This window comes from Ranitomeya variabilis, chromosome 2 (genome assembly GCF_051348905.1).
Source record: "Ranitomeya variabilis isolate aRanVar5 chromosome 2, aRanVar5.hap1, whole genome shotgun sequence".
Taxonomy (NCBI): Eukaryota; Metazoa; Chordata; class Amphibia; order Anura; family Dendrobatidae; genus Ranitomeya; species Ranitomeya variabilis.
Window position 1 is genome coordinate 517,357,457 of NC_135233.1, and position 144,179 is coordinate 517,501,635.

Genomic DNA, 144,179 nt, shown 5'->3' on the forward strand with positions numbered 1-144,179 from the left:
GATAAGTTCCTTAGGGGGTCTACTTTCCAAAATGGTGTCACTTGTAGGGGGTTTCAGTGTTTAGGCACATCAGGGGCTCTCCAAACGCAACATGGCGTCCCATCTCAATTCCAGTCAATTTTGCATTGAAAAGTCAAATGGCGCTCCTTTCCTTCCGAGCTCTGCCATACGCCCAAACAGTCGTTTACCCCCACATATGGGGTATCAGCGTACTCAGGACAAATTGTACAACAACTCTGGGGGTCCATTTTCTCCTGTTACCCTTGGTAAAATAAAACAAATTGGAGCTGAAATAAATTTTGTGTGAAAAAAAGTTAAATGTTCATTTTTATTTAAACATTCCAAAAATTCCTGTGAAACACCTGAAGGGTTAATAAACTTCTTGAATGTGGTTTTGAGCACCTTGAGGGGTGCAGTTTTTAGAATGGTGTCACACTTGAGTATTTTCTATCATATAGACCCCTCAAAATGACTTCAAATGAGATGTGGTCCCTAAAAAAAAATGGTGTTGTAAAAATGGGAAATTGCTGGTCAACTTTTAACCCTTATAACTCCGTCACAAAAAAAAATTTTGGTTCCAAAATTGTACTGATGTAAAGTAGACATGTGGGAAATGTTACTTATTAAGTATTTTGCATGACATATGTCTGTGATTTAAGGGCATAAAAATTCAAAGTTGGAAAATTGCAAAATTTTCAAAATTTTCGCCAAATTTCAATTTTTTTCACAAATAAACGCAAGTTATATCGAATAAGTTTTACCACTAACATGAAGTACAATATGTCACGAGAAAACAATGTCAGAATCGCCAAGATCCGTCAAAGCATTCCAGAGTTATAGCCTCATAAAGGGACAGTGGTCAGAATTGTAAAAATTGGCCCGGTCATTAACGTGCAAACCACCCTCGGGGCTTAAGGGGTTAAGTGGTGAAAAAAAGTCCAAACTTTGGTAAAAAAAAAAAAAAGGTGCCATTTTCCGAGACCTGTAGCGTATACATTTTTTGTGATTTTGGGCTGGGTGAGACTTATTTCTTGCACTCCAAGCTGACGGTTTTATTCATACCATATTGGTTTAGATACGATCTTTTGATCGCTCGTTATTGCATTTTATTGTAATGTAGCGGCGACTGTCATGATTCTCAATGGCGAGAGAACATAGCCCAGCATATATGAGAACTAGCTCTTGGAAGATGGAAACTATACTGACCATGAACTAAACCTGCCGCACAACTAGAAGTGGCCGGGTAGCATGCCTACGTTTTTTAACCCTAGATGCCCAGCGCCTGCCGGAGAACTACCTAATCCTAGCAGAGGAAAAAGACAGTCCTGGCTCACCTCTAGAGAAATTTTCCCAAAAGGCAGACAGAGGCCCCCACATATATTGGCGGTGATTTTAGATGAAATAACAAACGTAGTATGAAAATAGGTTTAGCAAAATCGAGGTCCGCTTTCTAGATAGCAGGAAGACAGAAAGGACACTTTCATGGTCAGCAGAAAACCCTATCAAAACACCATCCAGAAATTCCTTTAAGACTCTAGCATTAACTCATAACACCAGAGTGGCAATTTCCGATCACAAGAGCTTTCCAGACACAGTAACGAAACAGCAGCTGTGAACAGGAACAAAATGCAAAAACACACAAGGACAAAAGTCCAACTTAGCTGGGAGTTGTCTAGTAGCAGGAACAAGCACAGAAGGCTTCTGATTACATTGTTGACCGGCAAGAAACTGACAGAGGAGCAAGGCTATATAGCGACTCCCACATCCTGATAGGAGCAGGTGAACAGAGGGGATGATGCACACAAGTTCAATTCCACAAGTGGCCACCGGGGGAGCCCAGAATCCAATTTCACAACAGTACCCCCCCCTCAAGGAGGGGGCACCGAACCCTCACCAGAACCACCAGGGCGATCAGGATGAGCCCTATGAAAGGCACGGACAAGATCGGAGGCATGAACATCAGAGGCAGTGACCCAAGAATTATCCTCCTGACCGTATCCCTTCCATTTGACCAGATACTGGAGTCTCCGTCTGGAAACACGAGAGTCTAAGATCTTTTCCACAACGTACTCCAACTCACCCTCAACCAACACCGGAGCAGGAGGCTCAACGGAAGGCACAACCGGTACCTCATACCTGCGCAACAATGACCGATGAAAAACATTATGAATCGAAAAGGATGCAGGGAGGTCCAAACGGAAGGACACAGGGTTAAGAATCTCCAATATCTTGTACGGGCCGATGAACCGAGGCTTAAACTTAGGAGAAGAAACCCTCATAGGGACAAAACGAGAAGACAACCACACCAAGTCCCCAACACAAAGCCGAGGACCAACACGACGACGGCGGTTGGCAAAAAGCTGAGTCTTCTCCTGGGACAACTTCAAATTGTCCACCACCTGCCCCCAAATCTGATGCAACCTCTCCACCACAGCATCCACTCCAGGACAATCCGAAGATTCCACTTGACCGGAGGAAAATCGAGGATGAAACCCCAAATTACAGAAAAACGGGGACACCAAGGTGGCAGAGCTGGCCCGATTATTGAGGGCGAACTCCGCCAAAGGCAAAAAAGCAACCCAATCATCCTGATCCGCAGACACAAAACACCTCAAATATGTCTCCAAGGTCTGATTAGTCCGCTCAGTCTGGCCATTAGTCTGAGGATGGAAAGCAGACGAAAAAGACAAATCTATGCCCATCCTAGCACAGAATGCCCGCCAAAATCTAGACACGAATTGGGTCCCTCTGTCAGAAACGATATTCTCAGGAATACCATGCAAACGAACAACATTTTGAAAAAACAGAGGAACCAACTCGGAAGAAGAAGGCAACTTAGGCAAGGGAACCAGATGGACCATCTTAGAGAAACGGTCACACACCACCCAGATGACAGACATCTTCTGAGAAACAGGCAGATCCGAAATAAAATCCATCGAGATGTGCGTCCAAGGCCTCTTCGGGATAGGCAAGGGCAACAACAATCCACTAGCCCGAGAACAACAAGGCTTGGCCCGAGCACAAACGTCACAAGACTGCACAAAGCCTCGCACATCTCGTGACAGGGAAGGCCACCAGAAGGACCTTGCCACCAAATCCCTGGTACCAAAGATTCCAGGATGACCTGCCAACGCAGAAGAATGAACCTCAGAGATGACTCTACTGGTCCAATCATCAGGAACAAACAGTCTACCAGGTGGGCAACGATCAGGTCTATCCGCCTGAAACTCCTGCAAGGCCCGCCGCAGGTCTGGAGAAACGGCAGACAATATCACTCCATCTTTAAGGATACCTGTGGGCTCAGAATTACCAGGGGAGTCAGGCTCAAAACTCCTAGAAAGGGCATCCGCCTTAACATTCTTAGAACCCGGTAGGTACGACACCACAAAATTAAACCGAGAGAAAAACAACGACCAGCATGCCTGTCTAGGATTCAGGCGCCTGGCAGACTCAAGGTAAATTAAATTTTTGTGGTCAGTCAATACCACCACCTGATGTCTGGCCCCCTCAAGCCAGTGACGCCACTCCTCAAAAGCCCACTTCATGGCCAAAAGCTCCCGATTCCCAATATCATAATTCCGCTCGGCGGGCGAAAATTTACGGGAAAAAAAAGCACAAGGTCTCATCACGGAGCAGTCGGAACTTCTCTGCGACAACACCGCCCCAGCTCCGATTTCAGAAGCGTCGACCTCAACCTGAAAAGGAAGAGCAACATCAGGCTGACGCAACACTGGGGCGGAAGAAAAGCGGCGCTTGAGCTCCCGAAAGGCCTCCACAGCATCAGGGGACCAATCAGCAACATCAGCACCCTTCTTAGTCAAATCAGTCAATGGTTTTACAACATCAGAAAAACCAGCAATAAATCGACGATAAAAGTTAGCAAAGCCCAAAAATTTCTGAAGACTCTTTAGAGAAGAGGGTTGCGTCCAATCACCAATAGCCTGAACCTTGACAGGATCCATCTCGATGGAAGAGGGGGAAAAAATGTATCCCAAGAAAGAAATCTTTTGAACCCCAAAAACACACTTAGAACCCTTCACACACAAGGAATTAGACCGCAAAACCTGAAAAACCCTCCTGACCTGCTGGACATGAGAGTCCCAGTCATCCGAAAAAATCAGAATATCATCCAGATACACAATCATAAATTTATCCAAATAATCGCGGAAAATGTCATGCATAAAGGACTGGAAGACTGAAGGGGCATTTGAAAGACCAAAAGGCATCACCAAATACTCAAAATGGCCCTCGGGCGTATTAAATGCGGTTTTCCACTCATCCCCCTGCTTGATTCGCACCAAATTATACGCCCCACGGAGATCAATCTTAGAGAACCACTTGGCCCCCTTTATACGAGCAAACAAATCAGTAAGCAGTGGTAACGGATATTGATATTTAACCGTGATTTTATTCAAAAGTCGATAATCAATACACGGCCTCAAAGAGCCGTCTTTCTTAGACACAAAGAAAAAAACGGCTCCTAAGGGAGATGACGAAGGACGAATATGTCCCTTTTCCAAGGACTCCTTTATATATTCTCGCATAGCAGCGTGTTCAGGCACAGACAGATTAAATAAACGACCCTTAGGGTATTTACTACCCGGAATCAAGTCTATGGCACAATCGCACTCCCGGTGCGGAGGTAGTGAACCAACCTTGGGTTCTTCAAAAACGTCACGAAAGTCAGACAAGAATTCAGGAATCTCAGAGGGAATAGATGATGAAATGGAAACCAAAGGTACGTCCCCATGAGTTCCTTTACATCCCCAGCTTAACACAGACATAGCTCTCCAGTCGAGGACTGGGTTATGAGATTGCAGCCATGGCAATCCCAGCACCAAAACATCATGTAGATTATACAGCACCAGAAAGCGAATAACCTCCTGGTGATCCGGATTAACACGCATAGTCACTTGTGTCCAGTATTGTGGTTTATTACTAGCCAATGGGGTGGAGTCAATCCCTTTCAGAGGTATCGGAGCCTCCAGTGGCTCCAAATCATACCCACAGCGTTTGGCAAAGGACCAATCCATAAGACTCAAAGCAGCGCCAGAGTCGACATAGGCGTCCGCGGTAATAGATGACAAAGAACAAATCAGGGTCACAGATAGAATAAACTTAGACTGTAAAGTGCTAATTGAAACAGACTTGTCAGGCTTCTTAGTACGCTTAAAGCATGCTGATATAACATGAGTTGAATCACCACAATAGAAGCACAACCCATTTTTTCGTCTAAAATTCTGCCGCTCGCTTCTGGACAGAATTCTATCACATTGCATATTTTCTGGCGTTTTCTCAGTAGACACCGCCAAATGGTGCACAGGTTTGCGCTCCCGCAGACGCCTATCGATCTGAATAGCCATTGTCATGGACTCATTCAGACTCGCAGGCACAGGGAACCCCACCATAACATCCTTAATGGCATCAGAGAGACCTTCTCTGAAAATCGCCGCCAGGGCGCACTCATTCCACTGAGTAAGCACAGACCATTTGCGGAATTTTTGGCAGTATATTTCAGCTTCATCTTGCCCCTGAGACAAGGACATCAAGGCCTTTTCCGCCTGAAGCTCTAAATGAGGTTCCTCATAAAGCAACCCCAAGGCCAGAAAAAACGCATCCACATTGAGCAACGCAGGATCCCCTGGTGCCAATGCAAAAGCCCAGTCTTGAGGGTCGCCCCGGAGCAAGGAAATTACAATCCTGACCTGCTGTGCAGGGTCTCCGGCAGAGCGAGACTTCAGGGACAAAAACAATTTGCAATTATTTTTAAAATTTTGAAAGTGAGATCTATTCCCCGAGAAGAATTCAGGCAAAGGAATTCTAGGCTCAGACATAGGTGCATGAACAACAAAATCTTGCAAATTTTGTACCTTTGTGGCGAGATTATTCAAACCTGTAGCTACACTCTGAAGATCCATTTGAAACAGGTGAACACAGAGCCATTCAAGGATTAGAAGGAGAGAAAGAGAGGAAGGCTGCAGTATAGGCAGACTAGCAAGTGATTCAATTAAGAGCACACTCAGAACTAGAGGAAAAAAAAAAAATTGTAGCAGACTTCTTTTTTCTCTCCTTTCTCAGCCAGTAATTTAACCCTTTTTTGGGCCGGTCAAACTGTCATGATTCTCAATTGCGAGAGAACATAGCCCAGCATATATGAGAACTAGCTCTTGGAAGATGGAAACTATACTGACCATGAACTAAACCTGCCGCACAACTAGAAGTGGCCGGGTAGCATGCCTACGTTTTTTAACCCTAGATGCCCAGCGCCAGCCGGAGAACTACCTAATCCTAGCAGAGGAAAAAGACAGTCCTGGCTCACCTCTAGAGAAATTTTCCCAAAAGGCAGACAGAGGCCCCCACATATATTGGCGGTGATTTTAGATGAAATAACAAACGTAGTATGAAAATAGGTTTAGCAAAATCGAGGTCCGCTTTCTAGATAGCAGGAAGACAGAAAGGACACTTTCATGGTCAGCAGAAAACCCTATCAAAACACCATCCAGAAATTCCTTTAAGACTCTAGCATTAACTCATAACACCAGAGTGGCAATTTCCGATCACAAGAGCTTTCCAGACACAGTAACGAAACAGCAGCTGTGAACAGGAACAAAATGCAAAAACACACAAGGACAAAAGTCCAACTTAGCTGGGAGTTGTCTAGTAGCAGGAACAAGCACAGAAGGCTTCTGATTACATTGTTGACCGGCAAGAAACTGACAGAGGAGCAAGGTTATATAGCGACTCCCACATCCTGATAGGAGCAGGTGAACAGAGGGGATGATGCACACAAGTTCAATTCCACAAGTGGCCACCGGGGGAGCCCAGAATCCAATTTCACAACAGGCGACAAAAAAAAGGAATTCTGGCGTTTTTAATTTTTTTCTTGTTAAGTCGTTTACCTATTATGTTAATTCTTTTTTTATATTGATAGACTGGGCAATTCTGATTATTTTTATTGTTTTATTTTAAAAGGGGAGAAAAGGGGGTGACTTGATTTTTTTTTCTAATAAGTTTAACCCCTTTCTGACATATGACGTACTATCCCGTCGAGGTGGGGTGGGCCCGTATGACCACCGACGGGATAGTACGTCATACGCGATCGGCCGCGCTCACGGGGGGAGCGCGGCCGATCGCGGCCAGGTGTCAGCTGCATATCGCAGCTGACATCCGGCACTATGTGCCAGGAGCGGTCACGGACCGCCCCCGGCACATTAACCCCTGGCACACCGCAATCAAACATGATCGCGGTGTGCCGGCGGTATAGGGAAGCATCGCGCAGGGAGGGGGCTCCCTGCGTGCTTCCCTGAGACCCCCGGAGCAACGCGATGTGATCGCGTTGCTCCGAGGGTCTCCTACCTCCTTCCTCTCTGCAGCTCCCGGATCCAAGATGGCCGTGGCATCCGGGTCCTGCAGGGAGGGAGGTGGCTTACCGAGTGCCTGCTCAGAGCAGGCGCTGGTAAGCCTGCAGTGCTCTAAGTCAGATCGGTGATCTGACAGAGTGCTCTGCAAACTGTCAGATCACCGATCTGTGATGTCCCCCCTGGGACAAAGTAAAAAGGTAAAAAAACAAAATTTTCCACATGTGTAAAAAAAAAAAAAAAAAATCCTAAATAAAGAAAAAAATATATATATTATTCCCATAAATACATTTCTTTATCTACATAATAAAAAAAACAATAAAAGTACACGTTTAGTGTCACCGCGTCCGTAACGACCCAACCTATAAAACTGCCCCACTAGTTAACCCCTTCAGTAAACACCGTAAGAAAAAAAAAAACTAGGCAAAAAACAACGCTTTATTACCATACCGCGGAACAAAAAGTGGAATAACACGCGATCAAAAAGACAGATATAAATAAGCATGGTACCGCTGAAAACATCATCCTCTCCCGCAAAAAACAAGCCACCATACAGCATCATCAGCAAAAAAATAAAAAGTTATAGTCCTGAGAATAAAGCGATACCAAAATAATTATTTTTTCTATAAAATAGTTTTTATCGTATAAAAGCGCCAAAACATAAAAAAAAAGATATAAATGAGATATTGCTGTAATCATACTGACACGACGAATAAAACTGCTTTATCAATTTTACCAAACGCGGAACTGTATAAACGCCTCCCCCAAAAGAAATTCATGAATAGCTGGTTTTTGATCATTCTGCCTCACAAAAATCGGAATAAAAAGCGATTAAAAAATGTCACGTGCCTGAAAATGTTACCAATAAAAACGTCAACTCGTCCCGCAAAAAACAATGACTCTGTGGACTCAAATATGGAAAAATTATAGCTCTCAAAATGTGGTAATGCAAAAAATATTTTTTGCAATAAAAAGCGTCTTTCAGTGTGTGACGACTGCCAATCATAAAAATCCGCTAAATAACCCGCTATAAAAGTAAATCAAACCCCCCTTCATATCCCCCTTAGTTAGGGAAAAATAAAAAAATTAAAATAAATGTATTTATTTCCATTTTCCCATTAGGGTTAGGGCTAGGGTTAGGGCTAGGGTTAGGGCTAGGGTTAGGGCTAGGGTTAGGGTTAGGGCTTGGGTTGGGGCTAGGGTTAGGGCTAGGGTTAGGGCTAGGGTTATTACTAGGATTAGGGTTAGGGCTAGGGTTAGTGCTAGGGTTAGGGTTAGGGCTAGGGTTAGGGTTAGGGCTAGGGTTAGGGCTAGGGTTGGGGCTAGGGTTAAGGCTACAGTTAGGGTTGGGGCTAAAGTTAGGGTTAAGGTTTGGATTACATTTACAGTTGGGAAAAGGTTTGGGTGTGTCTGGGTTAGAGGTGTGGTTAGGGTTACTGTTGGGATTAGGGTAAGGGGTGTGTTTGGATTAGGGTATCAGTTATAATTGGGGGGTTTCCACTGTTTAGGCACATCAGGGGCTCTCCAAATGGGACATGGCGTCCGATCTCAATTCCAGCCAATTCTGCGTTGAAAAAGTAAAACAGTGCTCCTTCCCTTCAGAGCTCTCCCGTGTGACCAAACAGGGGTTTACCCCAACATATGGGGTATCGGCGTACTCAGGACAAATTGGACAACATCTTTTGGGGTCCAATTTCGTCTGTTACCCTTGGGAAAATACAAAATTGGGGGCTAAAAATAAGTTTTGTGGGAAAAAAATATTTTTTATTTTCACGGCTCTGCGTTGTAAACTGTAGCGAAACACTTTGGGGTTCAAAGTTCTCACAACACATCTAGATAAGTTCCTTAGGGGTCTAGTTTCCAATATGGGGTCACTTGTGGGGGGTTTGTACTGTTTGGGTACATCAGGGGCTCTGCAAATGCAACGTGACGCCTGCAGACCAATCCATTTAAGTCTGCATTCCAAATGGCACTCCTTCCTTTCTGAGGTCTGTCATGCACCAAAACAGTGGTTCCCCCCCACATATGGGGTATCAGCGTACTCAGGACAAATTGGACAACAACTTTTGGGGTCCAATTTATCCTGATACCCTTGTGAAAATACAAAACTGGGGGCTAAAAATAAGTTTTGTGGGAAAAAAAGATTTTTTATTTTCACGGCTCTGCGTTATAAACTGTAGTGAAACACTTGGGGGTTCAAAGCTCTCAAAACACATCTAGATAAGTTTCTTAGGGGGTCTACTTTCCAAAATGGTGTCACTTGTGGGTGTTTTTAATGTTTAGGCACATCAGGAGCTCTCCAAACGCAACATGGCATCCCATCTTAATTCCAGTCAATTTTGCAATGAAAAGTAAAATAGCGCTCCTTCCCTTCCGAGCTCTGCCCTGCGCCCAAACAATGGTTTACACCCACATATGGGGTATCAGCGTACTCAGGACAAATTGCACAACAATTTTTGTGGTTCAATTTCTTCTCTTACCCTTGGGAAAATAAAAAATTGGGGGCGAAAAGATCATTTTTGTGAAAAAATATGATTTTTTATTTTTACGGCTCTGCATTATAAACTTCTGTGAAGCACCTGTTGGGTCAAAGTGCTCACCACACATCTAGATAAGTTCCTTAGGGGGTCTCCTTTCCAAAATGGTGTCACTTGTGGGGGTTTCAATGTTTAGGCACATCAGGGGCTCTCCAAATGCAACATGGCGTCCCATCTCAATTCCAGTCAATTTTGCATTGAAAAGTCAAATGGCGCTCCTTTCCTTCCGAGCTCTGCCATGCGCCCAAACAGTGGTTTACCCCCACATATGGGGTATCAGCGTACTCAGGACAAATTGTACAACAACTTTTGGGGTCCATTTTCTCCTGTTACCATTGGTAAAATAAAACAAATTGGAGCGGAAATAAATTTTGTGTGAAAAAAAGGTAAATGTTCATTTGTATTTAAATATTCCAAAAATTCCTGTGAAACACCTGAAGGGTTAATAAACTAATTGAAAGTGGTTTTGAGTACCTTGATGGGTGCAGTTTTTAGAATAGTGTCTATCATATAGATCTATGCATCTGCATACAGCCGCACGACCTGCATACCTAATGTTAAAGATAGGTACAGAGGTTGCATGCGGGCCACATGCAGAAGTAGGCGGAGCTAGCAGCGGAGCTGCGGCCGGGGGCGGGGCTTCACGGAGGAAGTCCGCAGCCTGCCGCACATCAGGGAAACGCTAATGTGAAAGTAGCCTAAGAAGACAAAATGTTTCTCAAAAGCTAGAAGTCATGACGAGATCAAAAAAATTCTGGAACAAATGAGGAACACAGTGTTCTATATCTATGAATCTGGGAAAGGTTATAAAGTCATTTTGAAAGCATTGGATCTCTAGCGAACTATGCATAGTGAGAGCCATTATCCATAAATGGTGAAAATATAGAACAGTGTTGAACCTTCCCAGGAGTGGCATTGCAGACCAAAATTACCCCAAGAGTGCTGCAACAACTCATCCAAGAGGTCACAAAAGACCCCACAAAAACATCCCAAAGAACTGCAGGCCTCACATGCTTCAATTAAAGTCAGTGTTCAACAAAAGAATGAGATTGGGCAAAAATGGCCTGCATGTCAGAGTTCCAAGATGAAAACCACTGCCGAACAATAAGAACATAAAGGCTCATCTCAGTTTTGCCAAAAAACATCTTGATGATATCCAAGACTTTTGGGAGAATGCTCAGTGGACTGATGAGACGAAAGTTAAATATTTTGGAAGACTTACAGTATGTTCCATTACATCTGGCATAGATGTAACAAAGCATTTCAGAAAAGGAACATGATCCCAACAGTAAAATATGGTGGTGGTAGGGTGTTGATCTGGGGCTGTTTTGCCGATTCTGGATCTAGAAGACTTGCTGTGGTAAATGGAACCATGAATTCTGTTGTGTATCAAAAAATCCTGAAGGTGAATATCTGGCTATTTGTTTGTGACCTTAAGCTGAAGTACACTTGGGTTATGCAGCAGGACAATTATCCAAAACACCCCAGCAAGTGCACCTTTGAAAAGCTTGAGCAAAGCAAAATTAAGACTTTGGAGTAGCCTAGTCATAGTCCTGACTTTAATCCAATTGAGATGTTGTGGCATGACCTTAAAAAGAAGGTTCATGCACGGAAATCATCCAATGTGGCTCAACTGCAACAATTCTGCAGAGATGAGTGGGCCAAAATTCCTCCAGAGCATTTTAAAAGACTAATTGCCAGTTATCGCAAATGCTTTCATGCAGTTGTTGCTGCTAAGGGTTGCCCAACCAGTTATTAAGTTTAGGGGGCAATTACTTTTTCACACAAAGCCTTGTAGGTTTGGATTTCTATTTACTTTATGTAATGCAACTGCAAGGCAGTTCCATACAACCTCCACCAGGGGACGCAGGTAAGGAGAAAAAGGTAGCACTCCCTGTGAAGCACCACAGTGCAAAGCGTGGAGCACCACTAGGAGGTGGCAGAGTAGTCAGACCGGCCGGTCAGCAACAAACAAGGAAGATGAAGTACCAGAGGTCACAGCAATGCACGTGGTCAGAGACAAGCCAGAAATCAGAACCAGATGGTAACGCAGGATCCAAACTGAGAGACAGAAGACTTAGTCGGGGAATGAGCCAAAGAATCAAAGCCAGACAGGAAATGTAGTAACAGAGACAGAGAGCAGGAGGCAGGGTTCAGAATTCAAGCTGAGTCGTACACTGTAGGGAACCACCAAACACACACAAACACAGTCATGGATAGGGAATGGATCAGGCACAAATACATGTCAGACGCAGAAGGATCACTAAAGTATGTGGGTCAGCTGCTCCAGCCAGAAACTGGAACTATTACTGACATGCTACCAGAAATGGAACCAATAAATAGCCACCCACGAACCAAAGAGAGGCAGTAAAGGAAGACCCCAAGGGTTTCAAAGAGCTTTATAAAACACGTTGGGGATCTGTAGTGATGGGGAAAGGCGCAAACAGAAGGCCATAGACTTGACTACCTCCATAATCTCATAAGGGCCAAAGAACTTGGGCCCCAATTTAGCTGGAAGAACGTTAAGCTTAATATTCCTGGTGAACAACCATACCTTATCCCCAACTGGCCCAACAGATAGTCTTTTGCATGCAAAGAATTTATACCTCCCCTGTGCCTCCCCAATGTTCCTCTGAACCTCCTGCCACACCTCCCCCAACCGTTGAACAGCTAGTTCAGCCCCAGGATACACTTAATCCAGTCTGGAAAACTCCCCAAAATGAGAGTGAAACCCATAATTACGGGAGAAAGGGGATGTGCCCGAGGACTGATTTATGCGATTATTAAAAGCAAATTCAACCACAGGCAAAGAGGAACACCAATTGTCCTGCCAAGCTGTGGTCAGACATCGCAAGATTTGTTCCAGGGACTGATTGGTCCTCTCTGTCTGACCATTAGTCTCAGGATGATATGCTGAAGAAAAGGTCAAACAGATACCCAACCTTTTACAAAAGGTCCTCCAAAACTTGGACACAAACTGCACTCTCCTGTATGAAACCACACTCACAGGCACACCATGCAACCACACCACATGTTCAACAAGCAATTTAGCTAACGTCTCTGCATTAGGAAGACCTGTCAAATGAACAAAATGTGCCTACCTGCTAAATCTGTCCACCACCACCCAAATGACCATTTTACCACTAGAAGGACAAAGATTGGTGATAAACTCCATGGACAGATGAGACCATGGACTATCAGGAATTTGGCTATGGCACCAATTCCCTGGCCGGCCGACTATGGGAGTTCTTATCACGAGCACATACATCACAGGATGTCACAAACTTCACCACATCCGAGCCCAACGAGAACCACCAAAACAACATAGAGACAGCTTTATGGGTAGCCAAGATTCCAGGATGCCCACTCGGGGCTGAATCATGAAACTCCTGGAGTATCCTGAGATGAAAATGAATGGGCACAAAAAGCTTATTACCCGGCAATGATGGAGGGGCAAGAGATTGGGCCTCACGAATCTCTCGCTCCAATACCGAAGATACCCCAGCCACCATTACAACGTACTGAAGAATGGAGAAAGGAGGTTCAGGAGGTGATATCACGCCCAGACTACGAGACAGGGCATCAGTCTTGCCATTTGTAGAACCAGGTCGAAAGGTAATAAAGAATTGGAACTGTGAGAAGAAAAGTGACCATTTTGCCTGTCTAGTGTCAACCTTTTAGCAGACTCGATGTACGCCAGATTCTTATGATCTGTAATTACAGTGACTCGATAGACCTCCCCCTCCAAAAAATGCCTTCATTCTTCAAACACCAGTTTAATGGCTAGTAACTGTTACCTACATCATAATTCTTTTCTGCAGAAGAGAATTTCTTCGAGAAAAAGGCACGAGATTTCAAATTGGTCAAAGTGGTAGGTCCCTGGGATAATACTGCCCCTGCCCTCTCCTCTGAGGCATCCACCTCCACAATAAATGGTTCAGATGGATCTGGTTGAATCAATACAGGGGCAGACCTAAAACATTTCTTTAATGCCAAAAATGCTGCTGTGGCTGGAGCAGGCCAACTCTTGATATCAGACCCCTTTCGGTTCAAATCAGTGAGGGGTTTGACAATTTGATAAAACCCCTTATAAATTTCCTATAATAATTAGTGAACCCCAAGAACTGCTGAAGGCCTTTAAGATCTTTGGGTTGCACCCAGTTTACAATGGCTTGAACCTTTCTGGGGTCCATATGAAGCCCCTCAGCAGACAAGATGAACCCCAGAAAGGACAATTTCTGAACCAAAAACAAACAGTTCTCTGGTTTAGCAAAAGGACAATTCTTCTGGAGCTTCTGGCCGGTCAGCAACAAACAGAAAGACAATGTATCAGAGGTCACAGCAATGCGTGTGGTCAGAGACAAGCCAGAAATGGGAACCAGATGGGAGTGCGGGATCCAAAGCGAGAGACAGAAGACATAGTCGGGGTATGAGTCAAAGAGTCAAAGTCAGATGGGAAACTTAGTAACAGAGACAAAAAGCAGGAGGCAGGGTTCAGATCCAATCAGAGCAATTTGTAATATTTCACCTATGAAAAGTGGTGAAATATTACAATCCATGGAATATCATCGGCCATGGCTGGAAACCCTGTTGCCCCCCCACCACCATCGATCTCCTCCCCAGTCCTTCATCCTGTGCTCCGCTCCTCTCCGTCCGCCTGTCCACTCCCCCTTCCTCCTGTCCACTCCCCCCATGCTCCAATCCCACCCCCCGTGCTCCGATCCCCCCCTGTGCTCCAATCCCCCCCTCATACTTACCAAGCCTTCCGGTGTCCATCCGTCTATTCCATGGGCGCCACCACCCCCCCACCCCATCACACAACATCCTGTAATAAACATTTGATACCCCTTACTGTATTTGGAGGTTCGGGACTCTTTCCCTAGAAGTGCATCTAAGTCTGCTTTGTTATGTGCTTATAATTAAGGCTGTGTTATTTTAGTGGACCTCAGCAGCCTTACTATACACCTACATTAGTATTGTGTCTAACTACATACAATTCCAGATGAGCAGGCACCTTTCCACTATGAACCTTTAATACACTATTTACTACCCTATGATTCACCTTGTGCTTTTTTATTATATATAGCAATAATAAAGCTTTACTTGTTGGAGATAAGCCAGGAGTCAACCTGCTGGATCCAGGAACAAAGTTGATATTGAATGGGGCACCTTACAAAATATTACATACGTATCTAAGTTGCGTGTTTTGCTATTTCAAGTATATTTAAGTATAATATTTTAACTGTACAATCTCTTTAATACATCCCCACAAGCCAATTTAAAAAAAATATTGTGCACATAAATATATGCCTGGAAATATAAGTCACGGATATTATTTTTTTTATTCTTAGTCATGCACATGCAAAAATGTTTCTGCCATATAAATACCAAAAAAGGGTGAAAGCCACAAATCTCTATTTTAGAAGCTGTTCCTAGAGGTGTCACACAGCATTCCCCATACCCTGAATAACATTATTATATTTAATGATTTGACCCCTTCCTTTCCTTTTGATGAGACCTTGTCAGTCTTTACTGTAACTCTGGTATTGTGTTCGTTGTGGAATGTTATGCTGTAAGGGATCATTTGATTGTAATTCAATGTTACCTGCTTCTTCCAGTACATCCATCACAACCCTGAAGAACTTCCTGTGCATGTCTTGTAGTGTGAAGCTTAGGTACAGTTGGTGGAAAAACTGATCAGTCTGCTTGGGGAGAGTTATGCTGTTTGTCAACACACTGACCCAATTTTTTGCAAGGATTTTCTGCCAACAGATTCTGTGATTACAGGACACAGATATCACTGAAGACATCTGTGATCTATTTAAACAGGGCATGCTCGCTGCCACTGAACATCTCTGCACTAATAATGGTAAAACTGTTATATAATAGCAAGAAGCTGTCAAACATTAACCAGATGAACATGTTAGTTACCTTCCCATAAAAAAGAAGAGAATGCTATTCAAACAGAGCAATGGCCAATGACAACATGATACATTTTGGCTCCCCAATTATTCTAAAATTACAACATCCAGCATCTCTGCTAGAAATTTCACAAATGCTTAAGCACAATCTCCAAGTTTAAGGATTTGGTCACATAGTATCACTTGTAGAGTTTCTTTCTGCACTACCTGGGCATCAGGTCTGGTGCTGCTCTCAGTTACTGATAAGCAAGGGATTTACAGTAAAGGACACAGTGGTTAAAGATAAACTTGAGCACTGGTCTCTAAATGGGACCAAGAGATCCTTATTGACATGAGAAGTGGATAGGATAATTGAGTTGTTCTGGTACAAATTTTCCAGTTTTTGTTGTAAAAAAAAAAGTATGGTGTTTCCCCCACCATGTTTCACGGGACAGTGTTCTTGAGGTTTTACTCATTCTTTTTCTTCCTCCAATCATGGCGAGTGGAGTTAATACCAAAAAGTTCTATTTTGGTGTCATCTGATCACATTACCTTCTCCAATGCCTTCTCTGGATCAACTAGATGGTCATTGTCAAACTTCAAACGGGCCTGGACATGTGCTGGTGTGAGCAGGGGGACATGCCGCAAGCATGTTCTGTAACAGTACATGGGGTGCAAGTGACTGGTCTGCTGGACTCAGGGGAGTTTAGTAACCCTAGTGAGGGCTACCATTCTCCATAGGCTGATTCTTGGCCAAGTTGGAGGGTCCCTATGAGATGGTGGAGAAAGTTGGTGAGGTCAACTACCAAGTCCACCAACTGGGGATGCCGAAACCATAACAGATGTACCATGTGAACCTGATCTAACCGTGGCAGGACAGAGAACCCATGGAAGCTCCTTGTCTGATGGCCAAGTCCGATGTCGGTTTGGAGAATGTTAAGATGGCAGACACCTTCTCTCGCTCACAGAAGCAGCAGTGCTAAGAGCTGCTACAGTAATGTTTGAGACTGTTGTCTCACCTTTATTCAGGTCAATGACCAGGTCCCATGTACAGTACAGGCCAAAAGTTTGGAGACACCTTCTCATTTAAAGATTTTTCTGTATTTTCATGACTATGAAAATTGTACATTCACACTGAAGGCATCAAAACTATGAATTAACATGTGGAATTTTATACTTAACAAAAAAGTGTGAAACAACTGAAAATATGTCTTATATTCTAGTTTCTTCAAAGTAGCCACCTTTTGCTTTGACTACTTTGAACACTCTTGGCATTCTCTTGATGAGCTTCAAGAGGTAGTCACCGGAAATTGTCTTCCAGCAATCTTGAAGGAGTTCCCAGAGATGCTTAGCACTTGTTGGCCCTTTTGCCTTCACTCTGCGGTCCAGCTCACCCCAAAACCATCTCGATTGGGTTCAGGTCAGGTGCCTTTGGAGGCCAGGTCATCTGGCGTAGCACCCCATTACTCTCCTTCTTGGTCACATAGCCCTTACACAGCCTGGAGGTGTGCTTGGGGTCATTGTCCTGTTGAAAAATAAATGATGGTCCAACTAAACGCAAACCGGATGAAATAGCATGCCTCTGCAAGATGCTGTGGTAGATATGCTGGTTCAGTACGCCTTCAATTTTAAATAATTTTTTTGAAAAAACTGACCGTCACATCCATACATAGACTAAGTGTGAACAGGTGCTAAACCTAGAGTCGCCAACTCCTATACATTTAAGCAAATAAGGTAGCACATTGTAGCGCTGAAACATGCAAACATGAAACATGAAAATTTAACTGCATTACTGCTCTAGAAATATGAAAAATGAGAGCGTTTAGCACATAAAAAAGGCCAATTTTATGTGTACCTGGTAGCCACTTTACGGCATCTCTCTTATACCAGGTCCTACAATTTCCTTCCTCACTGAGAATAAACGTCTCCGTCTGAATGGGTGCCTATGAAAACCTCTTGTGAGACTACCATTCTCTCTCTCTGTGGAGGGGTAATGGACCTGCTGTAATTAAAACACTTGTGACTAGGAGGCGGAGTGCTCGGTCAGAAGGCAAAATACTACATTTGAAAAAACTGACCGTCACATCCATACATAGACTAAGTGTGAACAGGTGCTAAACCTAGAGTCGCCAACTCCTATACATTTAAGCAAATAAGGTAGCACACTGTAGCGCTGAAACATGCAAACATGAAACATGAAAATTTAACTGCATTACTGCACTAGAAATATGAAAAATGAGAGCGTTTAGCGCATAAAAAAGGCCAATTTTATGTGTACCTGGTGGCCACTTTACGGCATCTCTCTTATACCAGGTCCTACGATTTCCTTCCTCACTGAGAATAAACGTCTCCATCTGAATGGGTGCCTATGAAAACCTCTTGTGAGACTACCATTATCTCTCTCTGTGGAGGGGTAATGGACCTGCTGTAATTAAAACACCTGTGACTAGGAGGCAGAGTGCTCGGTCAGAAGGCAAAATAATACATTTGAAAAAACTGACCGTCACATCCATACATAGACTAAGTGTGAACAGGTGCTAAACCTAGAGTCGCCAACTCCTATACATTCAAGCAAATAAGGTAGCACACTGTAGCGCTGAAACATGCAAACATGAAACATGAAAATTTAACTGCATTACTGCACTAAAAATATGAAAAATGAGAGCGTTTAGCGCATAAAAAAGGCCAATTTTATGTGTACATGGTAGCCACTTTACGGCATCTCTCTTATACCAGGTCCTACGATTTCCTTCCTCACTGAGAATAAACGTCTCCATCTGAATGGGTGCCTATGAAAACCTCTTGTGAGACTACCATTCTCTCTCTCTGTGGAGGGGCAATGGACCTGCTGTAATTAAAACACCTGTGACTAGGAGGCGGAGGATATGCACTGCGCATGGCCACGGATCCCAGGCCCACGGTGGGATTACATGAGACGACACTGCGAGGCGGGATCTCGGCCAGCGCGGACACACAGACGCAGCCAGATTGACACCAAATGATGTCAGAAGATGGGCAGCGCTAAATGTGCCTGGCCAAGGGATAACATAACAGCGCAGGCTCCGGGACGGAATTAAACAACGCTGAGGAGCCGGGGCACGGCGCCAAGGGGGTAGGAATGACGCCTGTGCTGAGTCATATTACGAAGGAAAGTCCCACCTCCGGGACGGTCTCACGGTATCAGGGGACACATTTTATAAGTGTTTAGTTCTGTGTTTGCAAGAAGCATAATGAAAAGAGCCACCTTTTCCTTTTGCATCCTTTGTGCTGCACAAGCTGGCTCTTTCAGCTACAAACGCCTTGGGGGGGTTAAAGGTTCCCTTTCGACTTTCTCCAATCAGGCTTCGGCCTACACTGTGTTCCTCTGCTCCTCCTGCTGTCCCTGGGCTCCAACACCGCTAGTTGGTGCCTGGAAGTGCTGTCCGCACATTCAGCACTTGCTGCCGTGTTATTGGGGTTCAGTAACATCAGCTGTTCCCCAGCTGTGTGTGTGGCAATCCCTCCTCTCTCCTCCACCTCCTCCTCCTTCTGTCCCTGGGCTCCAACACCGCTAGTTGTTGTCTGGAAGTGCTGTCCGCACAGTCAACAGTCGCTCCTCTGTTATTGGGGTTCAGTAACGTCAGCTGTTCCCCAGCTGTGTGTGTGGCAATCCCTCCTCTCTCCTCCACCTCCTCCTCCTCCTTCTGTCCCTGGGCTCCAACACCGCTAGTTGTTGCCTGGAAGTGCTGTCCGCACAGTCAACAGTCGCTCCTCGGTTATTGGGGTTCAGAAACGTCAGCTGTTCCCCAGCTGTGTGTGTGGCAATCTCTCCTCTCTCCTCCACCTCCTCCTCCTTCTGTCCCTGGGCTCCAACACCACTAGTTGTTGCCTGGAAGTGCTGTCCGCACAGTCAACAGTCGCTCCTCTGTTATTGGGGTTCAGTAACGTCAGCTGTTCCCCAGCTGTGTGTGTGGCAATCCCTCCTCTCTCCTCCACCTCCTCCTCCTCCTTCTGTTCCTGGGCTCCAACACCGCTAGTTGTTGCCTGGAAGTGCTGTCCGCACAGTCAACAGTCGCTCCTCTGTTATTGGGGTTCAGAAACGTCAGCTGTTCCCCAGCTGTGTGTGTGGCAATCCCTCCTCTCTCCTCCACCTCCTCCTCCTTCTGTCCCTGGGCTCCAACACCGCTAGTTGGTGCCTGGAAGTGCTGTTCGCACAGTCAACAGTCGCTCCTCTGTTATTGGGGTTCAGTAACGTCAGCTGTTCCCCAGCTGTGTGTGTGGCAATCCCTCCTCTCTCCTCCACCTCCTCCTCCTCCTTCTTTCCCTGGGCTCCCACACCGCTAGTTGTTGTCTGGAAGTGCTGTCCGCACAGTCAACAGTCGCTCCTCTGTTATTGGGGTTCAGAAACGTCAGCTGTTCCCCAGCTGTGTGTGTGGCAATCCCTCCTCTCTCCTCCACCTCCTCCTCCTTCTGTCCCTGGGCTCCAACACCGCTAGTTGTTGCCTGGAAGTGCTGTCCGCACAGTCAACAGTCGCTCCTCTGTTATTGGGGTTCAGTAACGTCAGCTGTTCCCCAGCTGTGTGTGTGGAAATCCCTCCTATCTCCTCCACCTCCTCCTCCTTCTGTCCCTGGGCTCCAACACCGCTAGTTGTTGTCCGGAAGTGCTGTCCGCACAGAGCCAAACACCTCGCCAATGTGTTAGTGGGGTTCAGTAATGCCTGCTGCTCCCCAGCTGTGTATACAGCAACGTGTCATGCGACCGCCACGCAGGCACAACAACTTAAATTTAAGGGAACTTGTACCCCCCCCAGGCGTTTGTTACTGAAAGAGCCACCTTGTGCAGCAGTAATGATGCAAAAGGAAAAAGTGCCTCTTTTCGTGGTGCTCCTTGCACATGCTGAACCTAACACTTATGAAATGTGTCCCCTCCCACCGTTAAACCGTCCGGTAGGTGGAACTTTCATTTGTTATGTGATGCAGCACAACCGTCATTCTTACCCCCTTGGCGCCGTGCGCCGCCTCCTCAGCGTTGTTTGAATCTGTCCCGGAGCCTGTGCTGTTATGTTAGCCCTTGGCCAGGCACACTTAGCGCTGCCCGTCTTCTGACATTATTTGGTGTCAGGCTGGCTGCGCCTGTGCGGCAGCGCTGGACGAGATCCCGCCTCGTAGTGTCTTCTGATTTAATCCCACTGCGGGCCTGTGATCCATGGACATGCGCAGTGCATATCTTAACCTCCGCCTCTCACTCATCTCCCTACGCCTTATTCAGACCGTGCGCCGTCAGCTGATCCCTAATAGCATGCCACGGCCGTGACGCCACACAGTCTGAAGAAGCCGTAGGGAGGGGAGTGAGAGGTGAGGATATGCACTGCTCATGCCCATGGATCACAGGTCCGCAGAGTGATTACATTAGATGACACAGCGAGGCGGGATCTTGGCCAGCACGGCCACACAGGCGCAGCCAGCCTGACACCAAATGATGTCAGAAGACGGGCAGAGCAAAATGTGTGCATGGCCAAGGGCTAACATAACAGCGCAGGCTCCGTGACAGATTCAAACAACGCTGAGGAGGCGGTGCACGGTGCCAAGGGGGTAAGAATGACGGCTGTGCTGCGTCACATGACAAATGAAAGTTCCACCTACCGGACGGTTTAACAGTGTGAGGGGACACATTTCATAAGTGTCAAGTTCAGCGTTTGCAAGGACCATAATTAAAAGAGCTAAGTTTACCTTTTTCAGCATTAGTGCTGTACAAGATGGCTCCTTCAGCTACAAACGCCTTGGGGGGGTTAAAGTTCCCTTTCAATGTGCTCCAGTGCAGGCTTCGGCCTACACTCTGCTCTTCCTGCTGACCCTGGGCTCTAACACCGCCAGTTGGCGCCCAGAAGTGCTAGCTGCACAGAGCAAAACACCAGCCAATGTGTCAGTGGGGTTCAGCACCGCCAGCTGTTCCCCTGCTGTGTAGCTGGCAACATGTCCTGCAAAAGCCACGCAGACACAAAGCTGCCTCCAGTGCAGGCTTCGGCCTACACTCTGCTCCCTCTACTCCTCCTGCTGACCCTGGGCTCTAACACCGCCAGTTGGCGCCCGGAAGTGCTAGCTGCACAGAGTCAAACACCTCGCCAATGTGTCAGTGGGGTTCAGCAATGCCAGCTGTTCCCCTGCTGTGTAGCCGGCATCGTGTCCTGCAAAAGCCACACAGACACAAGAACTGAAATTGAAGGGAACCTGTCCCCCCCCCAGCCGTTTGTATGTTTAACAGCCACCTTGTACAGCAGTAATGCTGCATTTGTACAAGGTAGCTCACTAAGTTATTCTCCTTGCACACGTGGAGCGAAACACGTCTAAAATGTGTCCCCCGAGACCATTAAAACGTCCCTGAGGTGTAACTTTCCTTTGTAATGACACGCAGCAACCCCCTTGGTAGCGCAGCCCTTCTTCTGACATCATTGTTTGGCTGGCTGCGCCTCTGCGGCCGGCCTGCCCCACACAACGCCCCTCGGTGTCTTATTTATTTTGACTGCGAGGGTGTGATTGACGGGCATGAGCAGTGCATATCTTCGCCAGGCTGTCACTCAGCTCCTTCCGCCTTCTTCAGACTGTGCGGCTTCATGGCCGTGGCATGCGATAAGGGATCAGCTGACGCCGCACAGTCTGTAGCAGGTGTAAGGACACGAGCGAGAGGCGAACATATGTACTGCGCCAGGCCATGAATCCCAGCCCCGCAGTGTGAAACACTGTAAAGACACTGCGGGGCTGGGATTCATGGGCATCGCGAACCGCACCAGCCGACATGAAATGATGTCAGAAGACGGGCAGCGCATGGCCAAGGGATAACGCAACAAGGCAGACTGCTGTACAGCAAAATGCGATGCTCAGGAGGCCGCGCCAAGCACCAAGGTGGTATTTTTGCCAGCTGTGCTGCATCTCATTACGAAGGGAACTCCCGCCTCCAAGACAGATTGACTGTATAAGGGCCAAAATGTTGTACGTGTTTCATTCAGCTTGTGCAAGGAACAAAATTAAAAGAGCAACCTTTGACTTGTGCAGCACTACTGCTGCATAAGGCGTGGCTCTTCTAGTTTGTAACACCTGAGGGGGGGTTAAAGGTTACCCTTAAAATTGGTTCAATTAGGCTTCGGCCTACACTCTGCTCCCCCTGCAGAGCCTGGGCTCTAACAAAGCCAGTTGGTGCCCCAAAGTGCTGGCTGCACAGAGAAAAACACCCGCCAATGTGTCAGTGGGGTTCAGCACCGCCAGCTGTTCCCCTGCTGTGTAGCCGGCAACGTGTCCTGCAAACGCCATGCAGACACAACAGACCTACAAATGCCTCCAGTGCAAGCTTCGGCCTACACTCTGCTCCCCCTGCTGACCCTTTGCTCCAACACCGCTAGTTGGGGCTCTAGGAAGACAAGCTTGAATAGGTCCCCATCCTGGTTCCAGCACCGTCAGCTGGTTCCGGGCAGAGCCTTTGGCTTAGGTGCCTCCTTCTGGGTATCCGAGTTCCACCAACGTCAGGTGGTCCTTGGTTGTGCTTTCATGCACGGGTACCTCCTGCTTAGTAACCGGGTTCCAGTAACGTCAGCTGGTCCTCGGTAGTTCCATTGGCTTTTGGACCTTCGGCTACCCATCCGGGTTCCAGTACCGTCAGCTGGTTCTCGGCAGTGTCTTTTGCTCTTGTACCTTCTGCTCCCCATCCTGGTTCCAGTACCGTCAGCTGGTTCCGGGCAGAGCCTTTGGCTTAGGTGCCTCCCTCTGGGTATCTGAGTTCCACCAATGTCAGGTGGTCCTTGGTAGTGCTTTCAGGCACGGGTACCTCCTGCTTAGTAACCGGGTTCCAGTAACGTCAGCTGGTCATCGGTAGTTCCATTGGCTCTTGGACCTTCGGCTACCCATCCGGGTTCCAGTACCATCAGCTGGTTCTCGGCAGTGTCTTTTGATCTTGTACCTTCTGCTCCCCATCCTGGTTCCAGTACCGTCAGCTGGTTCCGGGCAGAGCCTTTGGCTTAGGTGCCTCCCTCTGGGTATCCGAGTTCCACCAACGTCAGGTGGTGCTTGGTAGTGCTTTCAGGCACGGGTACCTCCTGCTTAGTAACCGGGTTCCAGTAACGTCAGCTGGTCCTCGGTAGTTCCATTGGCTCTTGGACCTTCGGGTAGCCATCCGAGTTCCAGTTCCATCAGCTGTTTCTCGGCATTTTCTCAGCCTTCTTGTACCTTCTGCTACATTTCCAAGTTCAAGACCCTAAAGACGACGACCCGGAAGACCACCCCTAAGACGACGACGACACCAGAGACGACAACCACTGAGATAACGACGACCCTGGAGACGATGACCCTGAAGACCACCCCGATGACGACGACCCTGGAGACGACGACGACATGGGAGACCGAGAAGCAGAAGAACAAGAGGCTGCAGAACAAAGAGCAGAAGAACATTAGGCATAACACTAAATATCAGAGCAAAAGATATTATCTAAATTATAAGCAGAAGAAGACTAAGCAGTGTATGGGGGTGAGTCCGTTCCTCCTCGTGGTGCCCCTGGATAAAGCCTGATGCTGCAGGCCAAACTGAACGCGGACAAATGTAACTCTTTTGTGACAGGCAGAACGGAAGGTGTAATCTTCAAACTTTTATAGATAACAACTACGGGAATGCCTGTCACAAATAAGAATATGATGAAGAAGTTGAATATGAAGAAGAATAATAGTTAAATAAAAAGAATATGAACAATGTAAAAAAAAAAAATTATAGGTAGAAGATGAAGAAGATGAATAAGGTGAAGAAGAAGTTGATGTCAAAGATGCTGATGATGATGAAGAAGAAAGTGTGGGAGAAGTAAAAAAGAGGGTGAAGGGCGTGGAAGTAGTGAAACATCAATATCTGACAAAATAAAAAAAATCTTAACATAGTCAATATCTTTGTAACTCCGAACGTCTTTAAAAAAAATTTAAATTCCTGCTATTCTATTTGATTGGGCTAAACCTCTATGCCTTTAATGTCTCCGCCACCTCCCCCAATACATCCTACATTATTCTTAGTTGTTTTCCTTCATGTAGAATGAACCTGCAAGGAAAGAAAGGGTTTATTTTAATTCCGATATTTTCGTCCCATTGACTTGCATTGGGATCGGGTATCGGAATCGGCGAGATCCGATACTTTGACGGTATCGGCCGATACTTTCCGATACCGATACTTTCCGATATCGGAAGGTATCGCTCAACACTACTGACTACCCTAGAGGTTGACTTGAGGAACCTTGTCTCCAGAGCAAGCCTATCGCACATTCTGTGCTTTACGGACTCTTCCCTGGGGTTCATACCGTTGGAGCCATCCAGGAGACTTAGCACCTTATGAACTGCTTCAAAGGCGCTATTTGGGTCTCCAGAAACTGGCTAACCTTGAGGAGGGAGAGGATGTCCATCCAGGACTGCTGCAGGCTGATCCTCAGCCTGCTCAGAGACTATTCCAGTGTTGATGGTCCGGAGAACGAGGATGAGGACGAGGACTCAACCCCTTTTCCTCCCCCCTTTTCCTCCCCCCTTTTCCCTAATGTGTCTTGTCTTTCAATAAAGCTTTTGGCCTGTGTCTCCCCCTCCCTACCCCCTCTTTCCAACCCCCTTACCTTATCACAGGTCGTCGTACTGTTTAACATGCTCTTTCTTTCAGCTTGAGTGTTTTTGTGTAGCATAGGAGTTTGATGTATAGGTAGTGCGCCATATTCTTATGCTTTGTACAAATGATGTAGAATTATATGAGTACTGGGCTGCAGCACAGTACACGATTGTTAACTTATGTTTTTTTAGGAATGCAAGATAATAAAAGAGTTTATTAAATCAAAAAAAGTCATGTGACAAGGCTCACTAGAGGGTCAAAATTGACTTGTAGGATTGCTACCTTCCAATAGGTGGCACTAGAGTTCTAGCTCTCTTCCTCTCAGAAGAGACAATTTGCATAATTAGCATATTACCCAGAGGAGCATAGCGGCTTTAAGTCTCCTCATCTCGGCTTGCTTAGCATGTCGATCTCCGCAAGGAGAAACAATACTTCTTGGATAACAGTCAGACACCTCTCACACAGCCAAACCAGATCTCCGCTTTGCACTGACGAGGGGCAGTACCCCGAAACACAGTGTCTGCAAATTGAGATTCTGGTTTGGCTACTATCCTCCGAAGTCATGTGACAAGGCTCATTAGAGGGTCAACATTGACTTGTAGGATTGCTACCTTCCAATACGTGGCACTAGAGTTCTAGCTCTCTTCCCCTCTGAAGAGACAATTTGCATGATTAGCATATTACCCAGAGGAGCATTGCAGCTTGCTTAGCATGTCGATCTCCGCAAGGAGAAAGGATACTTCTTGTATAACGGTCTGACGCCTCTCACACAGCCAAACCAGATCTCCGCTTTACACTGACATCTCATGCTGCGATTTTACATGCACATTGAATACGCCTGAGAAAAAATATGCTGATGTGAGCTGGCCCATAGACTAACACTGGTCTGAGTGTTATGCTATGTTTTCTCGCATAGCACTCGTCCGTATTCTACGCTAGTGTGACCCCGACCTAAGTGTATTTCTGACCCTCTTAGGCCAGCGTCACATGAGAGAAATACGGACGAGGGAGAGGCGCAAAGACAACGCATTGCACATGGACCAATGTTACTCTATGGGGCAGCTTCCATCAGCCGTGTATTTCTCGGCCGTATTTTACTGGCTGAGAAAATTGCAGCATGCTGCGATTGTCAGCGTATTCCGCAAAAAATATGCCAATGAAAGTCTATAGGGGTGAGAAAAATACGGATTACACACGGATCATGCGTGTGACTTCTGTGAAATACGCAAGATTTTTCCAGGTGACAGGAAATGGGCCAAGCCATTATCAGGAAGCTTAGACATGATAATTAGCTAAAAAAACGCTCCAGACATCCCAGAAGAACACATCCACGGAGTCCTGCAGCATGTCTTCCTTAATCAATGTGGAGATGCTTCTTGTTCTGATCCAAGAAAGGCCAGAGCTATGGGACCAAAGGAATGCACATTACTCCAAGCAGGCCAGAAAAGAGGCGGCATGGAGGAGGATATATGGGCTACTTTTCTCTGATTTTGCAGACCGTCCATGTGAGGGACAGCAACAAATTAGTAAGTTCACTCATGTTTTTAAAATAATATTATGAACTGCACTAAGTAAAAGGCTTTCACACTATCCCCTTAAATCCTAGTATGATGTTTTTTATCCTATTATTATTAAGATTATGTTTAAAAAAATACAGCTTACTAGGCCACATGACTATGTAATATCTCAGTAATCTTGTTGATCCACTGTGCGCAATGTCCTTATACATTATTTTATTGTCTGTCATTGCAGTGCAAGATGTTATGAGATGCTAAGAATGAACAAAAAAGAAATGGAGGGCACCATCAACCAGTATCAATAGAAAAGGGGGTCTATCCAAAGCATGACAGTTCATAGGACAACAAAAAAACAAAAAGTGACATGCTATATCACTGGGACCCCCACTTTAAAGTATAGAAATATAAATTTTATTTTATTTGTATAAGTCAACCGATAAACACCACATATAAACAATTAAAAACAAGACCTTAGCACAGACCGCAATTTGGGATCTGCCCCCCTGGACATGGCTATAGTAGGATACAACAATAAGGTGGACACAATGCTAAGGCTACTTTCACACTGGTCCGTCAGTACGGTCCCGTCGCAATGCATAAGGCCGATGTACCGACGGATGCTGTGAAATAACTGCAAGACGTGGGCAGCGGATGCAGTTTTACAATGCAGCCACTGCCCATTCTGCAGTCCGGGGAGAAGGGGGAGGAGTTTTGGCCATGGTCGAAAATGGCGGACGCGACGCACAAAAAAACGTTACATGGAACTTTTTTGTGCCAACAGTCCGCCAAAACACGACGCATCCGTCGCACGACGGATGCGACGTGTGGCAATCCGTCGCAATGCATCGCTAATGCAAGTCTATGGAGAAAAAAAGCATCCTGCGGGCAACTTTGCAGGATGCGTTTTTTCTCCAAAACGATGCATTGCGACGTACGTCACACGACGCTAGTGTGAAAGTAGCCTAAACTGTAACACAATAGAAAGTCCACTATTTGTAATACATGTATGTCATGTACATAAAAAAGATAATAGCAAAAGTGATCACCTCCTAGACGTGTGACCCATTCTATCAAAGCCAGATAACAATATTTCAAGAAGTTCCAGATATTTTGAGATTAAATTGTCCATACAAGTTAATCACACTACTTGAGCCTGAACAAAGATTATAAATTGCAATGGCACAGCTCGCAGCATGATTAAAAATGGTAGCAATACTTTACATAAATGTTATAAAAATCATATATAGCTACAGGCACTGAAAGACTGAAGAACATTGGGCCCAACGGAAGATTTGATTCTGAGGGCCCACCTTTCTCCCCCACTGAAGTGACCCATAGCAGCTGCAAGGTTTGCATTATGAACTCTCCTGAAGGAGAAGCCAGGTCCCACCGGAGGATTCTCTGGTTCTTTGGTGGGCCAGTCCAACCCTGGCTACAGGCTGATATTATTTACTAGATGGTGGCCCGATTCTAACGCATCGGGTATTCTAGAATATGTATGTAGTTTACAGCCACATAGTATATAGCACAGCCACGTAGTATATAGCACAGACACGTAGTATATTGCCCAGCCACGTAGTATATTGCACAGCCATGTATATAGCACAGCCACGTAGTATATAGCACAGCCACATAGTATATAGCACAGACACGTAGTATATTGCCCAAGCATGTAGTATATTGCACAGCCACGTATATAGCACAGCCACGTAGTATATACCACAGAGACGTAGTTTATAACACAGGCCACGTAGTATAGAGCACAGCGACGTACTATATTGCCGAGCCACGTAATATATACCACAGCCACGTAGTATATAGCACAGCCCATGTAGTATATAGCACACAGATGTAGTATATAACACAGCCCATACAGTGTATAGCACAGCCTACGCAGTGTATAGCAATGTGGGCGCCATATCCCTGTTAAAAAAAAATAATTAAAATAAAAAATAGTTATATACTCACCTTCCGGAGCCCCCGGATCTGATGCTCTGGTCCCAAGAGTGCATTGCGGTCTCGCGAGATGACGACATAGCGGTCTCACGAGACCGCTACATCATCATCTCGTGAGACCGCAATGCATGGACCGGTCACCGGAACGTCGTGAGGAGCGGGAAAGGCCTTGGCTGGATCCGGGGGCCCTCGGAAGGTGAGTATATAATGATTTTTTATTTTTTTCAATTATTTTTAACATTAGATCTTTCTTCTATTGATGCCGTATAGGCAGCATCAATAGTAAAAAGTTGGTTACACAGGGTTAATAGCAGCGTTAACGGACTGCGTTACACCGCAGCATAACACAGTCCGTTAACGCTGCCATTAACCCTGTGTGAGAGCTGACTGGGGGGGAGTATGGACTGTGGGCACTGACTGCGGGGAGTAAGGAGCGGCCATTTTGCTGGCCGGACTGTGCCCGTCACTGATTGGTCGTGGCCATTTTGCCGCGACCAATCAGCGACTTGGGATTTCTGTGACAGAAAGAAAGGAAGGCAGACAGACAGAAGGACAGACAGAAAGACGGAAGTGGACCTTAGACAATTATATAGTAGATATTGAAGTACCACAATTGCCACAGAGCAGAATTGTGAAATGGTAGAGATTCACAGTGGCCCAACTCCTGACTCCAATTTGAGATAATAGTAATAGTAATGTCTTTTAATCCATACAAATTGTCTCCACCACAACTGTGTCCTAAAAAATGGTTTATTTTCTCTTGGGATCAAATCCTGGGAGATAGTGCTGATTGTGGCAGCTTCACAGGGTGTAATGACCCCTCCCGACAGGAGTAACTCAATCCTTGAGGCTAAGTTCACACGTTGCAGAATTGCCGCGGAAATTTCCGCGGCAATTCTGTGCCTCCTGCCACGGGTATATCGCATGCAGAATTAGCATGCATATACCCGCAGAAAACTAGCTTTTGCAAGCATAATTAGCTTGCAAAATGCTAGAGTTTTCCAAGTGATCTGTAGCATCGCTTGGAAAACTGACTGACAGGTTGGTCACACTTGTCAAACATAGTGTTTGACAAGTGTGACCAACTTTTTACTATAGATGCAGCCTATGCAGCATCTATAGTAAAAGATCGAATGTTTAAAAATAATTAAAAAAATAAAAAACATGGTTATACTCACCTGCAGACCTCAGCGGCGTCCGTTCCTATAGCTGGAGTGCAGTGAAGGGCCTGCGATGACGTCACTGTCTTGTGATTGGTCGCATGAGTCACATGAGCGGTCACGCGACCAATCACAAGATAGTGACGTCATCACAGGTCCTGAACCACATCATCTATAGGAACGGAAGAGAGATCATGCACCGGAGAGGCGGGAACACTTCGGGGGACATCAGAGGGTGAGTATAGGACTATTTTTTATTTTAATTCTTTTTTTTTTATCACTTATATGGTGCCCAGTCCGTGGAGGAGAGTCTCCTCTCCTCCACCCTGGGTACCAACCGCACATGATCTGCTTGCTTCCCGCATGGTGGGCACAGCCCCGTGCGGGAAGTAAGCAGATCAATGCACTCCTATGGGTGCAGAATCGCCGCGATTCCGCAATTTTAATGAACATGCTGCGTTTTTTTTTGGAATGCGATTCCACTCAGGAAAAAAATGCAACATGTGCACAAAAAATGCGGAATGCATTCTATTACATAGGATGCTTAATGTAAGCATTTTTTTTTGCGGTTTTATAGCGTTTTTATAGCGAAAAAACGCGAAAAAAACGCGAAAAATATGCTACGTGTGCACACAGCCTTACTCTGCTGTTCTTTGTGATCACTGAGTGCTGTGCATTCATTCATTCCCCTCCCTTGGCAATGCTAAATTGTATTTTGTTACTTATGATATCTATCATTGGTCCTTGGACAGGTGAAGTGTTACTTTCACTTTGTTTCTGTGCTCTCCTTAAGCTCTGGTTTGCTGCTTAAACTGTTAAGGCCCCGTCTCACTTAGCGATTTACCAACGATCACGACCAGCGATATGACCTGGCCGTGATCGTTGGTAAGTCGCTGTGTGGTCGCTGGGGAGCTGTCACACAGACCGCTCTCCCCAGCGACCAACGATCAGGGGAACGAGTTCGGCATCGTTGAAACTGTCTTCAACGATGCCGAAGTCCCCCTGCAGCACCCGGGTAACCAGGGTAAACATCGGGTTACTAAGCGCAGGGCCGCGCTTAGTAACCCGATGTTTACCCTGGTTACCAAAAAAAACAAACAGTACATACTCGCCTTTCGGTGTCCGTCAGGTCCCTTGCCGTCTGCTTCCTGCTCTGACTGAGCCGCTGTACACTGAGAGCAGAGCGCAGCGGTGACGTCACTGCTGTGCTCTCACTTCTCACTGTACGGCCGGCAGTCAGTGAGAGCAGGAAGCAGACGGCAAGGGACCTGACGGACATCAGAAGGCGAGTATGTACTGTTTGTTTTTTTTTACATTTACGCTGGTAACCAGGGTAAACATCGGGTTACTAAGCGCGGCCCTGCGCTTAGTAACCCGATGTTTACCCTGGTTACCAGTGAAGACATCGCTGGATCGGTGTCACACACACCGATTCAGCAATGTCAGCGGGGCCTCAACGACCAAAAAAAGGTCCAGGCCATTCCGACACGACCAGCGATCTCGCAGCAGGGGCCTGATCGCTGGTACGTGTCACACATAGCGAGATCGCTATGGAGGTCGCTGTTGCGTCACAAAACTTGTGACTCAGCAGCGATCTCGCTAGCGATCTCGCTATGTGAGACGGGGCCTTTACTCTTATATACGTGACGCAATTTTAAACTCACTAATTATAATTTTCGTAATTTTAGATCACCACAAATTACCACAAATTAATCTTCATATATATATTTATATTTTTTAATGTAAAATAATAAAACATGATTTTATGCCACATTCAATGTAAAGATTCCAATGGATTTTTGATAAGAAAAAGCAGCTTGTTGATTCCACACGGTAGTTCATCTGTAAGGCATTCGCTTCCGAACTGGAGAAATTCCTTTTCTTACAGGTTCTTGTCTATTTAAGTAGAGATCTTTTTTTTTTTTGTTCCTCCTCCTAAATGCTGCAAATTTTGAACTATTGTCTAGAAATATAAAAGATGTCAGTGTATTTTTTTCATTATATATACCTCTCTAATCGTTTGAATTGTTAATTGTGTGTTATCATTGAACTTTGACACTGAGTCATCTGACCTGGTGGCGCTCATTGTTTTGTAACCTAGCAAAACTATTTATACCTGTGATGCCTGTATATTCTGTGTGGTATTTCCTGATGAAGGGGGCATGAGACCCCTGAAACGCGTTGAATAAAACCACTGTGAATCAACTATACTCTCCTGAAATTCATCTTAGCGGCAGCGCAGAATTTTAACTACAAATCTCCCTTTGAAGACATTATTTTCTCTGGTCGGTGAAGACCTGTGGTTCTGCAGCAGCCGCTATCTACATGCTCTAATCTCATCCTAACCAGGTGAGCAAATTTGGTGTATATTCTCCTCTGTGTAACGTGGATAAGACCCTATTGCGCTCTTTGTCTCCCCATTGTTTTACAATAAGTGTGGAAGATGTCACAAATAAAATACCAAACAGAGCCTATCTAATAGCCTATAGACATTTCACTGAGGATGAAGTAGAACCCAAAGTGGAATGCTCCAAATAGAGCAGGAAGAATAAAATGTATATAGCCAATGAGGGGGCAGAAGCCCTTGCAGGTAGATACACAAAGGGGTTAATGAAAGGATGAGCTCAGTGTCCCAGCACCATAGGTGGCCATAAATAGCCCCTACAGGTGGGAACACAAAAAGTTAATAAAGGAATGAGCTCAGTGTCCCAGCGCTGTAAGTAGCCATCAATGCTAAAAGAGAGCAAGGCCTAGAGAACATGTCCATAATACCCATCAGTAAATCAGAGGTCCAGGGGGCATATGGAGCACAACGCGTGTCGCCACCGAGGTGGCTTCGTCAGGGGAAGATGCAGCAGTGTAGGCTGACTACTATATATATACATATACCACATACCCTTTAGAATTAACTTGCATCAGCTGTGGAAAACGGCATGACATAGTGGAGGATTCAAAGTTCCGGCGTCCTAGGCACGGAAATGAAGTCAGCAAGGGAGGGGTGGGTGCATATGGGTGTGCAAAGATGGCTGGAAAGCTGATTACTGTGCATGCCTGTGCACTGTCCGCAAATGGAGAGATATGCCCCAGTTTTACCAATATGGTCCTTGGTCAAATGAAGTGCGCAAATGCCGCTATCAAAGCATTTCAGTGGCGCGTGCATATGAAACAGGACAAATAAGTCCATTTAAAGTAGCCACAAATCCAATATACATATATGTACATCTAAGCGTTAATTTTTATAGATGGTCCCATTCGGATGCTTGCGCAGGCCCCAAGAAACGGGGCACTTATTTTACACCTAAGAGAGTTGCAAAAAAAACCTGATCGATTGCTGCTAACTCAGTTATTCATGGTGAAATAAACTAATATATATATACATTTTCACAAATATACCAATGCAAAAAACTTATGAGTGGTGAGTAAAGTCGGAAGGCACATGTCAAAAATAATGTGGCCAGGAAGAAGTTTTATACGTCTCAGGCATCTGTTTTTTTTTACAAGGAACCAGGGCCGGACTGGGACTAAAATTCAGCCCTGGCATTTGAAGTTACACAGGCCCACTTGTCACATGGTGACTGTATAATATCTTTGTACACTTGTAGGCAGGGCCGGTTTTAGGCAAAGTGGGGCCCTAGGCAAAGTTTAAAATGGGTCCCCAAATGCTAACATATTGCACATCACACAGAAGCCTTTCTGTTGTATTTACATGCGCTGAGTTCAGGCCGCTAAACGAGTTTGATCGACAATACTGAAGTTGTTCAACGCTTGTTTCCCGGCCTCTTTCCACCAGCTGAGGAATAATGATGAGACAGAACGATCACTAATAGATCACCATACAGTATCATGTTTTCAGCAGCACATCTACAGTTTACACCGGTGATGTGCTGCTGACAACAAGGCTTTTTGTTCCAGCAAAAACAATCCGAATATGCAGCATTTTACTTGTTTAGTAAAATACACCCCATAGTCCTCCATATATTATAATGTGCTCCATAGTCCTCCATATAGTATAATACACTCCCTATAGTCCTCCATATATTAAAATACACTGCTCAGTCCTCCACATAGTATAATACACTCCTCATAGTCCTCCATATAGCATAATACAATCCTCATAGTCCTCCATATAGCATAATATAATCCTCATAGTGCTCCATATAGTATAATGCACCGCCACAGTCATCCATGTAGTACAATTCACTTCCCATAGTATAATGCACCCCATAGTTCTTCATATAGTATAACGTATTCCCCATAGTCCTCGATACAGTATAATGCAGCCCACATATAGTATAATGCAGCCACCCCAGAGTATAATGCAGCCACCCCAGAGTATAATGCAGCCACCCCAGAGTATAATGCAGCCACCCCACAGAGTATAATGCAGCCACCCCAGAGTATGTAACCCCCATAGAATATAATACAGCCCACCTCCCCATAATATATAATGTAGCCCCCCATAGAATATAATGCAGCCCCCCATAGTATATAACGCAGCCTCCCCCATAGAATATAATATACCCCCACAATAGTATATAACACAGCCACATAGTACATAACATGGCCTCCCCCATAGAATATAATATACTCCCCATAGTATATAGCAAAGCCCGCATATTATATAGCACAAACCGCATAGTATACAGCACAGCCTGCATACTATAGCACAGCTCGCGTAGTAGATAACACAGCCCACACAGCAGTATTCAGCACAGACCACACAGTAGTATACAGCACAGACCACACAGTAGTATACAGCACAGCCCACGTAGAAGTATACAGCACAGTCCACACAGTAGTATACAGCACAGCCCACAGAGTAATATATACAGCACAGCCCACAAAGTAATATATACAGCACAGCCCACAAAGTAATATATACAGCACAGCCCACAGAGAACTATATACAGCACAGCCCACAGAGAACTATATACAGCACAGCCCACAGAGAACTATATAAAACACAGCCCACAGAGAACTATATAAAGCACAGCCCAGAGTACTATATACAGCACAGCCCAGAGTACTATATAAAGCACAGCCCAGAGAGTACTATATACAGCACAGCCCAGAGAGTACTATATACAGCACAGCCCACAGAGTACTATATACAGCACAGCCCACAGAGTACTATATACAGCACAGCCCACAGAGTACTATATACAGCACAGCCCACAGAGTACTATACACAGCACAGCCCACAGAGTACTATATACAGCACAGCCCACAGAGTACTATATACAGCACAGCCCACAGAGTACTATATACAGCACAGCCCACAGAGTACTATATACAGCACAGCCCACAGAGTACTATATACAGCACAGCCCACAGAGAACTATATACAGCACACAGTAGTATACAGCACAGAGCACAGCCCACAGAGAACTATATACAGCCCACAGAGAACTATATACAGCACAGAGCACAGCCCACAGAGAACTATATACAGCCCACAGTAGCATACAGCACAGAGCACAGCCCACAGATAACTATATACAGCCCACAGTAGTATACAGCACAGAGCACAGCCCACAGAGAGCTATATACAGCCCACAGTAGTATACAGCACAGAGCACAGCCCACAGAGAACTATATACAGCCCACAGCAGTATACAGCACAGAGCACAGCCCAAAGAGAACTATATACAGCCCACAGCAGTATACAGCACAGAGCACAGCCCACAGAGAACTATATATAGCACATAGCACACAGTAGTATACAGCACAGAGCACAGCCCACAGAGAGCTATATACAGCCCACAGCAGTATACAGCACAGAGCACAGCCCACAGAGAGCTATATACAGCCCACAGTAGTATACAGCACAGAGCACAGCCCACAGAGAACTATATACAGCCCACAGCAGTATACAGCACAGAGCACAGCCCACAGAGAACTATATACAGCCCACATCAGTATACAGCACAGCCCACAGAGAACTATATATAGCACAGAGCACACAGTAGTATACAGCACAGAGCACAGCCCACAGAGAGCTATATACAGCCCACAGCAGTATACAGCACAGAGCACAGCCCACAGAGAACTATATACAGCCCACAGCAGTATACAGCACAGAGCACAGCCCACAGAGAACTATATGCAGCCCACAGCAGTATACAGCACAGAGCACAGCCCACAGCAGTATACAGCACAGAGCACAGCCCACAGAGAACTATATACAGCCCACAGTAGTATACAGCACAGAGCACAGCCCACAGAGAACTATATACAGCCCACAGCAGTATACAGCACAGAGCACAGCCCACAGAGAACTATATACAGCCCACAGCAGTATACAGCACAGAGCACAGCCCACAGAGAACTATATACAGCCCACATCTCTTCTCTTCCTCCCCTCACCTCCTCCGAGAATGGCCCCACAGTCCAGAAAAAAAAAAAACTCTCCTCACCTCTCCTTGTGCCCAGCGTTGCTTCCTGGTTCCTGCTCCTGTCTCAGCAGCTGCAGTCTGCCCGGGACACAGCAGGTGCGCGATGATATGACATCATCGCGCACCCGCAGTGTCAGAGGCAGAGCGGGGAATGATGGGAGAGGAGCGTCTGTAGACGCTCTCTCCTCCATCATTGCATTCAACTGTACCGGCGTCTATACGCCGGTATAGTTGAATGCGACGGCGGGGGCGGCGGATTGAGCGGCCCACCACTGGCACCGGCCCTTCTGGCATTTGCCAGAAGTGCCCTATGGCCAGTCCGGCCCTGCAAGGAACTATATGAGAGCAGAGGATAGATAGTACATACCCTACATGCAGTGCCAGACTGCACCAACTGTGCCTGCATGAAATTTAATAACCAAAAATGAATGCTAGCAAAAGAATGCTAAGTGCCCCAAAATATCGGGCCCCCAGCAATCATCCCAACAGAAATCAACGTCAGGGTGTTCTTGTGTATAGGGAAAGAGTATATGAGCAAACTTGGTTAGGACAAAACATATTTATAAATAGATATCAGACCCCGAAAGCTCTACAATATGTCAACTGAGCGTATAAGGCACAAAAGATGTTTGCAAAGGCAATAGCCTACATGCATGCGAACTTGTACCAAGTCCACATCATCAAATTATACACGTTTATAAGAGACAGCTGTTACAATCAGACGTTTTGACCTGTAGGGGAAATTGAATATTGGATATAATGTCCATACCTCCAAGCTTAGGTACACATATCAAGGAGTGAAACCAATTTCCACTTTCCAAATGCAGGAAATAAACATCCTCGGTAATAAAGTGACGCTATAAATGTACAGTAAACCCACAACAGGGGTATACAAACCAGAGGTCCACAGGTTGTTTATAATTATAGAATTGGGACCCTGAGTTCAGCGGCTTGTGCACACGGATGTGTTTGCCATCAAGGGCTCCAATACAATTTGGAAATTGGCATTGCTCCTCAAACCCACAGGCAATCCTCAACCAGTCTTCCATCTTGGGCATAGGCATGACCAGTTGATGAAGTCTGGACCAGATTTCAGAACAGGTAGACCGGACTATGCCTGAGATTGTTGACCTCCCAATCAAAAATTCAAGATGAAGTGCAAAAGTCCAGTTGTCAGGAAGCTGAAAGCAGAAAAACAAAAACATTAAAATGTTTGAATGATTTACAACATTCATATAGACCACAAGTACTGTGTGGAACTAACAAGCCAGGCTAGCAGTAGCTTAAAAAATTAACACTGGCTATGTGAATTTATCAATAATAACATATTCTTAGTACTAATTAGTAGAGTTGTTACATATATTAATAATAAATTAACATCAGCTGCGATAACCTTAAATAAATAACAAATTTATTATAGACACATCATCAACATAGAGTATGAGGAGGAGGAATACATACCGTAAGTAAGGAGAAGACGCTCCTCTGCAGATATACTTTTTCGCCTCCTGGTATCCTGAAAGGCTATCCCAAGGTGCACTGTCTCCTCGACAAAATATCAAAGGTGGCAAGACTCATGCGACAATATTGGACAAACTTGTCGGGATGTGTCCGCAGAGATGCATAGACCCGGTGGAAATGGCCTTTAGTGACGCATTGCCTCAAAAGCGGATGGACCCACATTCATCTCCTCCTCCTCGGATCCACTATCACTGGGTATGACTGCCCAAAGCGGCGTGACAAAACCCAGTTGTATAAGACATGCTCAGTTGGGGTGAAATTAAGTAGGCCAGACATGTTGCCAACAAACCACCAATACACCAACACAAGCATATCAACAAAATGACCAGATTGGAGGCTGCCACCTGTTGTAGAGGCAATAAATAGGGTTGCTGATGATGATTTAAATTAATTTCAGTCCCCAAAACCGTTAAATGTCCATTTTGCAAGGTTGCGAGAAAAAAATGCTATACGGATGCCATACAGATGACATACGGAGGATTAGATGTGCAAAATACGCAGCCACACCTTGCCTACAGATGACATACGGATCACTGTTCAGGGAACATTTCTGCTTATCTCAGCTGTAAATACGGACCATATTTTTATACATTAGGTCTGACCCTGGCCTTAATGGGATGTCCAGAAGACACTCCATGCACCTGTTCCTAAGTATGCACTCAACGGCGGGGAGAGATGATGGACTGAAGTCTCTCATTCTATCCTTATGCTATCAGTAAGGATCCCAGTGACCATCCCCCATCTAATCTTCAGTAATTACTGTTTAAAGCCAATCAATAATATAAATCAGCCTTCTGGTAGATATGACAGTAAAATGTAAGTAAAAAATTAGTCAGGTCCTGCAAATCAAGATTATTTGTAAGCCAATATAAAAAGAATTACCATTTGGATATTGTAGTTCTATTGTTGATTATTCATGTCTCAGTATTAAATGAATCATTTAGTCATATGAAATTATAGAAATCTCTGTGCCGGCTGCTAATTCTTTTTTTATGGCAGAACTGTTGTGGTTTATGATGCAATTACGCTGTTTTTATATGATGTTGTGCTTTCGGTGTACATTTTATAATTAGAATAATTTCTTACACTAACCCCTTAATCATGTGCCCTGTTGAAACAGATTGAAAATGAATATTCATATTGATACACAATAATGACATTCAGGATTTTTATTTAAATTCAGGGAAACAAATGTTGCTACAGCCAAGCTATGCTGCTCACTAACTACAGACAGAGAATAGGGGAACGAGAATCCTCCATTCAATGATGAAACTAATTGTAAGGTGTTATGCAAGGTTATTATGAGTATGCTCATTTCAGGGCTCATTTAAGTGGGCCCAGCCCATAGTTGCAGCATTGCTTTGTATATTACTTCTAGAGCCAAGGGTGTTATTAGTAGAATACAACAATGCCCCCAGCCAGTGGCTCGAAAGCCACATGTGGCTGCATCTGTACCAGGTCTAAATTCTAGGTGGCAGTATGGTTATCAAAGTTTTTTCGGGTTAATATACCAGAAGCATAATATGCAGCTGCTTTGAGGCCTATTTGGTGATAGGGGGCCAGTCCTAGTTAGTTCCATCATAGAATCTGTATCATTAGCTAATAAAGGAAGGAAAACTCATGAAAGAGTTTGTATGTTCTCCACGTGTTTGCGTAGCTTTCTTCCAGGTTCTTTGATTTCCTCCCACACTTCAAAGTGTTTGTGGGATTGCTGGAGATGGCTGAGCACTGAACTTGTCCAACTCCAGAGGGCCCATAGACAAGGAATACAGCCATGGCCATTGCTTCATTCAAAATTGCTCTTTAGGCCCCCTTTCTCAGTATTGGTTGGGGTTCCAATGGTAAGACCCCAAGTAGTGATCTAGTTATCACTTATCATGTAGATGATTGATAACTTGAAAAGTCAGACTGAACCTTTATATCAAATGGTAAGGGATATAATTGACCTTTTACCTGTTTTTTTTCTAGCTATTGCATGCAAAATGTGGCGCTCAATGGATATTCTATCTCAACTAGAGTATAAGGTTGGTTCATACATGAAGGCAAATTAGAACAACTTGATATTTGATTCCTTCAAAATGCAAAAAAAATGTGCATGGTCATTCTATGCAGCAGATTAATTTAGTCAACGAAGGATGACATGACCTCAGAGGTAACTATGTGGGCTTTTCCCTGATGCTTTTTAGATATCATATCACGTGGTATTGTACAGCCAATCCATCATAGCTTGAATAAAAGCCTAAGCAGGGAATGCAGAAGCCATTTTACTGTAATTTTAGGTTGGTGGGAGGACGTTACAGTTTGTCATTAGAGACAGGAATACAATCCCTAAAGTATTGGACACATATTCCAGTCTGCAAGGCCATGAGTATTTGGTGAGTTTTTACCTCATTATTAAGAATCCAAAACCTGGAGTAGAACAGTCAGAGGAAAAGTAATATCAAAACACGTCACCACTTCTGCTTTTTTTAACCCACTCCTGGGCTTACAAATACTGATGTAAAATAAAGACCAAGTACTGAACGTCTGAATATGGCCTAATATGTAGAATAAGTGCAAGAAGATGAGAGGATTTTTCTAGTAGTTTGAGAGAAAGCATTGCAATCAATGGGGTGAGAGAGATAGGTTAGGTGTCAGACGCAGTGCCAGTGTAATTCTTTAATGATACGGTGCATCCGGTATATTCATGATAAATAATTAAAACATATTGGATCTTGGAGGACCACAGAATATTATACACAAATTTTCAAGGCAGTTGAACAATTTGCGATTCATCACACATTTGTTTGCCACAGATCACATAAAAAAAAAAAAAAATTGCAGAATCTGCCACATTTACAATTTAAAAAATTGATGATTTCTATATGTTTATTGAAAGAGGAATCTGAAAAACATCAGCACATTTCCCATGGGTTTCTACCTTTTTTCAATTTCCTAACACAAAGTGTGGAAAAATGTCATATTTAAATAACGACTTCCCTATAGATAAATGGAGAAAGAATGGTTTAACAAATTGTTCTGCCTTATTTACCAGACCTAAAAAAGATTCAATCATAAATTTTCTATCCTTGAATCTATCGTACAACCTTCTTAAAGAGGAAATATGTAACTTTTTAGAACTAAGGAAATATATTAGGGGAAAATTATATCTCCCCATATCTCTTCCAAGTGCTATCATATCTCTTCTGGAAAATCCCTTAATAAATACTATTTGGGACACTAAAAACTTGTCTACACTCTTCAATAGTAGCGTAACTACTGAAAAATCAAAACACATGGTTAATAGGAAAGAAGATATGAATATATGTTTTTTGCCTGAGTCATGGAAATAAGCAATTGAAATAACGTACAAATCAAATGTAAATGCTGACATTCAAGAGAATTATTTTTAAATCTTATCTCGTTGGACCTATACACCTGTCAGATTAAAGCAGATTTTTGAGGACTAGTGTTGAGCGATACCTTCAGATATGCATTGGTATCGGTATCGGATAGTATCGGCCGATACCGGCAAAATATCGGATCTCACCGATACCGATACCAGATACCAATGCATTTCAATGGGACGCAAAGTATCGGAATGGTTCCCAGGGTCTGAAGGAGAATAAACTCTCCTTCAGGCCCTGGGATCCATATTCATGTGTAAAATAAAGAATTAAAATAAAAAATATGGATATACTCACCCGTCCGGCGGCCCCTGGACCTTACCGCTGTAACCGGCAGCCTCCGTTCCTAAGAATGAGTGCGTGAAGGGCCTTCGATGACGTCGTGGCTTCTGAATGGTCGCGTGCCGCTCATGTGACCGCTCACGCGACCAATCAGAAGCCGCGACGTCATCGAAGGCCCTTGACGCGCTCATTCTTAGGAACGGAGGCTGCCGGTTACAGCGGTAAGGTCCAGGGGCCGCCGGAGAGGTGAGTATATCCATATTTTTTATTTTAATTCTTTATTTTACACATGAATATGGTTCCGATACCGATTCCCGATATCACAAAAGTATTGGAACTCGGTATCAGAATTCCGATACCGCAAGTATCGGCCGATACCCGATACTTGCGGTATCGGAATGCTCAACACTACTGAGGACCCATCGGACTTATGCTGGAGGAACTGTTCTCAAAAAGCTAACATATTGCATATTTTCTGGTCATATCCTTTAAATAATTGACATGTGGAAAGAAGTAGCTAATTTAATGAGCAATATTAACAACTTTGTAGTTGACTTGTCTCCTCATCTGGTTTTGTTCTCGCTTGATTCAAATCGACTTCCCTCCAAAATTAAATATCTCGCAATTCATCTATTTGCTGTAACAAAAATACTTATAGCATCTAATTGGAAATCAATACATGTTCCCTCCATTTCAGAAATAATGAATGGAATGTCTACCCATAATTCTTTTGACCATTCTTACGCTATAAGAAACAGCTCTTTAAAAAAATATTATTCACATGGTCATCTTGGAACATATTTCTTTCCTCATTTCGGATTGTCCCCTTTTAGGTTAAAAGCTTTATTATTTGCCAAGAAGTACAAGTACAATTACATATTTAAAGAAGCAAATTGAAAATTGTTTTATTAGAAATATTGTTTCAATATGGATGTTCTTTTCCCCTGTCCCTACTCTTAATGTTTATCTTATCCAACCTTCTTCTATGCCCTTTTATTTCCTTACCCTTCCCCTCTACCTTTCCTAACTTTTCCTTCCACATTCATTTCCTCTTGCACTAACCTTTTCATTCTCTGTTGATTTTTCTTTGAATATATCTTCTTACATACTTGTTTAATAGAACAAGTTTTACATCACTCTATAATCTTTTATTACTCACCTTGTTTTCTATAACTGTAATCCCCTTCCCAGAAATTGTTTAAAAAAAACAAATAAAAAGAATATTGTTGGAAAATGTCATATTTAAAGGGAACCTGACAGCAGGATTGTGCACTGTAACCTACAGACAGTGTCAGGTCTGCGCTGTTATACTGATTGCAATGATACCTTGGTTGATTAAATCTGTCTTGTGGATGTTGGCTACTGTACACAATCCTGCTGACAGGTTCACTTTAAAAGTATCTGTTATTTACTTTTTTAGTACAACGATGAAGCTGTAGGAAAAATCAGCGCAAATAGTTTCTCATCCGAAATATATTGCAAGTATGACATCAGATTATACTAGCCTGATTTGATCCTTTGAATAAAACGAGAATTGTAATGAGGGAGATATCAGCTGCAGCAGATCCAAGGGTCAGCAAGTGACCACATCAGAACCAGACTATAGTGGTATGTGGATTATTATACGCATTGCTGAATAAAGCATTAATCCAGATATTATTAAATAAAAGATGGTGGTTTATTCTACGCGTTTCGAAGTATGTTAATTCCTTATCAGGAAATTACCACATGTATACTTTTTTAGAAAACACTTGCATTTCTTAAGTAATTGTAAAGTTCACATAGGCCAAGGTGTTCTGGTGTGAACTTTGACACTAGTGAATTGGATTGTCCTGGGTGTATGTTTGATGTCAGTCTCCAGATTTTTCAAACTATGGCCATAAAACTGAAATGATAGAGGAACTCAGGGTTGCAATATGGACAAGGAAAATTTAAGTCAGGATTATGAAAGTGAACTGAGTTTTATTGGTGAACTTGGTACATCATCCACTTACAGTGGATACGGAAAGTATTCAGACTAGAGTTGAGCGACTTTTACTTTTTTGGGATCGAGTCGGGTTTCGCGAAACTTGACTTTGTCAAAAGTCGGATCGGGTGAAATCGGCCGATTATTGCGAAAAGTCGGAGTCGACTGAAACACGAAACCCAATGCAAGTCAATGAGGAATCAAAGTCGGCAGTGAGTGGAGGACAGGAAAACACCTACAGTGCCCATTTTAATGCCAAAAACATCAATTCTTATTACTGAAGCTTGTCAATCTTAATTTACTTTATAATAATAGTTAGGCCTTGAAAACTGGGGGTCATTTGGCTAAAGTTGTGGGGGGGTAGGGCTGGCTCAAGTTTTTTGTGGGCTCAGGAAACGCGGAATACGTGACGGCGGTGGAGCAGGGAGAGGTAAGTATTTCAACTTTGCAATTGCTGTGATCCTGAGCAAGCAGGGGGGGCCACTCGTTGGCATTGGCACTGGCACAGGGCCCCACATAGTACGGAGGTGTGTTTGACGGCAGGTGGCGCCTCCCACCAGCAGAGACACTTTTGCGTATTATGAGGGGCCCTGTGCCAGTGACGTCGCCAATGAGAATGCCCCCCACCTGATGAAGGAACCTGCACTTTCATCTGCACCTTCTTCTTTGTCCCTGTGTAAGGTGGTATAGTATGCGGGAAGGGGAACCTAACTTTCAGCAGGGTCAGATTCTGGCTGTGTAGAGTGCAAGGGAAATGTAGTGGCCGGGGTCAATGTACCAGCAGACTCATCTAGCAGTGGCTGGATAATGGGCAGGATGAGGAAGAAACACAGATATAGGCTCAAAAAATAAAGTGGGCTAAATGCAGTTCAAAATTGGTAACAGGACTAAACAGCCGGCATTGCATTGTTCAGCAGAGGACAACTGTAAGGAGTGACAGACATATTTAGTAGGCCCAAATAATAAAGTGGGCTAAATGCAGTTCAAAATTGGTAACAGGACTAAACAGGCAGCATTGCTTTGTTCAGTGGAGGACAACTGTAAGGAGTGGCATACACAGTTAGTAGGCCCAAATAATAAAGTATGCTAAATGTCTGCCAAAAAATTGTTCATAAATAAACAGGTGGCATAGCCAGGTACAGCGGTGGGCTCCTCTGCTGAGTAGCAGACAGTGGTAGTAGGCACAAAGTATTAACTGGTCTAAATGCCATTGAAGGATTTAACAGCACAGACTACACAGTGGGGGAGCAGGGAGAAGTAAGTATTGCAAGTGGTAGAGCACTGTTCGAGCTGGGGGAGAACACTCTCTCGTGGGCGGCGGTACTGGCACAGGGCCCCTCATATTACGATGTTGTGTCTGACGTTGGTTGTGCACCACCACCATCAGAGATACTTCATTGTACTATGAGGGACCCCGTGCCAGTGCCGTCACCCAAGAGTGGGCACACCAACCTGTCCAGGCATACGGCACTCGCATGGGTGCTTGTGCCAGGAGGTGACCACGGTCCTGTGGGGGGAGACAGCCCATTTAGGGAGGTATAAAATGGCCTATGGTGGACATTCAGCAGCTGCAAATGGAGGAATTGGAGAAGTCAGTAAGAGGAGGCCAAAAGCAAGACATTTTTCAGGCAAGCTACGTGTCAGCAGAAGAAGGTGGAAGGCAAACTAATTTGAAATCCTTGATTGGTTCATTTTAATGAAGGTTAGATCATCAACATTTCGGGTAGCCAGACGTGTCCTTTTTTCGGTCAGTATTGAACCAGCAGCACTGAAGACTCTTTCTGATAGCACACTAGCAGCAGGGCAAGCGAGCTCCTGTAATGCATATTCTGCCAATTCAGGCCAGGTGTCTATTTTAGATGCCCAGTAATCAAAGGGGAATGACCTGTGAGGGAGAACATCGATAAGGGAGGAAAAGTAGTTCGTAACCATACTGGACAAATGCTGTCTCCTGTCACTTTGAATCGATGCAGCAGTACCTATCGTGTCAGCAGTCATTCGAAATCACTCCACAACCTGTTCATAAAACCCCTCTGTCCAATGCCACTTTGGATTTGTGCACCTCTAACACCTCTGCCATGTTGCCCCCTACGGCTCGTGTGAGAACCATCACCGCCGCTGTGTGCTGTTTATGCCTGAACCAAATGGTCTACAAGAGTTGCTTTCTTGGTAGCCAATATTTGCTCAAGGTTCTCATGTGGCATGATATTTTGTAATTTTCCTTTATATTGTGTATCCAGGAGGCAGGCCAACCAGTAATCATCATGGGTCATCATTTTGATAATGCGGGGGTCCCTTTTTAGGATACGCAAGGCATACTCAGCCATGTGGGCCAATGTTCCAGGTGTCAATTCACTGCTTGTGCTGTGTTGAGGAGCACTTTCTTGCAAATCAATATCACTTGTGTCCCGCAAAAACCCTGTACCTGACCTTGCAACGCCACCAGTTTATATTGCCCCCTGAGAAGCATCATCCTCCCATAAATATTCATCCCCATCATCCTCCTCCTCTTCGTCCGCCACCTCGTCCAGGAGAGTTCCATGAGCAGACAATAACTGACTGTCATCAAGGCTTCCCTCCTCCTTGGCTGCAGATGCCTGCTCCTTAATGTGCATCAAACTTTGCATCAGCAGACGCATCAGTGGGATACTCATGCTTATGATGCCTTCGTCTGCACTTACCAGCCATGTGCATTCCTCAAAACACTGAAGGACTTGACAGAGGTCTTGTAGCTTCGACCACTGCACATCAGACAACTCCATGTCTGCCATCCAAGTGCCTGCCCGTGTATGTGTATCCTCCCACAAAATAATTACAGCATGCCTCTGTTTGCACAGCCTCTGAACCATGTGCAGTGCGGAGTTCCACCTTGTTGCAACGTCGATTATTAGGCGGTGCTGAGGAAGATTAAGCGATCGCTGATGGTTCAGCATACGGTTGGAGTGTACGGGTGACCGGTGGATGTGCGAGCAAAGTCTGTGCACCTTCAGGAGCAGGGCTGGTTACTATGGATAATTTTTGAGGAAGCACTGCACCACCAGGTTCAAGGTGTGAGCCGGGCAAGGTATGTGTTTCAGTTCTGAAAGGGCTATGGCAGCCATAAAATTCCTTCCATTATCGCTGACTACCTTGCCTGCCTCAAGATGTACACTGCCCAGCCATGACTGCGTTTGCTGTTGCAAGTACTCGGCCAGTACTTCCTCGGTGTGTCTGTTGTCACCCAAACACTACATTTGTAACACAGCCTGCTGACGCTTACCACTAGCTGTTCGATAATGGGACACCTCGTGTGCAACACTGTTAGCTGCGGATGGAGTGGTCGTGCTACTGCGCTCTGTGGACAAGCTTTCGCTTCTGTAGGAGGAGGAGGACGAGGAGGGGTGGCGAACGCCTACAGCCAACTGTTTCCTAGACCCTGGGCTAGGCAGAACTGTCCCACTATGGCTGTCCCCTGTGGACCCTGCATCCACCACATTAACCCAGTGCCCCGTGATGGACACGTAATGTCCCTGGCCATGCCTACTGGTCCATGCATCTGTTGTGAGGTGCACCTTTCCACTGACTGATTGCCTCAGTGCATGGACAATGCGGTCTTTGACATGCTGGTGGAGGGCTGGGATGGCTTTTCTCGCAAAGAAGTGCCGACTGGGTAGGTCACAGCGTGGTACTGCGTAGGCCATCAGGTCTTTGAAAGCTTCGCTTTCAACCAACTGATAGGGCATCATCTCTGACGAGATTAGTCTAGCAATGTGGGGATTCAAACCCTGTGTACGCGGATGAGAGGATGAGTACTTTCTTTTCCTAATGAGAGTCTCTTGTAGAGTGAGCTGGACTGGAGAGCTGCATATGGTAAAACTAGCGGTGGGGGTGGTGGACATGTCAGATTGAGAGAGGGTTGGTGATGGTATTCTTGTTGTTGGCCTACATACAGTGTTTTCTACCAAGAACCTTGTGATTCCCTGACTGCTTTGGCCTTGCGACGATACCTCCACATTTGCTGCTGGTGGTGTCCTAACCGGTGGGCTTACAGTGAGGGAAGCAATGTAGCATTGCTGACTACCTTCATTCTGAGCAGGTGCACCAGCGGTACGGGACGTTTGGTAGTTAGTCCAGGCTTGCAAGTGCATGCTGGTTAAATGTCTAAGCATGCACGTTGTATTTAAATTTTGAAGATTCTTCCCTCTGCTAAAGGTCTTTGAGCATTTATTACAGATAACTTTGCACTAATCATTCGGATCTTGGTTAAAAAAATGCCACACTACACTCTTCCTACTATGGAATACCTTTTCAAGCATTGCACGCTATGCTACTTTCACCAGATGGCCACGCTGTCCTAAAACTGTTTTTGTTTTTGACAAACAATTTTGGCCTGATACGGGCCTGCCAGATGACAGTTGTTATGATGTAGATGGCTGCTGTGGATCATCCTCCTCCGCTTCTGAGCTACTGGCAGCGGCACCCTCTTCCCCAATGGCTGTCAATCTGGGTCAACAACAGGGTCATCTATCACCTCCTCTTCAATGTCATGTGCACCTTCCTCTGTGTCATGGTGTAAGGTGCTATAGCGTTCGGGACGGGGCACCATAGTCTCATCAGGGTCAGATTCTGGCTCAGTACACTGCGAAGGCAATGTAGTGATCTGAGTCAATGGAACAGCATAATAATCTAGCTGTGGCTGTGCATCAGTGCACTCCATGTCCGATTCATCTTGTAATGGGCAGTTAAAAATTTCCCTTTCTAACCCAGGAACGGTATGTGGAAAGAGCTCCATGGAGTAACCTGTAGTGTCGCCTGACGCATCCGTCACTTTTGGTTTGGGTGAAGGACACAAGGAAACGTCTTGTTCCTGACCGGGAGCATCCACTGACAACTCGTTGCTTTTATATTTGGAACTTTCTGAAGAGGAGGAGAAAGAGCTGGAGGCTGAGTCAGCAAGGAAAGCCAAAACTTTTTCCTGCTGCTCCGGCTTTAAAAGCTGTTTTCCTACTCCCAGAAAAGGGAGCCTTCGAGGGCCTTGTGTAGTCAGACGATGAAGCTGGCTCAACACCTCCAGCCTTAGGTGCTATTGTGCTTTTCCCACTACCACCAGATGCACCACCACCACCATCAGTACCAGCTTGCAAGCTACGCCCACGGCCTCTTCCTCCAGACTTACTCATTTTTTGGAAAATCTAACCAAAATAACAACCGTTATATGGTACTGTAAAACAAGGTAGAAGGTGTATATAAACTTGTTGAGAATTTAAATCTCCCTTTTTTTGGGGGGAGACTGAACACAAACTCAGGCCCAGTGTATAAAACAACACAATGTGAGTGGCAGCAAGTGGCTGGCTGATATACAACAAACTAACAGGACTGAAATATATCCACTTTGTGAGAATTTGAATCTCCCTTTTTTTTGGAGACTGAACCCAATCTCAGGCCCAGTGTATAAAACAACGCAATGTGAGTGGTAGCAAGTGGCTAACTGATATACGACAAACTAACAGGACTGAAATATATCCACTTTGTGAGAATTTGAATCTCCTTTTTTTGGGGGGGGAGAAAGAACCCAAACTCAGGCCCAGTGTATAAAAAAATGCAATGTGAGTGGCAGCAAGTGGCTGGCTGATATACGACAAACTATCAGGACATAAATATATCCACTTTGGATTCAGTCTCCCCCCCAAAAAAGGGAGATTCAAGCTCTCACAAACTTAGGCCCAGTGTATAAAACAACGCAATGTGAGTGGCAGCAAGTGGCTGGCTGATATACGACAAACTAACAGGACAGAAATATATCCACTTTTTGAGAATTTGAATCTCCCTTTTTTGGGGGAGACTGAACCCAAACTCAGGCCCAGTGTATAAAACAACGCAATGTGAGTGGCAGCAAGTGGCTGGCTAATATACGACAAACCAAAAGGACTGAAATATATCCACTTTGTGAGAATTTGAATCTCCCTTTTTTGGGGGGGAGACTGAACCCAAACTCAGGCCCAGTGTATAAAACAACGCAATGTGAGTGGCAGCTAGGGGCTGGCTGATATACGACAAACTAACAGGACTGAAATATATCCACTTTGTGAGAGTTTGAATCTTCCTTTTCTTGGGTGGAGACTGAACCCAAACTCAGGCCCAGTGTATAAAACAACGCAATGTGAGTGGCAGCAAGGGGCTGGCTGATATACAACAAACTAACAGGACTGAAATATATCCACTTTGGGAGAATTTGAATCTCCCTTTTTGGGGGGGGAGACTGAACCCAAACTCAGGCCCAGTGTATAAAACAACGCAATGTGAGTGGCAGCAAGTGGCTGGCTGATATACGACAAACTAACAGGACTGAAATATATCCAGTTTGTGAGAATTTGAATCTCCCTTTTTTGGGGGGGAGACTGAACCCAAACTCAGGCCCAGTGTATAAAACAACACAATGTGAGTGGCAGCAAGGGGCTGGCTGATATACGACAAACTAACAAGACTGAAATATATCCACTTTGTGAGAATTTGAATCTCCCTTTTTTGGGGGGGAGACTGAACCCAAACTCAGACCCAATGTTTAAAACAACGCAATGTGAGTGGCAGCAAGGGGCTGGCTGATATACGACAAACTAACAGGACTGTAATATATCCACTTTGTGAGAATTTGAGTCTCCCTTTCTTGGGGGGGAGACTGAACCCAAACTCAGGCCCAGTGTATAAAACAACGCAATGTGAGTGGCAGCAAGGGGCTGGCTGATATACGACAAACTAACAAGACTGAAATATATCCACTTTGTGAGAATTTGAATCTCCTTTTTTGGGGGGGAGACCGAACCCAAACTCAGACCCAATGTTTAAAACAACGCAATGTGAGTGGCAGCAAGGGGCTGGCTGATATACGACAAACTAACAGGACTGAAATATATCCACTTTGTGAGAATTTGAATCTCCCTTTTTTGGGAGGAGTCTGAACCCAAACTCATGCCCAGTGTATAAAACAACACAATGTGAAGTGGCAGCAAGGGGCTGGCTGATATACGACAAACTAACAGGACTGAAATATATCCACTTTGTGAGAATTTGAATCTCCCTTTTTTTTGGGGGGAGACTGAACCCAAACTCAGGCCCAGTGTTTAAAACAACGCAATGTGAGTGGCAGCAAGGGGCTGGCTGATATACGACAAACTAACAGGACTGAAATATATCCACTTTGTGAGAATTTGAATCTCCCTTTTTTGGGAGGGAGACTGAACCAAAACTCAGGCCAGTGTATAAAACAACACAATGTAAGGTGCAGCAAGTGGCTGGAAGAGATATATATATATATATATATATATATATATATATATATATATATATATATATATATATATATAAAGGGACTGTAGTACAATTTCAATCTCCCTACAATGATCTCAGGACAAGTATGGCAGCAATAAAAAGGACTGCTGCACACAAAAGTGTGGACAAATAAACAAGATAACTGTGCAGAAAGGAGCAACAGGATTTTTGCTTTTAAAAAAGCGGTTGGTTTTCACAGCAGCGTGCAAACAGCAGTGCAGCTATCAGGGATCTTTATAAGGCAGCCTAAAAAGCTAAAGAGCTGATGCACAAAAATATAGCCTCCACTGTCCCTGCAAAACAAAGGTGATGTTGGACAGTGGAAATCGCTACAGCACAAGCGGTTTGGGGGTTAATCTTCCCTCCCTAACTATATCCCTTCTTCTGATGAAGCTGCAGCAATCTCTCCCTATGCTACGATTGGCAGAAGTAAGATGGCGGTCGACATGCATGCCCCTTTATACCCCCTGTGATGCCGCAGAAAGCAAGCCAATCACTGTCATGCCCTTCTCTAAGATGGTGGGGACCGAGACCTATGTCATTACGCTGCCCACACTCTGCGTCCTCCATTGGCTGAAAAATGGCGCTGAACGCGTCATACGAAACGTGACTTTGGCGAGGAGATCGACGACCTCATGGCCGATCCCACACTAGGATCGGGTCGGGTTTCATGAAACCCGACTTTGCCGAAAATAGGCGATTTTTGAATTTGTCCGATCCATTTCGCTCAACCCTAATTCAGAACCCTTTACATTTTCACTCTTTGTTTAATTGCAGGCATTTGGTAAATTTAAAAAAGTTCATTTTTTCACATTAATGTACACTCTGCACCCCATCTTCACTGAAAAAAACAGAAATGTAGTAATTTTTCCAAATTTAATAAAAAAGAAAAACTGAAATATCACATGGTCATAAATATTCAGACCCTTTGCTCAGACACTCATATTTAAGTCACATATTGTCCATTTCCTTGTGATCCTCCTTGAGACGGTTCTGCTCCTTCATAGGAGTCCAGCTGAGTTTAACTAAACTGATAGGACTTGATTTGGAAAGACACACACCTGTCTATAGAAGACCTTCACAGTGCATGTCAGACCAAATGAGAATCATGAGGTCAAAGGAATTGGTCAAGGAGCTCAGAGACAGAATTGTGGCAAGGTACAAATCTGGCCAAGGTTACCACAGAATTTCTGAAGTACTCCAGGCTCCTAAGAGCACAATGGCCTCCATAATCCTTAACCCCTTCACGACCTTGCCTTTTTCAGTTTTTGCGTTCTCGTTTTTCTCTCCCCCCATTCCCAGAGCCATAACTTTTTTATTTTTCCGTCAATATGGCTATATGAGGGCTTGTTTTTTGTGGGACAAGTGCACTTTTGAACAGCATCATTGGTTTTAGCATGTCGTGTACTAGAAAACGGGAAAAAAATTCCAAGTGCGGTGAAATTGCAAAAAAAGTGCAATCCCACACTTGTTTTTTATTTGGCTTTTTTGCTAGGTTCACTAAGTGCTAAAACTGACCTGCCATTATGATTCTCCAGGTCATTTCTAGTTCATAGACACCAAACATGTCTAGGTTACATTTTATCTAAGTGGTAAAAAAAATTCCAAACTTTGCTAAAACCCCCCCCCAAAAAAAACAATGTGCAATTTTCCAATACCCGTAGTGTCTCCATTTTTCGTGATCTGGGGTCAAGTGAGGGCTTATTTCTTGTGTGCCGAGCTGATGTTTTTATTGATACCATTTTGGTGCAAATACTTCTTTTGATCGCCTGTTATTGCATTTTAATGCAATGTCGCGGTGACCAAAAAGACGTAATTCTGGCGTTTCAAATGTTTTTCTCGGTACGCTGTTTAGCGATCTGGTTAATCTTTTTTTATTGATATATCGGACGATTTGAATGCGGCGATACCAAATATGTGTAGGTTTGATTATTTTTTTTTATTGTTTTATTTTGAATGAGGCGAAAGGGGGGTGATTTCAACTTTTTAATTTTTTTATTTTTTTCATATTTTTTTAAACTTTTTTTTTACTTTTGCCATGCTTCAATAGCCTTCATGGGAGGCTAGAAACTGGCACAACTCGATTGGCTCAGCTACATGGGAGCGATCATCAGATCGCTCCTATGTAGCTAAATACCTGTATTGCTATGAGCGCCGACCACAGGGTGGCGCTCATAGCAGTCCGGCATCAGCAACCATAGAGGTCTCAAGGACCTCTATGGTTACTATGCAGACGCATCGCTGACCCTCGATCATGTGACGGGGTCGGTGTTGCGGTCATTTCCGGCCCAATGGCCGGAAGCGCCGGTTAAATGCCGCTGTCAGCATTTCACAGCGGCATTTAACTAGTTAATAGCGGAGGGTGAATCGCGATTTCACCCGCTGCTATTGTGGGTACATGTCAGCTGTTCAAAACAGCTGACATGTCCTGGCTTTGAGGTGGGCTCAGCGCCGGAGCCCACATCAAAGCAGGGGGTCTGACCTCCGAAGTTTTAGTATGGCAGAGGTTGTGAAGGGGTTAAAATGGAAGAAGTTTGGGACCACCAGAAGACTTCCTAGAGCTGGCCATCCAGTCAAACTGAGCAATTATGGGAGTAGAGCCTTGGTGAGAGAGGTAAAGAAGAACCCCAAGATCACTGTGGCTGACCTCCAGAGATGCAGCAGGGAGATGGAAGAAAACTGTACAAAGTCAACTATCATTGCAGCCCTCCACCAGTCGGGTCTTTATGGCAGAGTGGCCTGACGGAAGCCTCTCCTTAGTGCAAGACATATAAAAGCCCGCATGGAGTTTGCTATAAAACACATGAAGGTCTCCCAGAGTATGAGAAATAAGATTCTCTGGTCTGATGAGATGAAGATAGACCTTTTTGGGGTCACTATCACACACAATCATGCCTGGTTGTAAGTTCAGAAGCGAAAGCAACACATCTGTCTGGTCTTATATTACTTTCAGTATATTCTGCTGTGTGTGGTTTCTTTCATAGACAAATTAGCTCCAGCAGAACCTGCCGCTGAGGCAGTGCTGCAGATCTTCCAGCTTACGGTTGGTGTGGACAACATGCTCCAAGATACCAACTCAGAAATGGAGGATCAGGGTGAGCAAGAGGAGGTGCAGAAACTGGTGTAGGAGCTGTTGGAAACCTTGAGAGAAGTAGGGCCAGCAATCATTGGCGTCGGTAGCACATGTGCTGTGACAGACTCAGCCCCAACCTCTACAATGTTCACCCAGAGGGAAACATAGCATCCCTGATCACAACAGATTTTCCTGGACATGTGCTTGTGCAAGGCGGGCACACCACATCAGAAGAAATAGTAGTGACTGGGGACCGAGTACTGAGGGATGGCTGCCACCATGAGTTGGCAGAAATCCTCTGGGTCTATAAGTCGAAACAGCATTATTTACATGAAAACCAGCCTGGAAATATATGTGTTTAGCATTTGGGGCTGTGGATGGCTAGGAACTTTTGTTTTTGTCCGAAGGCCTGAAGACGGGACTGCTGATCGTTGGCTAGGGCAGGGCAGGAGGCATCTGCTCTGGTGACATGGACACAGGATTGGAAAGCATGTAGCCCAGGCAAAGAGGCAGTGTTGTCACCCGCTGGCATCATTCGTGCACCCAGGTGTTTGGCCCACCAAGTCGAGTGCTTAGATGACATGTGACTGATCATGCTGGTGGTGGTTAGGCTCTTAGTGTTCAGGTCACTACTGATCTTGGCATGGCACAGGTGGCAAATTACCATTTTTTTGTTTCAGAACACTCTTTAAAAAAGTCCCAAACTGGGGAACACCTAACTCTTTGACGGAGAAATTCATGAGTGTCAGTGCTCTGTGGAATAGTTGCCTGCATTACTTCAAATCCGAGCACCAGTCAATGCTCGCTGAATGCTGAGGACATCCAAGCACCCAGATACTCGCTTAATATCCGAGTATCACCGAGTACATTCACTGATCCCTAATCTGGATCTAAACCAACCCTTCCAACTAAAGTTGCAAAATGCCACTAGCATGCTCACAGATTTATCACCAGTGTGGGAAATGGTTCCAGGCAAATATTTTTTGTTGACAAACTGAAGCAATCTAGCGCTCACAAAAAATTCACTAAAAGCATTCCTTTATAGTATATCAATAAGAAAGAAAAATATTGGTTACAAGTAGTGTTGAGCATTCCGATACCGCAAGTATCGGGTATCGGCCGATACTTGCAGTATCGGAATTCCGATACCGAGATCCGATATTTTTGTGATATCGGAATTGGAAGTTCCCAGTGTATGGATCCCAGGGTCTGGAGGAGAGGAGACTCTCCTTCAGGCCCTGGGATCCATATTCATGTAAAAAATAAATAATAAAAAATAGGGATATACTCACCCTCTGGCGCGCCCTGGTTGTAACCACTGCAACCGGCAGCCTCCGTTCCTAAGAATGAGCGCGTTAAGGACCTTTGATGACGTCGCGGCTTGTGATTGGATGCGTGAGCGGTCACGTGACCGCTCACGCAACCAATCACAAGCCGCGATGTCATTGCAGGTCTTTCACTCCCTGCATTCTTATGAACGGAGGCAGACGCTTGGACCGGTGAGAGCCGGGGTTGCCGGAGGGGTGAGTATATCAATATTTTTTATTTTTATTCTTTATTTTACACATGAATATGGATCCCAGGGCCTGAAGGAGAGTTTCCTCTTTTTCAGACCCTGGGAACCATCCAGGATACCTTCCGATACTTGTGTCCCATTGACTTGTATTGGTATCGGGTATCGGTATCGGCGATATCCGATATTTTTCGGATATCGGCAGATACAATCCGATACCAATACTTTCAAGTATTGGAAGGTATCGCTCAACACTAGTTACAAGGCATTGTTGTGTGTAGATTCTAAGGAGAAAGGTGAAAAAATTAATGTAACCGAACACGTTTCAAACACGATGTGTGTTCTTAAACTCGGAGAGCTGGATTGCTTCACTTTTTTCTCCTCATATATTTTTTGTTGCTTTGCTGATGCTCACGAATGGAATTGAGTTCGATGTCACATGGAATCGCAAATTTTAGGAAATTTGAGTCAAACTCAATCTTCTGTGGATTGATTCACTCATCTCTGCTTGTGACAGATTACCTTTAAATTCAGGTAGTCGGCTCAGCTGTGAAAACCATAGCTGTTACTTTTTTTTCTGTTTTTTGTTTCTCTTTTGTTTCTTAATTTTACTGAACAGTATTTCTAAATGAACATGTAATAAAATAAACATCTATTATGCATCTGTTTCTGAGCAATAACATTTTTCTCCTTTGTCTTTTACAAAACGGATATTATTCTGCTCTTTATTAAAGTGCAGGGTAATTATATGTTAACAGAATAAAAGATTAGAAGTGTCAAATCAATGGATTCTATTATGAGAGCGGATTTGGAGATAGGATGATGAATTTCCTTCATGAAGACAGCAAAACCCTGGGGCCCAAATAGCTCCATTTTTCATTATCTCAACTATTAAGAAAAGCATAATAAAACATACATTATTTATACTGAGGAAATAATGATATAATAAAATTCTATAGACATTGATAAGGAGCCACATTTTTTTCTATTTAAAGGAGATCAAAGCACCAAAGTGTCTTCAGTTGTTAAGGTAATTGATTACGGAGTCCCAGAAGAGAGGGTTTTTTAGCTTAACACATGATTAATAAACATTGTATGTATTACCTTACGGGAAGACCCCTGACCCAACTTATCATGTAACTGGCTAAAAATCACCACAATGGACATGAACAATGCCGTAATTTAATATGATTATTAAACTTTCTACCATTGCAAGATTTTGCTGGCTTTACACTAGTTTTTGTACTACTTATTACATTATATTTCAATGGATTCCACCGTACCCCAGGTTAGGATAGGATGTGTAATATGATGGTCCCCAAGATATGCTGTAAAATTTCTTCGAAAAAAACAACACTAAATTGCATTGAAAGGATCTTCTAGATGTATCAAGGAAATAGGAATTTTGTCTAGATTAGGGGCATTGTTTTATAGAAAAGAAAAATATTAAACTCACCTAAAGGTTGAAATATGAGCTTAACCAATTTCTGCCAGCTGACGGAATAGTATGTCAGCTGGCAGAACCCCCGCTTTGAGGTGAAACAAAGGATTAACCTGATTGCAAAATGGCATAGCGAGAAAAAAATCAAAATGCTAAAATTACGTTTTTTTGGTCGCCGCAACATTGCATTAAAATGCAATAACGGGCGATCAAAAGAACGTATCTGCACCAACGTGGTATCATTAAAAACGACAGCTCGGCACGCAAAAAATAAGCCCTCACTCGACCCAAGATCACGAAAATACCGAGACCCAAGATCATGAAAATTGGAGACGCTACAGGTATCAGAAAATGGCGCAATTTTTCATATCTTCTGTGCAGCAGCATTTGCTGCCCCCCTGCTGTTCAGAAAATACTCACCCGCATCCCACGTTGGCTGTCGCTGCTTCCTGGTCTGGCCGCGGCTTCTCCTGTATGCGGTCACGTGGGGCCGCTCATTTATAATCATGAATAGTTGGCTCCGCCCCTATGGGAGGTGGAGCCGCCTATTCATGACTGTAAATGAGCGGCCCAACGTGACCGCATACAGTGGAAGCCGCGGCCAGACCAGGAAGGAGCGATAGCCGACGAGGGATGCGGGTGAGTATTTTCTGAACAGCGGGGGGGCGCACATGGGGTGGGGGGGCGGCGGACACATAGATCTTTAATTTAAACACTATTATTCATATCTTCTATGCAGCAAACGCTGCTGCACAGAAGATATGAATTGCGGCTTTAGCACGATGCAGGGGACAGCGCTAAACTTTAGCGCTGTATCCTGCACGCTCCGTATGGTACCCACTCGCCATACGGGCGGCACACGTGTGCCACACGTATGGCCTACGTGAGCTCACGGGCACACGGACACGGATAACTCCGGTACCGATTTTTTCCGGTACCGGAATTATCTGGACGTGTGGGACAGCCCTAATCCGATGTATCATTCCTGAGAAATCCATGTTTTTCTTATATGTAAAAAATGAGTATCTGCCTCCTGGGAATATTTAAAAAAAAAGAAAAACTGAAATATCACATGGTCATAAGTATTCAGACCCTTTGCTCAGTATTGAGTGGAAGCAGCCTTTTGAGCTGGTACAGCCATGAGTCACAAAACTCCCCTCTGCCACTCTCTGACCACAACCTTCTTTCAATCTCTATCAAGAACTGCCATCCCACTCAGGTCGCCCCTACTTTCCACACTTAGGCCGGCGTCACACTAGCGAGTTTTACGGACGTATGATCGCAGAAAATACGTCCAGAAAATACACATTGCACACGGCCCAATGATTCTCTATGGGGCGGCTCCTATCTGACGTATATTACGCATCAATATTATACGGTATGTTACGGGCGTAGAAAATCGCAGCATGCTGCGTTTGTCAGCGTATTGTGCACAAGATCCGCCAATGAAAGTCTATGGGGGCAAGAAAATTACGGATTACACATGGACCATGCGTGTGACTTGCGAGAAATACGCAGCGGTGTTCTATAGAAAAGCCAGCAATTCACCGATGTGTACAGTAAAATCACACTGACAGAATAGAATAGAACAGGTAGAATAAATATGTACACATAGAATAGGTATATATATATATACACTCACCGGCCACTTTATTAGGTACACCATGCTAGTAACGGGTTGGACCCCCTTTTGCCTTCAGAACTGCCTCAATTCTTCGTGGCATAGATTCAACAAGGTGCTGGAAGCATTCCTCAGAGATTTTGGTCCATATTGACATGATGGCATCACACAGTTGCCGCAGATTTGTCAGCTGCACATCCCAAAGATGCTCCATACAAGGCAGGATGGATCCATGCTTTCATGTTGTTTACGCCAAATTCTGACCCTACCATCCGAATGTCGCAGCAGAAATCGAGACTCATCAGACCAAGCAACGTTTTTCCAATCTTCTACTGTCCAATTTCGATGAGCTTGTACAAATTGTAGCCTCAGTTTCCTGTTCTTAGCTGAAAGGAGTGGTACCCGGTGTGGTCTTCTGCTGCTGTAGCTCATCTGGCTCAAAGTTCGACGCACTGTGCGTTCAGAGATGCTCTTAGGCCTACCTTGGTTGTAACGGGTGGCGATTTGAGTCACTGTTGCCTTTCTATCAGCTCGAACCAGTCTGCCCATTCTCCTCTGACCTCTGGCATCAACAAGGCATTTCCGCCCACAGAACTGCCGCTCACTGGATTTTTTTTCTTTTTCGGACCATTCTCTGTAAACCCTAGAGATGGTTGTGCGTGAAAATCCCAGTAGATCAGCAGTTTCTGAAATACTCAGACCAGCCCTTCTGGCACCAACAACCATGCCACGTTCAAAGGCACTCAAATCACCTTTCTTCCCCATACTGATGCTCGGTTTGAACTGCAGGAGATTGTCTTGACCATGTCTACATGCCTAAATGCACTGAGTTGCCGCCATGTGATTGGCTGATTAGAAATTAAGTGTTAACAAGAAGTTGGACAGGTGTACCTAATAAAGTGGCCGGTGAGTGTATATATATATATATATATATATATATATCAGTGAGACACATATATATATATATATATATATATATTTATATTTATGTCTCATACCCTGTCGGGTTTGTGAGGGAGATATTAAAAGCCGGCAATTGAATTACCGGCTTTTCTGCTATCTAGCGCTGAAATATAAATATATATATATATATATATATATATATATATATATATATTGTAGCATGGCTAAAGGGTGTCTAATCGACGGGAGGTATGTATCACAGAGAAGGCTTGTCGCTGTGATGTGACCCGGAGTGTTTTCTGTAATGCTCATAAAGTAATAAGGAATTGTGTAGTATATTTGGGTCCGGGTTACGGGTAGCTATGAGAGATGGGAGGGTCTGGCTACCCATATACCTCACCCCTGGGTAAGGGGCATAACATTGCCTATCTATGTATGTGTGTCAGGACCTGTGGTGATGTCACAACCACATGTCTAATCATGTGATGGGTTCCTGGGTGTGGTTTCAGACTACTTAATGGAAGTGTGTTTGGCACATGGGTGAGTGTATGGGAACCTGTCATGGTGGACAGATTTCCATGTGTCTAAGCTGGACACTACAGACAGGAGTCTGTGTAAAGAGACGTAGAAGCCTTTCTGTGTCTGTGGCTTCAGACAGAGCCCGCGTGCTGGACATAGCACAGCCTGTGTGCCTACAGGTCTGAGAGAGAGCGGAGCTCCACTATGGACTTTGGAGGATTCATCTGTCTGGTATAAGACTGAATATCGTTTGTTTATGTTTCCTAAATGGTTTATGGAGTGAATAAACCTACATGGACATTAAAGAGAATGTGCCTCCTGTTTCCTCCTATGCACCTGAGCGAGTGAATCCCTAATATATATATATATATATATATATATATATATATATATATATATATATATATATATAATATATATATATATATATATATATATGTATAACTGTATATATGTTTTTAAGAATATTTGAGCCGATGGATCCATGATATGTCCATTTTGCAAGCCTGCGAGAAAAAATCACCGTACGGAAGCCATACGGATGCCATACGCAGGGCCGTTTCTTCAACAGGGCGGGCAGGGCGGCCACACGGGGCGCCGTGGGGCCGGGGGGCGCAGGAGAGGCCTCGGGCCCCGGTGGTCCCCTGCCCGCTGCTGCTGCTGTTTAAGGGCTGTCAGGGGCGCGGATGCCGCGCTCAGTGCTGAGCGCGGGCGCGCCCTGCCCGAACTCAGCTGCAAATCTGACAGCTGAGCGGTCAGATCATCGCCTCGCGTCGCCGCGCCCCCCCCCCCGCACCGCACATAATGGTTGCGGCCACCTCGGCGCCGCCACTCACCCATACCTCCCAACCGTCCCGATTTCAGCGGGACAGTCCCGCTTTGGCACCGGGGTCCCGCTGTCCCGCTTCGGGCATTTAAAATCCCGAATTTGCGGCCGCCGGTGAAGCCCCGCCCACTTCCGGGACGTAGAGAGAGCCTGTTTTTTTTTTTTTTTATATAAAAGCTGCCTCCTGACCGCCCGCGCAACACCCCCCCCCCCTCCCGCCCCCTGTGCGGCGCTGCCACGCTGAAGGAGAGAGCCTGCAGCAATCAAGAAGAAAGGTCAGCGATTCACTACCTCTGGCTGTGTGTGCACGGAGCTCCGGCTTCTGCTCTTAGCTGCTATCCCGGCAGAGAAGGAGAGACGGGGGAGGTGCCGGGATAGTGCAGAGCTGTGAGCAGGAGACTGAAGACTTCAGCAGAGAGCTGCACATGGACATCAGCCGCCCCTGCATCACAGAGGAGATTGTGTGTGTGTGATGTGTGTGATGGCTGCGTGTGTGTGTGTGTGATGGCTGGGTGTGTGTGTGTGATGGCTGTGTGTGTGTGATGGCTGCGTGTGTGTGTGTGTGATGGCTGCGTGTGTGTGATGGCTGCGTGTGTGTGTGTGATGGCTGTGTGTGTGTGATGGCTGCGTGTGTGTGTGTGTGATGGCTGCGTGTGTGTGTGTGTGATGGCTGCGTGTGTGTGTGTGATGGCTGCGTGTGTGTGTGATGGCTGCGTGTGTGTGTGTGATGGCTGCGTGTGTGTGTGTGATGGCTGCGTGTGTGTGTGATGGCTGCATGTGTGATGGCTGCGCGTGTGTGTGTGTGTGTGATGGCTGCGTGTGTGTGTGTGATGGCTGTGTGTGTGATGGCTGCGTGTGTGTGTGATGGCTGCGTGTGTGTGTGTGATGGCTGCGTGTGTGTGATGGCTGCGTGTGTGTGATGGCTGCGTGTGTGTGATGGCTGCGTGTGTGTGATGGCTGCGTGTGTGTGTGATGGCTGTGTGTGTGTGATGGCTGCGTGTGTGTGATGGCTGTGTGTGTGTGATGGCTGTGTGTGTGTGATGGCTGTGTGTGTGTGATGGCTGTGTGTGTGTGATGGCTGTGTGTGTGTGATGGCTGCGTGTGTGTGATGGCTGCGTGTGTGTGATGGCTGCGTGTGTGTGTGTGTGTGATGGCTGCGTGTGTGATGTCTGCGTGTGTGTGTGATGGCTGCATGTGTGTGTGATGGCTGCGTGTGTGTGTGTGTGTGATGGCTGCGTGTGTGTGTGTGATGGCTGCGTGTGTGTGTGTGTGATGGCTGCGTGTGTGTGTGTGTGATGGCTGCGTGTGTGTGTGATGGCTGCGTGTGTGATGCATTTGTGTCAAAGCTGCATGTGTTTGTGAGCTGCGTGCGTGTGAGCTGCGTGCCTGTGTGTGAGCTGCGTGCCTGTATGTCATTATACAGTATGGAGCATCATGTGTGGTCATTATACAATATGGAGCATCATGTGCGGTCATTATACAGTATGGAGCATCATGTGCGGTCATTATACAGTATGGAGCATCATGTGCGGTCATTGTACAGTATGGAGCATCATGTGCGGTCATTATACAGTATGGAGCATCATGTGCGGTCATTATACAGTATGGAGCATCATGTGTGGCCATTATACAGTATGGAGCATCATGTGCGGCCATTATACAGTATGGAGCATCATGTGTGGCCATTATACAGTATGGAGCATCATGTGCGGTCATACAGTATGGAGCATCATGTGTGTTCATTATACAGTATGGAGCATCATGTGTGGCCATTATACAGTATGGAGCGTCATGTGTGTTCATTATACAGTATGGAGCATCATGTGTGGCCATTATACAGTATGGGGCACTGTGTGGCCATATTTTTTTGTTTATAATTATTGTATATGAAACAGTGTGATCGGCAGTGCTAAATGGGTGTGGTTGGGATGTGGATATGGGTGTGACTAATTATGAATGGGTGTGGTCAGAGGCGTGGCCTAAAATTTGCCGCGGCGCGCAAAGCGCGCCGCAAACTTTGTCCCTCTTTCCCATCTTCAAAAGTTGGGAGGTATGACTCACCTCCGCTCCGCGCTGGATGAACAGCGAGAATGAACAGCCAGGATGAGGCAGCTCGGCCACTCCCACACTGATAGCAGGGGCGCCGCGCTCTCGGCTGAGCACGGGCGCTCCCTGAGACAGTGATCAAAGAGCTAAGCACACACACTATCACTGTCAGACTAGGCTGCCTGGCTGTTGCCAATTTCAATGCTGGACAGGACAGGCTGCAGTCTAGTCTGACAGTGGTAGCAGTATAGCAAAAATGCCCACCCCCTGCCTATGGATTAGTCCTTCCCTTCCCAGCAGCCCCATTTAGCAGTCTGAGCGCGCTCAGACTCAGAGGGCAGAGGGCACTGACACACTGAACAGGTGAGGGGGTCTGAGGGATGGGATGGGTTGGGCTAGCCTTTTTTTTTGGATGGGGACCCCCACACCTGCCCCCCCCCCAACCACCCTTGGGGCATGCTGATTTGGCATGCCCCACAGCATGAAACCCGGGAGGGGGCCCAGCTGACTTACCTCATCTTTGGCAGTCTGGTGGCATCCTCACCCAGGCGAGAAGTGTTGGAAAGAGTTATGGCAGTAACTGTATACCTGGCAACCAATAATTTAGCTTTTCGAGGATCGTCAAATACATTGTTTACACCAAATAATGGACATTTCCTTGGGCTTATAGAGCTTCTTGGAAAATTTGAACCAGTAATGAGAGATCATTTAAAACGAATTACTTCCCAGGAAATCCATACACATTACTGTGGAAATTTAATTCAAAATGAAATTATCTGCTTGATGGCCTCTCAGGTGAAGAAATGTATTCTAGAAAAAGCCAAAAGATCTAAGTATTTTTCAATAATGTTGGACTGCACACAAGATGCAGGTCACACTGAACAGTTGTCATACACCTTAAGATTTGTTGATATAGATGATGATCACGTAGCAATAAAGGAACATTTTATTGGCTATCGTCCTGCTACTGATACATCTGGGGAAAGTCTCGCCAATCTCCTTTTAGAAGAGATTAGTAAATGTGACCTGGAATTAGAAAATGAACTGGCAGAAAAGCTGAATTATTCGGAAGCTATTAATGCTTTTGCAGCGGCTAAATCTAGAAGAGTCAGTTTCTCATAAATCTGCAACCTACAATTTTTAGGATCTGTTTCCAAAATAATTAATAGATATTATTTACCTACAACTTTGTTCTCACCGTTAATAATTAGCATACTTGTCCCTTTTCCCCAAGTTCTATATAAGTTAAAGGCAAATTATAATTTATTAAAAAAAGGGAAGATACAAGCCTGCTCTCTATTTATTACTCAAGCCCACAAAAATAATGTTTATTATTTTCGGTGCCGGGGGGGGGGGGGGGGGGGGAGAAATTTCCTACTCTCGCCCTGTGTCATTTTTGGGCTAGAAACTGCCCTGGCCATACGAATCACACACGGGTGAATTTGTGCGCAAAAATCGCATCCTCACATTGAATACGGAACAATGTTTTGGGACAATCACTGCGTATTACGGCCATAAAAAACGGACCATATTTTCATACGCCTAGTGTTATAGAAACATACAGGCCATTAACATCAGGAAACATAGGAAGGACTTGCAGTCATCATTGGCTCCTATCTCCTCCCTCTCATGTCCTGATTCTGCATTGAAGCAATACAATAAAACACTGCAAAGTGCCCTGGTTGAAACTGCACCTCCTTTACAAAGAACAATATGGCACTGATGGCGACAACCGTGGCACACGCTGCAAACACGTTTCCTGCAGTGGTGTTCCAGGTGTGCCGAACGCCTGTGAAGAAAATCCAATCTACCCGAAGATTTCATCCATTATAAGTTTATGCTTAAAATATACAACTCTGCCCTTCATCTCTCCAAACAAAACTATTTCCACAACCTCATCACATCACTATCCAATAACCCGAAACATCTCTTTGACACTTTTCATTCCTTACTCAACACAAGAGTGCAGGCCCCAACCACGGATCTCCGCGCCGATGATCTGGCCAATTATTTCAAAGAAAAAATGTACCATATCCGGCAGGAAATTATCTCCCAATCCCCTCATACCATGCACTGTCCTCCCTCCCCTATTACATCTCGCTCACTCTCTGACTTTGAACCAGTCATAGAAGAAGAATTAATCAGTCTCCTTGCATCTTCTCGCCTGACTACTTGCACCAGTGACCCCATTCCATCACATCTCATCCAGTCCCTTTCCCCTGCTGTCACTGCTCACCTAACAAAAATATTCAACCTCTCTCTACTAGTATCTTTTCCTCCTCATTTAAGCATGCCATCATACATCCATTACTTAAAAAAAAAAACATGCCTCTACCAAAACTGTGCCGCTAACTATAGACCTGTTTCTAACCTTCCCTTCATCTCTAAACTCCTGGAACGCCTGGTCCACTCCCATCTTATCTGCTATCTTCTCAGATAACTCTCTTCTTGACCCTCTACAATCCGGTTTCCGCTCTTTGAACTCTACTGAAACTGCCCTTACTAAAGTCTCTAATGATCTACTAACAGCTAAATCTAATGGTCTCTACTTCATGCTTATTCTCTTGGATCTCTCTGCAGCATTTGACACTTTGGATCATCAGTAACTCCTCACTATGCTCTGCTCCATTGGCTTCAAAGACACTATTCTATCTTGGTTCTCCTCCTATCTCTCTGACCGCTCCTTCACTATATCTTTTGCTTGCTCCTCCTCCTCTCATCTTCCCTTACTGTTGGGGTTCCGCAAGGATGAGTTCTAGGCCCTATTCTCTTCTCTTTCTATACTGCCCCTATTGGTCAAACAATCAGTAGATTTGGTACCATCTCTATGCAGAGGACACCCAATTATACACTTCTCCTGATATCACACCTGCCTTTTTAGAAAACATCAGTGATTGTCTTACTGCTGTCTCTAACATCATGTCCTCCCGCTATCTGAAACTGAACCTGCCAAAAACTGAAATCCTTGTGCTTCTTCCCTCTACTAATGTACCTATGCCCAACATTGCCATTTCCATGTGTGATTCCACCATTACTCCTCAGCAACATGCCCGCTGCCTTGGGGTCATACTTAATTCTGAGCTTTCATTAACCCCTCACATCCAATCTCTAGCTCGCTCTTGCTGTCTGCACCTCAAAAACATTTCTAGAATTCAACCTTTTCTTACTTTCAACTCTGCAAAACCTCATACTGTTTCTCTTATTCATTCTCGTCGGGACTATTGTAACTCTCTACTAATCGGTCTCCCTCTTACCAAACTCTCTCCTCTCCAATCTGTCTTGAATGCTGCAGCCAGGATCACATTCCTCACCAATCGTTACACAGATGCCTCTACCTTGTGCCAGTCATTACACTTGTTACCCATCCACTCCAGAATCCAGTACAAACTTATTACCTTCACCCACAAAGAATTTCATAGCTCAACACCACCCTACATCTCTTCCCTTATCTCAGCCTTCTACCCTACCCATGCCCTCCATTCTGCTAATGACCTGAGGTTAGCATCCTCAATAATCAGAACCTCCCACTCCCGTCTCCAAGACTTATCACATGCAGCACCAATTCTTTGGAATGCACTACCCAGCTTAATATGATTAATCCCCAATCCCCACAGTTTTAAGCGTGCCCTGAAAAAAACACATTTGTTCAGACTGGCTTACAATCTCAATGCATTAACTTAACTATCCCTGTGTTGGCCATTCCAATTTTTTTTACCATAACCAGGTTCCTTGCATCATGTTCTCACATGTTTCATGCATTTAATTGCCCTCTGTGTCTGTACTGTTACATACTTAGGCTGATAACCAGTTCAAGCAGCATTTCATGAAAACCAGATTTTACACTTTGGCTGGTCTGAACAACGAAAGCAATTGTTACCATCCACCTCTCGTGTCTCCCCTTTTCATCATAGATTGTATGCTTGCGAGCAGGGCTCTCATTCCTCTTGGTATCTGTTTTGATCTGTGTTCATTGTTATGCTGTAATGTCTATTGCATGTACAAGTCCCCTCTAAAATGTAAAGTGCTGTGGAATATGTATAGAAATAAAATTATTACTATTATTATTATGAGTCTTCATGGGAATGATGCAACAAGTTTTCATACCTGGATTTGGGGATTATCTGCCATTCTTCCTTGCAGATCCTCTCCAGTTCTGTCAGGTTGGATAGTGAACATTGGTGGACAGCCAATTTCAGGTCTCTCCAGAGATGCTCAATTGAGTTTAGGTCAGGGCTCTACCTCAACCAGTCAAAAATGGTCACAGTTGTTCTGAAGCCACTCCTTTGTTATTTTAGCTGTGTGCTTAGGGTCATTGTCTTGTTGGAAGGTGAACCTTCGGCCAAGTCTGAAGTCCAGAGCACTCTGGAAGAGATTTTCATCCAGGAAACTCTGTACTTGGCCGCATTCATGTTTCCTTCAATGACAACCAGATATCCTGTCCCTGCAGCTGAAAAGCACCCCATAGCATGATGCTGCCACCACCATGTTTCACTGCTGGGATTGTATTGGGCAGGAGATGAGTGCCTGGTTTTCTCCACACATACCACTTAGAATTATCACCAAAAATTCTGTCTTCATCTCATCAAACCAGATAATCTTATTTCTCATATTCTGGGAGTCCTTCATGTGTTTTTTTTTAGCAAACTCTGTGCAGGCTTTCATATGTCTTGCACTGAGGAGAGGCTTCCGTCAGGCCACTCTGCCATAAGGGCTCGACTGGTGGAGGGCTGCAGTGATAGTTCACTTTGTGGAACTTTCTCCAATCTCCCTACTGCATCTCTGGAGCTCAGCCACAGTGATCCTGGGGTTCTTCTTTACCTCTCTCACCAAGGCTCTACTCCCACGATTGCTCAGTTTGGCTGGATGGCCAGGTCGGGGAAGACTTCTGGTGGTCCCTAACTTCTTCCATTTAAGGATTATGGAGGCCACTGTGCTCAGTGGAACATTGAGTACTGAAGAAATTCTTTTGTTCCCTTGGCCAGATCTGTGCCTTGTCACTATTCTGTCTCTGAGCTCCTTGGCCAGATCCTTTGACCTCATGGTTCTCATTTGGTCTGACATGCACTGTGAGCTGTGAGGTCTTATATAGACAGGTGTGTGCCTTTCCAAAATAAGTCCTATCAGTTTAATTAAACACAGCTGAACTCCAATGAAGGAGGAGAACCATCTCAAGGAGGATCACAAGGAAATGGACAGCATGTGACTTAAATATGAGTGTCTGAGCAAAGCGTCTGAATACTTATGACCATGTGATATTTGAGTTTTTCTTTATTAATAAATTTGCTAAAATTTCAACATCTCTGTTTTTTCAGTCAAGATGGGGTGCAGAGTATAAATTAATGAGAAAAAAAAAGAACTATTTTGAATTTACCAAATGGCTGCAATGAACCAAAGAGTGAACAATTTAAAGGGGTCTTAATACTTTCCGTGCGCACTGTATGTCATGTAAGATCTCAAAACAAAAATTCTCTGAGAGAGAAAAAAAAGACATACTTGCAGTACCATGTCCAGACACATTTGCGCAATCAGTATGTAGCAGGTCCCCCATGATAAAGGCATAGGGCACCAGAAGTGCAAAATACTGACAACTAACCACTTACTATCCAATCAAACATCTGTGGGGTGGCTGCCTAGTATTCTAATTGCACATAGGTCTGCATTAGGTGTCATTCACACCATTATGTGAGATGCGCCTCTATCCGTAAAGCAGTCTGTTACCGACACCGCTACTATTGCATCATCCGGACTGCCAATACCATATGTGCAGTCACAGGCTAGATACTCCACTATAACCAGCCATCAATGGAAAGACCCGGCCTACACTTGGCCTGTGAGATGGAAACTGAAGCTGACAGGAACCTGCAGATGTGTCAGGTATAATTCCGCACAGCTCTGCTGTGAGATCAGGAGAGCAGAGAGCGGCCATTACATGTCTCACAGTGGTAACACCCACTTTAAAAAAAAAATATATATGGAGGAAGATTCTGGGGGAGATATATGTCTGGCCCATATTCCTGAAACTCATTTACATATTAGGAAAAACGTGGATTTCCCTGGAATAAGACATCACAGATACCAAGGTGTCATTTTATTTAACTTCATATGATCTACATTCCCATGTAGACAGGTTAAGAGTAGGGTTGAGAGAAAAGGATTGGTCATTTTCAAAAGTCGCCGACTTTTGGCAAAGTCGGGTTTCATGAAACCCGATCCCAGCGTAGGATCGGCCATGCGGTACACGATCTTCGCGCCAAAGTTGCATTTCCTATGACGCTTAAAGCACCATTTCTCAGCCAATGAAGGTTTATGCAGTGTGGACAGCGTGATGACATAGGTCCTGGTCCCCACCATCTTAGAGAAGGGCATGGCAGTGATTGGCTTGCTTTCTGCGGCGTCACAGGGGCTATAAAGGGGCGTTCCCGCCGACCGCCATCTTACTGCTGCTGATCTGAGCATAGGGAGAGGATGCTGCCGCTTCGTCAGAAGCAGGGATAGCGTTAGGCAGGGTAAATTAACCCCCAAACCGCTTGTGCTGTAGCGATTTCCACTGTCCAACACCACATTTTCTTTGCAGGGACAGTGGAGGCTCGATTTCTGTGCAACAGCTCTGAAGGTTATAAGGCTCCCTGATAGCTGCGTTGCTGTGTGTACGCCGCTGTACAAACCAACTGCTTTTTTCAAAGCACAAATCCTGTTGCTCCTTCATTTCTGCACAGCTATCTTGTTTGTTTGTCCACACTTTTGACTTTTGTGTGCAGCAGTCCTTTTTATTGCTGCCTGCCATACTGTTCTGAGATTACTGTAGGGAGATAGTAATTGTAGTACAGTCCCTTTTTTTTTTTTTTTTTGTTATATCTCTTCAAGCCACTTTCTGACACAGAAAATATACTGTAATACAGTGGCCCAGATTTATTCACTAGTCTCCCTGAAAAAAAAAGGGGCAGATTAAAATTGGCAAATCTGCATCAGTGCCAGTCCTGTGTGTGGCATCTGTCTTTCATTTTCTGCCACAGAAAACCTACTGTATAACAGTGGGCCTGATTTCTTCACAATTCTCCAAGAAAAAATAAAACAAGTGGGAGATTAAGATTGGCAAATCTGCATCAGTGCCAGTCCTGTGTGTGGCATCTGTCTTTGTTTTTCTGCCACAGAAAACTTACAGTATAACAGTGGGCCTGATTTCTTCACAATTCTCCCAGAAAAAAATAAAACAAGGGGGAGATTAAGATTGGCAAATCTGCATCAGTGCCAGTCCTGTTATGATCCGGTGACCCTGGAGCCGCATGAGACTATCTCTGGAGTAGGTGTTACCTGTACTGACCGCAATCCTAATACTGACACCGCAACTAGAAGTAGCCGTGGGATGTACCTAACCAGGCCTAGACACCTCGACACAGCCGGAGGACTAAATACCCCTAAAGATGGAAATGGGAAATCCTATCTTGCCTCAGAGCAGAGCCCCAAAGGATAGGCAGCCCCCCACAAATATTGACTGAGTTTAAGAGGAAATACGTACACAGGCAGAAAAAACAGAGTTTAGTAAAAGAGGCCCTTCTAGCTAGATAGAAAGGATAGGACAGAGTTCTAAGTGGTCAGTATTAAAACACTAGAAAATTCCACAGCAGAAAATACTATATACTACATCTAACTAAAGACATAGGATGTATATCTGCATCTCCAGAGAAACCAGCATGACAGAAAAATCCAAACAAGTCAAGCTGGACAAAAACACAATAGATTGCACTGCACATAAAAGCACACTGCATGCGTGCTACAGAGAACCAAAACAAGGCACTTATCTTAGCTGAAATGACAGCAGGGCAGTGGAGCCAGACAGAGATGCAATCCCTCCAAGACACAATGGACAACTGGCAGGGATTGATGGATCCTACAAACCTAAATACCTAATAGAGCAGCAATAAGCAGAAACACCTGCCCTGGCCTATAATCCAGAGACCACTGCACTACCACTAACAACCACCGGAGGGAGCCCAAGAGCAGAATTCACAACACAGTCCTATGTGTGGCATCTGTCTTTGTTTTTCTTCCACAGAAAACCTACTGTATAACAGTAGGCCTGATTTCTTCACAATTCTCCCCGAAAAAAAAATGGGAGATTAAGATTGGCAAATCTGCATCAGTGCCAGTCCTGTGTGTGGCATCTGTCTTTGTTTTTCTGCCACAGAAAACCTACTGTATAACAGTGGGCCTGATTTCTTCACAATTCTCCCAGAAAAAAAAAGTGGGAGATTAAGATTGGCAAATCTGCATCAGTGCCAGTCCTGTGTGTGGCATCTGTCTTTATTTTTCTGCCACAAAAAACCTACTGTATAACAGTGGGCCTGATTTCTTCACAATTCTCCCAGAAAAAAAAGTGGGAGATTAAGATTGGCAAATCTGCATCAGTGCCAGTCCTGTGTGTGGCATCTGTCTTTCTTTTTCTGCCACAGAAAACCTACAGTATAACAGTGGGCCTGATTAAATCACTTGTCTCCCATATCCAAAAAAAAAATTTAAAATAAAGGGAGAATAATCTTGCCAAATCTGTGCATATGTGCCAGTGCTGTCTGTGGTATCTGTCATTCATTTTGTGCCACAGGAACTATACTGTGATATAGTGAGCCTGATTAAATCCCTTGTCTCCCATATCAAAAAAAGAGGGACATTTCTATTGCCAGTGTGTGCATCTGCGTCAGTCCTGTTAGTGTCATATCTGCCAGCTTCTTTCTGCCAATCAAACAGTGTAGTGTAATACAGTGGGCCCGATTTTTTCCTGCATTCTCCCACACATAAAAAAGGGAGATTTAAATTCACAACAAGTTCACGTACACCTTCTACGTTATTTTACAGGACCACATAACGGTTGTTAGTTTGGTTACATTTTTCCAAGAATGAGGAAGTCTGGTGGAAGAGGTCGTGGCCGTGGGCGTTCATTGCCAGCTGGTAATGATGGTAGTGGTGGTGGTCGTGGAGCATCAGGTGGTCGTGGGAAAAGCAATATAGCCCCTAAGTCTCGAGTTGTTGAGCCAGCGTCATCGTCTGGCTACACAAGGCCTCGAAGGCTCCCTTTTCTGGGAGAAGGAAAACCGCTTTTGAAGCCGGAGCAGCAGGAACAAGTTTTGGCTTTCATTGCTGACTCTGCCTCTAGCTCTTTCGCCTCCTCCTCGGAAAGTGCCAAATGTCAGAGCAGTGCGTCGTCAGTGGATGCTCCCGGTCAGGAACAAGTCACTTCCTTGTGTCCTTCACCCAGAACAACAGTGAAGGATGCATCAGGCGACACAACAGGTTACTCCATGGAGCTCTTTACACATACCGTGCCTGGGTTAGAAAGGGAAATTGTTAACAGGCCATGCCCATTACAAGATGAATCGGACATGGAGTGCACAGATGCACAGCCACAGCCAGATTATTATGCTGTTCCTTTGACTCAGATCAGAACATTGCCCTTGCAGTGTACTGATCCAGAATCTGACCCTGATGAGACTATGGAGCCCCGTCACGAACGCTATAGCACCGGCTTACACGGTGACCCAGAGGAAGGTGCACAGGACATAGAAGAGGAGGTCATAGATGACCCAGTTGTTGACCCCGATTGGCAGCCATTGGGGAACAGGGTGCAGGCGGCAGTAGCTCTGAAGCGGAGGAGGAGGAGCCGCAGCAGGCATCAACATCACAACAGGTTCCATCTGGCAGGCCCTTATCTGGCCAAAAACGTGTGGCAAAACCAAAACCAGTTGTAGGACAGCGTGGCCATCCGGTTACAGTAGCTCAGTGTGCAATGACTGAAAAGGTATCCGATAGTAGGAAGAGTGCAGTCTGGATTTTTTTTAACCTAAATCCCAATGATCAGTGCAAAGTCATCTGTAAGAAATGCTCAGGGACCTTCAGCAGAGGTCAGAATGTTAAAAATCTAAATACAAGTTGCATGCGTAGACATTTAACCACCATGCACTTGCAAGCCTGGACAAACTACCAAAAGTCCCTTAACGTTGTAGCACCCTCTCACAATAAAGCTAGTCAGCAACGCGACATCCCTTCCCTCACTGTAAGCCCACTGTTTACCACACCACCTGCACATAATGTGGCGGTTTTGTCGCAAGGCCAAAGCAGTCAGGGGATCACCAGGTTCGTGGTAGGAAAAACTGTATGTAGGGCAACAGCAAGAATACCATCACCAACCCTCTCTCAGTCACCCATGTCCACTGGCACCCCCCGCTAGTTCCACCCTATGCAGCTCTCCAGTCCAGCTCACCCTACATGAGACTCTCGTTAGGAAAAGGAAGTACTCATCCTCGCATCCGCGTACACAGGGTTTGAACGCCCACATTGCTAGACTAATCTCGTTAGAGATGATGCCCTACCGATTATTTGAAAGCAAAGCTTTCAAAGCCCTGATGGACTACGCTGTACCATGCTACGAGCTACCCAGTCAACACTTTTTTTCGAGAAAAGCCATCCCAGCCCTCCACCAGCATGTAAAAGACCGCATTGTCCATGCGCTCAGGCAATCTGTGAGTAGAAAGGTGCACCTGACCACAGATGCATGGACCAGTAGGCATGGCCATGGGCGTTACGTCTCCATCACGGCACACTGGGTTAATGTGGTGGATGCAGGGTCCAAAGGGGACAGTAATATTGGGACAGTTCTGCCTAGCCCACAGTCTAGGAAACAGTTGGCTGTAGGCATTCGTCCCCCCTCCTCCTCCTCATCCTCCAGCAGAAGCGAGAGCTCGTCCACAGACTGCAGTCGCACAACCACTCCATCCGCAGCTGCCACTGTTGCACACGAGGTGTCCAAATATGGAACAGCTAGTGGCAAGCGTCAGCAGGCTGTATTGGCAATGAAGTGTTTGGGCGACAACAGACACACCGCAGAAGTTCTGTTCGAGTTCTTGCAGCAAGAAACTCAGTCATGGCTGGGCACTGTACATCTTGAGGCAGGCAAAGTAGTGAGTGATAACGGAAGGAATTTTATGGCTGCCATAGTCCTTTCACAACCGAAACACATTCCTTACCTGGCTCACACCTTAAACCTGGTGGTGCAGTGCTTCCTGAAAAGTTATCCGGGGTAACCCGACCGGCTGCTGAAAATGCGCAGACTTTGCTCTCACATCCGCCGTTCGCCCGTACACTCCAGCCGTATGCAGAACCATCAGCGGTCTTTGAACCTTCCCCAGCATTGCCTAATCATCGACGTTGCAACAAGGTGGAACTCCACACTGCACATGCTTCATAGACTGTGCGAACAGAGGCATGCTGTTATGTATTTGTGGGAGGATACACATACAAGGGCAGGCAGTTGGATGGCAGACATGGAGTTGTCAGCTGTGCAGTGGTCGAAGCTCCAAGACCTGTGTCAAGTCCTTCAGTGTTTTGAGGAATGCACACGGCTGGTTAGTGCAGACAACGCCGTAATAAGCTTGAGCATCCCCCTAATGCGTCTGCTGATGCAAAGTTTGACGCACATAAAGGAGCAGGCGTCTGCAGCCGAGGACGAGGGAAGCCTTGATGAGTCAGCCATTGTCTGCTCAGGGAAGTCTACAGGACGAGATGGCGGGCGAAGAGGAGGAGGATGAGGAGGATGATGGGATGAGTATTTTTTGGATGAGGAAGCTTCTCAGGGGGCAATAGAAACTGCTGGCGGTGCAAGGCCGGGTTCAGGGTTTTTGAGGGAGACAAGTGATGTTGATTTGCCCGAAAGTGCTCCTCAACCCAGCATATGCACTGATTTGACAACTGGAACATTGGCCCACATGGCGGATTATGCCTTGCGTATCCTCAAAAGGGACCCACGCATTATAAAAATGATGACCGATGACGATTACTGGTTGGCCTGCCTCCTTGATCCTCGCTATAAAGGCAAATTGCAAAATATCATGCCACATGAGAACCTCGAACAAATATTGCCAACCAAACAAGCTACTCTTGTAGACCATTTGATTCAGGCATTCCCAGCACACAGCGCCGGTGATGGTTCTCATACGAGCTGCAGGGGGCAACAGGGCAGAGGTGTTAGAGGTGCACAAATCAGAAGTGGCGTAGGACAGAGGGGTTTTCTGACCAGGTTGTGGAGTGATTTTGCAATGACTGCAGACACGACAGGTACGACAGGTACAGCAGCATCAATTCAAAGTGACAGGAGACAACATTTGTCCAGTATGGTTACTAACTATTTTTCCTCCATTACTGATGTTCTCCCTCAACCGTCATTCCCCTTTGATAACTGGGCATCCAAAATAGACACCTGGCCTGAATTGGCCGAATATGCATTGCAGGAGCTTGCTTGCCCAGCAGCTAGTGTGCTATCAGAAAGAGTATTCAGTGCTGCTGGTTCAATACTGACCGAAAAAAGGACTCGTCTGGCTACCCAAAATGTTGATGATCTAACCTTCATTAAAATGAACCACTCATGGATTTCTAATTATTTTGCCCCACCTTTCCCGGCTGGCACCTAGCTTTCCTGTAAAAAGGTCTTGCTTTGGGACTGGTGTTACTGACTGTTCAAATATCTTAATTTGCAGCTGCTGTTTGTCCAGCATACGACATGTTTACACCTCCCTACATGGCTAACTCCCCCCACGGGGCCGTGGTATCGCCACTTGGTGCAAGCACCTGTCAGAGTGCCGTTTGTCTGAAGAGGTGGGTGTGCCCACTTTTGGTCGATGGCACTGGGTCCCTCATAGTACAATGAAGTGTCTCTGGCGGTGGTGGCGCGCACCCAACATCAGACACACCGTTGTAACATGAGGGGCCATGGGCTTGTACCGCCGGCCAGGAGACAGTGTCCCCCCCCAGGTCAAACAGTGCTCTACCACTTGCAAAATTATCTCTCGCTACTCCACCACTGTTTAGTCTATGCGCTGAAATCCTTCAATGGCTGGCACAGACAATAACAATTTGTTGACATGTATGATGCTAGTTAAAATAGTCAGGGGCCCTGTCCTACATTTACATTAGTAAATACTTTGCGCCAAATTACAATGTCTGAAAGTCAGCATAGGAGCACACCCCTGTACCTAAGTATGCCACCCTTTTTTTTTGTTTTGTTTTGGGGTTTTTTGGGAGACATTAACATCAATTTAGTTTTTGGGAGTACTTACTGTGTCAGACACTCCTTCTAATTGTCCTCCGCTGACTACACCAATGCTGCCTGTGTACCCCTGCCACATAATGGAAGCTGCATAGAGCCTATTTTATTATTTTAGGCCTAGGAAGTCTGTCTGTGGTCCCTCCTTCCAATTGTCCTCCGCTGACCAAACTAATGCTGCCTGTGTACCCCTGTCACATAATGGAAGCTGCATAGAGCCTATTTTAATATTTTAGGCCTAGGAAGTCTGTCTGTGGTCCCTCCTTCCAATTGTCCTCCGCTGACCACACCAATGCTGCCTGTGTACCCCTGTAGCCAAATTTAAGCTGCTTAGAGCCTATTTTGTTATTTTGGGCCTAGGAAGTCTGTCTGCGGTCCCTCCTACCAATTGTCCTCCTGCTGACCACACCAATGCTGCCTGTGTACCCCTGCCACATAATGGAAGCTGCATAGAGCCTATTTTATTATTTTAGGCCTAGGAAGTCTGTCTGCGGTCCCTCCTTCCAATTGTCCTCCGCTGACCACACCAATGCTGCCTGTGTACCCCTGCCACATAATGGAAGCTGCATAGAGCCTATTTTATTATTTTAGGCCTAGGAAGTCTGTCTGCGGTCCCTCCTTCCAATTGTCCTCCGCTGACCACACCAATGCTGCCTGTGTACCCCTGCCACATAATGGAAGCTGCATATAGCCTATTTTATTATTTTGGGCCTAGGAAGTCTGTCTGCGGTCCCTCCTTCCAATTGTCCTCCGCTGACCACACCAATGCTGCCTGTGTACCCCTGCCACATAATGGAAGCTGCATAGAGCCTATTTTAATATTTTAGGCTTAGGAAGTCTGTCTGCGGTCCCTCCTTCCAATTGTCCTCCGCTGACCACACCAATGCTGCCTGGGTACCCCTGTAGCCAAATTTAAGCTGCATAGAGCCTATTTTATTATTTTTGGACTAGGAAGTCTGTCTGCGGTCCCTCCTTCCAATTGTCCTCCGCTGACCACACCAATGCTGCCTGTGTGCCCCTGCCACATAATGGAAGCTGCATATAGCCTATTTTATTATTTTAGGCCTAGGAAGTCAGTCTGTGGTCCCTCCTTCCAATTGTCCTCCGCTGACCACACCAATGCTGCCTGTGTACCTCTGCCACATAATGGAAGCTGCATATAGCCTATTTTATTATTTTAGGCCTAGGAAGTCTGTCTACGGTCCCTCCTTCCAATTGTCCTCCTCTGACAACACCAATGCTGCCTGTGTACCCCTGCCACCTAATGGAAGCTGCATATAGCCTATTTTATTATTTTAGGCCTAGGAAGTCTGTCTGTGGTCCCTCCTTCCAATTGTCCTCCACTGACCACACCAATGTTGCCTGTGTGTTATGATCCGGTGGTAGGATCTCAAAACTGACCTGACACATATGACCAGAATATAGGACAAGCTCTGGGGAGGTGGAAGCTATACTGACCGCAATCCTGATCCTATCCACAAACACTAAAGGCAGCCGTGGAGCGTTCCTAAAATCCTAGACGCCTCGTTCACAGCCTGAGAAACTGACTACCCCTAGAGAGAAAGCAAAGACCTCACTTGCCTCAGAGAAATAACCCCAAAGTTTTAGTCAGCCCCCCACAAATAATAACGGTGAGTTAAGGGGAAAAGAAAAACGTAGAAATGAAATAGGTTTAGCAAATGAGGCCCGCTAACACTAGATAGACAGAAAATAGATAGGAGTCTGTGCGGTCAGTACAAAAACTATCAAAAATAAACCACGCAGAGAATACAAGAACCCCCACACCGACTCACGATGTGAGGGGCGCACTCTGCACCCCTGAACTAACCAGCAAGCGAAAAATCACATATAAGCAAGCTGGGCTGAACTCATATACAGAGAAACGTTTTCAAGGAAATAATTAGCAAAATGAACAAACAAACTTAACTTCTCCAGCAGGAGACTGGTCACAAGGAATATTCAGGAGCTCTCAGAAACAGGACTGAATACACCGACAGCAGGCAACAAATGAAGGGCCAGGTGAATTAAATAGGCCCAGCATAGCAGGAAATGAAGCAGCTGAGCCCAGCCATATCGCTAAAGGCCACCAGAGGGAGCCCCAGAACAAACTCACACAGTACCGCTCATGACCACAGGAGGGAGCCCGAGAACGGAATTCACAACACCTGTGTACCCCTGTAACCAATTTAAAACTGCATAGAGCCAACTTTTTTAGTTAACACATACTTCCTTTGTCTGTCTGTGCCACTCAATCACGCTGTCCTCCACTGAAAAAGCTGAGCTTCAACCTTCAGGCTCTCATTAAGTAGTTGTTAATGTAACACTGCAGTTGCCCTACTACTTTGGTTGGGGCCTACTAACGGTGTCTTCCGCTCCTTGGTGTTCTCCTCCAGGTTTCCTTGTCTGAGCTTCAACTTTCAGGCTCTCATTAATTTGTTGTTTATATAAGACAGCAGTTGCCCTACTACTTTGGTTGGGGCCTAGTAACGGTGTCTGTTGTGAAATTGGATTTTGGGCTCCCCCGGTGGCCACTGGTGGAATTGAACTTGTGTGCATCATCCTCTCTGTTCACCTGTTCCCATCAGGATGTGGGAGTCGCTATTTAACCTTGCTCCTCTGTCACTTCCATGCCGGTCAACATTGTAATCAGAAGCCTTTCTGTGCATGTTCCTGCTACCAGACAACTTCCAGCTAAGTCGGACTTTTGTCCTTGTTTGTTTTTTGCATTTTGTTCCAGTTCACAGCTGCAGTTTCGTTTCTGTGTCTGGAAAGCTCTTGTGATCTGAAATTGCCACTCTGATGTTATGAGTTAATACTAGAGTCTTAAAGTAATTTCAGGATGGTGTATTGATAGGGTTTTCAGCTGACCATGAAAGTACCCTTTCTGTCTTCCTGCTATCTAGTAAGCGGACCTCGATTTTGCTAAACCTATTTTCATACTACGTTTGTCATTTTCATCTTAAATCACCGCCAATATATGTGGGGGCCTCTGTCTGCCTTTCGGGGAAATTTCTCTAGAGGTGAGCCAGGACTATATTTTCCTCTGCCAGGATTAGTTAGTCCTCCGGCCGGCGCTGGGCGTCTAGGGATAAAACGCAGGCTACGCTACCCGGCTACTGTTAGTTGTGCGGCAGGTTTAGTTCATGGTCAGTTTAAGTTTCCATCCTTCCAAGAGCTAGTTCCTATGTATGCTGGGCTATGTTCTCTTGCCATTGAGAACCATAACAGTTTGACCGGCCCACAAAGGGTTAAATTAATTGGCAGAGAAAGGAGAGAAAAAAGAAGTCTGCTGAAAAATTTTTTTTTTTTTTTTTTTTCCTTCAGTTCTGAGTGTGCTTTCAATTGAATCACTTGCAAGTCTGCCTATATTGCAGCCTTCCTCTCTCTCTCTCCTTCTAATCCTGGAATGGCTCTGTGTTCACCTGTTTAAAATGGATATTCAGAGTTTAGCTGCAGGTTTGAATAATCTCACCACGAAAGTTCAAAATTTACAAGATTTTGTTGTTCATGTTCCTATATCTGAACCTAGAATTCCTTTGCCTGAATTTTTCTCGGGGAATAGATCTTGCTTTCAAAATTTCAAAAATAATTGCAAGTTGTTTTTGTCCCTGAAATCTCGCTCTGCTGGAGATCCTGCTCAGCAGGTCAGGATTGTGATTTCCTTGCTCCGGGGCGACCCTCAAGATTGGGCTTTTGCATTGGCTCCAGGGGATCCTGCGTTGCTCAATGTGGATGCGTTTTTTCTGGCCTTGGGGTTGCTTTATGAGGAACCTCATTTAGAGCTTCAGGCGGAAAAAGCCTTGATGTCCCTATCTCAGGGGCAAGATGAAGTTGAAATATACTGCCAAAAATTCCGTAAATGGTCTGTGCTTACTCAGTGGAATGAGTGCGCCCTGGCGGCGAATTTCAGAGAGGGTCTCTCTGATGCCGTTAAGGATGTTATGGTGGGGTTCCCTGTGCCTGCGGGTCTGAATGAGTCCATGACAATGGCTATCCAGATCGATAGACGTCTGCGGGAGCGCAAACCTGTGCACCATTTGGCGGTGTCTACTGAGAAGACGCCAGAGAATATGCAATGTGATAGAATTCTGTCCAGAAGCGAACGGCAGAATTTTAGACGAAAAAATGGGTTGTGCTTTTATTGTGGTGATTCAACTCATGTTATATCAGCATGCTCTAAGCGTACTAAGAAGCTTGATAAGTCAGTTTCAATTGGCACTTTTCAGTCTAAGTTTATTCTATCTGTGACCCTGATTTGTTCTTTATCATCTATTACCGCGGATGCCTATGTCGACTCTGGCGCCGCTTTGAGTCTTATGGATTGGTCCTTTGCCAAACGCTGTGGGTATGATTTAGAGCCTCTTGAAACTCCTATACCTCTGAAGGGGATTGACTCCACCCCATTGGCTAGTAATAAACCACAATACTGGACACAAGTAACTATGCGAATTAATCCGGATCATCAGGAGATTATTCGCTTTCTTGTGCTGTATAATCTACATGATGTGTTGGTGCTTGGATTGCCATGGCTGCAATCTCATAACCCAGTCCTCGACTGGAACGCTATGTCTGTGTTAAGCTGGGGATGTAAGGGGATGCATGGGGACGTACCTTTGGTTTCCATTTCGTCATCTATTCCCTCTGAGATTCCTGAATTCTTGTCTGACTATCGTGACGTTTTTGAAGAACCTAAGCTTGGTTCATTACCTCCGCACCGGGAGTGCGATTGTGCCATAGATTTGATTCCGGGTAGTAAATACCCTAAGGGTCGTTTATTTAATCTGTCTGTGCCTGAACATGCTGCTATGCGAGAATATATAAAGGAGTCCTTGGAAAAGGGACATATTCGTCCTTCGTCATCTCCCTTAGGAGCCGGTTTTTTCTTTGTGTCTAAGAAAGATGGCTCTTTGAGGCCGTGTATTGATTATCGGCTTTTGAATAAAATCACGGTTAAATATCAATATCCGTTGCCACTGCTGACTGATTTGTTTGCTCGCATAAAGGGGGCCAAGTGGTTCTCTAAGATAGATCTCCGTGGGGCGTATAATTTGGTGCGAATTAAGCAGGGGGATGAGTGGAAAACCGCATTTAATACGCCCGAGGGCCACTTTGAGTATTTGGTGATGCCTTTTGGCCTTTCAAATGCCCCTTCAGTCTTTCAGTCCTTTATGCATGACATTTTCCGTGATTATTTGGATAAATTTATGATCGTGTATCTGGATGATATTCTGATTTTTTCGGATGACTGGGACTCTCATGTCCAGCAGGTCAGGAGGGTTTTTCAGGTTTTGCGGTCTAATTCCTTGTGTGTGAAGGGTTCTAAGTGCGTTTTTGGGGTTCAAAAGATTTCCTTCTTGGGATACATTTTTTCCCCCTCTTCCATCGAGATGGATCCTGTCAAGGTTCGGGCTATTTGTGATTGGACGCAACCCTCTTCTCTTAAGAGTCTTCAGAAATTTTTGGGCTTTGCTAACTTTTATCGTCGATTTATTGCTGGTTTTTCTGATGTTGTTAAACCATTGACTGATTTGACTAAGAAGGGTGCTAATGTTGCTGATTGGTCCCCTGCTGCTGTGGAGGCCTTTCGGGAGCTTAAGCGCCGCTTTTCTTCCGCCCCTGTGTTGCGTCAGCCTGATGTTGCTCTTCCTTTTCAGGTTGAGGTCGACGCTTCTGAAATCGGAGCTGGGGCGGTTTTGTCGCAAAGAAGTTCCGACTGCTCCGTGATGAAACCTTGTGCTTTTTTTTCTCGTAAATTTTCGCCCGCCGAGCGGAATTATGATATTGGGAATCGAGAGCTTTTGGCCATGAAGTGGGCTTTTGAGGAGTGGCGTCATTGGCTTGAGGGGGCTAGACATCAGGTGGTGGTATTGACCGACCACAAAAATTTAATTTATCTTGAGTCCGCCAGACGCCTGAATCCTAGACAGGCGCGCTGGTCGTTGTTTTTCTCTCGGTTTAATTTTGTGGTGTCATACCTACCGGGTTCTAAGAATGTTAAGGCGGATGCCCTTTCTAGGAGTTTTGAGCCTGACTCCCCTGGTAATTCTGAACCTACAGGTATCCTTAAGGATGGAGTGATATTGTCTGCCGTTTCTCCAGACCTGCGGCGGGCCTTGCAGGATTTTCAGGCGGATAGACTTGATCGTTGCCCACCTGGTAGACTGTTTGTTCCTGATGATTGGACCAGTAAAGTCATTTCTGAGGTTCATTCTTCTGCGTTGGCAGGTCATCCTGGAATCTTTGGTACCAGGGATTTGGTGGCAAGGTCCTTCTGGTGGCCTTCCCTGTCTCGAGATGTGCGAGGCTTCGTGCAGTCTTGTGACGTTTGTGCTCGGGCCAAGCCTTGTTGTTCTCGGGCTAGTGGATTGTTGTTGCCCTTGCCTATCCCGAAGAGGCCCTGGACGCACATCTCGATGGATTTTATTTCGGATCTTCCTGTTTCTCAGAAGATGTCTGTCATCTGGGTGGTGTGTGACCGTTTCTCTAAGATGGTCCATTTGGTTCCCCTGCCTAAGTTGCCTTCTTCTTCCGAGTTGGTTCCTCTGTTTTTTCAAAATGTGGTTCGTTTGCATGGTATTCCGGAGAATATCGTTTCTGACAGAGGAACCCAATTCGTGTCTAGATTTTGGCGGGCATTCTGTGCTAGGATGGGCATAGATTTGTCTTTCTCGTCTGCTTTCCATCCTCAGACTAATGGCCAGACCGAGCGGACGAATCAGACTTTGGAGACATATTTGAGGTGTTTTGTGTCTGCAGATCAGGATGATTGGGTTGCTTTTTTGCCTTTAGCGGAGTTTGCCCTCAATAATCGGGCCAGCTCTGCCACCTTGGTGTCTCCTTTTTTCTGTAATTCGGGGTTTCATCCTCGATTTTCCTCCGGTCAGATGGAATCTTCGGATTGTCCTGGAGTGGATGCTGTGGTGGAGAGGTTGCATCAGATTTGGGGGCAGGTGGTGGACAATTTGAAGTTGTCCCAGGAGAAGACTCAGCTTTTTGCCAACCGCCGGCGTCGGGTTGGTCCTCGGCTTTGTGTCGGGGACTTGGTGTGGTTGTCTTCTCGTTTTGTCCCTATGAGGGTTTCTTCTCCTAAGTTTAAGCCTCGGTTCATCGGCCCGTACAAGATATTGGAGATTCTTAACCCTGTGTCCTTCCGTTTGGACCTCCCTGCATCTTTTTCTATTCATAATGTTTTTCATCGGTCATTGTTGCGCAGGTATGAGGTACCGGTTGTGCCTTCCGTTGAGCCTCCTGCTCCGGTGTTGGTTGAGGGCGAGTTGGAGTACGTTGTGGAAAAAATCTTGGACTCCCGTGTTTCCAGACGGAAACTCCAGTATCTGGTCAAATGGAAGGGATACGGTCAGGAGGATAATTCTTGGGTGACTGCCTCTGATGTTCATGCCTCCGATCTGGTCCGTGCCTTTCATAGGGCTCATCCTGATCGCCCTGGTGGTTCTGGTGAGGGTTCGGTGCCCCCTCCTTGAGGGGGGGGTACTGTTGTGAAATTGGATTTTGGGCTCCCCCGGTGGCCACTGGTGGAATTGAACTTGTGTGCATCATCCTCTCTGTTCACCTGTTCCCATCAGGATGTGGGAGTCGCTATTTAACCTTGCTCCTCTGTCACTTCCATGCCGGTCAACATTGTAATCAGAAGCCTTTCTGTGCATGTTCCTGCTACCAGACAACTTCCAGCTAAGTCGGACTTTTGTCCTTGTTTGTTTTTTGCATTTTGTTCCAGTTCACAGCTGCAGTTTCGTTTCTGTGTCTGGAAAGCTCTTGTGATCTGAAATTGCCACTCTGATGTTATGAGTTAATACTAGAGTCTTAAAGTAATTTCAGGATGGTGTATTGATAGGGTTTTCAGCTGACCATGAAAGTACCCTTTCTGTCTTCCTGCTATCTAGTAAGCGGACCTCGATTTTGCTAAACCTATTTTCATACTACGTTTGTCATTTTCATCTTAAATCACCGCCAATATATGTGGGGGCCTCTGTCTGCCTTTCGGGGAAATTTCTCTAGAGGTGAGCCAGGACTATATTTTCCTCTGCCAGGATTAGTTAGTCCTCCGGCCGGCGCTGGGCGTCTAGGGATAAAACGCAGGCTACGCTACCCGGCTACTGTTAGTTGTGCGGCAGGTTTAGTTCATGGTCAGTTTAAGTTTCCATCCTTCCAAGAGCTAGTTCCTATGTATGCTGGGCTATGTTCTCTTGCCATTGAGAACCATAACAGGTGTCTGCCGCTCCTTGGTGTTCTCCTCCTCCTTGGTGTTCTCCTCCAGGTTTCCTTGTCTGAGCTTCAACCTTCAGGCTCTCATTAAAGGGAACCTGTCACCCCGTTTTTTCCGTATGAGATAAAAATACTGTTAAATAGGGCCTGAGCTGTGCATTACAATAGTGTATTTTGTGGACCCCGATTCCCCACCTATGCTGCCGAAATACGTTACCAAAGTAGCCGTTTCCGCCTGTCAATCAGGCTGGTCTGGTCAGATGGGCGTGGTGTCTTCCCCCAGATCTTGCTTATTTTTCCGTTGGTGGCGTAGTGGTTTGCGCATGCCCAAGTCCAGAATCCACTGCACAGGGGAGGGAAAAGAGCATGATCTGCGCTATTTTCCTGGTGATCGGTGGGGGCGGCCATCTTCCTGTGGCCGTGCGTGCGCAGATGGAGCGCTCTGCTGCCCGGGGCTTCAGGAAAATGGCCGCGGGATGCCGCGCGTGCGCAGATGGAGATCACGGCGGCCATTTTCCTGAAGCAGAGATGCGAACTCTGCTTCAGGAAAATGGCCGCCACGATCTCCATCTGCGCATGCGCGGCATCCCGCGGCCATTTTCCTGAAGCTTCGGGCAGCAGAGCGCTCCATCTGCGCACGTGCGGCCACAGGAAGATGGCCGCCCCCACCGATCACCAGGGGAATAGCGCAGATCATGCTCTTTTCCCTCCCCTGTGCAGTGGATTCTGGACTTGGGCATGCGCAAACCACTACGCCACCAACGGAAAAATAAGCAAGATCTGGGGGAAGACACCACGCCCATCTGACCAGACCAGCCTGATTGACAGGCGAAAACGGCAACTTTGGTAATGTATTTCGGCAGCATAGGTGGGGAATCGGGGTCCACAAAATACACTATTGTAATGCACAGCTCAGGCCCTATTTAACAGTATTTTTATCTCATACGGAAAAAACGGGGTGACAGGTTCCCTTTAAGTAGTTGTTAATGTAACACTGCAGTTGCCCTTCTACTTTGGTTGGGGCCTAGTAATGGTGTCTGCCGCTCCTTGGTGTTCTCCTCCAGGTTTCCTTGCCTGAGCTTCAACCTTCAGGCTCTCATTAAGTAGTTGTTAATGTAACACTGCAGTTGCCCTACTACTTTGGTTGGGGCCTAGTAACGGTGTCTGCCGCTCCTTGGTGTTCTCCCCCTCCTTGGTGTTCTCCTCCAGGTTTCATTGTCTGAGCTTCAACCTTCAGGCTCTCATTAAGTAGTTTTTAATGTAACACTGCAGTTGCCCTACTACTTTGGTTGGGGTCTAGTAACGGTGTCTGCCGCTCCTTGGTGTTCTCCTACTCCTTGGTGTTCTCCTCCAGGTTTCCTTGTCTGAGCTTCAACCTTCAGGCCCTCATTAAGTTGTTGTTTATATAAGACAGCAGTTGCCCTACTACTTTGGTTGGGGCCTATGTTATGGACCTGGTGGTTAGGAGCACCCGAAATGACCTGATGGTTAAAATGGAAAACCTGGGACAAGCTCTGAGGAAGTGGTAACTCTACTGACCGCAATCCCTAATCCTAACACACACACTAGAAATAGCCGTGGAGCGTACCTAACTCTCCCTAGATGCCTCTTCACAGCCTAAGAGCTAACTACCCCTAAAGATAGAAATAGCAGCCTACCTTGCCTCAGAGAAATTCCCCAAAGTAAAGGTAGTCCCCCACAAATATTGACTGTGAGTTAAGAGGGAAGTGACAAACACAGGAATGAAACAGATTTTAGCAAAGGAGGCCGAATCTTCTCTAGAAAGACAGAGGATAGGAAAGGGAACTATGCGGTCAGTATTAAAAACTACAAAAACCACGCAGAGTGTGCAAAAAGACCTCCACACCGACTCACGGTGTGGAGGTGCAGCTCTGCACCCCCAGAGCTTCCAGCTAGCAAGGAAATATCATAATAGCAAGCTTGACAAAAACATAGCATGTACTGAGAAATATATTCAAAAAACCAATGAACAGCAAATGGACTAGCAAGGACTTAGCTTCTACTGGAGTAGACAGGTCATCAGAGAAATCCAAGAGAGATCTGAACCAGTACTGAGACATTGACAGCTGGCATGAACTAACGACCTGGGCAAAGTTAAATAGGGAATCCAGTAGCAGCAATAAACAAGGGCAGCTGAGAAAGCTAACCTCAAAGATCAGCAGTTCCACTCAAAGCCACCAGAGGGTGTCCAAGGACAGAACTCACCAAAGTACCATTCATGACCACAGGAGGGAGCCCGTGAACGGAATTCACAACAGGCCTAGTAACGGTGTCTGCCGTTCCTTGGTGTTCTCCTCCTCCTTGGTGTTCTCCTCCAGGTTTCCTTGTCTGAGCTTCAACCTTCAGGCTCTCATTAAGTAGTTTTTAATGTAACACTGCAGTTGCCCTACTACTTTGGTTGGGGCCTAGTAACGGTGTCTGCCGCTCCATGGTGTTCTTTTCCAGGTTTCCTTGTCTGAGCTTCAACCTTCAGGCTCTCATTAAGTAGTTGCTTATATAAGACAGCAGTTGCCCTACTACTTTGGTTGGGGCCTAGTAACGGTGTCTGCCGCTCCTTGGTGTTCTCCTCCTCCTTGGTGTTCTCCTCCAGGTTTCCTTGTCTGAGCTTCAACCTTCAGGCTCTCATTAAGTAGTTTTTAATGTAACACTGCAGTTGCCCTACTACTTTGGTTGGGGCCTAGTAACGGTGTCTGCCGCTCCTTGGTGTTCTCCTCCAGGTTTCCTTGTCTGAGCTTCAACCTTCTGGCTCTCATTAAGTAGTTGTTTAGATAACACTGCATCAGGCCTACTAGTTTGGTTGGGGCCTTCTAACGGTGTCTGCTGCTCCTGGGTTTCCTCCTGTTTGGTTTTCTTGAGCTTCAACCTTCAGGCTCTCATTAGGTAGTTGTTAATGTACCACTGCAGTTGGCCTACTAGTTTGGTTGGGGCCTAGTAACGGTGTCTGCCACTGCTTGGTGTTCTCCTCCACTGAACAAAGCAGTGCCGCCTGTTTCCTACTGTTATCAATTTAGAACTGCATTTAGCCTAGTTACTTATTTGGCCCTACTCACTGTGCCAGCCTCTCATTACAATTGTCCTCCACTGAACAAAGCAATGCCGCCTGGTTAGTCCTGTTACCAATTTTGAACTGCATTTAGCCCACTTTATTATTTGGGCCTAGATCTGTGTTTCCTCCTCATCCTGCCCATTGCCCAGCCACTGCTAGATGAGTCCGCTGGTACATTGACCCAGACCACTACATTCCCCTTGCACTCTACACAGCCAGAATCTGACCCTGCTGAAAGTCAGGTTCCTCTTCCCGCATACTATACCACCTTACACAGGGACAAAGAAGAAGGTGCAGATGAAAGTGCAGGTTCCTTCATCAGGTGGGGGGGCATACTCATTGGCGACGTCACTGGCACAGGGCCCCTCATGGTACGCAAAAGTGTCGCTGCCGGTGGGAGGCGCCCCCGCCATGCAAACACACCACCGTACTGTGAAGGACCCTGTGCCAGTGCCAATGCGAATGAGTGGGCCCCCCCTGCTTGCTCAGGATCACAGCACTTGCAACGTTGAAATACTTACCTCTCCCTGCTCCACCGCCGTGACGTAGTCCACGTTTCCTGGGCCCACTAAAAACTTGAACCAGCCCTACCCCCCACAACTTTAGCCAAATGACCCCCAATTTCCAATGCCTAACTATTATTATAAAGTAAATTAATATTGACAAGCTTCAGTAACAAGAATGGATGTTTTTGCCATTAAAATGGGCACTGTAGGTGTTTTCCTGGCCTCCACTCACTGCCGACTATGCTTCCCCATTGACTTGCATTGGGTTTCATGTTTCGGTCGATCCCCGACTTTTCGCGATAATCGGCCGATTTCACTCGACTCGACTTTTGACAAAGTTGGGTTTCGCAAAACCTGACTCTACCCCAAAAAAGTAAAAGTCGCTCAACCCTAATTAAGAGGGTTGATCATAGTGACAGATTCCTTTTAAAGAGAACCTGTCATCAGGATTTCATACACCAAACTAGTGACATGTATATAAAGGTGCTGTAATGCACTTGCAGCTCATTAGCATACAATTTCAACTACAGATATCTCTAAAACAGTAAAATGGTTTTCTATAAGAAAAGAAAAAAAGCTTATCTGGGGTATAAAATCCCGATGATGGATTCTCTTAACGTGAATGCAGCATTGATCTCCACAAGTGGATCAATAAAACCTGAAACATCAATGTTTAATATATTTTTAGGAGCATTATTAGCAGTTGAAATGTAAAGAAGTTTTCCTGTCTAAAACTACAAGTCTGCAGTCACTCTGTGTGACTGCAGATTTGTGAATCCTCAAATCACATGCACTGCGAGCTGTGAGGATTCTCTGGACTCAGCATTGGAAATGGCGGTTATGTGACCTTAAGTATGCGATATGAATACTATCTGCCACAATCCGACTAGATGGGGTCAGTCTAGCTCACTGCAGGTGTCTTGAGTGAGGCCAGAAACTGTCTAGTCGGAATGTGGCTGGGAGTATGCATTTCACAAACTTGTGGTCACATGACCGCCTTCCTCGGCTCCAGCACCAGAGAATTCACAAGTCTGCAGTCTGCAGAAGAGAGGATTCACAAGTCTGCAGTCGCATAGTGACTGCAGACTTGTAGTTTAAGTCTGGACAACCACTTTAACAATGCAGAGTTATTATAGGAATTGTTCATATTTATTCACTGTAATATATTTAATTGCACATTGCTGCAGCACTCATTTCTATTCTCATCATAACTCCATGACTTTTCAATTAAATAGAGTTTTAATTAAATTCAGCTTCAGTCTGGCCAGAGAATGACAAGCAAATAGATGATAGTGGAAACACAAAGTGCTCCGAAGAGCGTGATAGCTCCTTTATCTTCGTACAACTGCTACATTGTATATCACAAATTAAAATTTTATAGATAACTGTTATTACACATTAAACAACTCCAAAGAGGAACTTCACTTTAGAGGTTTCGGCTATGTTCACAGTACTACCTTGGCTTCCTTTTCCATTTAAGTAATGATGTTGTTACAGAGTTATCATATCATGGATGTACTGTGGAGCAGACAGTGTGAAAATTGCAGGATGGTAGGTTGCTGATAAGTCCCTGAAGAATATGGATACTAAGCAACATTTACAGTGATAAGAGTTGTATTTAGGTGGATTTCAGGTCCAAGATTTAGGAGTGACTGTAGAGACAGCGTGGAATAATTAGTTCAATACTATACTCCAGGTTTTGGACCTGCTGGGCTGAGACTCTTGATGGGACTGTAAAGGTGATTAAAAGATTATGTGGTCTATGAGCAGCCAGTGATAGGAAAGCTGAGTTCTGATGGAAAAAACAAACCACTGATAGGAACTGACTTGATACTTTGGACCTCTAAGGGGTGAGCTTTCCTATGGTATCCTGAGAGCATGAGAGTATGAACTATGTGAATTGCTTTTAAGAAAAAGGATTGTATTGGTGGTTATTGATGAAGAAAGGTATTACTGCTGTATGGATTTTATTTGCGCTAGATCAAGCAAGTTTAGGTTTCACTTCACTATACTTTTCTGCTGATTCTGATCTCACAAATCTACCATTTGTTGGTAACCATTCATTGCCAACTGACTTACAGTTGTGCTCAAAAGTTTACATACCCCGGCAGAATTTTTGCTTTCTTGACCTTTTTTTCAGAGAATATAAATGATTACACCAAAATTTTTTCTCCACTCATGGTTAGTGGTTGGGTGAAGCCATTTATTGTCAAACTACTGTGGTTTCTCTTTTTAAATCATAATGACAACCCAAAATATCCACATGACCCTGATCAAAAGTTCACATACCCTGGTGATTTTGGCCTCATAACATGCACAGAAGTTGACACAAATGGGTTTGAAGGTAACATCCTCACCTGTGACCTGTTTGCTTGTAATCAGTTTGTGCGCATAAAAGCTGAGTGAGTTTCTGTGATCCAGACAGACTCTTTCATCTTTCATCCAGCCACTGATGTTTCTGGATTGTGAGTCTTGGGGAAAGCAAAAGAATTGTCAACGGATATACAGGAAAAGATTGTCGAACTGTATAAAACAGGAAAGGGATACAAAAAGATATCCAAGCAAATGATAATGTCAGTCAGCAGCGTTCAAACTGCGATTAACAAATGGAAAATCAGGGGCTCTATAAAAAGAAAACTACAGTCCTTTAGATCAACAAAAATGAGTTGCAGGATACTCCAGTCATATGGGAACGCACAGGACACAGATGAAAGGATTAAAAGTTTCTTTGTTTATTGAAATCCACAACGCGTTTCGACGGAACAGCTCCGTCTTCATCAGGTGGCAGTATACAGAGAGTGGACTGGAGTAAGTATATAAAGGAACACCAACCAATGAGATTTAAGGAGCAATTATTCAGAACACATGATTAGATGGGATCACATGATTAATTAGGATACAAGTTGCAAGCGCAGTTAAAAAGGATACATATCAAAAAAGGTAAAAAAGACAGGATATAGCAAAATAATTATATAAGCATATAAATATATTATATAAATATATAAAGCAATAAAATGCTTAAAAATAATAAAAGGACAAGGCAAAATTACAGCCGTTACATGACTTTTTCAATAATGAGATTTAACCCCTCAGGTGCCAGTGTGCCGAGTTTAAAAATCCAATAACTCTCTCTTCTTACTAAATTAGTAAAATGATCAGGCATACCATTTGGTATCTGATCTATGATAGTAAGCTTTAGTGAACTTAGGTCCCTATTATGCACTATGAGAAAGTGTTTTGGCAGACTATGCATAAATAACCATTCCAGATGTTGTGATGGTGTTTATTCATCCTTGCATGCATAGCCTGTATCGTCCACCCGACATATTGCAGCCCACAACCACATTCGATCAGATAAACTACATAGCTAGAGTGGCAATTTACATGGCAGTTAATATTAAAACTGATGCCCATAGTGTATGACCGAAATTCTTTCGCTCCATTACTGATGGAACCACAACATAAACACTCAGCTGCCCTGCATGCAGAACAGCCCGGATTATGGTGTGCCCGGCAACTGGATGTGGATGAGGACTCACGAGTTACGTTGCTGGGGGGTCTGCCATACCAAGATAGGTTATTACACTTGGGGCTATTTAGTTTGGAAAAACGAAGACTAAGGGGTGATCTTATGTTAATGTATAAATATATGAGGGGACAGTACAAATACCTTTCTTCTGATCTTTTTAATCATAGACCTGAGACAGGGACAAGGGGGCATCCTCTACGTCTGGAGGAAAGAAGGTTTAAGCATAATAACAGACTCGGATTCTTTACTGTAAGAGCAGTGAGACTATGGAACTCTCTGCCGTATGATGTTGTAATGAGTGACTCATTGCTTCAATTTAAGAGGGGACTGGATACCTTTCTGGAAAAGTATAATATTACAGGATATATATATTAGATTCCTTGATAAGGCGTTGATCCAGGGAACTAGTCTGATTGCCGTATGTGGGGTCGGAAAGGAATTTTTTTCCCCATGATGGAGCTTACTCTTACCACATGGGTTTTTTTTTGCCTTCCCCTGGATCAACATGTTAGGGCATGCTAGGCTATGGGTTGAACTAGATGGACTTAAAGTCTTCCTTCAACCTTAACCCCTTAACGACCGCCGATACGCCTTTTAACAGCGGCCGCTAAAGGTACTTAAACCACAGCGCCGTTAATTAACGGCGCTGTGGAAAAAGTGAATAGCGCCCCCCAGAGTCGGATTTTCTCTGGGGTCTCGGTTGCCGAGGGTAGCCGAGACCCCAGAGAACATGATTCTGGGGGTTTTTACCGACCCCCGAGTTGCGATCGCCGGTAATTAACCGTTTACCGGCGGTCGCAACAACAGCAAAAAAAACGCGATTTGCCATTTAATTTCTCTGTCCTCCGATGTGATCGCACATCGGAGGACAGAGAAATAGGGTCCCCGATGGCCCCCGATAGCCCCCCAATACTCACCTACCTCCCCCGGTGCTCCTCGTGGCTCCCGATGGGCGCCGCCATCTTTTTTCCGGGGAAAAGATGGCGGGCGCATGCGCAGTACGCCCGCCGCCTGGCACCCGGAAGATCTTTGGGGTCTCGGCTGCCGGGGGTAGCCGAGACCCCAAAGAACATGATCGGGATCGGTTTGCACCGACCCCTGTTTTGCGAACGCCGGTAATTAACAGTTTACCGGCGACCGCAAAAAAAAAAAAAGCGATCTGTAATTCTCTGTCCTCTGATGTGATCACACATCAGAGGACAGAGAAATAGGGGGATTCGGGGACCCTAACATACTCACCCGGTGTCCCTGGGTCCTCTTCTGTCTTCTCCTGCCGACCGGCTTTTTCATCATGGCGGGCGCATGCGCAGTGCGCCCGCCATCTGCTGCCATCTGCCGGCCGACAGGAGAGACGAGTTGGGGCTAAAATTAGGGTTAGGGTTAGGGTTAGGGTTAGGGTTGGGGCTAAATTTAGTGTTAGGGTTAGGGTTGGGGCTAAATTTAGGGTTAGGGTTAGGGTTGGGGCTAAATTTAGGGTTAGGGTTAGGGTTGGGGCTAAATTTAGGGTTAGGGTTAGGGTTGGGGCTAAATTTAGGGTTAGGGATAGGGTTAGGGTTGGGGCTAAATTTAGGGTTAGGGTTAGGGCTAGGGTTAGGGTTAGGGTTAGGCTACTTTCACACTAGCGTTTTTTGGCTTCCGCCGCAATGCGTCGTTGGAGAAAAAACGCATCCTGCAAAAGTGGTTGCAGGATGCGTTTTTTCTCCATTGGCTTGCATTAGCGATGCATTGCGACGGATTGCCACACGTCGCATCCGTCATGCGGCGGATGTGTCGTGCTTTGGCGGACCGTCGGCACAAAAAAGCTAACTTTTTTGTGCGACGTGTCCGCCATTTCCGACCGCGCATGCGCGGCCGGAACTCCGCCCCCGCCTCCCCGCACCTCACAATGGGGCAGCGGATGCGTTGAAAAAACAGCATCCGCTGCACCCATTGTGCGGCGCTTACAACGCTAGCGTCGGTACATCGGCCCGACACACTGCGATGGGCCGAGTACGACGCTAGTGTGAAAGTAGCCTTAGGCTTCTTTCACACTTGCGTCGGTACGAGGCGGTCGCAATGCGTCGGCCCGACGTACGTTGTGAAAATTGTGCACAACGTGGGCAGCGGATGCAGTTTTTCAACGCATCCGCTGCCCAGTCTATGTCCTGGTGAGGAGGGCGCGGAAATGGCGGACGCGACGTACAAAAAAAAGGTTACATTGAACTTTTTTTGTGACGACGGGGCTAAAGTTATGGTTAGGGTTGGGGCTAAAGTTAGGGTTAGGGTTGGGGCTAAAGTTAGGGTTAGAGTTGGGATTAGGGTTAGGGTTTGGAGTAGGGTTGGGATTAGGCTTATGTTTGGGATTAGGGTTGGTATTAGGGTTATGTTTGGGATTAGGGTTAGGGGTGTGTTGGATTTAGGGTTTTGATTAGGGTTATGGTTAGGGTTGAGATTAGGGCTGTTTTGGGGTTAGGGTTGTGATTATCGTTAGGGTTGTGATTAGGATTATGGATCGGGTTGAGATTAGGGTTAGGGGAGTGTTGGAGTTAGGGTTGGAGTTATAATTTGGGGGTTTCCACTGTTTAGGTACATCAGGGGGTCTCCAAACACGACAGCCAATTTTGCACTAAAAAAGTCAAATGGTGCTCCCTCCCTTCTGAGCTCTGCCGTGCGCCCAAACAGTGGTTTACCCCCACATATGGGGCATCAGCGTACTCGGGATAAATTGGACAACAACTTTTGGGGTCCAATTTCTCCTGTTACCCTTGTGAAAATAAAAACTTGGGGGCTAAAAATCTTTTTTGTGGAAAAAAAAATATTTTTTTATTTTCACTACTCTGCATTATAAACTTCTGTGAAGCACTTGAGCATTCAAAGTTCTCACCACATATCTAGATAAGTTCCTTAGGGGGTCTAGTTTCCAAAATGTGGTCACTTGTGGGGGGTTTCTACTGTTTAGGTACATCAGGGGCTCTGCAAACGCAACATAACACCCACAGACAATTCTATCAAAGTCTGAATTCCAAAATGGCGCTCCTTCTCTTCCGAGCTCTGCCGTGTGCCAAAACAGTGGTTTACCTCCACATATGGGGTACCAGCATACTCAGGACAAATTGGAGAACAAATATTGGCTAACAAAAGAAAAAAGGAATATAGTCAGCTTACCGGTCTTGGACGAAATCCCCAGACCTGCCAACGCCCAGCACGGTTCAGGGTGAGCGCCCACAGCAAATGAAGACAAAAAGAGAAATGATCCAGCTGGAGGTGGAGGCAGTTCAAACTTTGTGAGACTTTATTAGACAACTAAACCGATAAATAGTTCTTCAAAATGAAAAATCTTTACATAGCAAACACCTGGCACACCAGTGAGGAGGATCAACGCATTTCAACTATGAAGTCTTACTCATGATCTACCAGATTAAGATTAATTAGGCATTTTCTGAGTATTGCATCAAACTGAAAAATTGTCACAGGTAAACCATCAGAATGAAAAAAAAAGGGCCTTCCATTAGATAGATCATGAGTAGTAGTAGTAGTAGATCATGAGTAAGACTTCATAGTTGAAACGCGTTGATCCTCCTCACTGGTGTGCCAGGTGTTTGCTATGTAAAGATTTTTCATTTTGAAGAACTATTTATCGGTTTAGTTGTCTAATAAAGTCTCACAAAGTTTAAACTGCCTCCACCTCCAGCTGGATCATTTCTCTTTTTGTGAACAAATATTGGCATCCAATTTCTCTTGTTACCCTTGTGAAAATAAAAACTTGGGGGCTAAAAAATCTTTTTTGTGGAAAAAAAAAATATTTTCTATTTTCACTACTCTGCATTATAAACTTCTGTGAAGCACTTGGGCATTCAAAGTTCTCATCACATATCTAGATAAGTTCCTTGGGGGGTCGATTTTCCAAAATGGGGTCACTTGTTGGGGTTTCTACTGTTTAGGTACATTAGGGGTCTGCAAATGCAACATAACGCCCGCAGACAATTCTATCAAAGTCTGCATTCCAAAATGGCGCTCCTTCCCTTCCGAGCTCTGCCGTGCGCCCAAACAGTGGTTTACCCCCACATATGGGGTACCAGCATACTCAGGACAAATTGGTCAACAACTTTTGGGGTCCAATTTCTCTTGTTACCCTTGTGAAAATAAAAACTTGGGGGCTAAAAAATCTTTATTGTTAAAAATTTTTTTTTTTTTATTTTCACGACTCTGCATTATAAACTTCTGTGATGCACTTGGGCATTCAAAGTTCTCACTACACATCTAGATAAGTTCCATAGGGGGTCTAGTTTCCAAAATGGGGTCACTTTTGGGGGGTTTCTACTGTTTAGGCACATCAGGGGCTCTCCAAATGCGACATGGCGTCCGATCTCAATTCCAGTCAATTTTGCATTGAAAAGTCAAATGGCGTTCGTTTGCTTCCGAGCTCAGCCATGCGCCCAAACAGTGGTTTACCCCCACATATGGGGTGTCGGCGTACTCAAGACAAATTGTACAACAACTTCTGCGGTCCATTTTCTCCTGTTACCCTTGGTAAAATAAAAATTTGGAGGCAAAAAGATCATTTTTGTAGAAAAAATGTGATTTTTTTATTTTCACAGCTCTACATTATAAACTTCTGTGAAGCACCTGGGGGTTTAAAGTGCTCACCACACATCTAGATAAGTTCCTTAAGGGGTCTAGTTTCCAAAATGGTGTCATTTGTGGGGGGTCTCCACTGTTTAGGCACATCAGCGGCTCTCCAAACGTGACATGGCGTCTGATCTCAATTCCAGCCAATTCTACATTGAAAAAGTAAAACGACACTCCTTCTCTTCCAAGCTCTGCGGTGCGCCCAAACAGTGGTTTACCCCCACATATGGGGTATCGACGTACTCAGGAGAAATTGCACAACAACTTTTGTGGTCTAATTTCTCCTGTTACCCTTGTGAAAATAAAAATTTTGGGGCAAAAATATCATTTTTGTAGAAAAAATGTGATTTTTTATTTTCACGGCTCTACGTTATAAACTTCTGTGAAGCACTTGGGGGTTCAAAGTGCTCACCACACATCTAGATAAGTTCCTTAAGGGGTCTAGTTTCCAAAATGGTGTCACTTGTGGGGGGTTTCCACTGTTTAGGCACATTAGGGGTTCTACAAACGCGACATGGCGTCCAATCTCAATTCCAGCCAATTCTGCATTGAAACAGTCAAACGGTGCTCCTTCACTTCCAAGCTCTGCGGTGCGCCCAAACAGTGGTTTACCTCCACATACTGGGTATCGGCGTACTCAGGAAAAATTGCACAACAAAACTTGTGGTTAAATTTCTGTTTTTACACTTGTGAAAATTTAAAAAAATGGTTCTGAAGTAAAATGTTTGCAAAAAAAAGTTAAACGTTCATTTTTTTCTTCCACAGTGTTTCAGTTCCTGTGAAGTACGTAAAGGGTTAATAAACTTCTTGAATGTGTTTTTGAGCAGCTTGAGGGGTGCAGTTTTTAGAATGGTGTCACACTTGGTTATTTTCTATCATATAGACCCCTCAAAATGACTTCAAAGGTGATGTGGTCCCTAAAAAAAACATGGTGTTGTAAAAATGAGAAATTGCTGGTCAAATTTTAACCCTTATAACTCCCTTACAAAAAAAAATTGTTTCCAAAATTGTGCTGATGTAAAGTAGACATGTGGGAAATGTTATTTATTAACTATTTTTTGTGACATATCTCTCTGATTTAAGGGCATAAAAATACAAAATTTGAACATTGCAAAATTTTAAAAATTTTCGCCATATTTCCATTTTTTTCACAAATAATCGCAAGTAATATCGAAGAAATGTTACCACTATCTTGAAGTACAATATGTCACGAAAAAACAATCTCAGAATCAGCGGGATCCGATAAAGCGTTCCAGAGTTATAACCTCTTAAAGTGACAGTGGTCAGAATTGTAAAAATTGGCTCGGTCATTAAGTACCAAATTGGCTCTGTCACTAAGGGGTTAATAACTATGTAACAATGTAACTATGTAACTATGTAATGTTACAAAGGGTGCAATTTTTTCTGAAGATGGTTCTAGGTTGTGCAGGAATCTGCGCTGATAAAACTGGATCCACTTTCAAAATGAACCAATATTTTTTCAAGAGGTTTTGTGCGACCCCATGTGATTGGTTAAAGGTAGTTATAAAACTCCATTTAGTGAAATCAGAGGGTTTAACAGACCTATTTTTCTTATTTTTTGTCTGCTCAATGCATTCCTTTTGTGTGAAGGCTTTGGCTCTCGTCAATGCATCAGAAACCAATTTTTTAGGGTACCCTTTACTCTTAAAACGATGTTTCAGGATATCGGCTTCTTTGAAGAAATTACTGTCGTAACCATGAGTGGAGAAAAAAGTTTGGTGTTATCATTCATATTCTCTAAAAAAAGCCAAGAAAGAAAAAGGCTGCTGTGGTATTTAAACTTTTGTGCACAACTGTAGATGTTTGCTATTTTTGTAGTCAAAAGTCTTCAGAATTATTTTTCATTAACACATTTTCAGCACAAATACAGAAGACTCATTCTTCATGCAATAAAGTGCATCAATGTTCTTTCATGATCTTCTTAAAAGCGTGGAAAATGTGCTTGTTAAAGTGATTGTCTGCAGTGGGATCAATGTCTCTGCAGCATCTTCACCTCTACACAGCGCCCACTCAAGACCTCCAGAATCAGTAAAAAAAACTTTGCAACAACTTTCTATTTTGGCCAAGAGGTAAGTATACTGAACAGAGAACTCTTCCTCCATTACATCAAAATTACTTGGCATGTTATTTAAAAATCTGCTTTTTAACCTGGACAAACCCTTTAAATAGTAATAATAAAATGTATTATTACATTTGGATGATAGCTTTGCCAGAGGCAGAAGCCAGTTTCTACAGATGGTACGAAGAGATTCAATGAGTCATTGTCAATAGCTGCATACTTCAAACCAACACATGCAAAAATATATTTCCCTAACAAAGACACTTTAAAGTAACATTGAGGTTCATCAGAACAGTGCCAAGAGTGGGTGTTCATAGCCTACTTAATGCTGCATGAGTCAGTAATCAGTTAATAGCCTCAGATCTAATTTCATTTGGAGCCATTTACAGAAATATCTTATCCTTTTACAGTATCAAGGCTATTTATACTATAAGGGTAGAGCATGCAAATGCACTTCAGTGGGTTGCAAAGTAATCCATAAAATGAACAAAAGGGATGGGAGTGAACATAAATATCAGGCCTTTCTATCCAAAAGTAGTAAAACCTAGAGCTACAGTATATTAGATGCACATTTTGATCTCTGCTTTGAGTTCCCTTTTCTTCTACATACACTCCTATGCAATAATACACCATGCATCTAACATGGGGGCTGGGTACACAACTTTTGTGAAGTATGGAATCTGTATTTGGGGCTATTTCAATTACCGGTATGTGGATACCTAATACGTGTACATTTCTTGATTTTTTTGTTAGGTGTTTTGTATTTTTTATGGTGCTGAATTTTTACTATCCTTCACATAGTATGATGGCCCAGCCACACAAGTATGATGTCCCCAAGGTCCTTTACACACTATCATGGCCCTTGCCCACTGTATGATGATGCGGGATCCGAGATCTCAATATACACTTGCGCCGCCTCTGGCAGCCATTTTGATGAAGACCACTGCACTGAAAACAATAGGAAGTGGACTTCGCCAACATTTTCTTAAAGCCCGCCACAGCTTTGCACCGCTGAACAACCCTCCTCCCAGCCAGGGGCCCGCAGCATCACCTCACTCCTGCCGCCACCAGCTTCCTGCAGCAGTGACCAGGTCTCTGAGAACTCCATTCCACCTCAACTGCCACCCCTGGTAAGCTACATTCGAATTATAAGATGCACCCCCATTTTCCCCAAAATTTGGGGAAAAAAAGTGCGTCTTATAATCACAAAAACAAGGTAATTTTGTGATTCCTACATACCGATAATGCCCTGCTGCTATGCCATCTTACGGATTATCATACCTTATACAGTGGTGGTTAGTGCCTGGACCATCACAATGTAGCAGTTCCCAATGGAGCACAGTGGAGTCCTCTTTCCCTCCTGTAGAGTGTAAGCACCTATAACAGCTGGGTTCTCTGTCTCCTCTTCATCATGTGTATTTTCCAAGCATTACAAGCTTTCTAGTGTTGAGATTTGCACACATTTTTTTACTGCAAATGAAATTTTGATGAGAAATTTTACGAAGTTAGCAAATTCGAATTTCGAACGATCGGCTCATTTCTGATTGGTATTTTGACATTCCTATTGCTATTCCTCATTCATTAACTTTACATTTTATTAAATGATAAAAAATAATCTATAAAAATATTTTTTAGTTCATTCTTGTTTTGCAGCATTTTTTTCCACACTTGCCTAAAACTTTTGCACAGTACTATAGGCTAAACAATATAAATGTATCTGTTTCTTTTTTATTGGCTCATTACATTCTGTTATAAAGCGTAATTACTTGCTAATATAAATTACTGTGACGGAGAAAAAGGCAAACAGTTTTACATAAAGGGAAATTGATGAAGATCCTACAAAGCAAATACATATCATGAGCTTATTAAAATGCCTTCATCTGCTGGGCTGTGTACCAGGGACAACTGGCAGTGTATGAAATTCAGTACAAGAATATAGTATTCTTTATGCTGATTACTATATTTCAAGAAACAAATGCCTCAATTTGTTAAGACTGGAGTTTTGTACTCTATTCTTATTGAGGGGTATGCAGGAATACAATGTGCTGAATTTATTAAGAGTCACACACCACTTAAAAGGAATCTGTCAGTAGGTTTTTGCTATGTAATCTGAAGACAGAAGGAGATAGAGGCTGAAACACAAATTTCAACGATATGTCATTTATTAATCTGTGTGCTGTTGTTTACTTACTATGAAGGTTTTATCACCAGGACATTAACATTACTGGGACTAGCTGCATCGTGCCAAGTTGTCCAACTCCACCCCTCCTATGATAATCAGCTCACTGTCAATAGACAGTGTATATACAGAGCCTGGTGTGGGTGGTACTAACTTTCTGGGCCCTGCTACATGCCACAACTAAGAACTCTGATCATATCACAACTCGGGTATGCAGCAAACTAAGTGACACATTTCTGGAATCTGGATCTTTGTCCCTACATAGGGCTGCTCTTAGATGAGGTAGCAGAAACCCAATGACAGATTCCCTTTAATGAATTATGTGCCTCTGATAAGTGGTGCTTACCTCTTTTACTTCAGGGACTGGAAAAACATTTGTGGAGTAATATGCAAATTGTCTCTTCAGAGAGGAAGAGGACAAGAACTCTAGTGCCACCTATAGGAAGCAGCAATCCTAAAAGTCGACTTTCAAATGAGCCTTGTCACATGGCTTAGGATAAAAAGCAAAATTTCAATTTGCAGACACTTTATTTTTCAGGGTGCTGCCCCTCATCAGTGCAAAGTATGAGATCTGGTTTACCTGGGTGAGAGGGATCTGACCGGGATCCAAGGGGTAACGTTTCTCATTGCGAAGGTTGACATGTCAAGCCCAACATGTCAAGATGAGGAACCTTTTAAACCACAATGCTCCTCTGGGAAATATGAAAATCGTCTCTTCAGCGATCCTAAGTGCTAGAACAGTAGTGCCACTTATTAGAAGTAGAAAATCTAAAAGTCAATACCAACTCTCTAACTAGCCTTGTCACATGACTTAAGTTAAAAGCCAAAATAAAAATCTCAATTTTCAGATACTGTGTTATGGAGTAGTGTCCCTTATCAGTGGAACACATGTGATCTGGTTTGCCTGGGTGAGAGCCATCTGACCCGGATCCAATGGATAATTTTTCTCATTGCGGAGACTGACATGTCATGCCCAACATGCCAAGGTGAAACATCACCCCTTGGACCCCAGTTAAATGTCTCTCACCCAGCCAAACTAGATCTCACACTTTACACTAACGAGGGGCAGTACCCAAAACACAGTGTTAAATTGAGATTTTGTTTTTGGTTTTTATCCTGAGTTATGTGACAAGGCTCATTGAGAGTCAATACTGACTTTTAGGCTTGCTACTTCCTATAGGTGCCACTAGAGTTCTAGTCCTCTTCCTCTCTGAAGAGATAATTTACATATTTCCCAGAGGAGCATTGTGGCTTAAAGGTCTCCTCACCTTGACATATTGGGATTGACATGTCAATCTCTGCAACGATAAGCATTAAAGGGCCACTGTCACCCCCTCCAGCCGTTATAAACTAAAAGAGCCACCTTGTGCAGCAGTAATGCTGCATTCTAACAAGGTGGCTCTTTTAGTTTTTGGTTCAAGTATTCCCAAAATAAAGCGTTTTGAAACTTATCCAAAATACCTGTCTTTAGCCAGGGAGGCGGGTCCTCACTCCCCAGCTTGAACCGCTACTCTGCCGTCACTCAAATCTTCAGGGGCTTTCGGAGCCACCCCCTCCGTGATTTTTTTCGCTTCAAAACCGGCGCCTGCGCTGTGTTTAAGCTCTGGCCGTCTGATCGTGCCTCCTCATACAGTATACAGTACAGTATACAGTACAGTACAGTATACAGATGCTGTAAGGCGGGAGACCTGGGTGACAGGCTGACACACGCAGTGCGCATGCCCAGGAATCCTAGCCCCGCACTGTGCATAATGCATAACACACTGCGGGGCGGGGATTCCCAAGGTGGGTGGCCGCAATGCCCGCACAGGCGCAGTCTGCAAGCCTGGCTGGGACGTCACACGGCCAGAGCTTAAACACAGCGCAGGTGCCGGTTTTGAAGAGAAAAAAGCGAGGAGGGGTGGCGCCGAAAGCCCCTGAAGATTTTAGTGACGGCAGGGTAGCGGTTCAAGCTGGGGAGTGAGGACCCGCCTCCCTGGCTAAAGACAGGTATTTTGGATAAGTTTCAAAATGCTTTATTTTGGGAATACTTGAACCAAAAACTAAAAGAGCCACCTTGTTAGAATGCAGCATTACTGCTGCACAAGGTGGCTCTTTTAGTTTATAACGGCTGGAGGGGGTGACAGTGGCCCTTTAACCCTTGGATTTTTTTTTTGTAAGAAACACCTCCACTTTCCAAGAAATTGACATGTTAGCATAGCCATGTCCAATCATGGCTTCTTCCCAACTCTGCCCATTTTGATGAAACTGGTAGAAAATTGCCAAAAGTCGTAAAAAATTTTATGCACTTCTGCCAAGAGTAAAAATATTGTCGCTATTCAAAGCATTTAATGGCAATTTTCTAACATGAACACTTCAATGATCAATCCCCAAAGTCTGTATAGCACTGGTCTTTATGAGTCTATGGCGTAGAACAGTTGATATAGAATGTCATTGTTTTAAATTTCTTAAAGGGAACCTATCAGCTGATTCATCTTGCGTAAACTATGGGCCATAAGAATCAGAACATGGTTGTATGATATAAACAAGATATATTTTTCTCTGAAACTCTCCAGTATTTCAGAGAAGATATAGTTTGAAGATCCAGCTGGGGAAAATCGACAGACATGAGACTGTTGAGGAGAGCCATAAGATCAAATACTTAATTAACCTCAAGATATAAGAGATTGAGAGAAGCAACCCATAACGTGTATTGTTTAACCTTACATAAGTTTTCTCAGATCAAAGTGAGACACTAAAAATGGCTGCCATTTCCTGTATCAGCATACCATGTGCTGATATCCAAGATGACGCCCACCCTGATGACCTCATGGATCCACCCACAGTGATGCCCACCCTGATGACCTCATGGACCAACCCACCCTGATGACCTCATGGATCCGCCCATGGACTTGCTCATTGCCCAACCCACTAACCAATGGAATACATCCGATCACTCCCATTTTAGAGCTAACCGAGCCCCCTTACAGGAGATATATAAACTTGTGTTCTGACTGAATAAAGCCCCTTGGAGCTGAGCCATAGATTGATCAAGGAGAGTTTACATCTGACTGTGTGTGTCATATGTTTATTTCTTTAGTGCACACCTGATCAATATCCATTAGGCCAGGAGTAGGCAACTCGAATTGAACATTTTATTAATTTGTTCAACCTAACAAATTTGGCCGCCCAACCTGGGGCCAGCAGAGGAAGAGCCCTGAACCCTGTGGACCGGCGAGTGGAACAGCAGGACGCGCTGAATACCCCGAACCTGGAGACCGATCACCTCCTTATCAGAACACGGTAAGTCTGCTGATTTTTATAATCTGTAGTCTTTACCTGTGTCCTTCGGGGTATCCTGTGCAGATTGCCTGACCGTGTCTGGTTTTCGTGGTATCTGTAAGATGGCAGAAGGGTCTCTCCACTGCTGGTCATTTAATTGCAAGAACCATCACATGTTTTAGTTGCCTACTGCCTGTCACGTGTTGTGAAGAGGGGAGATGACTGGTAGTAAAGAGAGCAAGCGGATTTTTCAGCGTTTAAAAAAAAAAAAAAGAAAGGAAAGGAAATTTTTCAGTGTGAAAAAAAAAAAAAATTGGCTGTGGTACAGTACACGGTTGTTGCCTGTGATATGATTTTCAGTTCTGTATAGGAGAGACTAGGACCTGGAGTGAATTGACTCGGCCTAGGAGGGGCCCGTTAAACTTCGAGTGAGATGACTCAGTTCGAGCCAATTAAATTTAGTTTTGCCTTGTGACTTCGAGTGAATTGACTCAGCACGGGGCCTGGTAATTTAGGGAGCAATTTGATTAAGTAGGGAATAATTGGTTTGTAAAGTACGGAACACGGAAGTCAGACAGGGACCACGTGACAAGAAAGAATAGGAACTGTGTGCTGCAGACTCAGTTCCCTTTAGAATCTCAGGTTTGAGTCATCTCCTCCGTCTTATTGTTTGTTTGGTGTTTGTTATCTTGATAGGTATATATACTGTATATCTATAGAAGGATGGAGAAATTAATGCAGTTCTGCCGTATTGCCACTAAGCCAAATTCAGATGGCAAGTTAGACTCGTGCACATTAGTAGCGACTCGTGAAGGAAAGAGTCATGTTAAACAATGTAAAAAGCTTATGAAGTTGTGTGGAATGCCAGAAGGGGGGAGGTTACAGCCCCTGGAGTGGAAGATTGTCTTGGGGAAAAAAAAAAATAGTATCCTAGAAGATAATGGATTGTTGTCTATTGCTAGGGCAGGAGAAAGAGTCTCTGAAAGTTTGTGTAGAGAAAATTGGGTAGAAGAGGAAAATAATAAAAAGGGTAGAGTTTTGAGTTATGTGTATTACAAAAATATATCCTGTGAGCGGCCACCACCGTATAATGGTGGCCCAGAGCCATGTGCTAACTCTGGCGGCAGCCATTTTGTGGATGGCAAATGTGTTAATGCTGGTGGTAGCCATTTTGTGGATGGCAAATGTGTTAATGCTGGCGGCAGCCATTTTGTGGATGGCAAATGTAATTTTGATGGCGGCCATTTTGTGGATGGCAAATGCTAATTCTAATAGCAGCCACTTTGTGGATGGCAAATGTAATTTTGACGGCAGGCATTTTGTGGATGGCAAAAGTGCTAATTCTAATAGCAGCCATTTTGTGGATGGCAAATGTAATTCTGGCGGCAGCCATTTTGTGGATGGCAAATGTGTTAATGCTGGCGGTAACCATTTTGTGGATGGCAAATGTGTTAATGCCGGCAGTAGCCATTTTGTGGTTGGCAAATGTAATTTTGACGGTGGCCATTTTGTGGATGGCAAAAGTGCTAATTCTAATAGCAGCTATTTTATGGATGGCAAATGTAATTTTGACGGCAGCCATTTTGTGGATGGCAAAAGTGCTAATTCTAATAGCAGCCATTTTGTGGATGGCAAATGTAATTCTGGTGGAAGTCATTTTGTGGATGGCAATAGCGCTAGCTCTGGCGGCAGCCATTTTGTGGATGGCAAATGTGTTAATGTTGACGGCAGCCATTTTGTGGATGGAAAAAGTGTCAATTCTAATGGCAGCCATTTTGTGGATGGCAAATGTAATTTTGGCGGTGGCCATTTTGTGATTGACAAATGTGCTACTCCTGGTGGTTAACATCTTAGTCTAAGGCTACACACCACATCACCAAATCCTTGTTACCCAGTAATGACCACTAACGGCCAATACTCTATTCCTTCGGGAAGTGGACAGGCTTTACCCATGTTTCCCATCTCAGTGGTTTCCAATGGGGCACGGACCCTTTCCCCTATCACTCCTGTCGTGAATACTCCCACCTGGATCGTCTCCGGCACCAACCCTTTCTACTGTCACTTCCACTGCCAATTTAGCCGCACACCCACACGAGATGCTCCAAGCAACGGCCTCTCCTTCCAATGCTTCCACTACAACAGCACTCTCATGCAGTCTACCTAACCCTATACCCGATACCTCACAGGCTGTCTTGCAGCCAAGTGCACACCTGTATGGGACGGTGGCAACTGTAACAAGGGGAGGCTCAATCTTGGAGGGGGATACCAATAGCACAGGAAGCACAAAGGGGAGGGAATGTTGGCAACCTACTTTTGAAAAAGAACTTCCTGAGGGACCCTTGTTAGTGGTGGGAAAGGGTGACATGACAACAATGGAGACAGGCGCTAATGTTAATGCTGCCAATTCTCGGTCAGAGCACAATGGAGGTGTAGCTAGAGCTATAGTGGAAGCAGGAGGGGCGACTATTCAAGCTGATGGTCGAATCATTGTTGAGTCACGTGGTCAGATAGCTGTTGGGGACATAGCGGTGACTAAATCTGGCAATCTTCTGTGTAGAATGATCATACACACTGTGACCCCTACTTTTGACCCTATTCAACCAGACGTTAGTGCTCAACAACTTCGTGCAGCAATAACTCGCATTTTAGAGTATGCAAATATTAGTGAGCAGATTGAGACCTTGACAATTCCCGCCATTGGTGTTGACATTTTTGGTTTCCCTGTTCATGCATGTACAAGGGAAATCGTTGGAATTATAATAAACAAGTGTAGCCCCCCAAGCATTTGCTGCCTCTCTGAAATCAGGTTAATTAGTAATGAGGACAGGACTGTTAAAGCTTTTAAGACTGCCTGCGTCACCTGGACCCCACACCATGATACTGGAGCTGCCCAAATAGAGCCCCTCATTCCAGGACTGTTACCTCCTCCTGCTCCTCATACACAAGGGAATACATCTGTACTCCCGGTGCCATCTCTACTCCCGCCTCAGGTGTCACCACTAGTGTTGAGCGATACCGTCCGATACTTGAAAGTATCGGTATCGGAAAGTATCGGCCGATACCGGCAAAATATCGGATCCAATCCGATACCGATACCCGATACCAATACAAGTCAATGGGACTCATGTATCGGACGGTATTCCTGATGGTTCCCAGGGTCTGAAGGAGAGGAAACTCTCCTTCAGGCCCTGGGAACCATATAAATGTGTAAAAGAAAGAATTAAAATAAAAAATATCGCTATTCTCACCCTCCGACGCAGCCTGGACCTCAGCGAGGGAACCGGCAGCGTTGTTTGTTTAAAATTTGCGCTATTACTTGGTTACGTGAATTCCCGGCTTGTGATTGGTCAGGTCGGCCATGTTGCCGGGACGCGGACCAATCACAGCAAGCCGTGACGAAATTACGTCACGGCTTGCTGTGATTGGTCCGCGTCCCGGCAATATGGCCGCCCTGACCAATCACAAGCCGTGACGTCACGGGAGGCTGGACACGCGCTCATTTTAAAATGGGCGCGTGTCCAGCCTCCCGTGACGTCACGGCTTGTGATTGGTTGCGCCGCGGTCAACCAATCACAAGCCGGGAGGCTGGACGCGCTCATTTTAAAATGAGCGCGTGTCCAGCCTCCCGTGACGTCACGGCTTGTGATTGGTCAGGGCGGCCATATTGCCGGGACGCGGACCAATCACAGCAAGCCGTGACGTAATTTCGTCACGGCTTGCTGTGATTGGTCCGCGTCCCGGCAACGTGGCCGACCTGACCAATCACAAGCCGGGAATTCACGTAACCAAGTAATAGCGCGAATTTTAAACAAACAACGCTGCCGGTTCCCTCACTGAAGTCCCGGCTGCGTCGGAGAGGTGAGTATAGCGATATTTTTTATTTTAATTCTCTCTTTTACACATTTTAACATTAATGTTGTTGCGATACCCGATACCCGATACCACAAGAGTATCGGAATCCCGGTATCGGAATTCCGATACAGCAAGTATCGGCCGATACCCGATACTTGCAGCATCGGAATGCTCAACACTAGTCACCACCAACAGTGCCAATGCTCATGTCTGAGGAGCCCACCCTCTACGTCAAGTTTACACCCCAGCAAGCTGCTACTCTGTTGAACGAAGTTCTAGATCCAGAAAAACAGCCGATGCCTGTCTACAGAAGCATGCTTCAAATCCAAAGGACTTACCCAGCCACGTGGCAAGATCTCATTTCCCTGGCAAATCTTAAAGCAGACGATGCATATTGGCCTGTTATGGAGATCACGTTCAATGATGCCTCGCTTGCCAGTGACACTACATGGGACTCTGGTGTTCAGTTCTGCGAACAACTTAAGACATGGGCCTCTGATGAGTTGGCTGACCTATCACATATTGTTGCCAATGGATTCCAGATGCCTCCAAGCTGATGCAGCCATTGTACGATGACCTAAAGATGTCAGCGTTTCCACTATGTACCAAATCCGTGGAAGCTTTCTACGCTCTTAAACAGGCCATACAGTCTGCACCAGCTCTTGGAATCCCAAATTCTGATATCATCTTAAGACATCCGGTTCTTTTAATGGCTCCACACTACATAAAAGCTATTCTAGGCCAGACTCAACCTAAACACCTGTCGCTACAGTGTCATGTGAGACTCCAATGTTCCCTCTTGGTCCGGATAATGTCACTCGTGTCCACTGCACCATCCTTAACCCGTCCACGCTGCTTCCTCTTTCCAGGGGGGATGTGGATGATGATGCTGATGCTCTCAGTGAAGATGCTTCTACACACTCAGAGGAGGATCATGACTGTCTCGAACAAATGCAGGAAGAAGCAGCCTCCAAGAAAAAACGTGTCTGAAGACTCATTCCCACATGCTGACCTGATGTTCTTCACTGATGGTTCCAGATTTGCAGATGAAACAGGAAGGTTCCATATGAGATATGCCATGGTTACACATGACCAGGTCATCTCAGCCGGATCCCTACCACCGCACATGTCTGCAGAAGAAGTGGAACTTAAGGCTTTGACGTTGGCTTGTCAGGAAGCGACGGAGAAGGTGGTCAACATCTACACGGATTCAAGATCTGCTTTCAGAGTGGCTCATGACTTCGGCAGTATCTGGGCAGCCAGAGGTTACCTAACGTCCAGTGGAACTCCTGTAAAACATGCTGCTACCATACAAGAACTTGTGGTCACTCTAGATCTACCTTCAGAAGTTGCAGTGATCGAGATCAAAGCTCATGGGAGATTGGATTCTCCAGAAGCAAGGGGGAACTTCTTTGCTGACAAAACAGCAAAAACTTATGCTGCGGATCCATTTGGGAAAGAGAAAGCAGCGATGTACGTGTCACAAGAAACTGAAGAAGGGCCTAAATGCTCTCTCTTGAGGATTATCCATCTACATCAAGACATCAGATGATGAAAAGAAGTCATGGCAAGAAGGCGGAGCTAAAAAAAAGGATGAAGATGGAGTCTGGAGGGTGAACAAAAGCTCTGTCTACCCTGTAATCTGTACCCCTCAGTGAAAGAATGGGCACACGGTATCACCCACAGAGGCAAGAATCGGATGAATGACCTGATTTGGAAGACTTACATGGCACCTGGGATCTCTACTGTCACCCAAAAATATTTCAAGTCCTGCCTTGTGTGTGCAGTATGCAATCCAGCACCGCCTCAGAAAGTTACTCAGAAACATTTGGCTAAACCACTCTATCCCTTTCAGAGGATTCAGATTGATCACATTCAAATGCCAAAAGTAGGGAAGTAAAAAAATGTACTGGTAGTGACTGATATGTTCTCAGGATGGCCCAAAGTCTATACAGTAACCAACATGAAGGCCAGAGTGACTGTTAAGAGACTGATGACTGAAGTAGTATGCAGATATGGGGTCCCAGAGGTAATTGAGAGTGACCAAGTACCCGCATTCATTGCAGCACTGACTAAGGAACTATGGACATTGGTGGGAGCTGATTTGGGTTTACATACTCCATATCACCCACAGAGCAGTGGGAAAGTAGAAACACTGAATGGCTCCTTCAAAAATAAAATACTGAAAGCCAGTTAGGAGGTCAGACTTGGACAGACATTTTGCCCATTGCCTTATACTTAGTCAGAAACACTCCAAGTGGTTCCACTAAACTCACACCATTCGAGATTCTTTTTGGGGGGCCTCCAAGGTTGGGTCAATATTTTCCACAACAGCTAGCCTTAGGAAGTGATACTCTTGTAAATTATGTAATTGTCCTTACTAAAGAACTGTCAGTAACACATGTACAAGTTTTATCATCCATACCAGGTCCAGATTCCAGTGAATGTACCCATACTTTCCAACCTGGTGACTACATGCTGGTAAAGAAGTTCATCAGAAAGACATCCCTGGAGTCAAGATTTGAGGGTCCCTACCAAGTACTCCTGACTATGCCTACTTTGGTCAGGGTTGTTGAGCGCCTCCTGGATCCATCTCTCACATTATAAACTTGTTAGACAGTTAGGGACAGAGTAGGATCTGACCTGCTTGTCAAAGTCCAGCTACAAAGGGTGGTTTTCCACAAGGGAAAACTTGTCTCAAACTGGTGAAAACTCCAAATCCCCCCTCCCGGGCGAGACGGTCAGATCTAGGATGTGTACATCAGGGTTAGTCACATGTGTATTTTACTGTATGTAACCATGTAGATGGGAGATTGGAGAGTAATAGATCCAGCAGGTAGGGAAGTCCGGAGGACACAGGTAGCGCGCTCTGATATATCTTCTGATATACCCATAATTGGTCACACATTCTCTGGTGTCTATGGCATCCGAATTGTCATGAAGCCTCTGATGTCATAGTGACACTTAACACCGGTGGGTTAGGGAACAACGGTGGGATGAAGAAAAAAAAAAGGTTAATAAAGTATTTAGGGGGGACTGTTGAGGAGAGCCATAAGATCAAATACTTAATTAAAGGGGTTGTCCACTACTTTCAATTAACCCCCCAATGTATCCCCCCGGGGCCCCTGATGAATTGTGCAAATACCTTTTGTTGCCGTTTTTGCCTGTGAGCGGCGCTGTAGCGGCGGCTGAGTCCGGGTCACGTGACCCCCAGGCTGCAGCCGCCGCTTATTTCCGCCGACGTCACGTCAATTTCCAGGCTCTGGAAATTGACGTGACGTCAGCAGCAGGTGTGTCCCAGCCGCACAGTCAGAGCAGTCACTCATGAAGAGTGACTGGGCTGTGGGCGGGGCTGGTGGCTGACTGCGGGGCTGTGCTGGGGGCGGGCGGGGCTAGGCAGGGATGATGAAGGTGCGGGCGCTGGGGTCTGTATGTACGTGCCGGCGCCGGTGCTCTGCGTGCCAGCGCCGGTATGTAGGTACGGCACCGGGGCTCTGCGCCGGCATGTGGGGGTGGGGGCCGGCGCCGGTGCTCTGCGTGCCAGTGCCGGAATGTGGGTACGGCGCCGGGGCTCTGCGCCGGCATGTGGGGGTGGGGGTGGGGGTGGGGGCCGGTGCCGGGGCTCTGCTGCCGGTATGTGCTGGGTCTGTTGCGGGGGGTGGGGTGGTCTTTGTGTGTGTGTGTGTGTGTGTGTGTGTCTCTGTGTGCAGGCATTGTCCGATGGGACTACAAGTCCCATTGTGCTCTGCCTGCTACAGTGACAGTCAGTGACACATTAGCCAATGATGGGACAGTAGTAGTCCCATCATCCGGCTAATGTGTTGAATGTAAAAAAAAAAAAAAACAACACATATACAGTACATACATACATACAGAACATGCGCCATGCGACGACATGCGCCATGCGACAGCATGCGCCATGCGACGACATGCGCCATGCGACTGCATGCGCCATGCGACGGCATGCAACGACATGCGACTGCATGCGCCATGCGACGACATGCGCCATGCGACGACATGCGCCATGCGACGGCATGCGCCATGCGACTGCATGCGCCATGCGACGGCATGCAACGACATGCGCCATGCGACGACATGCGCATACAGTACATACATACATACAGACATACAGTACATACATACAGACATACAGTACATAAAACATAGAGTACATACTCACCATCACTTGTCACTTTGATCCCCGAAGCCAGTGTCATAAAAAATATTAAAATAATAAACAACCAATATACTCCCTGATCCGCAGAAATCCAATTAAAACGAGTGTCCCACGACGATCTCCCGTGGAGAACAGGAGCATCTGCTGATGCAACCACTCTCCAGGGGCTCCAGGAACACAATGAGGGGAGGAAGGTATCCTTCCACAATGTATTCCCCACAATGTATTCCTACGCCCCTGTGAGAAAATAGTCCCTAGTCTCACTTTATGGTATGCTGTATGAGAAAGTTCCCACGCAGCTTTTTGCCATAAAGTGAGACCAGTGAACTATAGTAACCTCAGTGATGCACTGCAGGAGCCATTGTCTCCTGTCAGTGTGTCACTGAGGGTCCTATAGAGCAGTGACATCAACCCTAACCCTAACCGTAAACGTGACAGAAATACATGGCACTTTAATACGTGACACTGAAATACGTGGCACGTGGCACTTACATACGTGGCACTTAAATCCGTGGCACTTAAATCCGTGGCACTTGCATACGTGGCACTTAAATCCGTGGCGCTGAAATACGTGGCACTTACATAGGTGGCACTTACATATGTGGCACTTAAATACGTGGCACGTGGCACTTACATACGTGGCACTTATATATGTGGCACTTATATACGTGGCACGTGGCACTTACATACGTGGCACTTATATACGTGGCACGTGGCACTTACATACGTGGCACTTACATACGTGGCACTTACATACGTGGCACGTGGCACTTACATACGTGGCACTTACATACGTGGCACTTACATACGTGGAACGTGGCACTTACATACGTGGCACTTACATACGTGGCACTTACATACGTGGCACGTGGCACTTACATACGTGGCACTTACATGCGTGGCACTTACATACGTGGCACTTACATACGTGACACTTACATACATGGCACTTACATACGTGGCACTTACATACGTGGCATTTACATACACTCACCGGCCACTTTATTAGGTACACCATGCTAGTAACGGGTTGGACCCCCTTTTGCCTTCAGAACTGCCTCAATTCTTCGTGGCATAGATTCAACAAGGTGCTGGAAGCATTCCTCAGAGATTTTGGTCCATATTGACATGATGGCATCACACAGTTGCCACAGATTTGTCGGCTGCACATCCCAAAGATGCTCCATACAAGGCAGGATGGATCCATGCTTTCATGTTGTTTACGCCAAATTCTGACCCTACCATCCGAATGTCGCAGCAGAAATCGAGACTCATCAGACCAAGCAACGTTTTTCCAATCTTCTACTGTCCAATTTCGATGAGCTTGTACAAATTGTAGCCTCAGTTTCCTGTTCTTAGCTGAAAGGAGTGGTACCCGGTGTGGTCTTCTGCTGCTGTAGCCCATCTGCCTCAAAGTTCGAAGCACTGTGCGTTCAGAGATGCTCTTAGGCCTACCTTGGTTGTAACGGGTGGCGATTTGAGTCACTGTTGCCTTTCTATCAGCTCGAACCAGTCTGCCCATTCTCCTCTGACCTCTGGCATCAACAAGGCATTTCCGCCCACAGAACTGCCGCTCACTGGATTTTTTTTATTTTTCGGACCATTCTCTGTAAACCCTAGAGATGGTTGTGCGTGAAAATCCCAGTAGATCAGCAGTTTCTGAAATACTCAGACCAGCCCTTCTGGCACCAACAACCATGCCACGTTCAAAGGCACTCAAATCACCTTTCTTCCCCATACTGATGCTCGGTTTGAACTGCAGGAGATTGTCTTGACCATGTCTACATGCCTAAATGCACTGAGTTGCCGCCATGTGATTGGCTGATTAGAAATTAAGTGTTAACAAGAAGTTGGACAGGTGTACCTAATAAAGTGGCCGGTGAGTGTACGTGGCACTTACATACGTGGCACTGAAATATCGTGGCACTATGTCATAAAATGTTCATTAAACGGTTAGGGGTGAGGTTAGGGGTAGGGTTAGGTGTTGTGATTCGGTTCGTGGGCTCCCCCGGTGGTCTCTTGTGGTACTGGTGTCCTGCAAGCTTTGCCTTCTCAGTTCACCTGTTCCTATCAGGATGTGGGAGTATCCTATTTAACCTTGCCCCTCAGTCATTCTAATGCTGGCCATCAATGTATCCAGAGTGATTCTGTTGCATGTTCCTGCTCCCAGTTTTCTGCTCAGCTAAGTTGGACACTTTAGTCCTTAAGTCTATTTTTGTATGTTTTGTCCAGTTTGCACTTATGTGAATCTCTGCAGCTGGAAGCTCTTGTTGGGCTGAAATTACCACTCCGGTGTCATGAGTTGTCACATGAGTTAAGGTAATTTCAGGATGGTGTTTTGAAGGGTTTTGCAGCTGACCGCGAAGTCCTCTGTTGTATCTTTCTGCTATTTAGTTAGCGGGCCTCTCTGTGCTAAATCTGCTTTCATACTACGTGTGTCTTTTCATCTGCTCTCACCATTATTATATGTGGGGGGCTGCTATCTCCTGTGGGGACATTCTCTGGAGGCAAGCCAGGACTGTGTTTTCTTCTACCAGGGGTAGTTAGTTCTCCGGCTGGCGCGCGGCATCTAGAGACAACGCAGGAATGCCCCCTGGCTACTTCTAGTGTGGTGTGTAGGTTTAGCATCGCGGTCAGCTCTAGTTTCCATCACCCGAGAGCTTGTCCGTTTATTCTATGCTTCTGATGTTTCCTTGCAATTGGAAACCATAACAGTTAGGGTTTGGATCCCTTTATCACCCTGATGGTGGTGGGTGGTTTTTCAGTGTTTTTTGTTTTTTTTTCTATAAAAACGCATGCGTTTTTAACGCAAACAAACGCGCGCGTTCGAAAACGCATGCGTTGCCGAAAACGCGTCAAAACGCATGCGAAAAAACGCATGCGTTTTGAATGTTAAGTATAGGAAAAAAAGCATGCGTTTTTTAGCGCTAAAACGCAGCGTCCAAAAACGCAAGTGTGAAACCAGCCTCAGTGCCGGAATTGGCGCATCTAAGGCTACGTTCACATTTGCATTGTGTGCCACAGCGTCGGAGACACAATGCACAACGCAAACAAAAACGCAACAAAACGCACGCTAAAACGCAGCGTTTTGCGAAGCATGCGTCCTTTTTGGCCGAAACTTGGATGCAAAAAAAATGCAAGTTGCTGCGTCCTCTGCTCCCAACGCTTGCGGCCAAAAAAACCCATGCGTCGCAAAACGCAGCACAATGCATGTCCATGCGCCCCCATGTTAAATATAGGGGCGCATGACGCATGGGGCGACGCTGCGGCGCCGAACGCTAATGTGAACGTAGACTTACAGATGCGCCATTTCTGGGGTGGCTGCGGACTGGTATTTGTAGCCGGGGGGGGGGGACCAATATCCATGGCCCCTCTCTAGGCTATTAATATCAGCCCGCAGCTGTCTGCATAGCCTTTCTGGCTATAAAATATAGGGGGACCCCACGTCATTTTTTTTGGGGGGGTCCCTCTATTTTAATAGCCAGTAAAGGCTACGCAGACAGCTGCGGGCTGATATTCATAGCAGGCTTCAAATATTGGCCTCGGCCGTCGGCTTTCCCCCTCTGGCGCAGAAAATTGCGCGGGAGCCCACGCCGTTTTTTTCAGTTTTTTATTAAATTAAACGCTCATTAAGCCCTGTTTCAGACTTGCGTCGGTACGGGTCCGTCGCTATGCGTTGGGCCGACGTACCGACGCACGTTGTGAAATTTGTGCACGTCGTGGGCAGCGGATGCAGTTTTTCAACGCATCTGCTGCCCATTCTGAAGTCCGGGGAGGAGGGGGCGGAGTTTTGGCCGCGCATGCGCGGTAGAAAATGGCAGACGTGACGGATGTGCCAACGGTCCGCCAAAACACGACGCATCCGTTGCACGATGGACGCGACGTGTGGCCATCCATCGCGATCCTTCACTAATACACGTCTATGGGTAAAAAACGCATCCTGCGAGCACATTTGCAGGATCCGTTTTTTTCCCAAAAAAACGGATTGCGAAAAACGCAAGTGTGAAAGTAGCCTTATAGAAACATCGGCCTTTCTATTATATATCTATGGATATATCTATTTATAGATATATTTATCTATAGATATATCTATAGATACATAGATGTATCTATCCATATATTAGGCTGCTTTCACACATCAGGTTTTTGCCGTGAGGCACAATCCGGCGAGTTTTGAAAAAAACGGATCCATTTTTTCCGTCTTTTTCTCATAGAGTTTCATCCGTTTTTTGCCGGATCCGTCAAAAAAGCTGTTTCCGCCGGATGGAAAACACATACAGAGGAACGTTTTTTCTGTCCGGCGAAAAAACGCACAGCGATGGATCCGGCAAAAAAAGTATGAAACTGAGCTGTGAAATGATGAATCCGGCCTTGGAATCCGTTTTTTCATGCATGTTTCCATTCAAAATTCACATTTTCCGTTTATTTACTTATTTCCAAAAACGGCATTAAAACCGCGCATAAACCGCACCCAAAAAAGCATAAAAACTGCACCAAAAACTGCATCAAAACTGCACCAAAAACTGCATCAAAACCTGGTGCAGTTTCGCAGTTTTGGTGCGGTTTTGATACAGTTTTTGGTGCGGTTTTGATGCAGTTCTTGGTGCGGTTTCGGTGCGGCTTTTTCCGCAGCATGTGCACAAGTCTGCGGCTCCCATAGACTTACATTGGTTGTACACTACACTGCGGATTTGATGCAATTCAGTGCAGCAAAAAACACTGCGGATCTGCAATCAGATCCGCAACGGGTGCACACAGCCTTAGCATTTAGTGAACCTAGCCAAAAAGCCAAGCAAAAAACAAGTGTGGGATTGCACTTTTTTTTCCATTTCATTGCACTTTGAATTTTTTTCACATTTTATGCTACACGACATGGTAAAACCAATGATGGCGTTCAAAAGTAGAACTTGTCCCGCAAAAGATAAGCCCTCACATGGCCATACTGACGGAAAAATTATGGCTCTGGAAAGAAGGGGAGAGATAAACGAAAACAAAAAAGCTCCAGGGGGTGAAGGGGTTTAGAAACATGGATATGGACATATCTATGGAAATGGACATAGATATATCTGTATCTATCTATCTATCTATCTATCTATCCCATATCTATCTATCTATCTATCTATCTATCTATGTGTAATGGAGTGTGGGTTGGACAAATGTAAAAGAGGAGGTCAGACAGAAATGACATCACAAATCTTTTTGAAGCTAGAGGAGGGAGGGGTTGGGTGTGTTTTGGAGTGGGTGTGCTAGGTTCAGGCTTAGTAGCAGTGCAATGCATCATGGAACTTGTAGTATTAGAGCACAATGACTCAGGAGAAAGGAAGTTGTCGATTAACCCCATGAGAGCTGAATCCAGCACTAAAATGTGCTGCTACAGCATGATAAAAGGTAATATTGCTAAAATAAACACAGTAGATGTTTTCAGTGGCACATAATAGCAAGATTTATGAAAAAAAAAAAAAAGGTTATAGTAGTGGACAACTTCTTTAACCTCAAGATATAAGAGATTGAAAGAAGCAACCCATAACGTGTATTGTTTAACCTTACATAAGTTTTCTCAGATCAAAGTGAGACACTAAAAATGGCTGCCATTTCCTGTATCAGCATACCATGTGCTGATATCCAAGATGACGCCCACCCTGATGACCTCATGGATCCACCCACAGTGACGCCCACCCTGATGACCTCATGGACCAACCCACCCTGATGACCTCATGGATCCGCCCATGGACTTGCTCATTGCCCAACCCACTAACCAATGGAATACATCCGATCACTCCTATTTTAGAGCTAACCGAGCCCCCTTACAGGAGATATATAAACTTGTGTTCTGACTGAATAAAGCCCCTTGGAGCTGAGCCATAGATTGATCAAGGAGAGTTTACATCTGACTGTGTGTGTCATATGTTTATTTCTTTAGTGCGCACCTGATCAATATCCATTAGGCCAGGAGTAGGCAACTCGAAATGAGCATTTTATTAATTTGTTCAACCTAACAGGACTAGTCCAGATCTTACTCTGGTTGACCTCTAACTGCACCACTCCAGATGATTGACAGGTTTCTTCCTATGTAAGTACACATGTAGGAATCACCTGTCAATCAACTGTCACCTCTATCGAAGACAACTCCTTTTAGAAAGATCTGCTAAGATATTCGACTGGCTGCCCTCTCCTTCCATAGTGTGGAAAATAACCTAGTGTTTACCGCAGTGAAGGGAAATAAAGGATTACTTACCAGCCATCCAGATGAATGGTGGTTATTCTTTTAAATGAAAAGCACAAATGTTCTAGAACAGGACATTCTGGTTGATAGAGGGAGGTACTGTCAGGGATCTCACTCTATGTGATGTCCATGTGCAATTATTTTGCGCTTAAATATGAAATACTGTTATATTTAAACTTTAGCAAATAACCAACGGATGTCCCAAACCTTAATTTCGTATATAAATTATCCCAGTACTCTATAGTTGTGCTGTCATATTTGTCACATACACATTTCCCAGCATGTGACGTGGGTGAGACTTTAAAGGGTTAATCTATCACTACTCGCTCAATCATGCATTCATCTTCCACTCAGGCTGCAATGTGAGCATAAATAATACCGTGACACAGTCCACACACCCAGGACACACAACATGTTGCCACCACCATTCAACAAACAGGTTGATAAGTCCCCAGAATACGCACTGCTGTCCAATAGTCAAAGGTCCAACATTCTAGAAAAATTATATAGGTTCTTTAAAGCATACAAGGACCGAACTTAAGCAAAGTTTTAAGTTTTAGGGGAAATAACAGAAACACCTAAACGTTTCCATCAACAGTTGTGTTTCTGTTTCCTTGAAGGTAGGGAAAGTATATGGATCACACTCAGATCCAGCTGGACCCCACCATGCAAACAGCTTTCAATTATTTACACCATCTAGTCCAGGACTCAAGTTTCCAGGACAGCCTATAATTTTAATAGGGAAATTGCAGATTTGCAACTGGACAATGAGTTAACTAGTTGGAAAGGCAAACACTACATGGCTTCTAATTGCCCTGAAAGGACATGTGAAACACTCGGAGGTCTCATAGGACTGTATCCAATCCCTTTCATGCTTTTCTATTGCAGACACAACCTAAGTAATGTCAAAGCTCCCTCATCAGCATCTATGACTTTGGTAACCGGATCATAACTGATGATAACCATCAGTCTGTTTAACCCCTTCATGATGCAGTCAGTTGGTTTTTGCATTTTTACTTTTCCCTCCCTATCTTTCAATGGCCATAACGTTTACATTTTTTGTCCTGACAAAGCCATATGAGGGATGTTTGAGGGACTAGTTGCAGTTTTGAAGCACACTATTAATTTTACCATACAATGTAGTTGAGAAAAACGCAATTCCAACATTGTTTTATTGGTGTTCATTGGTGGTAAACATGGTCTAGTAATTTGATTCTCCAAATCAGTGTAACTGCAGCTAATTCAAAGTCTTCCAAATTTTTTTCATTTTTTTAGCAATAAAAAACAAATCAATATTTGCTAAAATATTTTTTTTTAGTTTATGTTGCTATTTTCTGAGACCCATACATTTTTTATGTTCAAGTCATTTGGTCTGCGTGAAAGCTTGATTTTTGCGTGGTGACCTGACATTTTTACTGATACCATTTTGGGATAAATATGATGTTTTGATAACTTCTTATAGAATTTTTTGGTGAGTTATAGCAAATGAAAAAACACAATTTTGGAATTTAGATTTTTTTCTTACAGTGTCTATGGGTTAATTAATTTGTTTTACAGGGGAAATGTGGGTAATTCAAACTCATATTTTTTAAAACATTTTTTAAAGCATTTTGGTTTATTTTGTGTTTTTCGTCACCCTACAGGACTTGAGCTTGTGATCATCTAGTCGCTTATGCAATATACTCCATTGCAACTGTATTGTGATATATAGTAAAAGAAAGGGTGATGCCCAGGCACCATCTTGTTTTCAACAGAGCACTGTCTTTGCAGTCATACATGTCTTCAGCAATGGCAACTCATCGGCACCCCATGAAAACATCGTCATTCGTCAGAGATTGACAGTGGCATTTAATAGGTTAGAAGCAGTAGGCGGAGTGTAACTACACATGCTGGTGTTAGAGACATATTATGGCCACAGCCAATATATGAGGGAAAGGTTCATCCACTGAACCTGCTCCATGCACACACTCCGAAATTGTGCTGTATATACAGTGGGCACGGAAAGTATTCAGACCTCATTAGATTTTTCACTCTTTGTTTCATTGCAGCCATTTGATAAATTCAAAACAGTTTTTTTTTCTCATTAATGTACACTCTGCACCACATTTTGATTGAAAAAAACAGAAATGTAGAAATTTTTTGCCAATTTATGTAATCAGACCCTTTGCTAAGCATTGAGTAGAAGCACCCTTTTGAGCTAGTACAGCCATGAGTCTTCTTGGCAATGTTGCAACAAGTTTTCCACACCAGGATTTGGGGATCCTCTGCCATTCAACTTTGCAGATCCTCTCCAGTTCCATAAGGTTGGATGGTGAATGTTTGTGGATAGACATTTTCAGTTCTCTCCAGAGATGCTCAATTGGGATTAGGTCAGGGCTCTGGCTGGGCCAGTCAAGAATGGTCAAAGAGTTGTTCTGAAGCCACTCATTTGTTATTTTAGCTGTGTGTGTAGGTTTATTGTTATGCTGGAAGGTAAACCTTTGGCCAAGTCTGAGGTCCAGAGCACTCTGGAAGAGGTTTACATCCAGGATATCTCTGTACTTGGCCACATTCATGTTTCCTTCAATGGCAACCAGTCAACCTGTCTCTGCAGCTGAAAAACACCCCCATAGCATGATGCTGCCACCACCACCACCGTGTTTCACTGTTGGGATTGTATTGGGCAGAAGATGAGCAGTGCCTGACTTTCTCTACACATACCACTTAGAATTAACACCAAAAAGGTCTATCTTCATCTCATCAGACCAGAGAATCCTATTTCTCATAGTCTGGGAGTCCTTCATGTGTTTTTTAGTAAACTCTATGCAGGGTTTCATAAGTCTTGCACTGAGGAGAGGCTTCCATTGGGTCACTCTGCCATAAAGGCCCGAATGGTGGAGGGCTGCAGTGATAGTTGACTTTGTGGAACTTTCTCCCATCTCCCTCTTGCATCTCTGGAACTCATTGAAACTTATAAAGCTAGTCACCATGGTAACACATAATAAAACGACCATCCGTACCAAAAAGTGACAAATGACCTTTAGGGCCTATCATCAAATACATATACCAAAAGAAAAAAACGATGAAATAACGGTCCGACTCAAAATAAACACAAATGGAAATTTTTATTAATGCTTAATATGACCAAAGTGCAAGGAGGGAAAAAATTGACACTAACAGAAAAACACTGGAAACAGCAGGAGGCGCGTACCCAGGACCATGTCTACAAAGTAAGAATTTACCTAATACATAGGTCTTTGCTACAAAAAACCAAGCAAAAGGTACAAAATAAGTAATAAAAAATTATGAAAAAACAACGCAAAAACCAAGTACTTATTGGTACATATATACTGCGGCAATGAGGCCAATAATCTACCACAATGAATAGGCCATTATTACCACAGCGATACACAGAAACGGCTAAGATTAGTATGGTTATTATGAAATAGCAAAGAAATCACTGAGGGTGGTAAGAAAATGACACAAGCTAAGCTCATAGACAGTGCTAAATCAAACAGTCGTTGCTTTCAACATGCCAACTACTGGGATCGCTGTAATAACTCACCGCACAAATGAGACAATGGTGCCTGGGGCCGCGCCTCCGCCCCAACGCGCGTTTCGGTGGGAACACCTTCGTCAGGGGGCAGAGAAACAATGTGCACAACAAGTTTAAAAAGCGCTGGCACCGGAAATGGAGCATGCCGATAACCGGAAGTGACGATGCGGTAACCAGGAGACCCGAGCGCCAGACGCGCCCGAGTGCAGCCGAGGAGATCCGAATCACAGGGGCCCCATGTGACCCGGACCACCCAACAGCAACACCCGGAGCGCGCAGGCGCCCGAAGACACCATGGCACCAGCAGCAGCACTAGACCGGTGAAGGTGCGAGGAAGACATAGCATTTGTTAATATAAGCAGAGCCTATTAATCGATCATACTAATGAAATGGAGAACAATACACCATATATAATACAGCATACAGTGGTAAAAAGTAATAGATAATGCAGCATCATAGTTGGCTAATGCATAGTTTACCTGCATATAAGACGATAAATGTGCAAGGAGGACATAGCATATATCAAAACTAGCAAAGCCTATAACCAATCACAATAATAAAGTGTAGAACAATACGCCATATATTACAAAGCACAAAACTATAAAAGGCTATGCTACACAATTATTAGCCAATGAATATTTTTTCTCTACAAATACGACAGCATCGCCTTAGATTTCATACAACATTTATACTAATACTAAGTAATTACAGATGGACTAACATATAGCCAAATAGAATAATAATATATAATAATAATATTATAAGGCTGCACAAAGAGAACAGTATATACATATGGTTAATGTAATCCACTATATCGTTAATGCAACATCATATAATCATCTTCTTAGAAACGATGTCTCTGCAAGTTCGAGTCTTCATACGAACATCTTCATATAACGGTATATTACAATCTTGATGAAGGGCAAAAGATGATAAACATCCAAATGCAACATTCAGGTGCCACGGAGCGCTAAACAAATAATATAAAACAGTTAAAAACAATTAAAAACAACCAGTCTGATCCTGGTAGTGTCAAAACCAGGCCAACAACGGCAGACGGAAGAAGAACGAGAAGGAGTCACTAGTATAACTACAATTAAACGAACCTATTCAAGGAAGGGAGCATAACTAATATTCTCATTTAAACCAGCAGGCTGGACCGTACCCAAAGTCCAGATCCACCGGGACTCAATACGGGCCAGCCTCTGGAATGTGCCTCCCCCCCGAATCCCCACCTCCAGCAGATCAATACCCCTGGCTCTAAGAAGACCAGCATTACAGTCATGAAACATCCTAAAATGTCGAGGAAGTGTTTTAAGGGTGGAGATGTCCTCAACTGCCGCCGCTGCGTCAATGCCAAGAACATGTTCACGGATCCGCGTTTTTAGATGACGAGTTGTCATGCCCACATATAACTTAGCACACGGGCACGTAACAATATAGATTACATTTTTACTTGTGCAAGTTATTTTCTTATTAATCTTAAATTCACGTGACCCATCAAAATTGTGGAACACGCTTGTTCTCTCAATGTCCGGGCAAGCGACGCAGCGGCCACATGGGACACACCCCACCCTGACTGTCATAGAATCAAGGAAGGTGGGAATGCGCCCCCCAGTATAATGACTATGAACCAAATAATCTCTGAGATTTCTGGATCGCCTGACTGCAATGCTGGCCCTCTCCGGTAAGTATCGTGCAATAATTGGATCCGCTCGCAATAGATGCCAGGATTTCTGTAAGATATCTCTCATTTTTGGAAACTGGGAGTGGTATTTCGTAGTAAACCGCACAATCTCATGATTAGATCTATTGTTAGTGTTATATAATCCTCTAGAGATGCGCTGTTATATAACACTAACAATAGATCTAATCATGAGATTGTGCGGTTTACTACGAAATACCACCATTCCTCTAGAGATGCGCTGTTATATAACACTAACAATAGATCTAATCATGAGATTGTGTGGTTTACTACGAAATACCACTCCCAGTTTCCAAAAATGAGAGATATCTTACAGAAATCCTGGCATCTATTGCGAGCGGATCCAATTATTGCACGATACTTACCGGAGAGGGCCAGCATTGCAGTCAGGCGATCCAGAAATCTCAGAGATTATTTGGTTCATAGTCATTATACTGGGGGGCGCATTCCCACCTTCCTTGATTCTATGACAGTCAGGGTGGGGTGTGTCCCATGTGGCCGCTGCGTCGCTTGCCCGAACATTGAGAGAACAAGCGTGTTCCACAATTTTGATGGGTCACGTTGATTTAAGATTAATAAGAAAATAACTTGCACAAGTAAAAATGTAATCTACATTGTTACGTGCCCGTGTGCTAAGTTATATGTGGGCATGACAACTCGTCATCTAAAAACGCGGATCCGTGAACATGTTCTTGGCATTGACGCAGCGGCGGCAGTTGAGGACATCTCCACCCTTAAAACACTTCCTCGACATTTTAGGATGTTTCATGACTGTAATGCTGGTCTTCTTAGAGCCAGGGGTATTGATCTGCTGGAGGTGGGGATTCGGGGGGGAGGCACATTCCAGAGGCTGGCCCGTATTGAGTCCCGGTTGATCTGGACTTTGGGTACGGTCCAGCCTGCTGGTTTAAATGAGAATATTAGTTATGCTCCCTTCCTTGAATAGGTTCGTTTAATTGTAGTTATACTAGTGACTCCTTCTCGTTCTTCTTCCGTCTGCCGTTGTTGGCCTGGTTTTGACACTACCAGGATCAGACTGGTTGTTTTTAATTGTTTTTAACTGTTTTATATTATTTGTTTAGCGCTCCGTGGCACCTGAATGTTGCATTTGGATGTTTATCATCTTTTGCCCTTCATCAAGATTGTAATATACCGTTATATGAAGATGTTCGTATGAAGACTCGAACTTGCAGAGACATCGTTTCTAAGAAGATGATTATATGATGTTGCATTAACGATATAGTGGATTACATTAACCATATGTATATACTGTTCTCTTTGTGCAGCCTTATAATATTATTATTATATATTATTATTCTATTTGGCTATATGTTAGTCCATCTGTAATTACTTAGTATTAGTATAAATGTTGTATGAAATCTAAGGCGATGCTGTCGTATTTGTAGAGAAAAAATATTCATTGGCTAATAATTGTGTAGCATAGCCTTTTATAGTTTTGTGCTTTGTAATATATGGCGTATTGTTCTACACTTTATTATTGTGATTGGTTATAGGCTTTGCTAGTTTTGATATATGCTATGTCCTCCTTGCACATTTATCGTCTTATATGCAGGTAAACTATGCATTAGCCAACTATGATGCTGCATTATCTATTACTTTTTACCACTGTATGCTGTATTATATATGGTGTATTGTTCTCCATTTCATTAGTATGATCGATTAATAGGCTCTGCTTATATTAACAAATGCTATGTCTTCCTCGCACCTTCACCGGTCTAGTGCTGCTGCTGGTGCCATGGTGTCTTCGGGCGCCTGCGCGCTCCGGGTGTTGCTGTTGGGTGGTCCGGGTCACATGGGGCCCCTGTGATTCGGATCTCCTCGGCTGCACTCGGGCGCGTCTGGCGCTCGGGTCTCCTGGTTACCGCATCGTCACTTCCGGTTATCGGCATGCTCCATTTCCGGTGCCAGCGCTTTTTAAACTTGTTGTGCACATTGTTTCTCTGCCCCCTGACGAAGGTGTTCCCACCGAAACGCGCGTTGGGGCGGAGGCGCGGCCCCAGGCACCATTGTCTCATTTGTGCGGTGAGTTATTACAGCGATCCCAGTAGTTGGCATGTTGAAAGCAACGACTGTTTGATTTAGCACTGTCTATGAGCTTAGCTTGTGTCATTTTCTTACCACCCTCAGTGATTTCTTTGCTATTTCATAATAACCATACTAATCTTAGCCGTTTCTGTGTATCGCTGTGGTAATAATGGCCTATTCATTGTGGTAGATTATTGGCCTCATTGCCGCAGTATATATGTACCAATAAGTACTTGGTTTTTGCGTTGTTTTTTCATAATTTTTTATTACTTATTTTGTACCTTTTGCTTGGTTTTTTGTAGCAAAGACCTATGTATTAGGTAAATTCTTACTTTGTAGACATGGTCCTGGGTACGCGCCTCCTGCTGTTTCCAGTGTTTTTCTGTTAGTGTCAATTTTTTCCCTCCTTGCACTTTGGTCATATTAAGCATTAATAAAAATTTCCATTTGTGTTTATTTTGAGTCGGACCGTTATTTCATCGTTTTTTTCTTTTGGTATCTCTGGAACTCAGTCACAGTGATCTTGGGGTTGTTCTTTACCTCTCTCACCAAGGCTCCTCTCCCACGATTGCTTAGTTTGGCTGGACGGCCAGATCTAGGAAGACTTCTGGTGGTCCCAAACTTCACCCATTTAAGGATTATGGAGGCCACTGTGCTCTTAGGAACCTTGAGTACTGCAGAAATTCTTGTGTAACCTTGGCCAGATCTGTGCCTTGCCCCAATTCCATCTCTGAGCGCCTTGGCATATTCCTTTGACCTAATGATTCTCATTTGGTCTGACATTCACTGTGAGCTGTGAGGTCTAATACAGACAGGTGTGTGCCTTTCTAAATCAAGTCCTATCAGTTTATTTAAACACAGCTGGACTCCAATGAAGGAGATGAAGGAGTAGGACTATCTCAAGAAGGATCACAAGGAAATGGACAGCATGTGATTTAAATGTGAGTGATTGAGCAAAGGGTCTGAATGCTTATGACCATGTGATATTTCAGTTTTTCTTTTTTAATACATTTGCAAAAATGTCTACATTTCTTTTGGGTTTTTTTTCAGTCAAAATGGGGTACAGAGTGCACATTAATAAGAAAAAAAATGAACTTTTTTGAAATTACCAAATGGCCAAAAGTTTACATACACTATATAAAAAGACACATATGCATGTTTTTTCAATATCTGACTTGAAATCAGAATAAACCTTTCCCGCTTTAGGTCAAGTTCCTGAGTTGCAGACAGAACCTTGGTGTGAGTTATCCATGTGCACATTTGTGCTTCCATGAAATGAACAAGAGGGCAGAGACACTGACCAACATTGAGGGAAACACACCTGTGGTAATTATCTCAGCACAGGAACATTTTTTAACACATCCAAATGTGGAATTTGTTATTATTTTAAAATATATTACTTAAAATGTACTTTGTAAGAGGGAAAACCCCTTTAGCCCCTTGACAACCTATGTCATGTGCCTCTAACAGCCAAGAATGGATCTGCGATCCACCCACGGCTGCTAACAAGTTAAATGCCACTGTCAATCTCTAATAGCAGCATTTAACATGCGCTAGCTGGAAGCATGTCACAAGACACGCCCATTGGCGCCTCTGTTACATGATCTCTAGTCACCAATGGTGGTTTGTCATTGCAGCCAGGGGTCCGCAGAAATCCACCATGTCTGTCATAGTAAATCTCCCGTCAATGCCAGCCCGTGGCCAATGTTAATAGTACATTGTGATTTCTGTTACAGTACATATAGCAGTACTGAAGTCCAGCTATGTGCACAGGAGATTGGATGCCTCCCCTTTGAAATAAAAGGGGGGTCACATGATAACACAGCCCTAGACCCTGGAATATTTCTGTTATGGCATTTTGCTTGTGGTGGTTTTAAAAAAAAAAATGATGAGGATGACAATTTATTAAAGGGTTAATTATCTGTGGTAAGCTGTGCATAGCACGAGCAGGTTCAATCTGGTTTTAGTGGGTCTGTTTTTCCCGCAATTGTATTGGAATATGATTTGTAGCTATTAATAGTACTTATTATGATTGGAAGTTACAAAAAAGTGCGGGAAGATTTATGTTATAAGAACAGCTGTTTTGGGCGGTTATACACCAGTTGCCTGAAGAAAACTGAAGATGCAAGGGACAACAGATGGAGCCGTTACTTCAGCAACTAATCCTGAGGGCTGAGGAGGAGGGCGTCGTAGAGTGGTTGCGGAGATGCCTTGCTATGAAACCTGCTATGGAACCTACATCTGTTTCAGAGGTTTTGGCTTCTCCGACACCGCTGTCGCAGCCCTCTTCCCCGGTCATCCCGATGTCGTCTTCAGCAGCACGATCAAGATGCAGTTCCAAGAGGAGCAGGAGGAAGAGGATCGCTTACTCACCCACAGCACCATCTTCCAGCGTCCCTCTGAGCGTACAGGATGTATGCTTCTGGAGGAGGGGTTCGTTGCAGAGGAAGTCCCGGAGTCCAGCGCGAGATCTCCAGCGCGGTCAGCTGGTGCATCGCTCAACGTCATCAGGAGGTGCCGACGGTCGGGGAACATGGAACGATGATGAAGAATCGCGTGTCCAAGCTCCTGGGGGAAGCCCCGACGGAGTGCCTAATTGGCTCAGCTTCGACAATGCTGTGGAATCGCAGAGGTCAAGGATGTCAGAGAATTTTTCTTACAAGAATGGTGCTCAGTCGGTAGTCACAGCTGATACTGCAGCCGCTGGATCCTGGATTACCTCACAGCACACAGCCACAGATGAAGAGCATTTTTTCTTTCCAGCAGCCACATTCGCCTCCTATTGGGGGTTTGAGTGTCGGCGTTCAGGACAACCTTGAGCCAAGTCATTACTCCAGGGGTGAGATATTAAATGTGCTCCTGTCTGTCCCATTGGTAAATATGAAAGCCTTAGTGAAAGAGGCTTTGGAGGATTATTTGGGTAATAGCATATCTAAGGCAGTACCCAGATCTTCCTCAGTAGATGCTAATGTTAGCAGCTCTGGTGTGGTTTTAAAACCCAGACTTCCCAATGTTCTTTTGAAGGAAGTGCTCACTTGTGAGGTTTTGCCTTTAGGCTTTTACTTGAGCATTTCTTTAAAGGAACAGATCTGGAATAATGAATTTGTAGATTTGTTTTCCCTTTTACCATCTGGTAGGGAACAGCAGAGTAGATTGGATAGGAAGGATGATTCTGATGACAAAAGGAGGAATTCTCCTATTGAATCTTTCAATAACTGGCTTCAGGCCTTTTCTATATTTTCTGCTGTCATTGGTGAGAAGCATCCTGTCCTTTGTTCAGATTTGTTTCAGCATTTGGATTCTATTTTGGAGGCATATCGTAATTTTGGTGGGATGGCATGGTTGTTATATGACGAAGCGTTTCGTCAGAAATTGTCCATGTATCCCAACTTATCTTGGGGCTCCAAGGATGTTGGGTTATGGATAAATATGATGTTACCTCGGAGATCTTCTTCTACCAGGCAGGTCTCCAATACCCCTGTTATAAAAGGAATATGCTTTGCTTTTAATGAGTATAATTTTAAATGGGCCCAGAATTGCCGTTTTCGCCACGAGTGCTCCTTCTGTGGGGAATCCCACCCAATGTTTAAATGTTTCAAAAAGCAATTACAGACCGGCCAACATGGTAATATCAAGGACCCATTTTCAAAAGGCACCGACTCCGGTGAACCTGGAAAAAATGGTCCCTTGGCTAGAAGCATACCCAAATCGGGAGATTAGCAGGCTGCTTTATAATGGCTTTCTTAATTGTTTTCTTGTCCCCCTATTTTCAGGTGTAGGTTGTAAAGTTATGGCTAATTTGCCTTCTGCTCTGGAATTTCCCCACATTGTTGAAGAAAATTTTTTTTAAAGAATTAGAGTCAGGTAGAGTTTCTGGCCCATTTGACTCCCCCCCCCCTCCCCTTCATGAGTTTTAGGATATCTCCTTTGGGAATTGTACCCAAAAAGGAACAAGGGGCTTATAGGCTCATACACCATTTGTCATATCCTAAAGGTTGCTCTCTGAATGATGAAGTGGACACTGATAAATGTTCAGTTAAATACACTTCATTTGATGTAGCCCTAGATTTGCTTCAAAGGTTTGGGCATAATGCTCTTATGTCAAAATCAGATATTAAATCAGCTTTTCGTCTCTTACCTGTCAACCCGGAAGGTTTCAGTTCTTTGGGTTTTTCATTTAAAGGTAAATTCTTTTTTGATAGGTGCCTTCCTATGGGTTTTTCCCTTTCTTGCTTTTATTTTAAGTCGTTTTCTACATTTTTGCAATGGGTGGTGAAATCCAATAGTAAAAGTGTTTTTTTTTTACATTATTTAGATGACTTTTTTTATTTGTCTGAAAGATTCTGACATTTGTGAGTCATTGTTACATTTTTTTTTAGAGATTTGCAATCATTTTGATGTGCCAATTGCATCTGAGAAAACTTTCCCACCTTGTACGTCATTAGAGTTTTTGGGTATACTTATAGACTCAAAGTGCATGACTTGTTCCCTTCCCCCTGACAAGTTGATTAAGCTTTGTTCATCTATCAACCGCTGTCTGCTAGTTGAAAAAGTCACGTTAAAGGAGCTACAGTCCTTATTAGGTATTTTGAATTTTGCCCTTAGAATTGTTCCTATAGGCAGGGTTTTTTCTACACGACTGTGTATGCAGCTACTGCAAGTTATTCCAACCCCAATTCTCATATCAGACTGGGCAAGGAATTGAAGGAAGACTTGAGGATTTGGCTGAGTTTTTAGTCTCGATTCAATGGAAGAGCAGTTTGGCAAGCTCCATTTGTGGATGCAGAACTGTTATCCTTGTCCTAATTTTCTGACGAACAGCTAGGCCTTGGTGCTGTATTTTCTACTCATTGGGTTTTTGAGCGTTGGCCAATTTCATGGATTCGTAGGAAAATCATCAAAAACCAGACAGTTTTAGATTTATTCGCATTTTTGCTCTGTATTCATCTTTGGAGTTCATACTTGAAGAACAGAAGGATATTGATTTCCTCTAGTAATCAAGGTTTAGTTTTTGCCTTGAATACTTTATCATCTAAAAATAAGTGGGCTTCCCAAATCATTAGGCAGATTATTTTTCTTTGTTTGGATTTTAATGTTTGTTTGAAAGCTGTATTTTCTCACAAGGTGAACAATAGTAATGCCAAAAGTCTCTGTTCCTGAAAGAGGTTCCAGATGCAGACACCAAAGGAGCAGTCTGCCCTCAATGGATCTGGGACATTATTCAGGATTAATTCCACATTTTATTAGGCAGTATTTGTCAGATAGAACGTGTGCCAATTACTCGGCTGCATGGAATACGTGGGTGAAGTTTTTTCTGAGTAAGGATTATCCACGTGAGATATGCACTCCAGAGATGGCTATTAATGTTTTGGAAAGTTTAGTTTCCCAGGACTTATCTTACTCATCTTTAGCAAAAAGCGAGTCAGGAATTTCATTTTTTCTTAAATTTTTAAACAAGAAACCAATGTCTGAGTTATTTCATGTTTAACAGTTTTTAAAGGGATTTAAGAGATATAATTTTAGGCCGGATGTTTGAAGACCTATATCCTTTCAATTGCTTAAGGATCTTTCATTAACTCTTTCTTCAGTTTGCAGGGATGGATTTGAATCCTGCCTTTTTTTCTACAGCTTTTTCATTAGCATTTTTTGCAGCACTGAGTGTTGGCAAACTGGTTTCCCAGAATAAATCTCTCCCTTCTGTTCTGTTTATTGATGACGTGAAGCTTTTTATATCTCGTTTGATGTTATTTATAAAAAGGTCAAAAACAGACCAGGTAGGTAAAGGTTCATTACGTTTGAATTCCATCGCTGATAATGATATTTTCCCAGTGTTGAATACAAAAAGATGGCTTTTATTGCGTCCTGAAATGGAAACAAACAGAGAAATGATCCAGCTGGAAGTGGAGGCAATTCAGACTTTGTGAGACTTTATTAGACAACTAAAGCGATAAATAGTTCTTCAAAAAGAAAAATGTTTACATAGCAAACACCTGGCACACCAGTGAGGAGGATCAACGCGTTTCAACTAAGAAGTCTTACTCATGATCTACTACTACTACTACTCCTACTCATGATCTATCTAATGGAAGGCCCTTTTTTTTTCATTCTGATGGTTTACCTGTGACAATTTTTCAGTTTGATGCGATACTCAGAAAATGCCTAATTAATCTTAATCTGGGTGATTTCAAGATTACTTCACACTCATTTCGTATTGGGGCTGCTACTGAGGCCTCTAGATTAGGTTTTCATGAGGGCAATATAAAAAACATCGGACGATGGAATTCCAACAGATTTAAATTGTATATTCGTCCGAATTTGAATAATTTCTAATATATTCTTCGCTTTTTAGGTTTATTATTGGTCTGGATCATCGGGCACTCATATATTTTGGGCTGAAAGAAGGGCAAAAGTAAGATGCTATTCTGAGAATCTTTCATTTAATTCTTCTTCTCTTCAGATTTTGTGGCACAGCAGGAGAGGAATGCAATGGAAGAATTTAATTGGTGAGATGTGAAGGTTAGCTCAGTTATGGCCCAATCCGGACCTGGTAATTCTTCATTTAGGTGGAAATGATCTGGGTAAAATTAGCACATTGAATCTTTTAGCTACAATGAGGAGAGATATTTCCATTTTGAGAACTGAGTTTTTTGGTTCAATTTTTGTTTTTTTTCTGAGATTATTTTTTTTTTATGGCTTAGAAAGGATATGCTATTTTTTGAAAAAATTTGAAAACGGATTAATCGTAATATGGAAAAGTTTATGCTTTTAACTAATGATTTTTCTTTTAGGCACAAAGATTTGGAGGATGTAATTCCGTGTATGTACAGGAATGATTTAATTCATCTTTCCGATGTTGGCTTGGACATCTTGAATTTGGATCTCCAAGCCATCATCGAAAAATGGCTTTGGCAATTTTTTTGGGGGGCCTCGCCTTGTTAAGGCTTGCCATTTGGAAAAATCGCCCGGTTTTCCGGGTGGATTTGGTATTGTTGGTATGAGTTAATTATAGTTATTAAGTTTAAATGGATTATTCTTTGGCTATTGGATTGGAATATAATTTTAAATGAAAAAAGGTAACTCTAAATAAATGCCATGGCCATTTTTATTCCAAAACAATCTGGTGTAATGAATGATTTATTTGGGTTAATTATTTTGGGGCTTGTGTTACCATGGATGCCCTCCCCTTTGAAATAAAAGGGGTCACATGATAACACAGCCCTAGACCCTGGTATATTTCTGTTATGGCATTTTGCTTAAGGTGGTTTTATAAAAAAAAAAAAAAAAAAAAAAAGGTGAGGATGACAATTTAATAAAGGGTTAAATATCTGTGGTAAGCTGTGCATCGCACGAGCAGGTTCAATCTGGTTTTAGTGGGTCTGTTTTTCCCGTAATTTTATTGGAATATGATTTGTAGCTATTAATAGTACCTATTATGATTGGAAGTTACAAAAAAGTGCGGGAAGATTTATTTTATAAGAACAGCTGCTTTGGGCGGTTATAACCAGACGCCTGAAGAAAACTGAAGATCCCACCCTCCCTCCCTTAATTTTATTGTTAGTTTTGGTTGTCGTGTCGTTTATTTGTGGGAAAATTGCCCGGCTTTCCGGGTGGATTTGGTATTGTTGGTATGAGTTAATTCAGTTATTAAGTTTAAATGGATTATTCTTTGGCTATTGGATTGGAATATAATTTTAAATAAACAAAAGGTAACTCAAAATAAACGCCATGGCCATTTTTATTCCAAAACAATCTGGTGTCATGTGTGATTTATTTGGGTTAATTATTTTGGGGCTTGTGTTACCATGGATGATCACAGGTTCAAGTCTCCAAAGGAGACTAATGAAACCCGTAAAAATGGAAAAAAATTATTTAAAAAACCACAAGTTCAAATCACCCCCTTTTGCCCCTTTCAAAATAAAACAATTATAAAAAATACACTTGTTTGATATCAAAATTGCCTATTGTGGCCAATTGCCACTAGACCAGAAAAGATTCCAACGAAAGTACATTAAAAATTATTTTTTAGTAATGAAAAGTTTTAAAATAATAAATGGATACTATAAATAGACAGGGCTGAGACCTCCAAAAAGGAGGGATAGGCACAGCACAATACCTATATATAAAGTTCAGTGTATGTATGTGTAACAAGCCATGCCCATTCTGCATAGCCACCCTCACTCCACACATAAAGCCCTGTCCACAAGGCCCAGGTTGTTAGCAGCCACAGGCAGAGAGACTTTCACCTCGAAAACCACCCTTCAGAACTCACCGACTGCGACATCGCAGCAGCTATGAGCTACAATCAGGGCCGCCGCCTTCAGAGTATCAGTGAGCAGCAGGCACAGCCCACATCTAGCTCCGTTGTGTCTAGAATGGAGTTGCTCCTGTGAGGCATGACGTCAAGGGAAAGGGTGGGAAAGCATGGTGTGGGAAAGCACAGCTCTACCATACCATCCTTGGCCAGGACTACCAGCCGCATGATTCATCCATTATCCCTACCCAGGTAATACATGAATTATAAAGGTGCAGATTCTTAGCCTCAGTTACCAGGATATTATGGAAGAAAGTTCTTAGTTCCATTAGGCACCTCTGTTAACCAATATAGGATAGCTACTGCTGAGAGAATAATATATTGATACCATTGATTTCCTGCACTATGCTTATCCTTACCCTTGAATATCCTTTTGGTTTCACTAGCTTCCATTATATTTGCAATGATTTAATGAATGTTGTCTATGGAGTTTTTCATGGATTATTGTCATGTCGGACGCTGTTCAGACCAGGTCGTCCGACAGACAGCGGTAATTCTGCATTTGACCACTATTTGCTCATTGGCGTCTGCTAGATTTTATCTAGCTGTTCCGAGGTTAATTTACCTAATCCTTGGATTGGAAGCTAAGCCATTCCCATGGCCTTTAAATAGTTCTCCTGTTCATTGGGCGTCGCCGATTATAGCTTCTGTCTTGTGCGTTGTTATCTCGGTCTGGAGAGGAGAGCTGGTGGTTGGAGTATCGTTGCTGGTGGTGTATTTTCCTTTGTCTTATTTACTCCTTCCTATATTTGTATTTATTTTGCCCTGCACATTTATAGTGTGTTCCTGAGTGACTGCGGCGTGGTGTATAGTTTCCTTTATCCTTGTCTGTGCTAACTGTGGGTATTGGAATATTACCTCTTCACTGGGTGGAGCGCGGAGGTATCAGCCTAGGGTTAAAACAGGAGTGAGGGTGAGGTTCGAGGCCTGGACATGCACACCATCAGTGTAAACTCCAGGTAGAGGGTCAGTCAGGATTTCCCTAGTCTGAGGGAAACTGCAGGGGCCCGGGTTTTTAGCTCTCGCTCACCTACAGTTAGGTCCATATATATTTGGACAGAGACAACATTTTTCTCATTTTGGTTATAGACATTACCACAATGAATTTTAAACAAAACAATTCAGATGCAGTTGAAGTTCAGATTTTCAGCTTTCATTTGAGGGTATCCACATTAAAATTGGATGAAGGGTTTAGGAGTTTCAGCTCCTTAACATGTGCCACCCTGTTTTTAAAGGGACCAAAAGTAATTGGACAGATTCAATAATTTTAAATAAAATGTTCATTTGTAGTACTTGGTTGAAAACCCTTTGTTGGCAATGACTGCCTGAAGTCTTGAACTCATGGACATCACCAGACGCTGTGTTTCCTCCTTTTTGATGCTCTGCCAGGCCTTCACTGCGGTGGTTTTCAGTTGCTGTTTGTTTGTGGGCCTTTCTGTCTGAAGTTTAGTCTTTAACAAGTGAAATGCATGCTCAATTGGGTTGAGATCAGGTGACTGACTTGGCCATTCAAGAATATTCCACTTCTTTGCTTTAATAGACTCCTGGGTTGCTTTGGCTTCATGTTTTGGGTCATTGTCCATCTGTAGTATGAAACGACGACCAATCAGTTTTGCTGCATTTGGCTGGATCTGAGCACACAGTATGGCTCTGAATACCTCAGAATTCATTTGGCTGCTTCTGTCCTGTGTCACATCATCAATAAACACTAGTGACCCAGTGCCACTGGCAGCCATGCATGCCCAAGCCATCACACTGCCTCCGCCGTGTTTTACAGATGATGTGGTATGCTTTGGATCATGAGCTGTACCAAGCCTTCGCCATACTTTTCTCTTTCCATCATTCTGGTAGAGGTTGATCTTGGTTTCATCTGTCCAAAGAATGTTCTTCCTGAACTGTGCTGGCTTTTTTAGATGTTTTTTAGCAAAGTCCAGTCTAGCCTTTTTATTCTTGACACTTATGAGTGGCTTGCACCGTGCAGTGAACCCTCTGTATTTACTTTCATGCAGTCTTCTCTTTATGATAGATTTGGATATTGATACGCCGACCTCCGGGAGAGTGTTGGTCACTTGGTTGGCTGTTGTGAAGGGGTTTCTCTTCACCATGGAGATTATTCTGCGATCACCCACCACTGTTGTCTTCCGTGGGCGCCCAGGTCTTTTTGCATTGATGAGATCACCAGTGCTTTCTTTCCTTCTCAGGATGTACCAAACTGTACATTTTGCCACTCCTAATATTGTAGCAATTTCTCGGATGGGTTTTTTCTCTGTTTTCACAGCTTAAGAATGGCTTGTTTCACCTTCATGGAGAGCACTTTTGACCGCATGTTTACTTCATAGGAAAACCTTCCAAATGCAAGCACCACACCTCAAATCAACTCCAGGCCTTTTATCTGCTTAGTTGAGAATGACATAATGAAGGGATTGCCCACACCTGTCCATGAAATAGCCTTGGAGTCAATTGTCCAATTACTTTTGGTCCCTTTAAAAAACAGGGTGGCACAGGTTAAGGAGCTGAAACTCATAAACTCTTCATCCAATTTTAATATGGATACCCACAAATGAAAGCTAAAAGTCTGAACTTCAACTGCATCTGAATTGTTTTGTTTAAAATTAAATTGTGGTAATGTCTATAACCAAAATGAGAAAAATGTTGTCTCTGTCCAAATATATATGGACCTAACTGTAGTCTCCCCATAACATTATAATCGGTCCAACCAAAAAAAAAAAAAAAGAAGGGGTTTCTTTTTTTTGTTTGTTTTGTCATGGATCCCATGACTTCCATAACCCGCCAGTTGGAGGCGCTGTCCCTACAGGTCACTGAATTGAGGGGGGCAGTGCAGCAACAGGGACTAGCAGTATCTAATGTGCAGGCTGGAGCGACAGGAAGAGTTGCTGAGCCTAAATTTCCTTTGCCTGAAAGATTTACTGGGGAACGCAGTAAATTTGTTTCTTTTTGTGAAGCTTGCAAACTATATTTCCGCATGCGCCCGATCTCCTCGGGTAATGAGGCTCAGCGTGTGGGCCTGGTGTTGTCATTGTTAAGCGGGGATCCCCAAGCATGGGTGTTTTCTTTGCCATCTGATTCTGTTGCATTGGATTCTGTGGAGAGTTTTTTTTTCTTCTCTTGGGAAAATCTACGATGAACCTGACAGAATGGCTCTAGCAGAATCTAAGATACACACTATTCGCCAGGGGGAGCGAGTTGCAGAGGATTACTGTTCTGAATTTCGTCGCTGGGCGATCGATACACAATGGAATGATCCAGCATTGCGGAGTCAGTTTATACATGGGATTTCTGGAAGGGTTAAAAAAGCCCTTCTGATGTACGAAACTCCTGCTTCTCTAGATTCCCCCATGAGTCTGGTTGTCCGCATTGATCATCGTTTGCATCAGGGGGAGCATGAGACGCCGCCTGTGGGAGAAGGTTTAGGTTCACGTGAGGTTGCTGCAGGTGAGCCCACGGAACCTATGCAAATCGCAGGGGTGTCACATGTCAAGCGTCAAGCCCCTGAGCTCAGGAAGCAGGGAGCCTGTTTTTACTGTGGTAAAACTGGTCATTTTATTAACATCTGTCCTCTGCTGTCTAAGAAAAACGCAACGGCGGAAAACTTCTAAGCTCAGAGGGTGTGGAGGAGTCCAATCTGAGCTTATGTATATCCTCCATGGTGGTTTCTCAATGCATGCTCCCTGCTATGGTTTTTATTGCTGGCAGTGAGCTGCCAATTACTGTTTTTGTGGATAGTGGTTCAGCCTCAAATCTCATTGATGAGGAGTTTGCGCGCACAGCAGGTTTTAGGATTGAAAAAATGTCTCATCCTATCCGCGTGGTCACCATCAATGCTGCTCCTCTCTCTCAGGGGGAGATAACTGAATTTGTGGCTGAGGTGAAACTCCACATAGGAGTTCTACATTCCGAGCGGGTTACATGTAAGGTGCTCAGGAATCTTCCTGCTCAGGTGATTTTGGGTTTTCCTTGGTTGTCTATGCACAACCCGGTAATTGACTGGAAACCTCAGGACATAATTCGGTGGAGCGAGTTCTGCCAGGAGAATTGCCTGGCCACATGTGTGGCTGCGGTGACTTCAAGCGTTCCGGAGTCACTTCTGGATTTTGTGGATGTGTTCCCTGAGAAGGGTTGTTCAGAGTTGCCGCCACATCGTCCTTATGACTGTTCTATCAGGTTTAAACCAGGGGCCAAATTGCCTAAAGCAAGGATGTTTAACATCTCCGGTCCAGAGAGACAAGCGTTAAAAGATTACATTGCTGAAAGCTTGAGCAAAGGGCACATCAGGCCGTCATCCTCACCGGTGGCAGCAGGGTTCTTCTTCGTGAAGAAGAAAGATGGCGGATTACGCCTGTGTTTGGATTTCAGGGAGTTGAACCAGATTACGGTTCGTGATCCATACCCTATGCCTCTGATACCAGATTTGTTCAACCAGGTGGCAGGTGCTAAGTGATTTACCAAGCTTGACCTCAGGGGGGCGTACGACCTCATAAGAGTCTGTCAAGGTGATGAGTGGAAGACGGCTTTTAATACCCCTGAGGGTCATATTGAACATTTGGTGATGCCGTTTGGGTTGACTAACGCACCTGCAGTGTTCCAACATTTCAGCAATGATGTGTTCTCGCATGTTTTGGGGAAATTCGTTATCGTCTATCTAGATGACATTCTCATATATTCTTGCGACCGTGATGCTCATTTAGATCATGTCAGGCAGGTGTTACAGCTTCTCAGAGAGAATAAGCTGTATGCTAAACTTGAGAAATGTGTATTTCCTGTTCAAGAGTTGCCTTTCTTGGGTTATATTGTGTCTGCTTCTGGGTTTAAAATGGACGCCGCTAAGGTGCAGGCGGTGCTGCATTGGGAACGTCCTGATACCTGAAAGCACTTCAGCGGTTCCTTGGGTTTTCTAACTACTATAGGAAATTTATCAAGGATTTTTCCATCATTGCTAAACCGCTAACTGACATGAATAAAAAGGGTACCAATTTCTCCGTTTGGCCTGAGGCTGCTGTGCGCGCATTTGAATTTCTTAAGAACAGTTTTGTTTCAGCCCCCATTCTTGTGCAACCAGACGTATCTAAACCCTTTGTTGTGGAAGTCAATGCCTCTGAGGTTGGTGTGGGGACAGTACTATCTCAAGGCTCATCTTTGAGTGGTTTACGTCCGTGCGCCTATTTCTCCAAGAAACTGTCGTCCGCCGAACGTAACTACGATATCGGCAACAGGGAGTTGTTGGCAATTAAGTTGGCCTTTGAGGAATGGTGACACTTCTTGAGGGGTCGGTACATCAGGTTACTGTTATTACCGATCATAAGAATCTGCTGTATTTGGAGTCAGCCAAGCGTCTGTCCCCCAGGCAGGCTCGCTAGGCATTGTTTTTCACGCGGTTCAATTTTGTGGTCACTTACAGACCGGGGTCTAAAAACACTAAGGCGGATGCTCTGTCCAGGTGTTTTCCGGGGGGAGAACCTCAGGAGGATCCAGTACCCATCCTCCAAATGGGTGTTGTGGTTTCGGCTCTCACTACCGAGGTTGAGGCTGAGATTGCCGAGGCTCAGGAGGAGGTACCATCTGAGCTTCCCGTCAACAAATCTTTTGTACCGCTTCATCTCCGCCTAAAGGTTTTGGCGGAGCATCATGATGCTGTCCTAGCTGGCCAGCCAGGGGTTAGAGGTACCTTGGAGTTGGTGTCATGTCGGTTTTGGTGGCCCAAGATCCGACAGGACGTGGTCTCATACGTGTCAGCTTGTACCACGTGCGCTAGGGCTTAGACGCCTCGCTCCCATCCTGTTGGCACACTACTTCCTCTTGAGGTACCTAGTAAGCCTTGGACGGAAATCTCCATGGATTTCATCACTGATTTGCCCTCTTCAGCTGGGAACACGGTCATCTTGGTGATTGTTGATCGGTTTTCTAAAATGTCGCACTTTGTGTCTTTGCCTTCGTTGCCTAACGCTAAGACTCTGGCTCAGGTATTTGTGCAGGAGGTGGTCAGACTTCATAGGGTTCCGTCTGACATCGTGTCTGATAGGGGGTCTCAGTTTGTGGCAAAATTTTGGAGAGCATTTTGCTCACGGCTGGGGATCAAGTTATCTCATTCTTCGGCGTTTCATCCTCAGTCAAATGGTCAGACTGAGCGTATGAACCAAAATTTGGAACAGTACTTACGCAGCTTTGTCTCTGATAACCAGGAGGAGTGGTCTACCTTTCTTCATTTGGCTGAGTTTGCCATCAATAATCACCGCCAGGAGTCGTCTGGGGAGTCTCCGTTTTTTTGTGTTTACGGGCTACATCCTCAATTCTGTACCTTGAGTCAGAGGGGCTCTTCCGGCTTTCCGGAGGAGGACCAGTTGGGGACACAATTGTCATCAGTCTGGAGGAGAGTTAAGCAGCGCCTGTTGAGTGTGGGTGCTAGGTACAAGCGTGTGGCTGACAGTAGGCGTGTGCCAGGTCCGGACCTGAGTGTGGATGACTGGGTGTGGTTATCCACAAAAAACATAAGACTCAAAATACCGTCCCTTAAATTGGGTCCACGGTTTATTGGTCCATTTAGGGTCACTGCCGTCATTAACCCAGTAGCGTACCGATTGGAGCTCCCTACGGTGTATAAGATACACAACGTGTCCCACAGGTCTCTTCTAAAGAAGGTGGTGGGTTCTGTGGACACAGCGCCTATGCCACCTCCAGTCTTGGTGGATGGTAATTTGGAGTTTGAAGTCTCCAAGGTGGTTGACTCTCGTGTAGTGCATCGCACTTTACAGTACTTGGTACACTGGCGTGGTTATGGGCCTGAGGAGAGGTCCTGGGTACCAGCCTCGGACATTCATGCGGATCGGCTGGTCAGGTTTTTTCATCGTCGCCATCCAGTCAAGCCGGGTCCTATAAGCCGTGAGGGCCCTGGGGTCCCTCGTAGAAGGCGGGGTACTGTCATGTCGGACGCTGTTCAGACCAGGTCGTCCGACAGACAGCGGTAATTCCGCTTTTGACCACTATTTGCTCATTGGCGTCTGCTAGATTTTATCTAGCTGTTTCGGGGTTAATTTATCTAATCCTCGGATTGGAAGCTGGGCCATTCCCATGGCCTTTAAATAGTTCTCCTGTTCATTGGGCGTCGCTGATTATAGCTTCTGTCTTGTGAGTTGTTATCTCGGTCTGGAGAGGAGAGCTGGTGGTTGGAGTATCGTTGCTGATGGTGTATTTTCCTTTATCTTATTTACTCCTTCCTATATTTGTATTTATTTTGCCCTGCACATTTATAGTGTGTTCCTGAGTGACTGCGGCGTGGTGTATATTTTCCTTTATCCTTGTCTGTGCTAACTGTGGGTATTGGAATATTACCTCTTCACTGGGTGGAGTGCGGAGGTATCAGCCTAGGGTTAAAACAGGAGTGAGGGTGAGGTTCGAGGCCTGGACATGCACACCATCAGTGTAAACTCCAGGTAGAGGGTCAGTCAGGATTTCCCTAGTCTGAGGGAAACTGCAGGGGCCCAGGTTTTTAGCTCTCGCTCACCTAGTCTCCCCGTGACATTTATACCATTACTTATTATTGATTCACAGAACTAATTTGTATTATATAATGGCTGCTGTATAGTGCTAATAGTGATATACATAAATATATACAGTCGGTCCTTATACTTATTTATAATATTGTACTGTCCCTCTGTGCTGTGTCTCTCAGCCCTGTCTATTTTTAGTATCCATTTATTATTTTAAAACTTAATAAAAAAATATTTTTTTTAATGTACAATCATTGGAATCTCATCTGGTCTAGTGCAATTGGCCACAATAGACAATTTTGACATATGGTATATTGTTTGAAAAGTCTAACAGCCACCTATTTTATGGACACATACAGAAGGTATTAACTTATTTGATATCGCTGCATTCAGAATCCAATCTATTCAAAGGTAAAGTAAATTGATCTGATCAGTAAATGGTGCAACAAGAACAAATTGAAATGCCAGAATTATGTTTTTTTTGGCTACCGCAACATTGCAATAAAAAGCGATCAAAATATCGTATCTACCCAAAAAATGGTATCAATAAAAAAGTCAGCTCTGGGCGCAAAATCAGTCCCAGTTCCCAAAAAAATGGATCTCGGAAAAAAGAAAATTGCCTGGGAGTGAAAGGGATACACAGAGCTTGTGGTAAGAAATGCACATTCCTCATTATACATTACCTTTCCAAATTTTGGGAGAAATAAAACAGATGTAGCAGACTTGAAGTGTTCCAATACACATTGATGTAGTATTCTACATCATTACAAGAAATGTTTTATGATGTCGTCAGCTCTGCTACATCATATAAAAACTTACTGAAAGATGTCTGCAAAGGTCAGGATTAACCTTGTAATTGTACAGCGAAACATTAGATGCATAGCGAATAAATCTGATATGGTCCGGTGTCTTTCACCAGTTTGACCCCAGCCTGATCCTGCACCTCGGCCCCAGCGAGGTGAAAGCGGATTATGTACTTGTAGTCAGATGTAGTGTCACTAATACTGCTGGAGAGAATAGTACACTTGCAAGATACATGATACTAATTATACAATGCCTAATGATGACACTTGCATTACTGTATACTGCTGCTGTCCAACCTGAATAAAAGAATATATCAATACCTGTCACACGCCAGCTATTGACGGTGCTATATTTAACACAATGCACCCATTCATTACATTGTGTGGCGTCCGTGCAGACCTGCATCGTGATGTTTAATAGGTAATCTAAACTGCATGCACCAATAGGAAACAGATTCAGAGAATCAATGGAATTAAATAAGAAACTCGTAAAGTAGGATTCTCCACTAAAATGTATGAAATCCCTAATTAATGTGCAACTGTCTGAGACCAGGCTCACCCCCTAAAGAGAGCAGATACTTTGTGAGTCCACATTGGACTGATTCTTGAGACTGGTGTATAGCAATGCTGGCCATGTGAGATGGATATTTAAGTTATTGCAATATTTATATGTGTTTATGCAGTGCTGGGGTCCTGGGTTCAAATCCCACCAAGAAAAACATCTGCAAGGAGTTTTTATGCTTTCCCCCGTGTTTGTGTTGGTTTCCTCCGGGTTCTTCGGTTTCCTCCCACATTCCAAAGACATACTGATAGGGATTCTATATTTTCAGCCCCAATTGGGACGGTGTTAATAATGTTTGTAAAGTGCTGTGGAATTAATAGCGCTATATAAATGAGTAAAATAAATAAATGTATAAAAATGGATTGTACATGGATTGCATATAGTTATCATATGAGAATAAAATTGTCCCAGTTTTGTTTATGAAGTCCAAGTGATTTTTTTAGACAATCATGTGAGTTGCCTGTCAGGGCCGTGGGGTACCCGGTACCAGGTCCATTGTTCACAGGAGATGTCACAGTGGCGACCGGGTCCGTGGCCGTGGGTGCCCATGTAAAAGGGAAATTGAATATTGTTTACGTACGTGACGCCACCTGTGGTATTCGGTCAGTGAGTAATGACACTGCTTTAAGGGGTCCACTGGGGTGATCTTATGGCAGCTAGATGGTATAACTTCCCACCGGTGAAGTATATCCCCAGGGCTCCCGGTGTGTAGATGGAAGATGGTGAATAGTGCAGTAAAGAACGAGGACACAGGTTTGCAGTCTCTTTACCTGGTTTACTGAAGATTTCAGGCAGCCACAGTCCAGGGCACCAGATCACAGGACAGGCAGGGTCCACCAGCTTGGAAGCAAATTCAGAGTCCCCTTTACCAGGTGGAGTTAAAAGCCTTCCTCAAAGTGCGGTGGTGTTGTAGTCCCTTAATGCCTATGGCTTCTGATAAGGTCCTCACAGTTCTATCTGTCCTCCATAAAGATGGGACATAAACCCGTATGGCAGGTGACTCGAGTCTTTTTACAGGGTCTCTATCACGACCCAACCTCTATGTGTCACTGTGCCTCCTGGATGTTAGGGCGGGCAAGTGATGTATAATCCAGCTGTCCTGCTGGTTTCTGCTGTTAATCTTAGAGTCCCTCAAAACCTCGGTGTTCCGGCTACAGGTCATCTGCGCCAGCCAGGGAGGTAGATAATTCAATTCTCTGCTCCACTGGTATTCCTTCTCCTGTGCTTATCTCTCCCACACGCTCACTACAATCAGTTCGGCTTTCAGTATTATCTCTGTCATGGTTCTCAATGGCAAGAGAACGTAGTAAAGCATACAAAAGGACTAGCTCTTGGAAGATGGGAACTCGAGCTGACCGTGAGCTAAACCTACCGCACAACTAACAGTGGCCGGGTAGCGTGCCTACGTTTTATCCCTAGACGCCCAGCGCCAGCCGGAGAACTGACTGACCCTAGCAGAGGAAAATACAGACCTGGCTTACCTCTAGAGAAATTTTCCCCAAAAGGCAGACAGTAGCCCCCACATATATTGGCGGTGATTTTAGAGGAAATTGACATACGAAGTATGAAGATAGGTTTAGCAAATTGAGGTCCGCTTACTAGATAGTAGGAAGACAGAAAAGGGAACTTCACGGTCAGCTGAAAACCCTTTCAAAATACCATCCTGAAATTACTTTAAGACTCTAATATCAACTCATGACACCAGAGTGGCAATTTCAGCTCACAAGAGCTTCCAGCCTCAGAATATTCAATCACAGAGAACTGGAACAAAAATGCAAAACAAACTTAGGACTACAAGTCCAACTTAGCTGATAGTAGTCTAGGAGCAGGAACATGCAACAGAAAGGCTTCTGGTAACATTGTTGGCCGGCATTGAAATGACTGAGGAGCAAGGCTAAATAGACAACTCCCACATCCTGATGGAAACAGGTGAACAGAGGAGATGAAGCACATAAGTGCAGCACCACCAGAAACCACCGGGGGAGCCCAGAAACCAAATTCACAACATATCTCTGCCAAGGAGCTGTAGCACTTTCTCGTGGCTGCACGGCTCCTCATACGTTCTTCCTGCCTCAGACTGCTCCAGTCTGCTCTCCAGCAATATCT

The 144,179-nt window shown here is 44.6% G+C and overlaps 1 long non-coding RNA gene across 1 annotated transcript; it reads left to right on the top strand.

Moving 5' to 3' along the window:
• The first annotated feature begins 31,839 nt into the window (after positions 1-31,839).
• LOC143809682 (uncharacterized) lies at positions 31,840-102,845 on the top strand. The gene is made up of 3 exons (XR_013222392.1): positions 31,840-32,369; positions 39,905-39,960; positions 102,808-102,845. It is a non-coding gene; the product is annotated as an uncharacterized LOC143809682 (long non-coding RNA).
• The last annotated feature ends 41,334 nt before the right edge of the window (positions 102,846-144,179 follow it).